Source organism: Sinohyriopsis cumingii, chromosome 2, assembly GCF_028554795.1.
Source record: "Sinohyriopsis cumingii isolate HCF-2022 chromosome 2, ASM2855479v2, whole genome shotgun sequence".
In the NCBI taxonomy this organism is placed as follows: Eukaryota; Metazoa; Mollusca; class Bivalvia; order Unionida; family Unionidae; genus Sinohyriopsis; species Sinohyriopsis cumingii.
In genome coordinates, this window is record NC_142962.1 from 149,826,694 (window position 1) to 149,930,178 (window position 103,485).

At 36.5% G+C, this 103,485-nt stretch overlaps 1 protein-coding gene across 1 annotated transcript; it reads left to right on the forward strand.

Annotated features, from left to right (window-relative positions):
• The first annotated feature begins 5,995 nt into the window (after positions 1-5,995).
• LOC149806070 (U-scoloptoxin(05)-Sm1a-like) lies at positions 5,996-102,049 on the forward strand. The gene is made up of 3 exons (XM_089937284.1): positions 5,996-6,366; positions 99,160-99,291; positions 100,846-102,049. The coding sequence occupies exons 1-3, from the start codon at positions 6,192-6,194 to the stop codon at positions 101,037-101,039; spliced, it is 501 nt and encodes a 166-aa protein (XP_089793410.1). The 5' UTR covers positions 5,996-6,191; the 3' UTR covers positions 101,040-102,049.
• Positions 102,050-103,485: the final 1,436 nt, after the last annotated feature.

Sequence of the window (103,485 nt, forward strand, 5' to 3'; positions counted from 1 at the left end):
ATTGCATTGCCTGAAAGCGCGGGCCCAAGGAGGTAGCCTCGTTCGCCTTGCCCTCGGGCCTGGTCTATTTGTAATTACGGCGAATTCAGAAAGGACATTTTTTGATTATATTGTCATAAGGCATCAAAAGCTTTAAGCACATCGCCACAATCCAAGCAACAGGAACATACCACGTTCGATGCTACAGGCATACCAACTCATACGATATTGGAATTTATTTGAAATAACACTGGAATTCAACTGACACTATATACATTTGGACGTGTGATAAAACTTTTATAACAATTGTGTTTTAATTAAAAATCCTGTAAATTCTTTTTAAATGTTCAGTTTGTATTATACGAAATAAATTATTTATACAGTTTTACAAAACTATTAATCCCAATAGCTTCGAGTAATCCGAATGAATTTCAAAGTTATTTCAAATGATAATCTGTTTTGTAATGATATATCAAAAATATATAAGAACAATTATTATAATCCTAGAATGTCTTCAAATGAATTCACAGTAATCGCGTACAGCTATTATATATCCAAATAGTCTTTTGATGAGTTCTAGAGCCCTGTAATTCCAACGAATTATTACATTAAATGAAATCTTCAATCCTCTCAATATCATGAATGATTCAGTCCTCTCAGTAAACTCTTATTATCAAAATATTAAACTTAAAACAGAAATATAACACACACACACACACACACACACACACACACACACACACACACACATATATATATATATATATATATATATATATATATATATATATATATATATATATATATATATATATATATATATATATATATGAGAGTGAGAGTGAGAATCAATATGTGAATTATTTTATTGTATATCTTCACTTTCCTGAAATTGTGATTTCTCAGTAACGCTATCTATACTTACATTGGAAGTAAGTTCGTGTAAGTCTGACATAATTAATGAGATCGTTCTGCATTTAATACACGAAGAAATTTAAGCAGAGTTTCTAAACTGTAATTAGTTTAAAAATTATGAAATGTATTTTCACTGTTGGTAAAACCACGAGTGATTGATTGTACGGTAACGGAACAATCCCTATAACTTTAAAAGGTAAAACAATCGACAATATTGCATATCCAATGATTCAATAAAGCAAATCATTTGATTCTTTCTTTGGCGAGGAAAATATGGAACCAATTCAATCAGTGTTATAAATTTGATTTGATATGAGCACGAAACATTTAAAATGAAACTGAAGTCAAAATATCTTATAGATATTATTGTGTAACACGTGTTTTGACACCGCACTATGACTCACGTAGGATGATGACGTCAAGATGATATGCTTCATTAATATAATATATTGTAACTATGAAATGAGAGAGACCGGTGATGAAGTCTTTAATAAAGACCATAACTTTTTATTTTCATAAACGTTACAGAGTTGGAAATAGACACCAGAATCTTAAACCGTTACAGAGTTTGAAATAGACACCAGAATCTTAAACCGTTACAGAGTTGGAAATAGACACCAGAATCTTAAACCGTTACAGAGTTGGAAATAGACACCAGAATCTTAAACCGTTACAGAGTTGGAAATAGACACCAGAATCTTAAACCGTTACAGAGTTGGAAATAGACACCAGAATCTTAAACCGTTACAGAGTTGGAAATAGACACCAGAATCTTAAACCATTACAGAGTTGGAAATAGACACCAGAATCTTAAACAGTTACAGAGTTGGAAATAGACACCAGAATCTTAAACCGTTACAGAGTTGGAAATAGACACCAGAATCTTAAACCATTACAGAGTTAATAATAGAAACAAGTATTTGCGAAGCTGTATTGAATACGTAACCTTCTATTTTCATCCCTTAGCAAAAGTAATAATATTGAAGAGAATTATCCTGTTCCCGGCTGACACATTTAAATTTCATCTGCCGCAAATAAATTGCCTTTTTTTGGCTATTTCATTACTTGCAAGGTCTCTGAGCCATGTACAAATCATCCAACAGATGATGAACATATTTCTGCTCTGCAAGACGATACTTTCCTATTTTCTACATATATTAAATGACAAGCACTAAACTGTATCACAGGCTAAGGGGATTATGATATCGTTGACAAGTGTAATCATGGCCAAAGCCTCATCTGCATTCTCATCAGCATTATCTTAAGAAAGAAAGAAAATACACCAATTTTTTTCTCCGCTTTGATTTGAACGCAGAGTATGTTGGTAATCCCTGTTACACCTATACATTGATGACCATGCCATGATCAAAAGACAGTAACACGTGATTTTCGAAAATTTAGGATACTGATTTTGTCTGAGAGAAAGGAATATTTTGTAATTAGTTTTTTTGTTTTAGAACATAGTCTATTTTGAAAGATATTTTATTGTATTTTGTGGGCCCATAGATCTTTCACTTACTTTTTCGGGGTTACATACGCGACTTCGTTCAATAAAAGATGAATCTGCCTAAGGATATTGTATATTTATTTCCTGTTCATCTTTTCAAGTTCGTTTTACTGTCATCAGCACCATTTAGTAAAATGACGTTTCTCCCCTGTCTCACTGAAACCTTCTAACCTATCCAAATGGAATTTAAGAATATTTTTTACTTTATTGAAAGCTAGAAAGAAGTATGAGTCATCATATTTAGATAATATAATGTGCGTTTCATGCGCTATAAAATTCAATATTCCTATTTTTAAAGAAGCATAAGTTCTGGGCGGAAATTACATTTGCTGTAGGAAGTAAAGGAACTGAAAAAGAGAAACGTCGAGCTACTACTGAAAGGAAGAAATGAGAGGGATTGGAAAAATGATGATTCTAATAGCCATTCTAAATTCAAAAGCGATCCAAGGTATGTTCTCTCTCTCTCTCTCTCTCTCTCTCTCTCTCTCTCTCTCTCTCTCCTGTACTATGTAATGAGGATGTACTTCTGGAGGTTACATAGTTGATGCACCTGACCTACTTCTATGACATATTTATCTTGGCTTGAGAAAGCAATGCTATGTGTTTTCATTATCTGAGACCAGATAAAGCCACCCTAAGCTCATATTTAAATTCCTTTTTGGCGTATACAGAACGTGATTCCACTGCTAACACCAAAGGTAAAGGGAGTTAAATTCGTGGCCGGGCAGTAGTTCGAGACCTGGAGATTATGCATTTGAGCTATCACAGTTGTCTAACTGTAAAGTTTTGCAATTCAGAGTTAGAGTGAAAAGCATTGAAAATGGTCTTGTATCCTAATAAATAAATTTCACTCTTGCTGAACGCTCCGTATAGTGTCAGATATAAGGCGGCGGCGGTGGAAGTTGAAAAAAATCTTTATACCGTTATCCTGGTAGTAATGAGTTAAAGTTTGTTTCCTGCAAACTTCCAATGGCAGGTTGTTAAAGCAATCTATATTTATTCTAGTTTGTTTGTATTTTGGGACAAAGACATACGTCTGTAAAATTCACAATTTATAAGGGCTTTTTATCAGCCATATCTGTCATTTCGTTTTATTTAAACGTACGTAGAAGAGTCATTTTCTCTTGTGAAATCCAATATGTCAGATACGGTAGTAGTCCTCAACATTCCAATGCAACATCATATCTTAAAGCTTGTTTGAGATGATACTGAGTACATCAACGTTTCAAACCCAACTACTACGTCTGTAATGCTTTGTGTTCCTTAATATTCAATAGTCCTGAGCAAATCTCGGGAAGAATTGGTCCTCAGTGCTTTCTGTTCCAGATTAAGTGCACAAGACAGAGGTTTTAAAGAGCTATGTTCAAGGAGACTTCATTCTCCCAAGGTATCTGGAAAGTAGGTAACGTACATGGGAAAGTGCAATGTTCAGCGTGACAGCGTTCTCACAACGTCTCTCGCAAGTAGGTAAAGTACGTTGCAAGCAATGTTCAACGCGAGAACCTTCTCACATCATATCTGGCAAGTAGGTAAAGAACATTGCAAGCTATGTTCAACGTGACAACGTCTCTGGCAAGTAGGTACCGTACACTGCAAGCTACGCTCAACGTGACAAGGTCCTCACATCATCTCTGGCAAGTAGGTACCGTACACTGCAAGCTACGCTCAACGTGACAAGGTCCTCACATCATCTCTGGCAAGTAGGTAAAGTACATTGCAAGCTATGTGCAACGTTCTCACACCACATCTGGCAAGTAGGTCAAGTACACTTTGCGGACAATATTTTGTACTTTGCTCTTTTTTTTCTTTAAAAAACTTAAGATAAAAGAGGAAAACGCAACATGCTCTTGAAGGCAACTTTGCTTTTTTATATTCAATTGTTTTGGAGGTGTTATTATTTTAACAGTAAAAGGGATAATGCAATGCCAAACAATCTGATACACATGTTTAAATTATTGTGTAATCATAAGAGAAAACAACTTATTTGAATAAAGAATTATTAACATCGGCAGATGCACAAAGCGAAATAAAAGTTTATATTTTTATCAGATTAAACCCAAGTTGTATGTGTGTAGGCTGCTTCCATTGTGTCCAATGTTACATCCGTGATTTAACAGAACAATTTTTACACGTGAATAAATTTGTTTATTTTTGGAATTACAGTTATTGTTATTATGGTATGTGATTTATTGTTACATTCACATATTTCCTCATTTTGTTTAAATCACGATAGAAAAAATATTATATCTGATCGGCTGTGATACAAAATATCAGAGCGAACCCCAAAGTATGTATAGTAATGTTGGAGAGTAAATGAGTGAGTGAATGATATAAGTGATCCAACAATCTTGATATAAATGTCCACCAAAATATTGAACAACGAAAAATAAACTACCTGATTCTTTCTTTTGTGAATTTGGTCATTAAAATTAATTAATACACAAATACATCTTATTTACATTTTTAAACTGGTCAATAAAATGACCACAAATACATCTTAGACATATTTAGATTTTTCAACCGGTCAAAATAATGAATAAATAAAAACATCTTTATAAATGAATTTGTAATATGGTCAATTTGCTTAGTTAATGCAAGTGATTATTACCTTATGAAATAAGTTTGCATTTGAAAATATAAAATACCCCCCCCCCAACGACATCACGGGATAATTGACTGATTCAATAAAATACACAATGATTAATGTATTGCACGATATGAATAGCTGAATAAATACATTAGCGCAGTCATAAACTATAATGTTCAGCTGAAATATGTAACTAATTATATATATATATATATATATATATATATATATATATATATATATATATATATATATATATATATATATATATATATATATATATATATATATATATATATATATATATATCATATTTATACATGAGACATCAAAATATGCACACCAAAAGAAGGCAATTCTCCCATCCCATTTCCGGCATATAAATTGCATTTTATGGCTTGGCCATTATACACAAGATCTCTGAACTATGAACAAATTATGATGCAAATATATTGCTTTCAACACCTGATCAGACTGACGTTTTTCCAGACAAACAGAGATACAATCTGTGTTCACTGAGACGTTTTGATGAACGAAATCAAAGCTGGAAAGCAATCAACACTAGTATAATTGTCAATTATGTGAGAAAAGTCATCCCATGAGGCTCGGGTTCTAGTAATCACTATTCAGTATTGACTAGCTTTCAGACAGAAATATTCGTGAATCCTTGCAACACCTATAAGACGACAAGAGTATCATAGAGAAAGACAGTTCCAAATGAATAGTGTATCTGAGAGAAATGACAGCTTAACGATGGCTATAATTAGGGCAAAGTACAACAGTTGAAAAATGGTTGAAGTAGTAGATGAGATTCAATAGCCTCAAAAATATTGGTTCTACTTATTTCTTTGAAACATGTTTGCTTCTATCAAACAGCCCTGTTACTTGACGAGTTTAATGCTTCTTCTTGCTGACTCCAAGGCTATACATGCCAATTTGTATTAAGTGATGGATTTTCGGCGTGACGATAACAACGTGTAAATGTATCAAGACAATTCGTACTATACGCTTTCAACCGTGCGCCATCGCAACCTTCTGATTTTTCCAGCAAGAGGAAAAGATATGTTTCGACATTATTCGAACTGTGAGAGGAACATGCGCAGAAATCTTTAAACTCTTAACTGCGAATTTAATGTGATACCTAATTTAATTTTTCTGGATATAAATAGATATGAAGCTAAAGAGAATATTCGTAAGCCATGGATGGAAATTGTGTTATTGCGTCAATTAAATGAACTGAAAGAGACGTACACGTTTACACGTCTATTTTACAAACTTGTGCCGAATTTGTCATTGTTGATAAAATACATGTACAACATGAACGCAGTCTGGTGCATACCAGTTGTATTGGCTGTTATATGTACATCAAGCTTGCAAGGTATCTCTCTCTCTCTCTCTCTCTCTCTCTCTCTCTCTCTCTCACAGACACAAACAAACACACATACACACACATTGTTACGCAATATTTGTGAATCAGTGTAGTAATGGATTATTAGGCAGTCTCACCAGCTCAACAAAAATATTATTTAGTTATTTTTGTCTTCTTGGGCCAAGATTATATTCTGGCAAACAGATCTTTCAATTTGAAAGAACAATCTTTTGCATTTAACTTCCCTTCAAGTGACCGATGTATGCGAGTTAGATAAGTTCTAAAGTCTGTTTGCAGTCATGTTAAATGCAAACGAGCGTTCTTGCCAAATTAAAATACTTGATTGTTCAGAATATAAATAACTCGAAGTATTCGGGGAATTTTTGTAGCTTTTTTCAAAAAGATAAATGACAATTATATTTTTTGATATTGGCTCAGTAACACAACCGTCTGTGAATAGATATTTTGTCTTTTAGTTTGTGTTTGTAATTGTCATTTGCTGAAGTCGTCCGCCATAAAAAAAAGTTCCATAGATCTCTTATGTGCTCGGATAGTTTCTCTGACTTGTGTGCTGTGCTTTGACATGTTTCTTTACTCTCCTTACCCTTTCTCTCTCTCTCTACAATTTCGCAGAAATGTGTTTCATGAAGTAGCAACGACGGAAGTTAGTTGAAGGAGGAAAGTTCGCCCGAATTTGGTGCTACATAGACACATGCCCATTGTGTTGTTCGTGAAATATTAAGATCACACCCAAAGTGAAATATTTACCCCTGCTTGCAAACTTTTCATTTTCTTGATAATAATGCATCAGTGCTGTACATATAATTTCATTTTACATACAAGAAAATAAATCAATAGATACTTTGATCAATTTCTTAAGACTCTGAACAAACCAAATTTGATGCAACGATATGTAGATGAACTGCAAGTTTAGAGAACAAAGGTATATCGTAATGTATTTAAAATTACCGAAATGCATGCTTGCCTTCGCATTGATATAGTTATTATGTTCCTTAAAGTTTCTCGTGTGTTCTTTGTAAGAAGATTATATTGTTTCAGTTTCGATTAATACTAAAACGTCCCGGTAATATAAGATACTTTTACGTTTTATTGTTATTTAGAAATATTTAGTATATGGTCCTGTATAGTCCAATCAATAACAAATTTAATTATTTTTTGTTGTTGTAGAATGTTGATTTTAAGCTCCCATTCATCTTCATCGCCAGCTCACTGGGTTTATATAAACACAACTAGAGCATTTCACTATCATATTTTCGGAACACATTTTGGTTGGACTCCACAAGAGAAACAATGCATATATGTAAAGCATTGCTTACATGCAGACAATATTTTCTTTTAAAATTAAAAATTTGACTTACGCAAGAAATGTTTTAAAACCAATACATGGGCATTAGTATGGAATATATGTTACTAATCAATACATGGACTTTAGTATCAAAAATATAGTACTAATCAATACATAGACTCTAGTATCAGATATATAGTACTAATCAATACACGGACTTTAGTATCAAATATATATTACTAATCAATATATGAACTTAAATATAAATATATATTACTAATAAATATATGGACTTATATATCTATATATGTATATATATATATATATATATATATATATATATATATATATATATATATATATATATATATATATATATATGTTACTTAATACAAATTACTCAGAAGCAGATATAACGACTTTTATTAATGTTCTAAACATCTAATTAAATAATTAACGTTTTCATTATCTGTAGGAATATGAATATCAAACTATATTAATACTTTGATAAATATGCAGATAAATAGATTGATTATTTCGTCTTCAATTGTAAGGGAGTTTTACGTTGTGAACCAATGTTTATCTGAGATATTTTCATCTGCTTTATTTTGTATACAACAAAGCACCCGCTAGATGACAACATAACTGCATGGTTACATAATACATACGTCATAATATGCTGATATAGCAATGTGGTACTATTTAGTATAGAGGAATTTAAAAAGGATGAAACGAACGAGAAAAGATTTTACTAATTGGGAACAAAACTTGAACGTATATACAGAGGCATTCATCCAATCGAATCCTATAATTGCTGCAGTTAAACCCACCATAAACTAAAATGTAGAGATATTCAAACGTCAATAAAAACTGTAGTATATATGGTATTGCGCTTTTTGACAGAATTATCACATGAATTATCACATGAATTATCACATAGGAAAATAAAGCCGATAACAAAACATGAGCTTGAGAATACAGGCAAATAATGTTTGGATTTATATGGCTTTACGATATTCGCTTTGTACCAATTCAGGATTTTTCCCTACCTAATCGTACTGAATCAGATGTGAATGTAAGAGAATAATTTGTATTGTTAAAAATAAACAAGCTTTGGATAAAAGCCCGGACATTAGTTATGAATTAAACTATGCTTCATCACGTTTTGCTGATTACAAATTTACACGCTGGACATCAACATGTCATTCAAATCAGACAGCAGCATTGATCGTCAAGTGAATTCATTGTTATTTACATCGCTGTAAAAGCACACGACCCATGTGTTGCTTAAAATTTATCTACAAATGTTCCTTTTTCAAGGTAGAGAAGATACACGTGCATATCAATAATAAAAAGATGCACAATAAACTGAATTGAAAACAACAAGCCAAAAAGCAGTTGTGCCCGAGGTAAATTAAACACTAACAGAAGTGTTAGATTCTGCTGCCTTTAACTTACAGACGATAAATGATATGAGGAGCAAACACTTCTTGTGATATTTTCAGCGCAATAAATTTGTAAAAGGGGCAATGATTGTAAGGACAAATAACTAACCGTCAAACATTTAGAGAAGAAACCTTCTCTTTAGTCTGATTCTGATGAAGTTAAACAACAGAGAAGTAGGGACGTTCAATGACAACAGAGCTAAGAAACTTCCTTTGCTGAATGAAAGATGTCAACAACAATTGTTGGTAATTTGTTATTTAAAAAACCAGGTTAATGCATTTTCTCGTTATGCTTCTTCCTACCCAGAAAATAGTGCAAAACATGAAAAATTGAGACTACCTAAAAGTCAAGCATTTTACCTATGTGTAATTAGCTTAAGTGCATAACTCATCACAGGCAAGAATATAAACCAGGAAGAATTAAATACCTCACTCCAACACATTACTGTATCGCATACACACCGCAAACAATATTAACCCAGAACAAACTTATAAAGTATGAAGACCAAAGCCAAGTCCAATCTATTCATTGTACTTGTCAGTTTCTTTCTTTTTTATGCTGTATAAGCAAGAAGCGGGGTCAATATTGCTGTTTTGAACATTTTGGATAGAATGCTGGGATGCGATGAGTCTTTCAAGCTGAATGCCTGCTATCTTCATGGCACACAAAGATTTGATATTTCCTTCTTCCTATCTAACTTTCGATGACAAACGTTTGAAATCACCTCGACGGCATTTTCAAACTGGGTTAATTTTGAATAAGTTGACCAAGATATTGTATACACATCAGAAATATTACACTGGTCTATAAATTTTAGAAGTCGTCTGCTTCAGAGGTAAAATGTGTTTTTTATTATGGATTTTGATGTGCTAAATTCAAATATGACAACAAAGAAACTGATTTGCTACTATATAAGTTTTTAGATCTTACGCGTATATATATATATATATATATATATATATATATATATATATATATACAGAGAGAGAGAGAGAGTAGAGTTTTAATCAAAAATTGTAAACCTAGGTCTTTTCATGTATTTATGGTAGCTTTACATGATAATATTTCACCTGTCCTGTTTATGTAACACTTTAAAAACAGCAAAAAGGTTATATAATAAAACTTTTTTATGAGACAAATGGCAAAAACCTATTAGGTATATATAAGTACATAATTTAGTCCTTATTCAGTGTCTACTCGGCGCTTCTTGTTTTTTCTCTTGTATTCATTAAATGAGGCATTTCTTTTCGCTGTCTAGCAATAGTCTCTGCAAGCACTGATGGACTCTATTTACACTGATAGAAATTTTCCATTGTTGCAATGTCCTGGTGAAATCGCTCGCCGTTCTCGTCGCCCACTGCTCCGCAGTTCGGTGGAAAAACAGTCTAGATGAGTGCATAAAATGTATCTTTAGTGACATGTTGACCAAGGCTTGTATATGCCTTGAGGAGGTTTTCCACCAACTCCCTGTAGTTGTATGTCTTGTTTTGTTAGAGAACATTTGTTGCCACTAACTGAAATCCTTTCCTTGTCACATTTCCTTGCCACACAGTGCACGGTCAAATGCATCATCTCGAAGTTCACGAATCTGAGGACCAACAAAGACACCTTGCTTTATCTTAGCTTCACTTAACCTTGGAAATTTTCGACGGAGGTACTTGAAAGCTGCTTTTGTTGTGTCCATGGCCTTGACAAAGTTCTTCATCAGACCAAGCTTGATGTGCAAGGGTGGTAACAAAATATTCCTTGATTCAACAAATGGTGGATGCCGAAGATTGTTCCTCCCAGGCTCCAATGACTGTCGGAGTGGCCAATCACTCTTGTTGTAGTGGGAATCTCTTTCACAAATATCCCATTTGCAAAAAGAAACAGTAGTACTTTGTGTATCCAGTTTGCAGACCCGGCAAGAGAGCAACAACTTTCCAATCGCCGCTGATGTTGGTCATAGGTGATGAACCTCGAAATTTTTTCATGTTTTCATAGGTTTCTTTCATATGGACTGCACTGACCAACTGGAATTAACGGCGAAACATTGCTATTAGGCATTCATACATATTTAATATTCGTCTTCGATGAATCAATGAACGGTCTGCACTAATCTGGATCATAAACAATGTTGAAGGCAGCCATCAGACTATCGATATTCTTACAGGCTACTAGATCACCTTCCATGAATAAGAATAGGACAAGATCCTTTTGACGGTCATGGAACATGAAAACCCTGACATCAACTGGCAGGAGATTCCACTGCCGTAGTCTGGAGCCCAACAGCTCTGCCTTACTCTTGGATAGTTCCAAATCCCTGACATGGGCATTCAGTTCATCTTGTGTTATCAGGCGTGGTTCAGAGGAGGATGATAGGGAAAATATTGGTCATATCACATTGATGGTTCAGAACTAGAAGTTTCATCCTCTTTCTCGTCTGACCCAAGTTAGAATGATTCTGGTGCATCAGGAACTGGCATTCCTTCTCCATGGGGTACCTGGCGAAATGTTTGGATAATGCTCGGTCAACTTTTTCGTCTTTGAAACACCTTCCCCAACTGGAGGCACCATGCAGAAGTGACACTTGCTGATGTGATATATTGGCTCTCTCCAAATCATTGGCAATGCAAGAGGCATACATTTCTTTTTCCTGTTCAACCACCGGCAAAGATTGGTTACACAAGTGTTGCAGCATATGTGTGGGGCCCACCTCAAGTCTTGATCTCCAATTTTGCAGCCAAAATAAAGGTGATAGGCTTTCTTTACCATATTGGTTATACTCCAGTTTTGTGCAGAAATTATCTGCATTGTTCACACAAGTACTAGGCACTCCACTCCCTTTGGCTAAACAGAAATGTGTCCCTTTGCAAAGTCAAACACTGACAGATAAGAAGAGCATGATACTATATGATTTCGAGAGCTGATAAAGGTTAATTTATTCAGCAGAATGATTTAAGCTTAGTTACGATTGCATTATACATGACTTCTAGGAATAACATGATGCAATTCATATCATATATGATGCATCATTCATTGCTTTGCCTAAAAAGCAAGTACTCTCCGAAACCAGTCATAGATTTATTCATAGATCCCGTCAAAGATGTATTGAGGCATGTCTGGTCTCAACTGAGATCCCTTCCCTTTATAACTCGTGTGTATTTGCTGAAATGTGGGTCGTTTGCACTAATGCCATCATTACATGTAGGAATGGTGTCTAACCATAATAAATTAGTAATTATCATAAAATATCCCAAAGAGCTAAAAGCCGTTATTGACAACAAATAATCAGCATAACGGCAGCTTTTAGTGAAAGAAAGTAACCGTTTTAATTTGGAAAAGGAAATATTGATAAGTGTTCATTACAGTAATGGAGAAATACTAATTATACAGTTAGATATATAAGTCTGTATGAATATTTTGCAAAGCGTGTTCTCAGATGAAAAGTCGATGTCAGAAACGGCATTTACATGTGAAATTATGTTCTGTAAAAATATCAGCATTAAAGTCTGGTAATGTGTGTTATACCAAGAAAAGTTGTTTTCTTATAAAAGTTTAGCTTTTACCCTTGGCAATTACTTCGTGAATTTTTAAATACTGTATCACTAAGTGTTAAGCGAAGCGTACCCACTCCTTTGAAGTTATATGCATTTCTTTTCCTGGTAGTTACTGAAAACATGCACCACGGCTGGTCTGTTATTCTCACCCGATCGTCGGGAAAATAAGCAGGGTTTTGACGTTCAGGCTATTTGCAGTTGATATTTGCCACTTTGAATATTGGAAATGCTGCTCACAGAATAAAAATAGAAAAATTCCATAACAAAATCCTTTAAATATTCAACCCTATCAATCAACCATGTGGTAATTTCGCTTAATACAAAAGTCCTATGTTTAACCTATTATGAAATAATTTCTGGTGCAATTTTCTTCTTAAAGATGGTAATAAATATGGCACCTATCTGTCGTACAGTTTGGCGATCTCTAGGGTCATTTTGACCGTAAATGCATATATTTATCTAACATTATAAGAATTGAAAAGAAACAACGGATGGTGTTGGTTTTATTGATGAGAAACGATATATTAATTCTTTTCTATAAGCACAAACGTTCTGTATACGGACACTGAAATCGATCGAGCATGCATGTTATTTCAATCTCTCATTAGAGAGTTCACATAGGCAATAAGTGATTTTAATGCGTGATACGTTGTAATAATAAAACTTTATAGTATACTAAAACATCCAGGCTCATGCGTGTGATATAATATTTGGTCGCTAGAGCTTTAACTTTGTATATCACTGTATGTACTCACCTTAATAGCTATGAAGGATTAAGAAAACTATTATCTTTAGAAATAATTACGAGGTGGATACTTTTAGTCAAGTGATAAAGCCAATTAACCAATGTTACATGTAACATTGTGTCCTACTGCTGTGGATGCTGACGTTAAGAGTAAACCGCTCGATGGGGAAAAGGCAAATATTTTCCTTACATGGAAATGGTGAATGTGAACTTCACTAAGATCAATAAGTCTCTGTAAAGTATTTAAATAACATTTTAATTGGATTATTTATAAATGGTAATAAAGTTTCATTCACAGATACATAGATGTAACGTTGAACATTGTGAACTATTTACTTCTTCCACATTTGTTATTTTAATATATGTAGAACATTAATTTCATTATTGTTGAACACTATGTAGTAAAATAAGTTCTTAAATAAATATTGAGCAATATTAGGACCTCGATCTGTGACACGCAATGCCCCGATAAGCTTCAGTCTTCTATGCCAGATAATTGCAGGCACATTAGTCCTCAATACTCATCTACAATAACCTATCAATATGGATCAAGGACACTAGAGTGGGTGGGGTGCCTCTGGAAATTATATCTAGCTTAAGCTCGTGAGTGTAAAATGACATAAATTTAATATAAAAATATTCATTGCTAGCAATGATCATATGATGAAAAATTATGTAATCAAAATATCAGCAGAAAGCACGTAAAGTTTCAAATAAAATGTTATGAATTCTCTTACGAACATTAATGTGTTTTGAGAATGATACAAACGAGGCTACATTTTTCATTCTTGGAAATTAGTTGTCTTACCAATATTACTACTTCTTACGACAACTCTTTTTCAGTACTGTATGGAGGTCAAAGGGCACGGCACACTCATTGGAAACCTTAATGACGCACCAACTTATTACACTATAGATGAAACCTAACTGACATTGATGTATTAACCAAGATGATCTTTGAGGACTGCTACATTTTTACACCATGTGCAGTTAGTTGCTGGGTTTGAGTTTCTACAGCCATTGCCGCACGGAATAAGTTACCACACGATTGTAAAATTATCATTGATCCTGATCAATATTTTGTATCCTTAGAGATACTAAAATGTGCATTAAAATTTGTTTCTGCTTTGTAACGTCAATACACGATGCAAATATGACAAATATCATGTGGTATTCGATGCGCTGCGTCAAATTGCAACCGTCTATTTTTATAAATTTCCACATTTCCTATATTGCCATATTAACTATATTGCCATCTGGAGTTTATATTGATCTTTGAGTGAGATATTTGATTGGTTTCGCTTATTGTAGACACCTGTTTGAGGCCCTAACTAAACAATATATTGTGGTCCTGAGTAGACAATACTCTTTATCCATTTCCATTTTGCATTGAATCTGTTATGTGTTAGCAATAAAGGGCAAAGAATGATAAGAAGAGAAAACAACCTTAAAATCTGACACAAATATTTGGAATCCATACCAACGATTTTTGTCAGCTGGCACTATTTCAATGGTTACAATACAGACGTATCCCTCTGTACATTGTCATTTTTTTGAAATAATATACATTGGCATTTCTAGAAATACCATACATTGGTATTTATAGAAATTATGTACACTGATATTTGTAGAAATCCTGTACATATTTGTGCTTCACATTACTTATTCGGAAGAGCAGACTGACAGTGTTACATCACTGAGTATAAATATTATGCGATTTTAAATTTTTGGTCTCGTTATTTCGCCACCGATTAACAGCAAACTTATTCATAGCTCTATAGAAAATTTTTGTTAGCTGCAGAGATAAAACGTTCTTTAAATTAAGCCTTTTCTCTGCTGCAAGCTTTACATTACACCAGAAAAGGTCAGCAATAAGTAACGATTGTGTGGTAAAATATAATACACAAATGTTATCAATAAGCAAAGATCGTACTGTAAATTTTAGTACAAAATTGTCAACGATATGTAACGGTCGTTCGATGAGCGTTTATATGCAGCAATTGCAGCACGTCCGCTAATATATTTAAACACACTTGCATTTCGAGATCTCAATCACTCATCCTCAGCTGGAATAAGATTCGTTTGAAAGTTAAATCTGGAAGGACGAATGTTATTCACCAATGGCCGAATGACGTTGGCAACGACGAAAATGACTCGATTGTGGAGTCTATCAGCAGTACGAATGCCCGTCGAAACTTTCAAACAACATTGACAAAATAACAATATGTAGGTTCACCAGGTAAAATATAGCTTATCTTTACCGATTTGCAAGAATCCCAATCAATATATTCCAATAACGGTGACTAGATTTTAAAAAGGAAGGACTCTTTAAAACCACGGTGGTGTGGAAATGCTACTGTTGCTTGTGATTTTATTTGTGTATACGCGTCGGTTTTATTTTTTACGACATGCAGGACAATGCGCATTATTCACAACTTTACTTTACTGTCAACTAATTTGTCCTCTCCGAAGATGAATATTACAGATCTAGAACTAATTCATATTTTAATCTGTAAAAAATAATCTTCATATGTTACATTTTTCAGTCATGTCGCCCTGCTAGAAAGGCAGGTTCATTAGCGGGATTTTATAATAAAGTTTATACAAACGAGTAACCTTACTCTGAGTTAGAGCTTGCTGTTTAAGACTTTTTCAGTTTTGTTTCATAGATCTCTGTTTGTGGAATCAGATCTTCTGTCGCCGTAAAGAAGACCTTTCATACAAACGTAGAAATCTCTGCGTTTATGTTCTTTGAAATTTACGTACAGAAAAGTGATATTTTAAATTGATATAAAAATTGTCAAATATTTCACTTTGATGTAAACAAAATAGCATTAATAGGTAGATATATTAATGATAACGCGTATATGGTGGAAGAAAGTTAATTCTAACAATTAAGGACTCATTAAAGCAATTTATTAAACAGACACACAGTCGTCAAACAAACGGCCATATGCTACGACGTGCAGCAATGTGTTGTATGACATGCTAAGGCATCTATCATACCCACGATCTAAATTTGTCGCTATTATTATAAAGCTTTCATCTGAACATTAATTACTATATATATATATATATATATATATATATATATATATATATATATATATATATATATATATATATATATATATAATGTTAGTGCACCGCGTAAAACCTGGAATGAATCCACCAATTCCCTTCCTAAGGGAATAAAGTTAAGTAGAATGTTTGCACCAACTATATCAAAAACAGAACACTAAAGTACTTGTATTACAGAATATACATGATGTTTGGGTTGTGGATGTTTATATACACGATGCAAGGAAAATCAATAAACGTTCAAGGTTAATTCTCGTTACGATGCATATAGTACGAGGTAGAAAGTGGTTAGAATTCTAATTAGTGACTACAACAGTAAACCAGCATTGAAATATGTGCCACATCTGTAACAACAGTCCAATTAAGAATGTGTCCCGGATATAGTATTTTATTAAACTGGCAATTTCTTCAGACTATTAAAATCTTTGTTCTCAAGGAGTTTGGTAGCGAATCTTCTCTATTACTGGCACTTATCTAGGAGTACAAGACAAAACAATTGTTACATTTAGCATCAGTAATTGTGGATTCCTTCTTCAGGCATTTAAGCCCAATTTATTTATTCCAGTTTAACTCTATTCCACATAAATGTAAACATGAAGAGGGAAACGAGCTTATATTATTTTTTATTTGAAGCGGCCTAGTCTGAACCTTATGAGGTGCTGAATCCATTTTCAAACTGGCAAACACGAGCTAGTTTTCCTGTCATATTGTAATAGCTATTTAAACAAGAGGTATGTAGTTCAGAAAGGACACAGTTTTCTGCTTTTGCTCTCAGTTATATTAGTACTAGATCCTTTGATATTGGTTTCAACCAAACAAAGCAAATGGAAATATGTTTTATTTGTAGATATCTATGTGAGCTTCCATAAGTCATTGACATTTCAACTGTTTAGTCTCAAAATCAAATATAGCATCTATGTTAGCTTGAAATGTTCAGTTCTTTCTCCACAAATTACGGACTATGAGGTAAGTAATATTTTCGAATTCAAATATTAAACGATTGTACTAATTAGCATTGTTCCTTCCAAACAATAATAGGGATCTAAAGACAGTACGTGAATCATACGCAATAGATGTCAAGCCCTTCTAATGTGAGCTCACTATGTTTGCAGCTAAGTTAACTGATATTAGTTCAACATGAATACCAGTCGCTGAAATAATAAGACAGCGACTAAACTTATGTTATCTCCAGAGTTGGAATTAGGTTTGTATACATTCACCCCAGAGTTGCAATTAAGTTCGGATACGTTCAATCTAGAGCTGAATTAAGTTTTTTATACATTCACACCAGAGTTGCAATTAAGTTTGTATACGTTCAAGCCAGAGCTGAATTATGTTTTTATACATTCAAGCCAGAGTTGCAATTAAGTTTTTATACATTCAAGCCAGAGTTGCGATTAAGTTTGCTTACTAATGTTCGACTTGAGATTAGGCAATCAGCAAATTTGAAGCACTGTGATTTTATGAAAACTTCTGTCTGAATTTAAAACAAAATTAACAGAAAAATCCCCACTCCCAAGTTTACTACAATAATAGAATAATAGAAAAATAATCCATACTCCCAAATTTACTATAATAAAATAAATAATCCACACTCCCAAATTTACTACAATAATGACACAATAATCAATATTCCCATGTTTGCTACAATAATAACACAATAATCCATACTCCCAAATTTGCTAACATAATAACACAATAATACATACACAATAATCCATACTCGCACCTCTTTTTAACACTATTATTCACAATTCGGCAAGACGGAGCACGAGCTATTACACAGTACACTTCAAATTCGACCTGAACTACCATTTGTTCTAACCAGTATCATACCCAGCATGAATAAGACTATGAAATGCAAGCACTTCACAAGCTATTTCGCGAAAAAGTTTTATTATAGTAATTAAAATAATCTTAAGTTAACGGCAACAGTATCACCACGTTGTGAAGGCAATCGATACTTTTCATACGGTATATTGTTAAACCTTATACTATCATTCTAATTTCCAAAGCAACTTGTTTAGCCACGCTCAACACCAACTTCATATGAATTATTTGATCTATTGGAAATAGCATCAGTCGTCAGAATGTTACCGAATGATATCACAGGATTTAATGTACGACAATATCTTTTGGATAGGGTACAAAATCAAAACAACCGAAATTATAACCCTTGTTCACTTACGAATGTGAATTGTAATCAGTATGAAGTATGTTGTCATCATTTATTCTACTGTGATTCCGCTTCAGATTTATTTAAACACCTATCTTATTTCTACTTAGATAACTGTATTTGTCTCGCAACTATTCCGGAAGAGACACAATGACCAAGAAACTGTCAGAGAGTGACACAGAGTATAATTTATGTTAAGCGGGCACACTCATGATACTAATTAATACTGCGTTATTAGTAACTAGTTTTAATATATATATATATAAAGATAAACCCTACAAGCATTCAATTTTCCAAAATATAATTTTATCTGAATAAAATATATATAAAAAACAAAGTGAATGAATTGCAAATAACTTAGTGTTAGTCGTTACGCTATGTGTACACTTTCCTTCGGAATTATCTACATTGGTTATATAATCAATGATACAAAGTTATAATAGACTGTCAACATTATACGGTAAATTTCTTGGTTACAATGCACACATAATGTAATGTATTTAATGCTTTATTGAAGTTGTTGTTTCTTAAACCTATTATATTGTTCTAAAAATCAATTATTATTGATTAAAGAGAGAGAGAGAGAGAGAGAGAGAGAGAGAGTTTTAAAGTTAAACCGACCAAAGGGGAAGAGAGAGAGAAAGAAAGAGAGTTTTATCGTCGGTAGTAATGTTATTAAAACAAAATAATGACTTAAATTAACTATAATGATATTAAAATATTGTAATTACCTTATTGGTTCATGGTTCCGCTTAATTTCTATTCCTTACTAAATTCCATGCGCCAGGACCATTCTACGTTCATCCGCCACTTCTCTCTCTCTCTCTCTCTCTCTCTCTCTCTCTCTCACAAACACACACACACACACACATAAACGCGCGCACAATTTTATGATACACTGCCCATATGCTTTTAACCTACTTAACAGAAGAAGCGAAGTATGGTTTTAGAGCATTGGAATAGAAACTTTTATCATTTTACTTAACATAAATGATCTACATTGTGTTTATTTTTATTTACATATCAACCACTATATTGTATTACCCAATCATCATGCATACTACCTAGAAAGTTGAGGTTATGAAAAGATTACCAACTAAAATAAAGAAATAAAGTAGAACGTTGAAATCTCAAAGTATTGCACGTGGTATGTTTAATTTATAGTTTGGGGCGTTTAAAATTTTTGAAAGCTAAAGCTCGAAGTCGGGACTAAACAAGGCTACAAACCACTTTAGCAGGTTCTATACAATGGAAATCAAAAGAATCAATGAAGTTCCGACAACAAAATTTGGTTGTATTCATGAAAAAGTTCCATATCCTCGGCCTGAGTTGGGTATTGCATCTCATCGTGTGAGTTGTGTAGATTCTTGACATGATGATAGAAATTGAAATACCATAGCAACTATAAATATGACACCAAACAAAAGAATGTACTGTTTGCTGTACTCAAGCATGTGTCTAATTAGTGTAAAAATGCTAATAGAACAGAGTGCTTTTTCAGTTTAATGTCACTTGCGAGGATTGTGTGAGCAAGATCGTCAACAACAAATGAGCAAATGCCTTCCCGCCCCCTTCCCCGGTTGTTAAAAGTCGAATTTCATCAGGTTAAAAGGAACAGAGACATAGGGAGAACGCATATGATCTGCGCAAACTTAAATTCTCCGATATTGGTTGTACAAGAAATAGAAACCTTTGTGACCATGGAAGTACTTTAGTTATCCCTAATACATTTATTCAACAACATCCTTTGGCTGAATTACCTTTGCATGTCTGAATCTTTGAAGAGAAACGTTGCAACAAATCAGCTTAATGCAAAAATTTGCTTAGTAAATCATGCTTTTATTGTCATTTGACAGTTTATGATGTAAATAGAGCTTACAGGAGCTGAAATGTCCATAACATGTGGCGCCATGGAAACTGTTAGACATCACGCGTAATTTGTGTATTTAAATAATACATTTGCTGGATATGGTTAAGACAAAATCCAACCCGCTTTACAGAGCAAGAACCTGGTATGAATTGAAAGCTTCAAACTATTGCATAAGTTCCATTTTTCCTACCAATGATATTTTATTTACCTTTAGATACTATTATTTGCGAAATGTATAAACTTACACTTGTAGTCATGACATACTAAGATAAATCGCAGTCGAAGCTGTTTATTTTGTTATTTGAAGGGAGCTATGGGTCTAGGCAGTTTGGTGTAAGATGTACATATAAATTACAGTCTATGATGTTTATTTTGTTATTTGAAGAGAGATATGGATCTAGGCAGTTTGGTGTAAGATGTACATATAAATCACAGTCTATGCTGTTTATTTTGTTATTTGAAGAGAGATATGGATCTAGGCAGTTTGGTGTAAGATGTACATATAACTCACAGTCTATGCTGTTTATTTTGTTATATCAAGGCATATATGCGTCTTGGCTGTTTGCTGTAAAATGCGCAGATAAATCAGCATTGTACGGAGGAAGATCTGTAACTACGCTCTGTGTTTTTTGTTGTGAAGGTAGATCTATATCTACGCTACTTGTTGTACAATGCGAGGGCAGATCTACAGCTACGCTGCTTGTTGTACGATGCGAAGGCAAATCTATATCTACGCTGTTTGTTGTACAATGCGAAGGCAGATCTATATCTACGCTGTTTGTTGTACAATGCGAAGGCAGATCTATATCTACGCTGTTTGTCGTACAATGCGAAGGCAGATCTATATCTACGCTGTTTGTTGTACAATGCGAAGGCAGATCTATATCTACGCTGTTTGTTGCATTTGGTTAATTCTGATGTGGGTCTACGCTGTTCTAGGTTGCGTGTACATAAACCAATTCATCCGTTACATAAAAACGGTATTCGCATTTGTAAAATATTGTGTATGGTAACATGTAAATGACCCTTACCCTGTCATGTATCCCTTTAAAATCACGACGATTTGAGCACCAAACAATACAAAGTATCTTGCATAAAAAGATTTTAAAAATAGTTTACACATTTGATGAAGTGATTGGTTCTATCTTTGTATAGACATGTTTTTCAATTTCGACATGGAAATATTCGTTATCAACATGAACTGCTTGATTTGTTATGGTCAATGTCGGTATAGAATTATTGGCCATTGTTATGAACTAACTGAGTTTTTATGGTCAATTGCACACTTTAGGTTTCTCATAAATCTTAAAAACGTAAACATTCTTTATAACATTTATTAATAAAACGTTAGACAGAAGATAAAATGTATATCAATATGGAATCCTGGTCCATATTATCCTTCTGAAGCCAGTAAGTGTTTGTTTTAACTCTTGAAATAACTGAAAGCTATACTTGGGTGAAGATGATATATCCAAACGAATCGACAAGAGTATTAACAAATCAAAATATTTTATAAATGTGCCTAAACATTCTTTTCTTATCAACATGCTTTTATTTTTAACATGATACAAAATTTAATTTCCGAAATACACTCATTTCACCCCGACTTAAAACTTTATAGTGGAATTCAAAGTTTGGTGTGTGACTCTTCTGTTTACATGTCATTAGACCTGTAACAAGTTAAGGTGGGACGCTATAAGGACCCACAAGACATTAGAAATCAACATTTTTTACGTAAAGTGAGATATATCAAAGCGTTAACAAAACCAAATAGAGAACACATCATAAAGTATCCCCCTATATCATTACGCACATAACATCAAATTTGATCTTGTAGACAGGCAATAACTTTAGACTGCTTGTATTTTCTTTACGATCTTATCATTCGTCTCCGACAGACAATACCCTGATATCTCGTACGAATTGGAAATGCTCATATATCATTAGGCCATTAGAGGTTAGACATTATTGAAGTAATTGATGCAAGACATCTCTTCCATCCAATGGACCTTAAAGAGGACATCTCTCAGACACGTCAGCATCAGTTTATGTGTTCAACAGTGTCTTAGAACTAGTTGTAATAATGAACAGTCTGGCTGAAATTGAGGATATGCATTTAGCTTTCTTCTTCATTCCTTTAAAATTAATGATGAAATAAGGCTCGCTGAGACTAGTGTATCTTTGAATTCCTGGAAACTTACGTTGATAGCAGAACTAGCTATAAATAGTTCCTTTATTGTTAGTTTCAACCGAAATTGTAATAAAAATATATTCTTCTCAGTAAAGAGAGCATCATACCATTTCTAAGTATCAATGCAGATTTGACAAACACATGATCGAATGCAATCAGTTATACTGGCTTAACGGCAAAAGATTTAGAGAACAAAGCCACTGGCACGTAACCTAAACTAGCCGATGTCGAGGTAAATCTCACGTTAGACGCAATTTATGCCTGATTTTAGCCTGAGAAGAAACAGTAATGATAATAAATATTATTAATCAGCTACATTCAGGGTTTGGCCACTTCAATTTATACTTGCTAATAATTGAACTGACTCAAGTGCAATGAGACCAAACATTACGATTAGAAGAGTAGCTGAACAGTTGGGTTGTGCGACATTGCTACTTCGCTATCACTAATTTGATTTTTTCACACATAATAAATTATGCAACAAATCAGCATTGTATTAAATTCCTTGACTTTCTAAGAGATGATGTAAATATTAAATGGGTGTAAGACGAAAGGAACAATGTTTGTACCATTATGTAATGCCCATCTGTTTACAGGTGTAGATTGTTTAACGTGTGTTCAAATCTAGTTGCGTTACAAAATAATGTACAAGAGAATAAAAGTGTATTTGTAATTATTTGTAATCTCAATAAATATATGCGGCAATACATTAGAAAACACCCAGATTTACATGTTACTTTCTTTGGCGATAACATTGAAATAAATGGCATCACACATCACAGCAAACGGCTAAAACAATGCCGTATAAGAAAGGAATAAATTACATATTGTATGTAGTTAAATACATTAATTGTATTGAACTTACAGTGCATACATCATGAAGATCTAGTAAATTTTACTAGGTCAATATGCAAATAATTCAGCAAGATTATATATTGAATCGGTAGAGGACATTGTCAGATTAGATTCAACACATGGTGACTCAGTGTACTAAGTAGATGCACTAGAGTCTTCAAAAACAAGCGGCATCTTTTATAGCGAATCATTCGTATGTTTGAAAGGGCTGAAAAAACGTTGCAACTTGTTGAAGATAAAAGTACCTGTTTTAGTCCTGTTCGGTTGTTGATGATACCTCAAGACAATTATCATGCAGTATATACTCTCTGGATTTTTCATTATGTTTTAATTTACTGGCAAAAAAGCATTATTGAATACATCCTTGATACGATCCTTTCAGTCCCTTTGCTTACAGCAGTATCAATCAACTCTTGGCACATATCTACAATTTAAATAAAAGTTAACTAAATAGTATATTCAGATATTACGCAAACAAGCGAGTACATTAATATTCATGCAGACAAGTATGTGCCAGTAGGCTGCATGATCAGTGACGTGCAAATATTCTGAACATTTAAGCATATGGAAAATACGATGACGGATATAATTACATGTACTCGTGGTACGTGTTCTCTCAAAATATGCTTGGGCTGAAAAGAGAAAATGAGATCATGTAAAAAATGCTTTTGAGGAAATATTAAAAAAACTAATGCCTGGAGAAATACAGTTTAATGAAGAAATTTAGTTTTGCAAAAGGAAACAGTTAAGTTATTAGACCACGAAAAGATTGAAAACACGTATATTTACCCTGAACAAAAAGAATTTGTAAGGGACAGGTTTAACATAACCATAAAGAACATAATACGGAATTATGCTACAGAAAATGAAAGAGTGGAAATATTTTGCAAAACTCAAAGGTACAAGATTTGTAGATGGTTTAAAAGCTAAAAGATAGTTCCGATATGTCAATCAAACTGGGCACATTGACCAGTCAAAAGTAGGTATTGATTTCACTGCGTAGTTACGCGTTGCTATCCACCATATTTACTCACAAACATGAGAACACGCTTGATTACTCTTGTATTACATTTTCGAGGAATGGGAAAGATTACGCCGAAAATCTCTGAATATTTATCAGAAAAATGGTTTTCCGTTGTAATTGGCATACATGATATGCAGACTGCTATTATAATGAATGGATTCAGAAAGCATATTTTTTAAAAGAATTCTCAAAATAAATAACATTTATTGTGCTTGTGAAAATGTTGAATACGATGTTATGCTAATTATATGTTTATGTTCAAATTGTGTATCTTATTGGAGCCATAATATTACATGCAATACAGAAACATTGTGTGCACGTTTTGTTTATCTTTGTACTATTATTCTCTTGGTTTGTTTTTCTTTTAACAATTAAATTTGGAATATCGGAATCCTGGATCGTCCTTCATTAGTGCTGATTTTATTAAAATTTTCAAACTTGAGCAATGACTTCTAACGGGTGTCCAGTTGACAAAACACCAACCTAAACTTTAAATCCGGATTGTCCCTAATCCTATTCATATATATAATTACAGAGTTTGATTTTGATATGAATTATTTCAAAATTTAAATTTAGTTATTTTGAATACTGTGTTTAACATGGAAGATTTTCAAAAAATATTTTCAATTTATGAAGAGTTCAAACTGTAATCAAATGTTTATTTTGTCTTTATTACGCTTGGGACTATAAATCAACTATATCCTGCCATGGATATATATTTTTTTCCTTTTCATTCAAATAAAACAATCTCTTACAAATGACTGATTTTAAAACACCTGCAACATGTAATAATATCGCTGTAGTAAATTAAAACGAGTCACACAAATTAGACAGCAAAGGTCAAACGTGCATGTTGTTGCTTATTTTGATGTGTCATTATTATTTCCTTCATCCCTCTAACTGAGGAGACATGTTACCGCGGTATTAAGAACGTACAGCAGTTCCTTCAATCACTCAGGCAACTTGGTGTAAAGTGTTTGTTTATTTATTTATTTAACTGTCATATCCGTTTAACTAAACGTAATGCAATTATTAATTGTAGATATAAATGTAACGGGTGCATAACGAGGTTTCGAATGAGTCTGTTGCTGATGCTACTGAATCCGCCATGTTCATGACAGCTTGTGAGCCACAGCAACAGTAACTAAGTGGGCGGAGCTTATCGTTCAAAATCGGAACTCTCCATTGAGAACTATGTCTATACTCAAAAGATATGACTCCGATACATTCGCAACGACTAAAAATGTAAATATGTGTACAAGAATAAAATAATGTTTTAAGGCAACTTCTTATTAACTCTGTCGAGAAGAAATATTCAAACTAAGACTAGTAACAGTAGGTATTTTATCAACAGGATGACGCTACAATTATGTACTATTTGAATCGAAAGGATACGCTAATTCATTGAAGAGCTTGGCACTGACAGAAAATTTTATCGCATTTAGCAAATTATGTACCAAAATCACACCTCTTCTGCGGCAACTATGCGTCAAAGACTTTTCCATTAGAGACGACAGAAGAGGAGAAAATGCATAGCATTATTAGAGTATAAATGTTTTCGTTGTTGAAAATATAGTGAGTTTCTAGAATTTGACAGATGTATACCAAAAACGTGCTAGAAAATGAAAATGAAGTAGCTCCAATATGTTTGGTATGTGAATTTAACTTGATCATAAAATCGTAGTATAAACGAAAGCACACTCAAAAACATGACAGGTAAATGACATAATAGTGAACATTTAAAGCATGAGGAGACATCTATCACATCCTATCTAGATCATACAGTGAAATGCAGAAGAATAGTACAAAATAACATTCAAAAATATGAAATTTATTCTCACTACATCAGTAAAATCTAAAACAAATAAATACAATGTAAAATATTACAAGCTAGTCTATGAGCTTCGAATCAAAATTAAAGGTGACAAAATTCCCATTAATGCAACGTTATTTCATTCAAAGGAGAAATACCAGCTACACCCGTATATGTGCATCTTTCCTTTTAAACATGTTAAACATTCACAGTTATAACACACCATTAAATCATCCGTTACAAAATACTGTTAAAACAGTCACCAAAGTAAACTGTTATGAAACAAGCTTCACACCTCACGGCTAAAGAAACAATTAATTTACCAGTATGGTCTGGACTTCTGTCTTTCCAAACCAGCTAAAGATATCATATACACGTGTTTCAATGCTAGATGAAAGAAACACTTAATACAAAATATGCAAAGAAATGGACTAAGATAATGATTTTCTTCCAACCATCAAGCCTGCTAATGCGATTGTATCTTCGTAATACGTGCAGAGCACGTTTCGTTTTTTAGAACGTTAATTCCGCTTTAACGCTTTTTACGTGTCTGATCCAAGATGCAATTAATTAACCCACTTGTTAAGTAAGATAATATTTTCAGGTCAGAAAGGAACAATCTGGTCAGTAACACTAAACAATAGCTTCTTACACTTCAAATTGTTCCAGACAATGATGGTGTTTACTTTGGTTAGGTTTATCTCCATCCCATCTAAAACCTTTAACAGAACTTGCTATAAACAAGATATCCAATACAAACCTACGTGTAGAGTTAGAAGCTGAAAAAGAAGACTGTAAGAGTACGATATTTAAATGCTACTTCTAAGATCCTTTCATGACAAATCAGAAAATCACTAATGGCAATAAATGGATATTTATATTAAAATTGACGGTCTACCTGAAAAACTATCATTTTACTAATCCGATTGATAAAGGAACTGGTAACCTATCTATTTTATTCCTGGGAATAATGTTTGCTCTTAATCATTACAGTTTTTCTGAAATCAAAATGACTCTCGTCTAATGTTATATTACAACATCGCCAAGAATGGAACAAGGTCTATTTTAATACATAATAGTTTTTACAACCTATCGGTATACATGAAAAGTCATGGAGGGAATGACTACAAATGGTCTACAAAACCTACATGTTTTTGCTGAATGTCCAAAGCACGATTCAAACGTTAAAAACACTTCAAGGAACATTTACAAAGAGAACATAACGATCTATAATTCCGAATTCTTAACATTCAGTTAACAGGGCACTATACATGCATATATTGATTGTGATACAAATTGAGGGTTTCTGAACCTAAAAACCCGTACATTTTTCAAGATCTGGCGAATAACACAAAAAGGTCTCTAATGGATATTAAGCGTGTTTACCAGTGTCTCCACACCTTTAAACGTTTGGGGTCTTTTGATTTTGATTTTTTTATTCCCCAACGGCGTCGCTTTTGATAAAATTTTAATAGTGTTGACTAATAATTATTAAGAGGTATCATGAGCAGGATAAGTATTGCGATTATTGATGCATCTGGAAAGTTATCGATTTTCATGGCATGTCTGTAATATGTTTTTAATATCAACTTTATATAGTACAAACGTAGCAGCAAGATTTCTTAGAGGAACAAGAATTTGAAAGACAAAGACGTGGAGAGAACAGTTTGGCAAAATGTTGACAGCTGTCGAACGAAGTAGCATTTGCAAAAATAACATTTAAGAAGTACGACAATGAACGGAATAAATTATTTGACTATATAATGAGTTAGCATAATGCGTGAAGCTATTCAAAAGTATTGTTATTATTGATGTATCTGGACAATTATTGGTTGTCATGGCATGTCTGTAATATGTTTTTAGTTTCACTTTTACATAGTACAAAAGTAGCAGCAATATTTCTTAGAGGTCCAAGTGACTTAGGCTTACTTTTCGGCATTGAAGAAAATATTGACTACTTGAAAAAAATAATCCACTGCAAATATACGTAGTCATGTTGAATTGGTTAATGTAGTTACTATTTGGTTAATACCAAGATGTCATGATATCAAAATAAGTTTCTCTTTGAGGAACAATAATTTGAAAGAGAAAGACGTGTAGAGAACATTTTGGCAAAATCTTAACAGCTATCGAACGGAATGGAATTTCCAGAAATAACATCTAACAAGTAAAAAATAAACGGAATAAACGATTTGATTACATATTGATTTAGCACAATGCGTTAACGCTATTCAAAACATACAAACAGTAGGAGAAATATCAGCAGATGCGCCTAACGTCGAAGTCGAAAAATATTTAAAACCAGTGGAGCACTTAAGATGAATATTTTAGACACTCCAGATCTGAAATATGAAATTCAACAAAACAACCAAAAGATACAAACGCAAGTAATGAGTTACGCACTAAATTCTCAGACTTAAACAAAGACTGCAGTTAAAATCAATACACTGTTACAGTTGGAGAAGATGAATGATTTAATAGATATAACCAAAGACAAAAAGGACGTTTAAAAAATAATAAAACCATGACAAATCTACGAAACAAATTAAAATGTATATATTACAGTTTCAACTGATGAGACCAAAATGACAAGGCTAGCATACTGAGGATGAATAATCAAAGACAGATACAAAATATTATGTTGACTAATATGCAGATAGTAAAGTCTGGGTTGTGGCAGTTTGGTGACTAGACTTAGCCATGATATATTATACTTGACAATTTCAACCGTGCACCAAATCCATCAGATTTGTGTGATGCTGAACTTTATGTAAAGTTAATAGATGTAATTTCATTTTGTTTGAGCGATAATACCTGCTAATGAATGTATATAGTAAATGGCTGTTTGACGTTTTATGGATGAAACAACAATCCTGATATGAGTCTTCACGATGTTTTGCTGCATTAAAATTTGTGATTACACAGTCAGCAGTACATGTTTTTTTTCCTTCAAAACCAATAGAAGGTTTATGCACAGTTTTTATAGCTGGTATGTTCACACTTAAAGGTTTTAAAACTTATGTAATAAATAAACATTGGATTAGAGTTTAGAAATAAAAAAAAAACTACTTATTTGTCAGACGTTAAAAATTATTCTTTGGCTAATCTTTGTAATGTAAAAAAAACCCACTTACGTACCGGAGAGACAACAACATTTCAGAAATTAAACCGAAACTGAGGATTCTCGAATCACGATGCAAAATAAAAGGTAACAGTTCAAACATATGTTACTCTTGAATGATATAGTTATCAAATAATCACATAACAATGTGTTTAAAAGGAATAACTACTTTTAGATGAGCAAATAGCTGACAGTCCAGCATTTGAAGGAAACACTTGTCTGTTTAATTGGTCAGATCCAGATGATGTGATGCAAATAAACTAGACTATTATCAAACCATGGACTAATTAAAGAGACTAATTGTATAGTTTCTACATTATGATAAAACCATGGAAGAATTAAAGAGACAAATTGCATAATTACTTAACAACATATAAGACATTCTTGACTGCTTGAATGACAGACTGAAGAAACAGGTTTGGTGAATCTGACCTAAAACAAATGAATGGTGATCTTGATTTGTATGCATCTACTCACAGTGGCACTACATCTCAACAAAAACATTAGAAGTTCAATAAGAAAACAATCAAAATTGCTGACAAACAGGTAAAATAATAATACATATTCGCCATACTTGTTACGTGTATTAGCATATATGCTTCTAAACGATTTACTTTAATAAAGCAAGCCATTACCTACCATTATGCTATAAATTCATAATACTACAAGGAAATACGTTCTTTAATTCGGGCCCTGAGCGGCCGAGTGGTTTGAAACGCTCACCGTTACGGATCATTGCTATTTCACCTTTGTCTGCGTGTGTTCGAGTCTCGGGCTTGACAAATGTGGGTACGTGAGAAAGCTTGCCAGTAGCTTCTCATGTGTCGCTGGTCATTTTGGTGGTTTTCCCGGGTTCTTCCTGCACCATTTATACTGGCCGCAATGTATGGCCTGTCTTGCGCTGGAAAATGGCATTAAACCCCACAACAACGTTCCTTAATCCGACAAATCATTACACTACAATTACACTATGCAACTTTAAACCATCGGAAACTTTATTAGTTTGTAAACCAAAGCTAAGTCCAGATATCATAATTGTACTATGTACTTTTTTTGTGTCCTTTGATACGAAGTCCACATGATGCTAAACGCAATCATGTGACGTTCACTTGAGGTGAATTGCTATGACGGAAGCAAGGATGGAACTATTCAGTTACATTGCTGTGAAATATACATCATCAAATGCGGCAGAAGCAAAGCTCTTTTTAAACCAAATAGCTATACCATCTTAGATGGAATTGTTGTTGACTGATTTGTTTATGACAGACGGAGGAACGAAGGTATTATGCATTATAAATTTAGCATACTACAATCAGTGGCAGATAGCGCACGCAATGGTCTGTACTGAAGTTATATAGTTTGCAGTGTGTGTGAATTAATTAGGAACACCATTTTGCTTTCAAATTATAAAATATCCTTGTGATCTTCCACAAGACTGTAGATCTAATATAATACTTGCAAAAGCCAATTAAATCGTACAAGGTGGTTAACGGTAACCACAAATTAAAAAAGATTTTTCTCGAGTTCGATACGATTATTTTCTACATCAATTGAACAATCAATTAATAGTGTATCAGTCTATATGTATTCGGCCACACACTAGCCAGAACTGCTGGTCCGAATTTTTTGTCTAGTGGTAGGTGGTATGTGCACTCGACTCTAAGACAAAAGAGCCGAGTTTGTTTCCCGACCGCGACAGATAGAATTTATTTCCTTCCTGTTACAATGACAAATATAGAAATAACAGTGCTTTCATTAATCTGTTCACGACTTGATGACTGGGGAGATACTTAAACCAGCATATCCAGAAAATGTGCAAAATGTAAGACTACCCATTCTCAATCAAGGGGGTGGGTAGCTCTTAGCAGCTCTCGAAAATCCGGAGATCCAACCAGGTCTCTTTTGCTTCTTTTTGCACCATATCCTGTGTTGACGTGAACGTCTTGCACGAAATTGCTGATTTTTATATAAAGTTAAAACCCGAAATCTTGCGTATGTGGTCTTACTTTAATTGTGGCGTGAATTGTAATGTGAGTAAATGCACAAGGAAGTTTTTGAATTATATTTTATCCTCATATTCGTCCAAATACGCGCTCATCACGTACATTTTTAGAAGAGTAGCAGCATGACGGAATTAGTACATATAACGTCATTCTAAAGGCTAGAAAATATGTTACACTGCAATGTATGTCAACGTCTGGATCAAAATTGACACACATTATAAGAAACACTAGGCATATAATTTTAAGAATTCCGATCACCAGCTTAAGAGGTATAAACTTCTGAACTGTTCATTTCGAACTTTAAATTGGTTTTGGATTACACATTTTTTGGATTCTTTATAAACTTTATTTTTTCGTCCTTATTAGTCCTGAATTAATACAATTTGATCGTAATCCTCAAACGCTGCAGTTTGAACACCGTTCAACCGGTGCTTAAAAAGACCATAAACTTTCTGACTAGTTGTGTTATACGAATATGGTATCCTTCACATGGTCCCTAGTGTCAGTAAACTTTATGTTGCCATATATCTAACACTGTATGTACCAACATCAATACTTAAAATAAATTCTTTTCCGTGCCACAACCTTTTATCAACGAGTCAATGCTTCCAACGACAGAAAATTAAAACCTACATGATTCACTTGCATCATAGAGTTATTAATAAGACTTTTTTGAGTCACGTCATCTAAGTTCACTAACCAACAATGATATATATATATATATATATATATATATATATATATATATATATATATATATATATATATATATATATATATATATATAAAATCTTTCCTGAACCTGCAACGTTTTATTGGTGTTATGGCATAGCTGTCCAACTTGACAAAATACAATACATCCAAAAAGTTTATGATTTTTAGTATCCTCTCCCAAGATAGATATGCATGGTTTATTAAAAGCTGTGGAAAATATGCTCGAATACAATATTTACCTTTTGAAAGCCCATATCGCATCTAATTATCTCATACTTTTCAAAGAAAATGAATTAATGTATTTTTCTTCGTATAGATTGTGTTTACAGCATGACTATTATATCTTTGTACGGTTGACAATCATTCATAATTTGTTTTTACCTTGTTGCAAATTTGGCATAAATGTATATTTTACATGTCTCATTGGATGAATTTGGCATAAATATATATATTTTACATGTTTCATTGGATGAATTTGGCTTAAATATATATTTTACATGTCTCATTGGATGAATTTGGCATAAATATATATTTTACATGTCTCATTGGATAAATTTGGCATAAATATATATTTTACATGTCTCAGTGGATGAACTTGACATAAATATATATTTTACATGTCTCATTGGATGAATCAGAAAGCAGCTGCATAGTAGTTAGTAGTGAAGTGGGATACCCTACGGACAATGGAAATTCCAGTCAAAACACCCCTGGGACACTCTACGGACAATGGAAATTTAACATGGCGAAAAATCGTGGGACACTCTACGGACAAGGGGAATTAACATGGGAATAAATCGTGGGACACTCTACGGACAAGGGGAATTTAACATGGGAATAAATCGTGGGACACTCTACGGACAAGGGGAATTTAACATGGGATTTTTTTTTTAAAAAAAATTTTTTAAAAAAGGGGTAGGCAATTCAAAGACTATCTCTTTTCGAGAAATATGGCTGGCCCTGAAAAGGGCCTTTGGGTTTTCTTCTTCTAATTTCTTCTTTTCCTCCACCAAGTTCTTATTTTATCTCCTACACTCTTCTTCTCTTTCTTTTTTTTCTTCTCCTCTTCTTTCTTCTCTTCCTCCTCTTCTTTCTTCTTCTTTTCATTTTCTTCTTCTTTTTCAATTTTTTCGTTCCAATTGCGTATTCTTATTCTTTCCTCTTCATCCTCCTTCTCCTCCTTGATCTCTTTCATGACACCACTAATTTTGTCCTTTGCTTTCCTTAAGTTATTAATTTCCATCTTCACACGATGGGGACTATAGGAATAATGGTCTTCAACCAGTCTTAATAGCATCTGTTCCATTATTCCTAAGTTGTCTAAAACGTCTTGCAAGGTTTGTAATTTGTCCATTTGGTTTGACGCCATCTTCTTTGTATTCTTTGCAGAATGGTTTGAACAACTAATACTGTGGGTTCTTATACGAAAGCGCGAACGTGAAGGAAAACATCCCCCTAAAAACATAAAATGGATCTTACCTAGATGATGACCAAACATCGCGTGGACGTGAAGGAAAACATCCCCCTACTTTCTCATTTCATATAATATAACCCTAACTATACTCTCCACATTTGCTAAAAAACCCATAATCTACTATTCACACTAACATACCTGAGCTCTTACAAACACACAAACACATACACTTCCACTATTAATAAAGAGTTAGTGTTTATATTCACACTACTCTACCTACACACATTGGCAAATCGATAGTTATTTCTTTTCTAGAGTATTGGGTAGCCCTGAAAAGGGCTGTTTTGTTTGGAACTTCATGGGCACCTGGTTAATGGTGGCACCTTCCAGGCCTGGCGCCACATACGCATCTTATCCCCCAGTTACTTTTTACCTTTTGGGGGGAGAGAGCAGAGGCAGGATATGTCGCTTCAGAATCCCAATTTTCGCTCTCTGGGATTTTGAAATTTTTTCTTCTCTCCTTTTCCTCCTCCTCCTCTTCTTCTTTCTTTCTTCTTTCCTCTTTATATCTTCTCTCCTCCTCTTCTTTGTTTCTTCTTTCCTCCTCTCTTATTCTTCCCTCCTCGACAATGGCTTCCGCGGCCAGTTCATTTAATATGCGCCTGGCATATTCCAGATGCACATGAAGCTCCAACAGTTTCTCAAGTCTCGTGTTCATTTTTTGGTGTTGATCAATCAACAAGGGTAGCTGGACTGCCGAACGAGTTTCAATTTATACTGAAAGCGCGGACGTGAAGGAAAACATCCCCTAAAAACATAAAATTCATCTTACCTAGATCATGACCAAAAAAAACAACAACGCGCGGACCTAAAAGAAACACTCGCTCACTTTTTTATGCTACCCATCACTTCAATAGACTATCCACATACTCAAAGCAATCCAATCTAACCCCAAATATACACCTCAAGCAGCCCAAAAAAAACAAACAAACGTCATTTTAATCTACTATCCACACCAACCTACTTTATCACTTACAAACACAAACACACCAACACATACCCTCAAAATTTTTAAGAAAGAGTTAGTGTTTATTTTCACACTACTCTACCTACACACATTGGCAAATGGATCATTACTTCTTTTCTAGAGTATTAGGGTAGCCCTGAAAAGGGCTGTTTTTTGTTTTGCTATGGCATTCTTTTTTAGTTTCTAAGAATGCGATGTCCTCTGAGGATAGACTTTCTGGCAATAGGTCTGCTTCTTCGGAAAGAGAAGAAGAACTCTTTGGTGTCGATACGGCAATCGACAAAGCCTCTGTCAGGTTCAGGTTGCTGCTGCTGCTGCTGCTGTTCTTGTTGTTGCTGTTGCTGCTGTTTTTGAAGTCTGTACTTCTCTGTCCATTCTTCTTTTTCCCTGTTCACTTCTTCTCTGAAGAGCTCTTCTATTAGGTCTTCAGTGATTTTTAACATTCTCACATTCTCTATTTCTTCTGGCTTCGGTATCAGACTGTGTCTGACCCTATGCAAATTCACGTAGGCTTCGTTGAGCTTAGCTAGTTTGGAGCACATCTTCTTAGGAGGATGAGTCGACAATGGATGGTTAGACTGGAAACAACCCCGGTTATTATAGTGAAAGCGCGAACGTGAAGGAAAACATCCCCACACGATTTTCGATTCGCAACGTTCAGTGATTGTCATGAGAGGGATAGTAAGAAATGAAAGAGCATCAATTCAACATTCTTATAGCTAAACAAAAGACAAAGGCATTTTTTCAAAACACAACATTTTTTATTCAAAAATCACTTAACACTAAACAACAACTCTAACATTTTTTAACAATAATATAACACTATAACATCAAACATTTTTTTCTCAATTAACAATCTACTTAGAACAGGGCTGACAACGTTGTGAATGAAATTGTGATTTCCACTGTTGGAAATCATTAGGCCATTGATGGACACTACGTTTCCTAGCTTGAAACAAAAGATAAGCATAATGGTCACAAAACCATCGATCTACTTTCACATCGTTTCTAGCAGAAGAACGAGGATCGAAATGAGTCACTAAATGTTCTAAGGAATAGCCCAGGCTGCGATGATGCAGAAAATACACACAATATTGTCCACACACCAAGGAATCTGTGCCTTGTAATTTCACATTATTGAATCGGGTGGTTTGAGCATTTCTTCTCATAAAGTCAATGATATCGTCTTCCAAAGGGGGCAATCCGTACGAATCGAAATATTCCACACATCCTTCTTGAGGAAAGTAGACGGCTACCCAGTGGGTTCCTGGGAGATGACTGTCGTCCGTGTTGATCACGTAAGCTTGATGGTCTTTAGGTTTGCGATGAGGGAGTTCATCTTTAGCACAGACGACAGGATTCCAAGAAGCTGTATACGAACTGTGGTTCAAAAGGTAATAAAGTTCCCAGGTATCCATTGATTTCTGTGTTGTTTTTTTCTTCTTCTTCACAGGTAATAATAAGTTGTCAATTCGATCCTGACTTTTTGCTTGAAAATGTCTGACGAATAAACGGTTATTCGTTCTGTTTCCTCACTCTGATTTAGGAGAGCTTCGATACGATGGATCTCTTGAGTGGTTAATGGTGGACAAGAATGTTCACGCAAGTCTTTATACCACTTGTGCAACACGTCTTTGTTCGAGATGAGACTCCAAGCTTCGTCCAGATACTCGTCCAATTTTTCTTCTTGACTCAACATCAGGCATTTATCGTGTTGAATTTGACTGGGATGATCGTTTTGACATCCATAGCAATTTTTCTTGATCAATTCCGTCATTTTGTCGACCAAGTGTTTGGCAAAACAGGAGACTAAATGGGCTTCTTGTTCTGGCCATCGGGACTTCATCATGATCACTTCTTCTTCTTTTTCCACGGTCTCCTTACATTCCATGTCCAAAGTTTCTCCACTAGGTAAAGAGGGATAACAGTCTTCCATGGTTTCTAGTAATCTAGAATGACTTCTCTTAAACTGTTGATTTCTATCGTATTGTCAAATTCTGCATACAGGATGACGTTCACTGTGTTCCCTGCTTCCAGTGGACTCGCAAACTGAATTTCCACACGAATCTGGCCAGATTTTATAGGGTGGAAATGTCCCTCGTCGCTGCCTTGGTCTGGAGTGAAATCGAAAGCCCACAAAGCATAGCCTCCGTCATAATCGTCGTACTCAATGCCGTGACTGGTGTTGGTTCCTAACTGGCCGGTGGCTTCGTACAGGGACAAGTACGATCTCAAGTAATTGTTGTTGGCAAAGTTAGGCTCGAAAGGTCGGGTACACAAGGTCTTGCCATCGCGACTGACTTCGATCTTGGACACATTGTAATGCTTAAACTCAAAAGGATTTTCGTTGTGGACTCCGTTGAAGGCTGTATTCTTGACGATACCAACAATCAAACGCTTGGGTAACTGTCCTTGGAACAGATGATCTTCGATCATGGATCGCTGTCCAGCAGGAATGGTGAAGGTTTTTACTTCTACGCGTCGTATGGGATACTTGGCGGTTGTTCTGCTTAACGTTTGACTGATATCGTTTCCCACTTTAGGTAACACTTCTACGCGACGCACGTAGAGCTTGGCTTCTTGGATAACAGTTTTGTATTCATTGTTATGGGCCATCAAATGGAAAGCGGCACTGCTACGATTCAGTCTCAGACGGATATCCACTCCGTTCAGCAAATACTTTTCTTGTAACCACATGTCCAAATGCAAACGATCCATCAGTTCTAAACTTCGCCCTTGCAGAATTTTAGTTCTACGTGTGTTAAACCCCACATTGTGAAGATTGCCATCTTCTGTCAGGGCTGTGTCGGTAAACGTGTTTGCACCGGCCGTGTCAGGTTTCCATACCACGCAAGCATCCAGATGAGTGTTCTTGGCTTCTTTTCCGTACGTCAAGAGATTTTCCAGGTAGGCGCGATACGGGAATGTATCCATGCTGCTACTGACTAGTTTGTTATTCAAGTACAAGTCCACTTCGCTGAACAAGGAATGCATGAAATTGTTGACGGGCGCTACCCTATCATTGGCTCCAGGATTGGTGTTGTCAGTTTTGATCACTTTGACTTTCAAATACAGGTAACTGCTATTCAGATCGATGTAATCTTCGGGTTGTCCTTTGATTTCGAACTCGATGGGAGCTGATTCCGTCAATGAGGAGACGGGATGAAATTCCACCCACTGGGATTCTTGCATCGTCATCATGGTGGGGGGCATGGCAAACATATCCAGTTCCGTCTTGGAACAAGCACATGACTCTCGGTGCATCATTTTTTCTGTGTCTCAATAATCGAAAACGTCTAAGTCTCGAACGGTTTTTCTTTTCTTGGCCTTTCTCGCTTGAAGTCTGGTGAAAGGGTGTTTTCTTCTTCGTCTCTTTCTGCCTTGTCCTTGCTGAATGCCTGACTCGTTAGCGTGCAGGGCATTTATAGGTGTGTCTCGTCGACCCAAAATGTCTTTGCCCGTTTGCAGCAAGACATTTTTGCCTGCCCTCATGAAGGCTTCTTTAGGGTTTTGTTTGTCGATGATGACATTTTGGAGAAATTCTTTGCCTTGCGTCAGTGCCGCATCTTTCAAGGCGTGCAATCCGCGTGTCACCATCGGTTTCAACACCGGGGCCACCGAACGAAAGGCCGATTTTAACATGTCTCCTAAACCGTGTCCTCGCTGTCGAGCCACCCCTCGGTACACTGGATACATGACTTACTTATGAATCGTGAGAGAACCGTTTTCGAAAATGGAGTTTCACCGTGACTTTTCCTTTGGTGAATGGAATATTTTGTCCCAAATCTCCTTTTATAGTAATGTTGACCGTGTCCAAATACGACTTGCTGACCGGCAAATAGTGAGGATGGACAAATTCGCGGTGGACGTGATAAGTGTTTCCACCTTCCTCGTCAGCGTTCGTGGCAGAATCCACTTTGAAAGGAATGACACGCAGTAACGGTACGGAGGTGTGTCCCACCACGTTGTATTCCACCACATCGGAGTACACGAACATCAAATTCAGTCCTTGGTTCAGTTCTACTGGGGTATGAAAATACTGGCCAAAAGACTCGTTGTTGTAAATGACTGATAATTCCTTTTTTTCTTGTTCTATTTTCCTCCTCATCTTCATGTTACCACCCAACATGTCAAACAATTCATCACAGAAATAGAAACCCATGATTTTATCCCCCTCAGGAAATTTCATCAGGAAGCGACGAGCTGTTTTGTGGTATTCTAGGGTGACACTTTTGTTCTTGACAATGTCAAAAGCTTTCCCAAACACACCATTAAACCTGGTGGCTATGGTGTTGACCAAATGTTGGCCACTAAAATAATAACCTGGGGGAATGAACAAGTGATAGTCGGTCCACTTTGGATTTTTTGTGTTAGGGATTTTATGCTTATATTTGCTATTGGTATCCATCCATTGTTGCAATGGCTCGTCATAAACTTCCACCGTAAAAGTATTTTGATTGGGAAGGACATTGAGGACTTGGGTCGGGTGAATCATTTCGACTAAAGCCACTTCCCAATGGGCTTCGTGATCTAAGGGGATGGCTTGAGGTAATTTGGCCGTGTAACAGCACAACGTGTTGTCGGGAAACACCTCCATGGAACTGTCACTGGGTAAAGTTAAGTAAAATTGGTTTTGGTGACTCATAATTCCAGAGTTCTGTGGCTGTCCGAGGGGTTAGTGGACGTCAGAGGCGTGTCTCCGTCTAAAATGGGGTTCTGATTGTGGTTGTTGGAGTGGTGACTGACACTGGCGCTGGACACAACGTTCCCGTTCGAGGAGAATTTCAGGGAGGGATTAGGAAGCAGGTAACCGATGCAACTGCTCAATAAAATGGTCCACAATTGTTTGTCTCCTTGTTGCAAACTCAAATTGGCGATGGCTGCCCCGATGACACAATACACCACGAAGATTTGGCAGAAAAAGACGATTTGCGTTTTAGGCACACGTTCTCCACACCACACCCACAAGGGTTGTTTTTGTAAATCTTGCACAGAAGAACTAGGGGAAGAAGGACTGGTCGACGTAGCTGCGTCTGCTGCTGTGTGAAAGGGCATGATGGTCACTTCTTCTTTTTATAGTCGATGACTTGCGAAGCGTCGATCCAAGAATCGAAACTGGGTGGATATCCTTTCCAACGTACTTTGACTTCTTTGACACGTCGTTTGCCCACTTTACGGGTTCTGCGTTCGAGAATGCTTTCGATGTCGTACACGTCGTCTTCTTTTTTGGTCACACGTTGTAACTCGGGCAAATAAAACGTTCCTTTGAGTACTTCTCCGTTCATGTCTTCCAATTTATAGACGGCAGGATGACGGCCATGTACTCGTCCAGTGACGCGAAACAATTCGGTCGTCCAGTTAGGTAAGTAACCTTTGTCGAAAGTGCGTTTGGTTTTACCAATGCGCACCCAATCTCCTACGGTCAACTCTCCACTTTTCTTGGGGACAGCCCTCGTCGGGGACGTACTGAACAGGCGCTCGAACACCAGCACTTCGTTGTCGGGAGTCACGTCTTGCGGGGCACGTCCGATGCTTCGATGGTAAGATTGGTTGTACGCTTGCACCAGGTGCGGTAAGATGTCGATGTACTTCAGAGTGTGGTGATGCGTAAAATATTTCCACATGCGTTCTTTCAAAGTGCGTTGAAAACGTTCCACGATGCTGGCTTTGGTTTCGGGATTCTCGGTGGTAAAAAAATGAATGTCACGTTTCTTTAATTCTTTTTGGAAAGCTTGGTTCAGAAATTCGGTGCCTTTGTCCGTTTGCCATCGAAGAGGGCGACGACCGCTTTGTTTCAACACCCGTTGCAGGGCTCGCACTAACTCGCTGCTGGATTTGGAAGTCAAGGGCACGACCCAGGCAAATTTGGAAAAGACGTCGATGACACAAAACAAATATTTGTAGCCACGATTGTAGCTGGCCAAATGAGAGACATCGGCTAAATCGGCTTGCCATTGATGATCGATGCCTTCCACTCGGGTGCGACTTCTGGCAAACTTGCGTCGAATGGGTTTGTGTAAAGTGTAGGTAGCTTGTTCTTGTAACCATCGTTGCACTTGAGGTAAACGGAGACTTTTCAGTCGAGTTTTGGCAGTACGATACAATTTTTGAACTCCTGCGTAACCTGCAGGATGCGAGGGATCGTAGTAAATGCTGGCTAAGACTTTTTCCATTTTTTATTTTGTGTTGGCGTTTTAATAAGTCACCCACTCTTCGGTGATGCTACTTTGGGTGGGTCGAAAGGGTGGTTTGGAAACGGATTTACGTGTTCGATGGGCTACGGGAGTAGAAGTAGAAGGTAGTGGTGGTGGTGGTGGTGGCAATGGAATGGCTTTGGTCTTCTTTTCTTTTTTCGCTTCTGGTTTCCCTTCTTTCTTTTTCACTTCTGTCGAAGGAGGCGTGGACATCATCTTTTTAACCCAAGCTTTCATTTCTTCTCGTTGGGGTGTGGGGGACGGGGTCAATAAGGATGCTGCAATCTTACTCGAAATGGGAGCTGCTGACGGTGTTTGAAACACTTCGCGCATCTCTTCTTCCTCAGGTCTTTGTGGGGTAGCATCTCTGGTGACCCTTGGGGATGGTAGTGGTGGTAATGATGATGATGGTGCTGGACTTTTCATCAAGGTCTTAAAATCTTTTAGAGTGGGTAAAGCTGTTTCGTCTAAAGCTTTCTGGTGAAAGAGTTGCAGTCGTTGCAAGAGTTGACCGTACTTTTGCGATTTTTCTGTTTCGGACAAATCTTGGCGATCCATCAAGGACTGCAATTCGTGTTGTAACTGGGACATCTCGCTCAAATTGGGATTGGGAGGTAAATGCGGGGTGCGTTGTTCTTGCCACCGATGGTATTCCATCCATCGTTTGTAAGGCACTAAAGCTAGTTTTCGTCCTTCCATGGGGTTGTCAGGGGTCGATTCTGAGATCTTGGGACTTTCGAAGGCCTTTTTATCTTGCTCCCATCAGTCCTCCCAACATGGTTCCCAAGACTCCTTTCAGTATGGGGCCTAACAAGAGAGGCAAAATGCCTCCACGTTGAACCAACATCTTCTTTTTTTGACGAATGGGAATTTTCTTTTGAACCATTTGGCGAAGAACGTGACGATGTTTGCCTAAGCATTGTTTCTGGTGTTTGGACAAAGGGATCGTGCCTTTCAAAACGTTCAAACAACATTCGCAGACGGTATCGATGACCTCTTTGGAGGCCGTTTGAATGAGTTTTTTTCGTAGGGGTGGAGAAGCTTTGGACAGGACAGATAACAGGTCCCCATGTTTAGCTAAACGTGGTGGCAGTCCTTTCCTTTTCTTTCCTTGGGGTTTTCTGGAGGGTGACATTTTTGCTTGTGGGTTCCGGGACATTCACCGAACAGACACTAACGTCGATGACTTAACGCACACCCTTTTATCTTTTTTTGGGGCTATCGCTTTGTCATAAAGGTGACAATGTTTTTCCCAAAATCGCCAAGGAATCGTCCCCTTTGTTGACGCCTCTTTTTCTTGGAACGACTGTGTCTTTTCTTAGGGTAATGTCGATGCTTGGCTAAGCGCTTTGTCGGATGACGCGTCTGCCTTTGTCTCTTTCTTTTGTGGCTTCTTGGAGGTGACATCTTTTTTACAAGTTCACTGATACCCCGACTTGGTCACAGGCTCTTTTTATACTGGAACGCGTCGCCACTGATTGTCTTTACGTTTTATCAGTTTGAGGACAGGCATGACACGTCGTGCAGGGGTACGCAACGGACTAAATCGAGCCAGTTCTTGCTTGGACAAATCCAGTAAACTTTGTAACATGCCCGATCTTTCTTGGACTTTGATTTTGGGAGAAGGTACTTTGTGAGCAGCAGCCACTGCCACTAAATTGGAGGGTCCTGCCACTGGGGAAGTTCTTTTGGGGGTCATCAACGGAGATGTTCTTGGTGTGATCAACGTTTCCAAGTACTCTTCAGTTCTGGGTGTCATCAACGGAGAAGTGGATGAACGTGAGGATGCCGGAGACGCAGTCACTGCCGTGGCAGGTCGTGGTTTGCGAGTGTAAGGTTGCGTCCTGGCCGAAGTGCCTCTCTTGCGACTAGTTTTCTTCTGTGGACTTTTCTTTTTCTGGGGACTTTTTCTCTGTTTCTTTTTCTGGGGGCTTCTTTTCTTTTTCCGGGGTGGTGGTGTCTGGTAAGAGGAGGGTCCTGCCACTGGAGAAGTTATTCTTCTTGGGGACCTGGTCTTTTTCTTTTTCTTCTTGGGGCTTCGTTGGACTTTTGTCTTGGGGATAACTTTGGGGGCATTAGGATCCCATCTTAAGAGTGAGCGAATGATGACCCCTCCTAGAGTACCGCTCCCTCCAGGTTTCAAAATGATTTGTTTTTTGGTTTGAGTGTCGATGCGGGGATCGGCCAGTTGGACCAAAGCGACTTTGTTTCGATCGAAAAAGCGTTGGGTTTGATGAGGAATCTGAATGATTCCTTGGAGTAATTGACGTGCCGTCACCGTGAACCATCGTAAGACTTCTTTGAGACTAGCTTCTAAGACACGAGCTCGTGTTTGTGGATCTTTTTCTCGACTGATGCCATACAAGGCACGAATCAATTTGACGGGAAGATGCGACTGAAGGGACGTCATGTTCGCACTGAGAGTGAGACAGACGAAAAAGGGTCTGAGGTTTTTATAGATTTTTTGATGGGGAGTGAAATGAAGTCGAGGACGGAGACGTGTACAGGACAGGCCCTCCGTCTTGGCACCAGTGGTGAAACAAGTGGGTACGAAATCGCAAATCCTCAGGAGTCGTAGGTTTCAAATCGACGAGTAAATAGGCGTGTGGCGTTTGAGTGGCATCGTCGTACGCCTGAGTCAGCCAAGGCGTTCCTAACTGTTTGGCTAAGACTTGCACTTGCGATTTATCTCGAGGGCTTTTAAACAAGACCACGTAATGCGCATTGAGACTGATGGTGCGATGGGCTTTACTTTGTTGAAACAAATTTTGGGTGATGTAAATGACACTGGCATTACGGTGATGCCCTTTGCGCGTGAACCACAGTTTAATTTCTTCTTCGTCTTCTCCTAACATGTCGTCGAAAATGACCAAATGGGTTTGACGGGAGTCAGAGACGATGCCGTCGTCTTCTTTAGGAATGCCTTCCACAAACACGATGGAATCGCCTTGACTTTCTCGCAAGAGGCTGTACGCCGATTGCCACTCTTTGTAACACCACACGATCCGTTGAGGTGGCCGATCGATCAAATGATGTTTATGTTCGATCAAACGTTTGACGAATTCGGTTTTGCCTGAACCGCTAGGTCCAGCAATGAGCATGTTAAAGGGATGGCGAAGATACAAAGCCTCCCAACTGGCACGATCTAAGTGTTCGTCGATGACTTTGACAGTAGAGGAAGAGGGAGCAGAGACAGTAGAGGTAGCCATGGTGTCAGAAATGTCACTTGTGACACGAAAACAAACAAGACAAGAGTTTATATACTTTTTCAGAACACGTTTATTGAATGTTTTTTTATCAAACATGAATACGAAAGACAAAAATACATAAAAGCCAAAGGCTTAAGTACAAGAATAAGAGGCACATGATAACGATGAACGTGGAATAAACACAAGTGTCTGTACAACAATCACATGTTTTGGGTAATGTTCTAACTAGTTCAACAGGGGGTAAAGTCACACAAGTGTCCTCCCGAAAAGGTCTTTCAGGTCTGTCCACGAAAGTCCTGTCTTGGGTGACGGGTTCTTCTGGCACCGTCACTAACACGGGTTGAAAAGTAACTTTTTTCCTTGAACAACTCTCGTGCATACTGGGCCACTTCTTGGGTCCAAGCCTCAAAATCCCATTCTTTCCAGGCACGGACATCTGTCCAATGGGGATGTAAGTCACAAGCTACACACACATCGTCATACACGTCTTGGGTAGCTAAAAGTTGACGAATCTTTTTTTCCTGTTGAGGTCGAGAAGTATCCAGATGAAAACGCAAGGCTTTGAGCAAAAGGAGTTTTTCGTGACCATTTAAGGCCATGGAGGTGGTAAGTACTGATCGTAAAGAGTCCACAAAGAATCGGCTGGTAAACGAAATCCCAAAAAACAAGTCACTAAGACACACACCACTTGTCGTCCCAAATTGAATGGATACAGTTCTTGTAATAATCGATGGTAATGATCCACGGTTTGAATATGGTCATTGAGTTCCTTCCACGGAATCTGTTGGATGACATGTGACATAAGTCGTGGCATGGCAGCCTGTTTTTATAGTCTCTTTGTTTCGGAAACAATACACGTACTTTCTAGCCAGAGATCTTCGTTCTCCAGTAGGGAATCTAAATCTTGCATACTGTAACCGAAACTTCAGGGTTCGTTTAGAAGTTTCCTCTTCCTCTAAGTAGATTCCATGTAAAATATGTTGATAATCCTTTAACTTGTCTTCCTCAATGTATTGCTGTAGGTGAATCTCGAAGTAACCAAAATAATGAACATTTCGATCATTCACTAACTCAAAGTGTTGAACAAGGTCTGACCACTGAAACAATTTCTGACGAATCAGTTCTCTTATACCATTCAGGTACCAGTGGTTAAAGATCTGGTGACGTAACGGATGCAATTGTTCTTTACGTTTGACTTGTATTTTCACCAGCTCTCGGTAAATGCGTTCTCTCAACTCCACAGGCAAAGCACGAATGTTCTCTAGCAAAGTATCCATGAATAGGTCATACTAAATCCTCTTTGGTCTGACACAAGAAATGTACTCTTTGCACAAACATGGTTTCACTTCAGTGTCGAATTTAAATCGTTGAGTCACTAATCTACACATTACAATTCGTTCAGAAGTTTCCTCTTTCACCAAGTTGACATTGTGTTCAAGATGTTGGTAATTCGTTAACTCTTCCTCTGGAATTCGATGCAGTACGTTTACAATGATGTAGGTAGAATCGTCCATACCAAACCAATCCTTTTTAAAACTAGAGGATCGTTGATCAATGTCTGTCCGATGGAACACTTTCAATTGAATCAATCCTTGTATAGCCTTCAGGTACCAGTGGTTCAAACACCGGTGACGTGACGGATGCAATTGTTCTTTACGTTTCACTTGTATTTTGACCAGCTCTCGGTAAATGCGTTCTCTCAACTCCACAGGCAAAGCACGAATGTTCTCTTGTAAAGTATCCATGAACAGATTATTATGGTAAGAAGTTACTTCAATGTCTCGGTCCCACTAAGGGTAAGTAATGACAATTCGGTGACCATCGAGCATGTTCTACGTAGGCCGAATCTTGCGGTTCCCAGTGGTGAAGTGTCACATCGCAACTGAAGCACCTGACTTTATCTCCTTCGCCCAAGTAGAAAAATCCGGCTCTGGCTAATTCTTCGGGGGTCGGTCCTCCCAGATACTTTGGCCATTTTCCTTTGAACGATTGAAGACGATTTTCAAAGTCGCAGTATTCCGACAAACGCACAGGAAAAGAATATTCGTTTTTCACAGGTTCGTTTCGATGAGGGTTGAGTGACATGGGTAGGAGTTTGCTCAGGGCTGGATGACATCCGTAGGGGGGTAGACGTGAAGGTGAACATTCCCCTTTAAAACGAAACCCAGTAAAATGTCCAAGAGGACGAGCAGCATCGCTTTCGCATCCCACAGGTTTGACACGCACAGCATCACTTTCCATGATAGGGGTAGGGGCACTAAAGTTCCCATGATGCTTTACGGCATCGCTCAGGTCACAACGTACAGCATCGTATCCATCGCAAGGCTCACAATCGCACTCGTCTGCAAACTCCGTTACGCAATTACAATGGTAACCACATGGACAATCGCAGTTTCCTTCCGGACATTTTCCGTCGCAATGCATGGGTCTTATCCATCCAATATTAGTCACACTAGAGGAAGATACAACTTTTTTACAATCCCCAAACTGGAACGATGCCTCTTTCAAAGTATTCATCTTGTTCGCTCGGTCTTGGTAGTCACAATGAACTATCGATCTTGCCTAGGGTTCCTTTTTTATATACAGACCAATACCGACGTGACCGTAAGGTAAGGTGAAATGATTGGGAAGTCGAACTCGCTTCTGGTATACAATTTGATAGACTTTTTCCAAGGGTCGACTGACGATGTGGTGAGTGGGTAAACGTACAATCTTGTTCGGTTGATAGGTGGTCACTTTAAAGTTTCCATCCTCTCCCGATTGCAAGGCTTCTTTCAATACCCCAAAGTTGACCACACGACTGGTACGATAATTCAGAGTCAGTCCTTTCACTTTGCACGTCGTGTGCACTTCTCCTTGTTTGTCACGGTATTCGTAGCCGTAATTTTTGGGACCGCCACTGACGAAACTTAGAATCTTGTCGTCGGGATGCTCGTCTGTCCAGGCTCCTAAACGGTCTCCTTCGATGTTAGGGTGATGTTGAATCGGGTGATGGATGTAAATGCAGCTGTCCGTGTCAAAGTACAGGACGCGTTCCCCTAACAGTTCTAAAGCTTCGTACAATTTTAAGCGAGCATGAGCTGTCACGTAAGCCGCAATGATGACATTTCCAAAAGGGTCGTCTTGTACAAAGTCCAGATCTTCTTCGTAATTGACCAAGATCAAATTCTCTCGAACGACGTCCACGTGTTTCATGTATTTGGTTTTGTCGTGAATCATCTGGAAGTAGCGGGAAGGTTCTGTCAAATATTCCGTCTTGGGTAAACACGGTCGTTGTGCCATTTTACCCCACAAGCAATTTAACATCACTTTGGCAAACGATCGCCTGCCTTCGTTTTTCTCGATGTGGTCTAAAGTGATGCCTTCTTGTTCCCGGTATTTCTCTTTGAATTTTATTTGGTCTTCGGGAGTGTGACACCAGGAAGGATAGCCGCTGGCTTCTTGCTTCAGTTTCAAAAAGGCATCCACGTAGTCGGCGAAAATGCCTTTCTGACTGGGATCACCCTTGCGGTACTGTTGTGTCTTGGGAAAGTGGCAAATTTCGTACACTTCTAACAGTTGGTATCCCATGTCCAAAGCTTTGAACAATTCTACGCTGACCCAGGTTCCCGTCAAGGCCCGTTCTTCCTGGCTGTGCTGACAAGGTTGATCTTGGTTGCACGTTTCGGCACAAGTACGGCACAAGGGAAACATCAATTTGCCTTGACAATGGTGAGGTAAGACGGGATGGTATAGGTTCGTGGGAGGCAAAACTTTACACTTGATCAAGCCTTCGTATTGTCGAATGTTTTTCAGGTCGATGTGTTCCGTTAACAATTGCGGGTGCCCTACAGGAAAGCGACAATATTTGCACACGTAGGGATACAGCGAACACACGTCCAAGTATTTGATTTCTTCTCCTATCTCTTCCTCGGCTTGGTACAGCAAACAGGTGGCATTGGTCCTTCCTCCGTACAAACTATCCCTCGGGTTCAGCGGGTCCATGAACAGGTAACTTTCCACGAGGCGTTTAAACTCGGGATCGGTTTTCAAACAGTGATCGTACTCGTGTTCCCACATTTCCACCACTTGGTATCCTTGCTGTTCTAACTTTAGGCGTCGCTGACAAGTGTCCTGGTACAAGTCTTCCATGGTTCGTTGCAAAAACTGATTTTTAGTGCCACGGTCAGGGTAACAGACGGGACATCCGTGAAATAAGCAACCGTTAAACTCGTACACGATCTTGGGGTTTTCTAAGTCCCAGCCATCGACCGAATACGTTCCGATGGTTTTTTCGCCCCCTCCGTTGCGGGCATGCTGAATCCACTTGTCTTCCTTGTCGCACAAGTAATGTAACCAACGTAGGGCTTTGACCGAGTATTGACGCTTGACAAAGTGGGTCGTTTGAGGGCTGATGACAGCCACGGTGTTTTCAGGCATGAATCGTTGTCGATACACTAGGGAACACGCTTTGGCAATGGTGCAAGCTTCTTTCAAAGGATCGACCCCTCCGTGTTCCATGAACAGTTCTCGAAATTTTCCACAGCAACGCCGTAAAATGTCCACGTCGGAACGACAATACTTTAGCATTTCTTCCTGAAAGTCGAAAGGGTCCGAGGCGTGAGCCTGGTACCAAGCGTAGAAAGCTTCTCGTTGTTCGGTACGCATGTTGTCGGGGTCGTAATAGTGAGCCTCAGGCAAATGGGGTAGAACGGCGTGTTGATTGGCTTCCGTATTGAAAAAGTGTGGAAAGTACCCTTTAGCCATTTCTGTCATTCCAAACGTTTTAGGCATTCGACTCAAAGGCATGGCCAAGTAACTCATCGAATCTTTAAACTGTACTTGTCCCACTTGCATGAAAATGATTTTGGCTCCGTTCAAAGTCACTTTAGGACGCTCGGTGCCTTGTTCCGTATAGTATCTGAGAAGAAACTGTCCATCGTATCCGGAAAAATTGTGAGCCATCACCGTGGCATGACGATGACAATCTCCGTAACGTTCGATGTCCTCTTGGCTCCACGTCTTGTCGACGGGGTCTAAGACCCATTGGGCAAAATCGGCTAACGTGTTCGGTCCCCGAAAGATTTTTTCACGTCCTCCAGGAATCTTGCTACAGTGAGGGCAATGACTGAAGATAGGTTCTTGAATGCACTTCTCGCACGCTCGATGAGCCACGCAGAAATTAGGGATGTGAATGCCAGTCTCTTGCATGCATTCGAAATCGAAAAAGATGAAATTGCCTTTCTTCTTGTGACCGTCCTCTTTCTCTGGTGGGGGTTGGTATTTTTGCACGTAACATTGGTGTTCCAAGTCCACGATGTGGTGACAAATGTGACATTTTTTCTTTCCGCGACATACGTGTGCCTTGGCATTGTTGGTAAGTATGCCTTGTCCACACGTAGAGCACAATCTCAGGAGTTGACAAGCACATTTCTTCTGTGAACCTTGTGTTTTCAAATGTTGTTGGTAACAGGTAGGGCTGACAAACGTGCGCAGACAAGTGGAACAAGTCACTGGTTCTTCGCTCAGACAGGGTGGAGAGGCCAAACATCCTGAGCATTTCCATCCACAATGTTTGTGTTGCTCTCGATTATTATAACCATAGTCACATTTCTCACAGTAATAACCGTATCCCAGGAATCCGGTGATACTGGTAATGGTATCGAAATGGTCATCGTGATGATAAACATGAATGTATTTTCCGTCCTTAAAATCTTGGCCTCGAAACAATAGAGGCCCGCGCATTTCTTGAGGGTGCACTTTCAAGGTGTAGCGTGGAGCTAGGGCATCTTGCAATTTTTGCATCTCAGGAATGCCACAGGGTGTGTCTTTGGGCAGTCCGGCTTGTTGTAACAGGAGTTCTGCTTCGTTTCATTGTTTGGCTCGGTCGGAACGTTGAATAGTGTCCCAGGTTCTTTTCCATTCTACCGTGTCGTTCTTGTTGGCATAGGTTCGTCCCACCACGATGGCACGGGCTAAACACATCTGGTCTTGAGGGTTGTTAATTCGGACGAGACTCGTTTTGGTGTTGCGAAGGTCGTCCACCAATAACATCTTTTTGCGTCCTGTCCCTTGAGGAGGAGAGACGTGGGTCATGTCCAGTGTGGCTTTACCATCGGTGATGTCAAACTGATCATTAGATTGTTGTACGTTTTGAATCTTGTCCATGACTTTGGAAGCAGTCAATTCTGCAGGGGTGCTAAACTCGATCCAAACAGGGGATTTCAAACCGTCGTGTTGTATGGAAAGTCTCAAGCGATCGTCTTCTTTGGGTTGACATTGTCGCTTGAGTGCAGTGAGCAAAGAATCCCACACCTCGGTGATGAACACTTCTGCTTTCTCTAACGGCACTTCAGCCTTGAAATCTTTAAACTTCACCGTGTATTTGTAAGCCGTGGTTCTAAATTTTCTAGAGGAGCGCTTTTCCGTCTCTCGAATGGAATAATACTTTTCAGGGTTGACTAAGGGTGATGAACTTGGTTTAGAGGGTTCGGATTCTGGTTCACTCATGTCCTCTTCAAAATCACTGGCATGAATTTGTGCCAAGATTTCAGCCCTGGTACGAGGCGATAGATCACGTTTCTGCCTCTTACTTTCTTCTTCTTCTTTCTTCTCGAATGAATGGGATCGTTTCATCTTGAAAGCAAAAATCAAATGACTCAAGTTCAAACACCATAAACTACTTTATAGTCATAGCAGACCAGCGTATATAAAAGGGTGCGTGTCTTGTCCTTTCACTATTCATTTCACTCTCAAGCCGAGCACAACGATGGAAGAGACTAACCAGATGGAACGTTTCGTCAGAGCTTTGCGAGGGGTCATTAGAAAATTCTCTTCAGACCAGCCTACGGACTACTCTCCTTCCTTTAGAGATAAAAGTCAAGATACTTGCTATATCTGTCAGAAGAAAGGGCATTGGTCTTCAGAGTGTCCAGACCGTCAAAAAAGAAAAAAAACAGGGGATAAAAAAGACAAAAGTCAACATACCTGTTATTATTGTAAAGAAAAAGGACATTGGTCTCCAGATTGCCCCAAAAAGAAACAAGAGGAGTCAGAAGAAAAGAGGAATTCTTCAGAAGAAGAGAGGGATTCTTCAGAGGAAGAAGAGGAAGAAAAAAGACAATTCTATTTAAATGAGGCAAAGAAACACGAGAAGAAAAGAAGAAGGGAAGAAAGCGAGGAGAAAGAAGAAGAGGAAAAGAGTGTGACGGTGAAGAAATTCAAAAAACAGAGAGACTAAACAAGGAGAAATCAATGAACTTTTTATTAAAGTGTTGTGTTGTGAATTGTGAATTGGATTGTAAAAAATGGAGAAAAGAATAAATGAATGATATAAGGTAAGTGTCTTTGAGTTGTGATTTTAAAATAAGAAGCTACACTCACGCACTCATACACAGACACGTACTATAAGGGTAAAATGGGTAAGTTTTTTTGAGTTATTGGCAAATTGAAATTGTATTTCTTTTCGAGAAATGTGGGTGGCCCTGAAAAGGGCCTTTTTTTCTTTATGGTGTAGGGGTGAGTTTAAGCAATCAACTTTAACTGCCTTAAGCCTTTGCCACGGCCAAGGCCTACTTCTGGACTGCGTAATGTTGATGATGATAATGATTGGGTTGAAATCACTAAGGGTGGTACGGTAGGCTTAGTCACAGGGTTAACGTGTTTAGCTCGGGAAGGTCGTATTCTCTTCGGTCGTGAGAAAGAAGTCTGATACATTTGTTTCAGACTTCTTAACTCCGCTAAAATGTCCAACAGTACCGTGACCGTTTGATTTTCACCCTCTTGTTTCTTTGCTGCTACTTCTTCTTGCTGTTGTTTTTTTCTTACCTCTTCTTCTTGCTGTTGCTGTTGCTGTAGGAGAAAAGCCTGTTCCGCTTCCTTTTGTCGTTGTATAAATTTCTCCAATTCTTCTTTCTGTCTCTGTCTAAAATTCTCCACTTGCGGTAATGAAGAAGGTAACGAAGGTTCCGGAACAAATTCTTGCGAGGAGAGAAAATCCACAAAATCCCAATTCACCTCTTCTGAAAGTAAGTCAGGGTTCCCTTGGGCGGTCTCCCCTGCTGGTGCACCCCACTGGATCGTTTTCTGAGTTTCCGTCATGTTGAATCACTGTCGCATAGATTGACTGCACAAAAGCGCTAGCGAATCTATATTGACTACGTGACGTCACAGACTGCTCTCTTCGGATTGGATGCGGGCTGACTAAATTCTGTAACGCGTGTTCGGATTGGTGAATGAACTCAATCCGTTTCAATCCTTTCTGTCCCTATAAATAAGCGCAGTTCACTGCATTGATTCACCTATTCTCGGAGCCTCAACATGTGGACCGACGTTGAATCTTCAACCCTTGTGTCAACGATGATGTTCAGGACGGACATGCTCATGTATGTCCGATCCAAGTGGACCGTTGTCTACAGGACCAACAGCAGCCTGTGGATAAGAAGAGTCTATATAGAGAGACAAGGTTGCCTCAAGAGGACTCTGATGTATGGCCCTGCTGTAAGACGAAGTTTGAGGAAAAGAAGATGTCGCAAATGCCCTTTATGTTAAGGGAATATTAACATAAACCAAAGGCCCTTTTCAGGGCCAGCCATATTTCTCGAAAAGAGATAGTCTTTGAATTGCCTACCCCTTTTTTAAAAAATTTTTTTTTAAAAAAAAAATCCCATGTTAAATTCCCCTTGTCCGTAGAGTGTCCCACGATTTATTCCCATGTTAAATTCCCCTTGTCCGTAGAGTGTCCCACGATTTATTCCCATGTTAATTCCCCTTGTCCGTAGAGTGTCCCACGATTTTTCGCCATGTTAAATTTCCATTGTCCGTAGAGTGTCCCAGGGGTGTTTTGACTGGAATTTCCATTGTCCGTAGGGTATCCCACTTCACTACTGTAGTTCCATGAAAATTGGTCATTTTAGTTGACTTTTTAAAAATTTCCGTTGATAAAAATTTTCGTTGATGACAAAATGGAACACTGATATATATCCTCATTCTGATATTATTTCTGTTTCAAAAATATATACATAAAATTAAAAAACTAAGCGAATCTAAGAATCATTATGAAACAATTGTAATGCATGCAGTCGGCTTAAGAAACAAAGATATCTATGAAATATTCAACACGTAACTCAGCACGATGCATTCTGTCAAAAAGCTCCTCAAATCAAGAACTTGTAACAGGCCTGCTTCTCTCAAGCTGTTAGAAACATGAATCCATGCCAACACCCCGCTGCATAATTGCTGCATATTGTCACTACCGTATTATGCAATAATATTATCTAATATTTGATCGGTATGTTGACTGATCTCCAAGCCACGCGAGATCACAGTCAAGATATTCAATTGCTATTTAGATAAACATTCAATATAACGTCTTTCTTCTTGTGCTTTTCTTATAAACATTTACCGGGATGGAGGCTTGAACATGCGCAAACTTAAATAGACATTAATTTTATTAATGATATGTTCAAGCGATGATGGGTGCAATCTGATACAAATCAAATCTCCACAGTCCTACGTCGAGATCTGATAAACACCGATACAATTTCATATTTTGCTGCCCTTTAGAATACCCAGTCTACTTATTTATAGTAGTCTGTCATATAATTAGTGTTAGGGAGAGTTATTGTTTGCAAATTTATGTCTTTAATGATGTGTCACTTTCAAGAACTTTAAACGTTGTGATTTGATTGGTGATCTACAAGGTCAACAGAACACAACTCGAACTGGCAACCATTAGACCTCTGCAATGGAATGAGGAGATAGGATTTTAAAAAAATAGATTGGCATTGGGTTGCGAAATGAAATTGGCGCGAATATATTTCGTACTAAGATCTTGTTAACTACGAAAAATGTAGGTTCACAGTGCTGTTGAAGAATTATTTAATCTTATGCAGTGTCCTATGATCGATGCAGTGACCGTAACAATTAAATTTAAAATTTTACTATGCCTAAAACTTTCTAGCGTACCATATTAGAACATAAAGCAAGCAACATTGAACATCGTAGAAAAATAAACATCGAAAGAAGGTACACTTAATACTGTTGGGAAGGTTTTCTAACGAACTGGCCTGATTACGCTACATGAGTCACATCTATTTACATGGCTTGCCATTGAAAATCATCACACGTTTTATGACATGCCCCACCGACAGCACCCTCTCCTCAGAAAGTTTATTTTACAATACCTTCTACCCCCAGGCCGCCTTCCCGAAAATAGACATCAAAACAGATGCATAAATATAGTGAAGCACATGAAAAGTGTAATTTCCTTTCTGTGTGCATTAGACTATGCTGAATATGTACAAAGTGCAAAACAATATAATATTATTTTCGGTTTCTACATTTATTCCAAAATATGCAACCATTTGACTCCATCATAAAACTATACGACAGTTCCATCATCAATATAATATATGCATCATTTTTGTTTTTGTTATGTTTTGTTGTGGGTGGTGGGTTTAATATAAGAGAGGAAATTAATCTTTTGTTACGCCGTATACTGAAAGCCGTAAGGTGCCGGCTTACAAAATATGAAGTCCCGACTGATAATTAATCTTGTACTGCACCCGATCGATCTGATTTATTGCCTCTGTTGACCTCTGGGAAGTCTGTGGAAAGCGTAATTTGTTTGACAGTTGTAGGAACAATCCAGTATAGTAATTCATTTAATTTAACTGGGTCCACTTTATATCATCCGTAGTTCTGTAGACAGTATGTACCAATCCCTCCGTCCAGCTTTATACAAAGTCATAAACGTTTCATGCTTGTTCGACACAATGCCTTCGTTACATTTAAATCAAATATCTGCCGTATGCTTATATGTATGTATGTACGTATGTATGTATGTATGTATGTATGTATGTATGTATGTATGTATGTATGTATGTATGTGTTTGTGTGTGTGTATGTATGTATGTATGTATGCATGCATGCATGCATGCATGTATGTATCTATGTATGTATGTATGGATAGATGTATGGATGGATTTATGCATGCATGTATGTATGTATTTATGTATGTATGTATGTACGTACGTAAATACGTATGTATGTATGTATGTATGTGTGTATGCATGCATGCATGTATATATGTATGTATGTAAACTCTATCCCATCCGTCATTATAATGGCAATGCTAAGCGTGAGAAAATGACATAAAATACGCAAAGAAACACTTTCGTAGCATTCTGTTTGAAATATAAACGTTATATTAACCTTTGCAGAACATTGAGGAATGATAAAAACATAAGAGCACTCTCTCTCTCTCTCTCTCTCCCGCGCGCGAGCATAGATAGGCACACACTTTATTCCACACTACCCCTCACACATACACACTTTTATAAATCAAAGGGAATTCCTGAAAGTCGACCAATCCATTGACCAGCAGAAAAAAGTATTGCAAATGAGACTACTCTGACATCCACACGGAATAGAAACTTGCAGATTAAAAGTATCATGTATGCATACTTTACAAATAAAGTACCGCAAAAACATATAGCAATAAATATTTAGCATGTTGAAAGACCTTGGCCCCTTGGGAACAGAAACCATCCAACAAAAACAAATACAACATCAATTTAATTGAGATATCTCCCTAGAGGCAAGCGAATACGAATCACAACATTATGTTTATCGATGAACTAGCTATACATAATCATGTTGAACGTAAGTATACAATACTTTCGTCTGTACAGTTGTAGGGTTCTTGATAATTGACGAAGAAAATATGATACCATGGCAACTACTGCAGTTGAAGGCGTAAATAGCCTTAAAAAAATAAAGTAAAACAAAAACAAAAATGTACGTCAGTGAAGAGATAAAACTGTAGAACAAATGATAAGGGTAGCTTTTACAGTTGGAAGGTTTACTAATTATACATAATAATTATCCGAATGCAGTTTATCTTAGCTATTTATTTTATTTTTAATCTAGCCTAGAGTAGATATAGTACAAAATGAATAAAATCATCTTAATTAGTTCAGATTTGCTTCTGTTTGTTCAAATTAAAGAAAACAAATGTTTTAAGACATGATAGCATGCTGTATTTCAAATTCAAATCCTGAATATTTGGAGATACCATAAAAACCAGTGTATTTGCACTCGAGAGTTACTATGGATATGTGTATGGATTGCAAAGGATTAATATTGATGGTTGACAAATACACAATGATTAAATGAAGATATTTTAATAATTCTTATATACTTCACTAATCTCCTGATCCATACACAATCCCTGCGGGGCTAGGTCTGAAATATCAAAATGTAAAAATAATTTACCATTTACACATATGGTACGACTACATGCATGTTTGTTGTTTGTTTTTGTTTTTTTAGCAAAGCAAACAAATTTAGAACTCAATAGAACCCTTTAAATTTATAGCATGAATCTTTCTTCAGTGCTAATTTTGTTCGACCGTTAATGACCTTAAAATTATTTCCCCATCTCACAACACTTGCTAAACGAGCTTTTGCTCAAAGGAAATGATAGATGAGAAGTAAAATCCGGACTTAGTTTGGCATCGATCCGAAAGTTTCCAAGAGTTACAGGGGCTTCATAATTCACATAACTAATACTGCTGACGCCAAATGAGTTGTTTTTAAGTCAAATATGAACTAAAAGTAATAGCAACGTGAATTTGCCGCCAAACTATCTAAATGTGTATATTGCATCTGATTAAACGCATAAAATGGAACTATTTGTTTATTTCAAGGTCTTTACCAAACAATAAAGCACCTACTTGAGACAAAGTTTTGAAACCGTGATATATGCAAATGACCTTCGGCTTCATCTCTATCCGCGTGGGTTCTAGTCCCAGGTTCGGCCAGAGTGGGTATGCGAGAAAAATTGCTAGTAGCTTCCCACGGGTCGGTGGTTCTTCCCGGGATTGCTGAAATATGGCGTTAAACCCAACCCAACAACAACAACAATTCTCGGCCTTACAACATAACCATCAATCAGCTAACACATAAGATACATCCCTTAGGTCAGCTAACACATAAGATACATCCCTTAGGTCAGCTAACACATAAGATACATCCCTTAGGTCAGCTGATGAACTTAACCACCAAGTGTTGTGTTTACTTAACACTTGTTCCCACACGTTGGTCCGTCAATGGGTTTATTGTACCGGTCGAACTGTATGATATATGCAGTTTCAAATCTTTATAATTTTAGCATCTCCTCAACTTTTAATGAAATGTTCAAAAACAAACAAAAAGTTATCTGCTTTACAGAATAAATGGTGTATATTTTAGGACAACTACATCATTTGCCTTTTTCATGCGAAATAACCGGTAATACTAAATGGAGTAGGTATGTTCAATTGTATCATACTGTTTCTTCATTTTTTTCAAACCAGAAGGTCTTTTGATATAATGGTTGTCAAAATAAATAAAGACATCACTTCATTTTGCGACCATAAACATCAATGCTAATACAGAACCATGCAGTTTTGTGTTAATCGTGTAGTTCTTCTCTTAATATCAGTTGATGACAGTATCAAAGACAACGTAAGGTCATCAGCGATTTATCATAATGGACCATAGCTACAGCCTTGGTGAAAGCAGAAACAGTATGTTTGTTAATACAGCATGTAATAGTTCTCCTGTGAAATACAGTCATTCTTATCATTAGGAACAAGCCAAGAGCCTTTGCCTTTCTGATTTACAACTATTGTTAATCAAAACTTCACGAGACCTGAGAGAAACACGTAGCCACAAAAATAAAGACGTTGTCTTGAGGTACAGTATGGCAGTTGAAAACATTCATATATGTAAGAATGGATGGATCGACGATTTGATTAAGGATGGTTGGATTCATGCATCAATTCAGCCATCGGTATGTCCGTCCGTCCGTGCCTTCATACATACATACATACCTTCACGCATGCATGCCTACATAGATACATGCATGCATGCACGCACGCGCGCATCCATCCACCCTCCCAACCATCCATCCATACATCTATAAATACATACAACTCTCCAGCTCACAATATAGCATAAATTTTAATGCATGCGAGACCTATTTAATCATTACTCGAAACTTATCAATGTGATGGTTGCTAACCCCAAATAAATGTTGGCAGCTAGTATCACCCGTGGATAGGTGTAAACACTGGAATGAAAATCGATATTTTATCGATTATCGAGTATTGATGCGTTCGAAATAGTCATGATAACTTTTTTGTGAATATCTGTCGATCATATCACTAATATTAGTTTCGTGGAAGAAAATATCTAAGAGGATTGAAACACATTAAAGTGCACCACACAGTTGCTTGTTTATTGTGCCGTTCTATGGATGTGTGCGGACTTTTGGGAAGAAAAACGGACTCTAATAAGAAGCGAAGTTCTGATAATCTCGTACAAGACCAAGCAAAAAAGGTATGTAAAGTCTCGGAGTGCAAACTGAATACTCCACCAAATTAGCCTCCAACGTCTATTTACTTAAATTGGCCACTGACCATTGCTCCTGAAACTGCGTGTAACTAGGCGTTCAGTGAACTGACAGCTGATAATTTTGATGATCAATTTGTCACAGTCCTCCAAACACCAGTAATTACTGTAGCTCGAATTGTTGTGGATAAAGTCTGCAGTAAAATTCAAACGTTGCGATTCTGGATAGCTTTAAAAGCAGGGTGGAAAGTAAAACAAACGCTGCTCGTAATCCAATTAAATGAGCTACATCTGTACTCACGACGACAGAGCATTGACGTATATGGTGTCCCTGAGCCCGAGCCATACCTAATTCTGGCCCTGAAACTGAAGTACGTCAGGACAAGAAACATTCTGAAAATAATTGAACGATAGCAAGAAGGAAAGAGCAGTAGCATGTTGATTTATCTTTAATAAGAGCACACTCTATATCCTAGATAGCCACGTGATCTACATCCTAGAGTACAGCATGCTCTATATCATAGATAGCCACGTGATCTACATCCTAGAGTACGCTATAAAGTTTATCAAAAGAAGCCGATCACCTGTCTTACATCCAAGTCACTGACCATTCCGTAGTACAAACTTGTTCCCAAGATAGCGCCATCGAACAATCTATTGACAGAAAAAATACCGACTTATTTGTGCTCAAACTTGCAAAGGATATTTGTGACAATTGATGATGTCAATAGCAGTCACTGAGTAGGACAACCTAATCAGAAATATTGACCAATCTTGGTGTTGTTTATGGACAACATTAACTATCAAAACATGATGAAAGTACGATCTAAATTCTTCATCGCAAAGAATGATGAATTGGTCGTCAGAACGAAAGCTTGGACAGCGACGCTGAAATTAATGAACAAAATCTGCCTTGGACTTCACATTAGCATACAATCTACAGTTTCACGCTTCCTGACACAACCAATTTATTCTCACAAATTCCATGCCGCTTAAGCTAACAAAGAACAGGCCTCAATGTTACAGTGTGCATTCGATGCGCCTTATATATGCCTTGTAAATACCTTCAGGCTTGATAAGAGACACGGACTTAAATTACATAGTTAACATACATGTACAAACTGATCATGTCTGTTGTAATCTAGAATTGTACAACAAAATATAATGATTTATATCGCATGAGAAAATATCGCCCAAGATGGATTTAGCAATCTGGTGGTTTTATTACTTCTGATTATTAGTTCTCGGTGTTTTAAATATTTATCAAGGATATTTTTTACTACGTTTTTTCATGATCGAAGCAGATTTAGTTAAATTTATATCTATATCCAAGTCCAAGTGTGCTTAGAACAAGCCGGTTGCGATCTGTTTATATGTGTTTATACAGACGTGTTTATATGTGCTTGCATTCATCATTGAAGCCTGCAAGAGCAAACTCGGTGAACAACCGTGACTGATATGCGTGTTCGGTCCTTGAATGCATAACCTAAGATCAGTCTCAATTACGCAGTGTAGATTGATAATAGGTTTGTTCCACTGTTTCCTACGTGAAAAAATACATGGCTACCTTGACCTGATAATCGTATTCATGGTGCTCTTGCATACATGAAAATATGCCAGTATTAGACTTCGTTATTTGATTTACTTTATATTTATATTGAGTAATTAGTATAATGCAGTCCTAGCTGACAGCTACATTTTATTTTCTTTGACCTATTTGATACACTTGATCACACATTTACATTTTATACATGAAAATGTGAATGATATTCGATGAGACACGGCTCAAACAGAGTATTCTGAATTATGCAGTAGTACTCGAAACCTTTCAGTTATGGATAGGGCTTCCGTGGGGGGAGGGGCGTGGCTTTTTATGTAAGAAATATTCCGACAATTCTAAGGACCGATTTGTACTTTCGTGACCTTCATTGTTGAAGGATATATATAAACGGCAAAGGAAAGAAACTATTTCTTGTAGGAATATACAGATTCCCTAGTTGTGATATAATAGTTTTGGAGAGTCTCGCATTACGTTCAGAAAAGCCCAATCAACTAATTCTGGCTATTTAATTTTAATACTAGATATTTAAGATAATTGAGTCCTTCCACACACACACACAAAAAAACACGCTGGCACTATTGTATCAGTCAGTATTCTAACTCAGCTAATAAAAAACCCAATGAATTTTACAGAATATTCTAAGACCCTATTTGACCTTATCTTTGTGTCAAACCCTGAAATCGTGCACCTTGTTGAGGTTTTAGATCCGTTTCATTCTAAAGGTGTTCGGGATCACTGTCCTGTATACGCAACTTTTACACTTATCGTTCCAAAATTAATATATTATGAAAGAGAAATCTGATTATATGAACAAGGAATTGTACTCGTTTTAATTAAACTCTCATGTCTTTCTCTTGGAATAGTGCAGACAATGATATCAATGGCAATGCTGAGAATTTTATAGATGTAATGCAGGAAGCTGTCAGGACATGTGTACCACACAAACTTTTTCCTATTCACGGTAACAGTCTACGTTTGATGCATAATGATATTAGGAAACTATTAAGGCAGAGAAAATGATTATTCAGTGAAGTTAAAACATATTCAAAACTCCAGACAATGGTTTCCATAAGAATGGAGGATACCAGTTAGAAAAATGTATGGAAGGTCAAAATAAAAATCGTGTGAATCTTTGGTAGTAAATGACATCGTAATAAGAAAAGCCAAAAGTTTTGAATTGTTTCTTTTGTGAACTGTCAGCCATAAAAACAGAACGTTTATCAAAAACATTCCAACTAGTCTTACTAGATTTATTTTACCCTGATCTTGAAAAAGTTATTTTGACCCCTAATTTTTTAACAACTTTCTTAGTAGCCCTTATTTCATCGAAAGTATGTTTCCCTGACTTACTGCATCCTGCATTACTCAAGAAAGTATGTTTCCCTGACTTAGTGCATTCTGCATTACTCAAGAAAGTGTGTTTCCCTGACTTATTGCATCCTGCATTACTCAAGAAAGTATGTTTCCCTGACTTACCGCATCCTGCATTACTCAAGAAAGTATGTTTCCCTGACTTACTGCATCCTGCATTACTCAAGAAAGTATGTTTCTCTGATTTACTACATCCTGCATTACTCAAGAAAGTATGTTTCCCTGACTTACTGCATCCTGCATTACTCAAGAATGTTGAACAACCATTTCAGAATCTTCTGTGGTGGTACTTATTTAATATCTTCTATGGTGATACCTATTTAATATCTTCTATGGTGATACCTATATAATATCTTCTATGGTGATACCTATTTAATATCTTCTTGGTGATACCTATTTAATATCTTCTATGGTGATACATATTTAATATCTTCTTGGTGATACCTATTTAATATCTTCTATGGTGATACACACTTAATATCTTCTTGGTGGTACCTGTTTATATCTTCTATGGTATACCTATTTAATATCTTCTTGGTGATACCTATTTAATATCTTCTATGGTGATACCTATTTAATATCTTCTACGGTGATACCTATTTTGTATCTTCTCGGTGATACCTATTTAATATCTTCTATGGTGATACCTATTTAATATCTTCTATGGTGATACACATTTAATAACTTCTTGGTGATACCTATTTAATATTTTCTATGGTGATACCTATTTTATATCTTCTTGGTGATACCTATTTAATATCTTCTATGGTGATACCTATTTAATATCTTCTATGGTGATACACATTTAATAACTTCTTGGTGATACCTATTTAATATTTTCTATGGTGATACCTATTTTATATCTTCTTGGTGATACACATTTAATATATTCTATGGTGATACCTATTTAATATCTTCTTGGTGATACCTATTTAATATCTTCTATGGTGATACACACTTAATATCTTCTTGGTGATACCTATTTAATATCTTCTATGGTGATACACATTTAATATCTTCTTGGTGATACCTATTTAATATCTTCTATGGTGATACCTATTTTATATCTTCTTGGTGATACACATTTAATATATTCTATGGTGATACCTATTTAATATCTTCTATGGTGATACACATTTAATATATTCTATGGTGATACATATTTAATATTTTCTATGGTGATACATATTTAATATCTTCTTGCAAACGTCAGTGTTTCCGGGTCACTGGAATTTAGCAGATGTATTCCTCCTGAATAAGAATGGACCCAGGACCACTGTGAGCAAGTGTCGTCCTACATATTTACTTTGTATTATATCTAACGTTCAGCGTGTGTATTTAAATATTTAAATAACTGCACTACGCAATACAATATATTTTAACATAATTAATTAGTTTTTTTTTTTCCACCAGATGATTAGATAATACATCAGTTAACATATGTGTACAGTGCAATTTTTGTGCAAGTTTGCTTTGATATTAGCAAGGTATCTGGCCATGTTTGGGTTTCTCTTAAAATTAAAAGGTATCTGTGTTTATAGAAATGTGTTATTAAAGTTTGAAAGTTACATACTGTCAAGAGGACAACGACTTATTATATATTCTAGATCAGCAGATGTTCGATTCATCAATGCTGGAGTATCTCCGATGTATATTTTACGACCTTTTTTCAGTTTTTAACAGTGCTATTCTAGAAAATATAGAATCATCAGTTAGACTCCTTTCCAACGATGCGGCTTTATATATATATATATATATATATATATATATATATATATATATATATATATATATATATATATATATATATATATATATGTGTGTGTGTGTGTGTGTGTGTGTAATAGTTAATAATCAGATCTAAGCTAGTGAAATCTTAATATCGCATTCTGAAAAGATACATGAATGGTCATGACTTTGGATAGTTACATTTAATCGTGATAAGACGGAATCAATGACGAATAGGAACCATGATTATCATCCTATATTATGTATGGCTGAAACAAATATAAAATAGGTTACTCAGCACAAACGTTTGGGTGCTATATTAGCCAGTGGTACCACTTAGCACCTAAGGCCAAAAGTGTATCCCTTACAAAAATGTACAAAGAAACTAATTTGGAAATTCTAAGATACTAATATTATTCACTTTAACCTTTAACAGCGTCACAAATGTATATCCCCTACAGGGAAATTAACATTATGCCGCCATTTTGAATGTATTTTTGTAACAATGTTACATTATGCAATGGTTTGATCTGTAACTGAAATGTCGACTTACGTCATACGTTTCATTATATCTATGCAGTCGAGAGCACGTTGAATTACATTGTTAGAAGTTGTTGACCTCAAATGAGACCCTCTGACTTCCAACAGGAACGTTGTTGTTGTAGTAGCAGGGTGTTGCGAGACTCGTATAAATTGGCTTCACGCTTCTGGATTTGACATTATGTTTTCCTCTACACCACAGCAAAAAGGAAAAAAGTAATTAAGAAAGGACGAACAATTGTCGAAGAATATGACGTATTTTTATTACTAACTAAAAGAAAGGAAAATTATGCACTGAAAGTCTTGCGAACGCTACAAGTCTCAACACGATCTGTTTGCCAAGCTACGAATGATGATGAAGATGCAATGATCCAAAGGGAAGAACTTCATACTGAGTCTTCACTGACTACCTCGGAAGTTTTCTAGCTTGAAATCAAAGGAGAAACTTAATATTACATCGATCTGAACAATAGATATTTATACCTGAAAATCAAAAGTCTAAAAATGGTCAACAGCAATCCACACGCCACCTTCAGCAATTTCTTACAATCTTTTTTCAGCGTTATTGATATGTGCTTGAACAAAACCAATCATTAACAGCATTGACACTCGTCCTTGTCGTGCGTTCTTGGAAAACTTATTACCGTACGCGATTTGTACGTTTCAGCGGTGTGGAACTCTGACATGCTGGACAATAAAATCGAAACATTAACTTAGTTTACTAATGATGGATTGTTTGTACTTGAAAATGTGGTTGAAAGATAAGTATTTATTGAATGGTGTGGATTTATTATCATGTTCCGTTTGATGGATAATGTTAACGCGTACAAATGAAGCATCGGAGAGGCCAGATTCAACTGTGACCTTTGAAAGTCATACCAAAGGTTTTAAACAATATCACTCAAACTCTGAGCAGAGCGACAGCCAAGTACTCTCTGCAGTGATGTGAAGATTAGAACCTTCACCACTGCGTCTGGTCTCCTGTACAAAATCAAATATTATGATGCCGCCCTCAATTGAACTGTCAGTCAAATTCCTTTCAAGTTCTAAAATTTCAACATGTCCAAGACCGAGGTAACCCGCGGTGGCCAGACGTTGTGTACCCGATACTTTGAATCTAACTTTGTCCAGAAAAAATGCTTGATATATATCTTGTTACTAGCTGAAGCCACGAGAAAATTATGAACCAAGAGTGGCCACTGCATTTTGTATAACGAGTAGGCAGGGGTGGGGTGTATTTTTTATATGGTTTTAATTTCACTCCAGACCAGGGAGCAACGAGGCAGCCACGAGGGACATTTCACAACAATATGAAAATCAGCAGCTTGAGAGACGTTATCCAGGACTATCTGAAAAAAAGATGGAACACAAACATATAGAGATAGGCGAAAGTAGTGTTTTCAATCTAGAACAGCAGCCAGAGTTCACAAATGAAAAGGATAAAAATACAACATAATGCCAAGATGGCCAGAACAATAATAAAATTTATTTCATGTTTTGCTCGTCACTTGGATGAAAGAATAACACAGTTAATTATCATGATTGATCATTCTGATAAGACGCAATAGAGAAATATTTGATGATCAGTCAAGAAGACAAGTTGTTAGAGTATCTGGAAGATGCACGGACTCTCGTCTCGGAAGAGAAGATTTTAAAAATGTTGTATGAAGATTTAATAGACTATTCCTTACCTACATTGACTTCTTTCACAGGAGTACTTAGCCTTCCCATCCATCGACTAGACATATATTTTCAAGGAAAAAGTCAGGTGCGAACTGATAACTTATCATTGCCTGTGAAAAGAATGAATGCCTGGAAACTTCATTACCTCATGCCTCACAAATCGTAAAATTACTTCATACCCAGTGGTATGTGCTAAAGATGAAGTTCCACATGGGAGATTTAAATGCGTTATTGCGTGTGTTGTCAACATCGATAACAATCATTGCCTAGGAATCTATTGGGTAGCTGTCTACTTTCTCAAAGACCACAGTGTCTAATAGTTTGGTTCTTAAGGATTAACTATCTGACAGACAACATCACTGACTGAATGAGAATAAATGTAATACTGTCTATACTGGCTTATAAGTCGAGTCAAACAGTGAACATCAAAGATCAACATATGCCACAGCATAATGTACCTGCAGATCAGAATCTGTGTTGTTGTTCTACTGATTACTCCTAACTGGTAGTTATCCAATTTATTATTGTGAGATACAGTAATGAGATTCATTAGTGAGTCGACAATATTCCGTGTATTTTCTTCATGAACCCATTCTTGGATTTCCCTTAAAACATATAGTGACTTCACTCGAAACGATGCCAAAGTAGAAATGAAATTTAGCGATCATCAGGACTATGTATTTTCAACAAAGTTGTGAACCTTGTAAATGCTTTCATGTTTAATGCCTTTGGTATTTATAAATGGAAAAAAGACAGTACCCCATATTCACAACCCCCCAAACCGCCCCGACTGTTTTAGTCAATATGTAAAATATCAATGGCTTATTTAAAAAAATGTTGATTTTTAAAATTGGTTTTGTATCTTTTCATCTTGTGCATGTTCATTTACATCCTTTTTGTCGATCTCTACATCGCCGCCCCCCCCCCCCCAATTTGTTGAGTATCCATACGCTGGTAAATGCAGGGTGTTAGGCAATCAGAAAGGCGTGAAAGGTTTTATTTATTTTATTTTTATCTTTCATATTTTGTAAGAGGAAGGAAAACTTACTACAATGTTTTTTCACTCACTTAATAAATGTTTCACGTGTCTTCTGTCATGTTTCACTTTTCAGTCGTCACCGTATTCCTAATTATTTGCTAGCTGTCTTATTTATAAAATAAAAAAATGAAACTAATAAATTCGAACGTTTTTCGCTTTTATTTGTTTTTCACAATTTATAAAAATTCATTTAGATTTCTTTTCAATTTCCACAGTATTAGTTTACAAAATTTAGTATTACATTTTTGTTCAATAATTTTATGTCGCCGCTAAGTCAATGACACTTTCGGTATTTTAATACTATGTCTGGTGTAGTCCACACGTTTGATATTTTTCCAGAATTATTTTCACTTTACTCTAATGTCCGATGTAGTTTCAAACTTTTAGTATTATTTTAGTCCCGTCGAAGATATTTACATTTTTCTGATATGTTTTTTCAGTTTCCGATAGAGTCCAGTTCATGTTCGGAACTTTAGTGCTCTTTTCAGTCTAGTCCAATATTTTTTAAGTATTATTTTAGTCTCGGCTAAACTCCGGTACAGTAAAATTTTTAGTATTTCTTGAAGTCTCGGCACATATTTTCTTTTACATATCCTGTTATTTTTCAGCTGGCATGACTCTTTGAGTACTACTTTTAGTCACCACTAATGTGATCTGCCAGACAGTTTTATGTTTTTGCTTTGTTTCGGGAGGAGTTTTGTTTTCTCTCCTAATTTCTGTATGATTTTCGAAATTTTACTGCTAATTTTCTTCTCGACCATTTTAACGTTATTATGCGTTGGTTCCTTTGATTTAAGCTATTTATATCATCGGTACAATATATGTAAATTTACCGAGACCTCAAATCTTATCAGAGGTGTAGGTGCATTTTTTAATATAGATCTCATATGTATGTATGTATGTATGTATATATATATATATATATATATATATATATATATATATATATATATATATATATATATATATATATAAGGTAACTGCACATGGCTTGTTGATGGAATATAATTTGGTTTTTAGACATTAAATGACTGGTGGTTGGTCTCAATAATAAGTGTTGAGTATTTGTCAATGCACGCGTTTTGTTGATGCTGATCACTACACGTGTTGGATAGTAGGTATTATTGGTCACTAAATACGGCGTTTTATGCCATGGAATCAGGTGATGGATAGTAGATGACTGTGTGTTGGTCAGTATACGTGTTAGATTGTAGGTGTTGGGTATTGTTCAGTGGATAGTATATGTGGGTTATTGAATAGCATATTATTGGGTGTTGGCCATTACACACTGTGTTGCATTGTAAGCATGTGGTATTGGTCACGACACTGTGTAATGAAAACATATTATGCTGCATAATAGATGACTGAGTATTGGTCACTGCAGACGGCGTATAGCCCATTTGAGGTGAACATCTTTTACATCAAAACTCACTTATTTCAACTGCAAGAACAAACTTAAAGACCTAATAATGTTTCCTACCTGAAATATTCTCAGCATGTTTTTTATTTTTAATGTTTTTCTAATTCATGTTGTTTGTTTTTGTAATAATATTATCATGTTTCTTATCTTATAGGTGTTGTCTAATGTTTTAAAGCGCTTAAAGCTTCTAAAGATTAGGCGCTATACAAAGTCCTCATTATTATTATTATTATTATTATTATAAAATGTCACCTCAATGTTAACTTCCCATTAGACGCAATATTTGAAATCGACTTCTCAAAATGTAACAATGTATCGAATATGCTGTTGTCGGGACAGATTTAATGAAATTTATGACGTAATACGACGTTTCGTTTACTGAGCAGACCGTTGCATAATATACCACTGTTTCAAAACGGCGGTCTAATGTTTATTTCCCGTTTTGATCCTGTTTAACATGGTGATAATATTTGAAGCTAATGTGGAATATATTACTACTGCATAAATACTCGACGTTATAAGCGTAAATTGATTATGTTATCTAAACTTTATCCTGAATATCTACAAAATGTGATTTTAGCTTAAATTATAAAACATGAAATCTACTCCACTCGATCAACAAGCGCTAGTCGACTTCCAATCATTGGAACTACATTATTCCCTAATTTTCTTTTACCATCGATGACATGGAACTTATCTGTAGAAGTAACAAACAGTCCTTCATTTCATAATTTCAAAACCTACTTGAATCGAAAACAAGCAATCACTCCATGCTATCATTGTATTGGGTATAGGATGACGCAGGTTATACGCGTTAAGCTAAGAACACAGAGCAGTAGCTAAAATTACGATTTATATCTAACATGTATCTAAGAAGGATTGTTCCCATAGAGATGCAAAACGCTTTCTTCTAACCGTCCAAAGTACTCCAGTCTTAGGGATCACATCTTATACGCACTCCATTATAGTCTTACAATTGAATTGTTATTATCTGGCAACCCTATATAACGTTATAGAACTGTTACCGCTCCGGTGGCCTAGTGGTTAAAGCGTCCGCCTCGGAGGCGGGAAGTCGTGGGTCGAGTCATACCAAAGACTTTAGAAAACGATACTAACAACTGCCTCACTTGGCGCTCAGCATTAAAAAGTTAGTGTTAGGACTGGCCGACCTGGTGTCAGGATATTGTGACTGGGTGGAAAATGTGACTGGGTATTATGATGCTACATGTCTGCAGCACGATGCCCCAGTGCTAGACATCAGTATGAACTTTCATACTGCAGACATCGTCGCGATATGAATGAAAGATTGTTAAAGCTACGTTAAAAATCCAAACACACACACACACACACACACACATTTCTGTATAGAAAATACCAAAACAGATATGTTTATGTGTGCAAAATTTCACTAGGATGATTAAATTGTTTAAGTAATTGGTGTAGCTCAAAATCTTTGAATTATCTTTATTTAAATCCTACTCTTTGATTTGTTTAAAGTATGTATGTGCATTAGATTTTTATTTATGATATTATATTTGTTGCTACTACTGGAGAGACGGTGCTATAAAAAGCTCACGTTTTATACTGAATCCCCGAGATCTGTGTTTGTATTTGCATTTGAGAGAGTTTCTGAAATAAAACATGGTTTAAACTGACTCAAAACGTCTACGTGATCAAATTAAGTTCGTAGGCATATAAAATGTCAAAAGTTGTCTCTAAATCATGGATGCTGTATTCATGTTAGAGCAACTAGGCTTTTCCCTGTGGGATTGTTATGTGATTACTATGGCAACCAATATTCAGTGAACTAATGATTTATTTTTAAAGCATTAAAAGCCTCTGGATCTTTGTAAAGTCATGTCTTACACGTCGATTGATATGTTTACACAGAGTGCTGATGTGTGGCAGTAAGAAAACACCGCGCTATATGTGGCAGTAACAAAACACCACGCTAAGTATGACAGTAACAAAACACCACGCTATGTGTGGCAGTAACAAAACACCACGCTAATGAACAATAAGCTTTCACATTAATTAATTATGTGCGATACACAATATTAAAGAGCAGCAACTATTAACTTGAACTGACTCTGTATTTTCTAAATGTTCGCATCCCCAGATTTCAAAACCATATGTAATAACATGTAACAGACTAATACAGCGCGTATCACAAATTACATTAAAATTGCTTTATTTGCAGATTTGATCAAACGAATCTTAGCTTATTTGCATAATACTAACGAAAATATAACATTTGATTCTTATGATACGAGATTTTGTCTCTCATCCTACCGCTCTGTACCGAACATGAATAGTTTTTTTTTCTTTCATTTTCAAATAAAATCAAATCGCATTATTTTTTCATTTTCAACTACGTCACTGAGATATGTTGCAAGTGTTTCAAACTGTCAATATAATTTGACATTTCACAATCTATGAATGCATAAAAAGCATAGATTGCCCTTATCAGTTTTTCGTGCCTGTAAAAATGCTCTAAAGGACGTCAACATATTTTGAAACCAAAAACGATTAATGATTTCTGGGTAGAAAACAATAAAACTAAATAGAACCAGGCACATCTTTGTCTTTTGTTGACATCCATAGCCATCTTGTGTTTTGTTATAATAAAGGCTATTTGAAAACATGTGACAAATTAAAGGGCCATATTCGGTGCAATCGAATTTTGATTTGAAAAACAACCGAGTACACTCACCGGTACTGTAGACCGAGTACACTCACCGGTACTGTAGACCGAGTACAATCATCCGTACTGTAGACCGATAACTATATTAATATTGTATGATCTTTGAAGAGGATTCGGTTCCAAAATACTAATTTCGCTTAGTATAGTATGCTTAAGTTACATGCGATTGTATATTCTGGGTTTATGAAAGATATATGCAGCAATGAAATAAAAGTAAAAGCTAACAAATCAGTGAGAGTGGATTTTATGTCTATCATTGTAAAAAGAGACGAACACTGCAAAAAGTCTCTTGCTTCAGATCTCGTGGTAATGCGACAAGTCTAACTGACCCAAAATCGAAGGTATAGCGGTTTATGTTGGTTTCTTTTTAAAAGAGCCAAGTTGCAGTTGAAATTTCTGTCGAGACCGATGACATTCCCTCCTTAATCGTAAACAACAAGTATGATTAAGTTTCACGATACTTGGAGGGGGAGAGAAAAATCTAGAAAATAATCAAATAGTTACAAGTATGTTTGTGCTCTGTCACCAATATAAATGACTAGTGCATAATTTAGTCATTTTGGGACTTTAAATATTGATCATAACGAAGTGTGAATTATTTTTCATTTGGCACTGTACTAAAGGAGCATTAACTCACTCTGCTAAAAATCATATTTTTAAGATGAAAATGGGGACTTCATTGTTCCAAAGTCATCGACTGTCTTTTCTCTTTAATTCAGAAAGATTAAAAACACAGTCGATTAAATGTTGAAATTTTATCCAGTGAGTCTCAGGAAAAATCACTGCTGTCTAATCTACGTTTACTGCGCATTTTCAAATGATGTATTCATTATGTCAGAGGTAACGATGTCACTTCTTACCTCTGTGTACCAAAGCTGTATAAATCTTTGGAGAGATAGGTGGTATTGATCACGTAATTGCGACGTTGTCCGCAGATAAAATAATTCACAACAATAAATCGTCTGAGTTACAACTTCCCGTAAAACGACTTCGCAAACTTGCTATCTGAGAATTCATATGTTTTATTGATAACATTAATAAAAATTTCTTAGAGTAATATTAACTCAGCAGATTACACTTAGCTCAATGTATGTAATAAAGAAAAGCTTTGTTTTATCTCTGGTGTTGATATAATGTGTTGTTTTGGTTTGGTTTTGGCTTTCCATAAACATTTTGGTGACAGGTGTTTTTTTCTATAATTTTCTCCGAAACAGTTCTCATTTTGGAACATCTGTTGAATTAAGTCAAAAAAGTTGCACGCCGATATATGGTTTCGTTTCGCGTTATTCGTCTGTTCTGATGCTCAACGTTATGAAAATATGTGGTTGTTTTTATGGTTCCTTTTTAAAACGTTCATTACTTCATCATTTCACCAGCAGTATCTTCAACTAAACCCATCTGCTTTACAGTTGAAACATTATAATTTGATTTGTAAATGTTAGCTCATCTTTTCAGTCTTAAAGCACAAGCAGTTTCAGAGGTCTTCAAAGTATTTCCGATTGCTGTAATATGAGACCAAATTAGATACACAGGAAAATCCCAACTTGGGACGTCGTTTATCTACATCAAACATTTTGACAATTTTCAGTCATTTCAACTGTAATTAATCCAAAATAAACATTCATGGCAGAGTATGAGAGAGTCTTTTCCCGGTGAAAGTGCCACAGAAACGAACTGGAAAAGTGCGAATAACAATGGACAACTAAATACCCATTGAACCGTGGCTATATAAAATTATATCTTATGACTTGTAGATAGGACCATGGTCATAAAAAATGATATCTTATGACTAGTAGATAGGACCATGGTCATAAAAAATGATATCTTATGACTAGTAGATAGGACCATGGTCATACAAAATGATATCTTATGACTAGTAGATAGGACCATGGTCATAAAAAATGATATCTTATGACTTGTAGATAGGACCATGATCATACAAAATGATATCTTATGACTTGTAGATAGGACCATGGTCATACAAAATGATATCTTATGACTTGTAGATAGAGCCATGGTCATACAAAATGATATCTTATGACTTGTATCAGGATATCTCTGGATTAGATTGTGACGCAGTTAGGCCAGGACTCAGACCAGTAGACCCTCCAAAAAAAAAAATGACAAAATAAAAATAAAACCTCTCAAAGACATTCCTAATGTATGAACCTTTGCTCATACAACAACCTAATATGTGAAAAAGAAAACAGTATTTATTAATTGTTATACCTTTGTAGTAATAACAATATGATTTTTGTCACTTTCAAATTAAAATCTTTAGGTAGCAGATGAAAAGGTGGATATATTTGAATTCAGGAGACGGAATCCTGGTCAAATATGTTATGCCGTTCTTCACATAAATACATCATTTACCTTATAATATTATCTACGTTTCACAGTGTTGCACCTGGACCTCAGTCATTTATCTTATACTAATGTCTACATTTCACAGTGTTGCACCTGGACCTCAATCATTTGTCTTGTACTATTATCTACATTTCACAGTGTTGCACCTGGACCTCAATCATTTGTATTGTACTATTATCTACATTTCACAGTGTTGCACCTGGACCTCAATCATTTGTCTTGTACTATTATTTACATTTCACAGTGTTGCACCTGGACCTCAATCATTTGTCTTATACTATTATCTACATTTCACAGTGTTGCACCTGGACCCCAATTATTTATCTTATACTATTTTCCACGTTTCACAGAGTTGCACCTGGACATCAGTCATTTATCTTACACTATTTTCCACGTTTCACAGTGTTGCACCTGGACCTCAGTCATTTATCTTACACTATTTTCCACGCTTCACAGTGTTGCACCTGGACCTCAGTCATTTATCTTACACTATTTTCCACGTTTCACAGTGTTGCACCTGGACCTAAATCATTTATCTTATACTGATATCTACATTTCACAGTGTTGCACCTGGACCTCAACCTCTGAAAGACAGGCTACTCTAAGCACTAACACGAATGCACAGGTTAATGAACACTGTAGTGCAAAGTAAGTAATTATCAATGCGCTGTTCCGAGTCAATAACTCTGCGTGTCTCAAACAGGGTAAAATTAATTATTTGCCATGAAGTTACAAACAGAAGAATATCTGTTTGATTTACGTGTGTATTAGATATGTTATATTGATATCTATAAACCTAGGTGGAGGGCTAAATGGTTACAATTATTTCTTTGCATCGACTTGAATTATTTGTTCTAATTAAATAAATGCAGGGATAACTTTAGCAGTGCGATCTAAGATAACTGGTATGAACAAGAGGAGAAAAGGAGTGCAAAACAATGTTGTAAACGTGGAATCTATATACCAGTCATTTTCATTCCTGCCCAGCTATATATCTATCAATGAATTTGTCCATCTATCCGTCGGCCTATTCAGTTGGATAACGCTGCAGATTGCCTTTTTGTTTGCGACATTGTTCATATGCCATGGAGTCATTGTATTCTATTAAAAGCAACTTCAACGTTAATTCATTAGGCAGTTGGTTTGCTTATTGGTAAATTATAAAAATAAATAATTTAGTTTCAGAGAAAAAAAATCAGTTATTCTTGTTCATGATTACATGACCACACGTTTTCCCAAAAGTTTCTCTCACTAAAAAAATAATATTTGCCTAAACCTATACGAGACAAGACAAGTGTTAGTACCTTGAATGTGCCAATCTGCTGTGCATCCAATCCACTGACTGCTCCTTGCAATGGATTATTCTGTTGTGCCGTTTTGACTATTTCAAAATGATGATAGTTACTGCTTTGAACAATCTGAGGATTATACACAGCTAACTGAAGTGTCTGATCTAGTTTGTTCAGTGTCGTTCTCGATGGAAATAGTAAATAAACGTTTGATCATAGCAAATAATGTATGAAACTTTTTTCATCCATGATCAAATACATAATGTATAAAATGTATTAAAACAATATACAGAGAAGTTTTACACAGAACAAAATGCCCCAGCAGTTGGTGCAATTATAATTTGGGAATATGGGTAACGTCACAAGATCCTAGCGATAAACCAGCCACAACCGACCTCATCTGGTAAGAATACCTGACCAAAAGACAATCGTATCATAATTCGTAAATCAATGCAATTATTGGCTTCCTCAAAATTTTAGATGCAAACAGGACTTATTACTTGTCTTCGTGCATTCTGTGTTAGGGTAAAGCAGGTAGTTCTTCATAAAGAATATGATTTGAAAATGGAAACATAACTCTCTTACAATTCTTATTTTAATGTTTGATTACTTTTCATTTAGAAACAAATCTTGAAATAACTGAGAGAGGTTGCAAAAATGTGACGATAGAAAATTAGAATTGTCAGTGTGAGAGTTGAGCCCCATTTTAAAGCTTGAACATCCGCTTCCGCCGAAAGCTCCTTTTTTCTACAAGGAAGGGAGTGGAGTTTTGCTCTTTTCCAATAATTCAATAATAGTTTAAGTTAATCAGTTTGTTTGCAAAAATAGAACATATGGTATAATTAGGAATCTTACATAAATTTGCATCAGTTTTGCTTGTGTTTTATTTGTGTCTGTAATGCAACAGCCTATGCAAATATAATACTGGTACAATTTTCATACTAATTAATGCAACAGCCTATGCAAATATAATACTGGTACAATTTTCGTACCAATTAATGCAACAGCCTATGCAAATATGATACTGGTATAATTTTCGTACCAATTAATGCAACAGCCTTTGCAAATATGATACCGGTAAATTTTTCATACCAATTAAGGTAACAGCCTATGCAAATATAATACTGGTACAATGTTCATACCAATTAATGCAACAGCCTACGCAAATATAATACCGGTACAATTGTCGTACCAATTAATGCAACAACCTATGCAAATATGATACCAGTACAATTTTCGTACCAATTAATGCAACAGCCTATGCAAATATAATACTGGTACAATGTTCATACCAATTAATGCAACAGCCTATGCAAATATAATACCGGTACAATGTTCATACCGATTAATGCAACAGCCTATGCAAATATAATACTGGTACAGTGTTCATACCAACTAATGCAACAGCCTACGCAAATATAATACTGGTACAATTTTCGTACCAATTAATGCAACAGCCTATGCAAAAATGAAACCGGTACAATTTTCGTACCAATTAATGTAACAGCCTATACAAATATAATACTGGTACAATGTTCATACCAGTTAATGCAACAGCCTATGCAAATATAATACTGGTATAATTTTCATACAAATTAATGCAACATCCTATGCAAATATAATACTGGTACAATTTTCATACCATGCAATGCTACATACAGCTTGTAAAAGTGAGTTTATTATTAATTAATGTCATCCACCTTTTTGAGATATACGAGTATCTCCCTCATTTGGACATGTAGTTGGACATTTCATTATTCCTAATATTGAGAATCTTAATGAATTCATGTGATCCTTAAACGCAGCAAGTTTCTAGCTAATCCTACGTCCATACGTTTTGAGATATACGCTGGTAAAGAGGGTAACGCTAAAAATAACAGATTCATTACTATGGTTCTTGTATGGATTTTTAAGTGAAGAGTGCTTTTGAAGAATAATAACAATGGAAATGCAATCTATAAATAAAAACAGATCAAGAGGCCGTTTTTTGTGAGCGAGTAATCGATTCAATTGTTTGATATTTTACAAATTTGAAACACTTTAATTCGTCGATTAACCTATTAACACAAAATAGTTATGTGTGTGAGTGTGTGTGTGTGTGTAAGTGTTTGTGTGTGTGATTTTAGTTTTAACGTAGCTTTAGCCTTTTTCCAGTCATATCGCTACGATGCCAGCAGGGTGACAGTTTATAGTGATGTCTAGCACTGGGGCATCAAGCAGCAGACATGTAGCATGATGTCACCCAACCACCCCCAGTCGCAATATCCTGACACCAGGCCAACCAATACTAACACAAACCTCTTAACGTTGAGCGCCAAGCAAGGCAGCTGCTAGTACCAGTTTTGTAAATCTTTGTATGACTCGGCCGGGGATCGAACCCACATCCCCCGCATCCGAGGCGAACTCTCTAACCACTAAGCCACCACAACCCCCGCATCCGAGGCGAACTCTCTATCCACTAAGCCACCGGAACGGTCGTTCTTTGTGTGTACCAAACAAAATGCAAAGTATCTTTCAGCAGCTAAAATTTTTCTACATATTTCTTTTCTTGAGGAATCACATGTAAATTAGTTTGACTTGATCTCTTAATCAATACACTTCTTAAGGCGTAAAGAATGAATAAATAAATCCAAGTACGGAAATAAATTCCTGTTTTGGAAGTGGAGGTTGCGGTGGTATGCTCAATCAAATATGTTTGACTTGTGGCGAACTTTCTTCCCATTCTTTCGAAAAGGTATGTTGGTCTTTAAAGTTTCTAATAACGTGGCTGGGTCTGAGTGATTAGGCCGGGTCTTTGCTAGTTATTTAAGTTTGGACTGATTAGGCCGGATCTTTGCTAGTTATTTACGTTTGGACTGATTAGGCCAGGCCTTTACTAGCGTTAAAAGTGTCGACTTATTTGACTAGCTATTTGAAATGGCATCATTTCCTTCCATTCGGATGGGGGTGTTTCATCCATTAGTCTCCATAGAAATCTCACGCTGGCATCTTGAAGGCATTATTCCAGTATCCAACTTTTTAAACCTTCCAGATCATCACAAGTTTGGTTCTTTTTTGTGATGACGCTATAAAAACCACAGAGAGGTCAATTGAAATCTGAGGGTAACAAAAGTTCTTAATAGTAAATTACGAAATGATTTCCAAACATTTGTATATCATATCGAATGTACGGGTTAATATGTTACGGAGTGGCTCCATGTTGAACACGAATACTAAAATATCTCTCTCTCTCTCTCTCTCTCTCTCTCTCTCTCTCTCTCATTAATTAGGGAGAGAATAAATGGAAGTCTTGGAGATTGAGAGAGAAAGAAAACCGAACTGCACCAAGTAATCTACAAATACCTGGAACTTCGTAACGGATAGAAGTACACGTTCCCTTGGATTTTAATGTTGTATTCACATTACCAGTGGTACAAAGTTGCAAGAGCCCTGTCACGACTTTACTGTACGATTTTTGGTTAGAAGGCAGACACATGCTGTAATCTATTTAGCTCAACAACACCCCACCCACCCCGATCATCTCTCTCTCTCTCTCTCTCTCTCTCTCGCTGAATAAGTTTGCAGGACAGCACACTAATCGGCTTATAAAGAAATATATTGATCGGCAATGAATAAATGCCTTCATTGTAAGTTTCCCCAGCCCCACCACCACATCTCTCTCTCTCTCTCTCTCTCTCTCTCACACACACACACACACACACACACAGACACACTCTCTCTCTCTCTAACTCTCCAGTGCCAGACATCACTATAAACTGTCACACTGCAGACATCGAAGCGATATGACTGAAAAATTGTTAAAGCTACGTTAAAATCCAAATCTCTCTCTCTCTCTCTCTCTCTCTCTCTCTCTCTCCGAGTCATCGTAGAAAGATAACAGCTTAAAGCCGTTAAAAAAAACGAGCGGTGGGTTCACTCCTGTGTTATGTGATGATATATGTGGACATATGAATGAAGGTAAAATATAGTCACACAAACTATCGGAATGGGTAAGATTTAAATGGGAGGGATATAAACAATTGTATTTTCTGTAGTGATTTTAATTAAATCAAATGACTTAGATCAACTGTAACAAATTTTAAATTACCTCTCGCCGATTCCTCGTTTCGCTTAGTTTATATTTCCGAATTGTTCCAATATGCTGAGTGTGCAATGTTAACTATTGTGTGTTTGCAGTTCTCTACATTCTTCATTAAAACCATCCTTTATGTTTAAATCATAAGTGTGTTATACTGATTTAATCAACAGGAATGAAGATAGAAGTTCAAAAAATTAACAAAGCAACTTATCAATTTGCAAAGAGATTGGATTTAGTCGCAGAAAGGAAAGAACTACATTTTGTAGCGGATACTGGAACTTGTTGTACAAAGTTCATTAATTCCATTAACTCCGTCAATACACAGGTGCTTGAAGTCAATCTTAACTGAATTGAAAATGTTTGTGTATTTGTATATGAGATAAATAAAATATATGCTAAGTATGTACGCTGTAACTTTGATATATAATTGTTTCACTAAAAGGATATTCGGAAATCTCGTTTCATTTTAATGCAAAATGTATACCTCTCGTGGTATATCAATGATACATCATTCATAATCTCTCTCTCTCTCTCTCTCTCTCTCTCTCTCTCTCTCTCTCTCTCTCTCTATATATATATATATATATATATATATATATATATATATATATATATATATATATATGTGTGTGTGTCTGTGTGTGTGTGTGTGTGTGTGTGTGTGTGTGTGTAAAGACATGGATTTTAAAGTGTTGGTATAAAGCAATATGATTTACCAATACTATTGGTATATCAGATTGTGATTCGCCCATGGCGCAATAATACGCATATATAAATATTCGTTCAACTGTGTGATAATGATCATAGATCAATAATGAATTTTAGTGACGTATGAAAATAGCGATGATAAGTATTAATAATCCCCGTTTTCTAAATGAATTTAATATGGTACACAATATCATCGCAATCGTTTCTGCTTTCCGTTCCCCCTCCTATCTCATGCATTCGAGCATAAGGGACAAAATACACAGAAATCTGGAGTGAGAGAGAAAAAGAATTTGATATCTCAAAATATCCCTTTAGCGCACGGTATTTTTTTTCCACCACAAGCTACACATAATTGTGTCTTACTTTTAACTTCGACTCTACAATTTAGACACGGCAATGGTCCAGTGCCTCCGTTTCTGACACTTCATATGTAAATCTTACTATAATCAGCACGACAGCTTTTACCACCTCGTACAGCTGATCCTAACATCAACCAACGACATTTGTTTTATGATTTGCTCATTAATATAATAAAGGCTTAATTTGATGAAAGTTCAATTAGGTAATTAAATAATCCTATTATTATAGTCACATATGGGTCGGCGGGACGAAGCTAGATTACTACATCAACAATATCAGGATCTCACCTGGAATAACATCATATTTACCTAAAGCAAGAGATGATTTAAATCTCATTAAAAAATGACTTCAGATCACTAGAAGCAACACAAGATGAGTTTATAAGGATGTCTGCGATTCAGCCGTCAACATCAAGATTTGATTTGGACCGACTGAACGATCATAAAAAACAAATACAACTGAACTGCAATTACATGAAATAATAAAAACAGCAAAAAAAGAGCTGCACAGCGTTGTTGCTGTTCATGTCGGGTGGACGTTTAAAATAGATGGCGATGGAATATTATAGAATCAACAATGAAGCAGAATTTTGCTCATAAAATAATACAAAGTCTACAGGACAACAAGAAGTATTTGAATCTGTGACAAAATTTCCACAAGAAAGAACAATAAAATTTTACAACGGAGATATTTTTTGAGGAATTTCACAACATAGGTAAAACGAACCTGTTTCAGTCTGGTTATTTTACAGTGGCGGCATCGAAGACGCATGCCTAAGTAGCTTTGACGACGAATCATGTGATCAGTTTCTTTTGCCATCTGGAGTTCTTCATCGGAAGGAATCGCTCCAACGTGCATTCAAACAGATTGCGGTAAAATATGACGGCGACAACAGTGATTTATTCATTAAGTGTTTAACTGTTTGGTCTGTTGAAACACACATCGCACAGTGAAAACAGTCATTGTTTCCAAAAGAATTTCTCGATGATGTCTCACAATCTTGTGTTGAGTTTGGTCAGGACGGCCTTCGGAACACAAAATATAACTCCTCTAACATGATATCATTTGGTAATGTAGCAGCTTATCCGGCGAAGTTTCTTGGACTTGGCGAATGTCATCGTTATTTTGAACGATTTGTGCACCCGACACATGAAATGACACGAGTTGCACTAAACGGGCCACTACCAAATATCGATCTTACCGGATTTGGTGAGATTAAATCATTCGAGTTTTCAGTGAGTATTCCTCCCGTTATACCAATCTGGTTCGGCCGTCATTTGAATAAACCGGATACCAACGTCAATCTCAAAGATTGTTGCACAAAACATTAGCGTAGCTGGGCTCCAATTGTGTTATTACGATACATGCTCGACGCTAAGATTTTCACATCGTTGACTGAATCCTCTGAGACAATTTCATACAAACAACAAAAAGAAGTTTGTTTTCCACAAGATGAGAAAGAAATTTGTCGAAAAAATATTGGCAAATTCACATCAGCGACATCACGTCGTTGTACAATATTAATCATGGATCAAGCAGAATCAGATTTTGTCATCAAGGACACAGCGGCAAAAGGTGTATTAGTGTCACGGACAAATGCAACAACACGAGATGGAATAATTATTTGCACTATCATTATATACTGGGAGGGAAATTCTCCTCAGTGCAATTATTTAAGGTCTTCAGTGCCCTCCTGCTCATCAATAAACCTATTATCGATGATTAATATATTTCCCAAGGATGCTGTTCGGGTGGCCACGGATTCTGTTTATGTTAGTCGTTGTAAAATTGACCTTCTTGAGCTATTTATCGATAATCTCAGCGATCCAATCACGAGACATAGCACGGTCAGTCTGAATGGTCTAGGTGGTTCTGGTAAAACGACACGTACGATATAATTATTGTAAAACTCTGAAATGATTGTATGGACACAAACACACCGGCTTGCCAGAAGATGAGAGAACGTGGTGTCAGCGCATGCATGTATCATAATTTCTTTAGATGGCGAGGTGATGCATGGATCCCCGAACGAATGGGTGAGAAATATGTCCCGAGAATAATTATCTGGGCTGAGATTTATACAGTATCAAAAGAAACATACATTTCTTGACTGGTTATCAACAAAATCTACTGCAATTATCATGTGTGGCGATCATGGACATTCTCCGCTATTTACAGGTGAATCACCACACGAATGGTTGATCAACTATGTTAGCCACTATGAAGACGTTTTGTGCGACCATCGATCACAGGATTACCAACTGCGACAAACTGAAATTGTTAATCAGATTACTGCATGTCAAAGTTCAGTGTGAAATACTGCGTACCGTAATTTCAGAGATTCCAATGTTAGATTTCTGGAATTTATTGCGCCCTAATGATCTAATAGTTGTATCCAAGAAAAACGTTCTGATTCATTTCACAGTAAATTATTTAAGCTTCACAAGGGAAAATTCCTGATGCAGACAAAATATACTTGTTGATATTCCGGCAGCAAACAGAGTTTGCCGAAAACAAAATCTCGTTCTTGATGATATCGTTGAGGTTCCAGTAGAGACTGTACAACAGGCGTTGTCATTACACCCATCGTGCTGGACTCTGGTATATGCAATAACAACTAATTCGTCTACGGGATTACCAATATCGTATACCAATCAAAGTTAGTTTATCTGGCCGTGTCTAGAGTAACAAAAATATCTCAGTTACACAGGGTTTTCGATGTGTTGGAGTTGCCAACAGCGTCACAAACAACAACAGCGTCACCAGGAAGTATCAACGCAATGAAGCAAAAAGTAACAAATGCAGGAGATGACAAAAAATATTAAGCCATTTTGATCTGGATGTGAAATTTGTCATGATCCTGAAACAAAAAGAAAATAATCACTGCGCCTGCTGTAACACAATACTGTTGTGGCAATATTTTCCTAATGATGTACGACAATTTACAGTGGAAAGAATCGGTAGTAGTCTCGGCCACACACGTGAAAATGTCTCTCTGACATGTCGTGAATGCAACAGACGTAGAGGAGCTTCATTCCTCAATGCGCTTGATTCTTGTTAGCGTTTTGTTGGATTTTTGTGGTTTTTTGGCACGTATCAAATCTGGTGTTAACTGGGTGTTTTCAGGAATTACTTGTAATTGTTCACGTACAAAATCCACGTTGAGGAGCTGTTGAATTTAATCCATAGATTAGTGGCTGCGTAATAGATCTAATCACGCTGGAAATTGTATGCGTTGTTACAACCCACACGGAATCAGTTGCTATTGCTGAATCACCCTCAAGTTCACGAAGATTCATATAAATACCTCACTATTACTTTACTACCCAACACTGGTTGGTGTAGCTGATCTGATGATTTTCGTCGTTGTGTGTGTGTTTTATCGCATTTCCATCGACAGGTTTAATGTTCATTATACTCGTGTCCTCATTGTTTAACGCCGCCACTACTTGAGGTAATCTCGCAACCGACTCACAAGATCTGTCCTGAAAGCTCAGCGTTTCGCTCAGTAATTCTTTGGAATATATATATGTCCGAAGAGTCGTTGTGCAAATGTTTGATTAAATCGTTCAACGATTGTCTGATCGCGATGTATTGCCGTTTGTCCACTTCTGATTTTAACGTCATGTTGTTGCATCAGTGTCGTTAAATTTCTTACTTAATTACTGCTGTACCTCTACAATTACCTCTTGGACTATAATAAATCTACTCCATTAGGTAATCGTTGGTGTTTAATTGCCTGATCCCAACACTGTTTTAATTTTCATCCCCGATCTTATCAACCAATTAGCGAGTGATTCACGTATGTTTTTATTCTTTATTGAATTCAGCGTGTGAATTAGCTGGACATTTGCGATATGTCGTTGTCGTAGATCTGGATTTTTATACGCGACGTCATGAACATGGCACGCTTGATCAATCGCATTTACCGGAAATTCGCTTGGTTTGGGTTGATTTTTTTTTTGTCTAGTCTAATATCAAGGCGAGTTCCATGGCCACAGTAATTATATCCTGGAAGACGTTTTTCCCTAGAACTCTAAGCGCATGGCGTTTCATGTACTTTCCTGAGTGCCTTAGCAACATCGCTACCTTTTGGTGCAACAGGAATAATCATAAATTTATATTTTTGTGTTCCGCATTTACACATGTACATGTACGTGCCGGCGTGTTATTTTTCAACGTGCTTTCTCTCAGATACTTTGTACTAGTGATTGTCTTGCACAGTATAAACTCACGATTATAAATAATATTATATTTGTACAATATAAACGTGATTGACTTTTCAGCAACACGTTATCAAGCACCGCCCAAGCATCATCCATTGTTACCTAATTCCATTCGAGCTATTATAATTGGTCCATCTGGGTCTGGTAAAACTCAGCTTGATAATGAAGTGGCTCAAATGGGACAAACTTTATTTAGTTGCGCCATCCGTGGGCAGACATAAAAACACAGTTGTCACTTACGTCACTCAGTCATATTCTCAGATTCCCAAAGTAATTAGAGATAATTGCAATTTTTGGTTATTTTTAATGAGGTTGATACACATACGCAGGGATATATTCATCAGAGATGGTGTCCCGGTGACATGGACATAGGTAAGTTTAAAAACGTCTTCGCACATGCGCATGGATTCATCACGACTAGTTTACACGATCCAGCAAAACGTTTTCGAATTGGTCTCGATAAAATCTTTTATTAAAGAAATATATTTATTGTTATAATTAACCAGGAAAACATTAACGAGATTATCTGTACGATTCAACAATTGTAGCAGGATGGTCTCGCGGTTCAACTTGAAGTTGAAAAAAAAAAATCAACGATGATTTTGAGATGATCCAGTATGACGTGAAAAAGGCAGATATACACTAGCGGTAGAGTACAGATTTATTAAATTTATTCAAAGCGAAATGGAACTGTCATTGCCAGATTTACAAGAACAACATGATATAGCTAAATTTGTTACATTGGCAAGCTCCATTGAGAAAATACGATCAGATTTGTCTGGACAATATGAAACTTGAGCGGCTGTAAATGCTCTTGCGAGAAATCTAAAACATCTTGTATTGGGATCTATTAAGATTCCCGCAGAATGAAAAGTATTCCCCAAGGAGGAATACACCAAATAACAACAAAAGCATTTACGAAAAAAAGGGGTTTAATGTTATTTTATTGTTATTTTTTATTTTGTTGTTATTTTTTATCGTGGTGTGCCGTTATGGTCTAATACGCACGAATAAACTAGCAGTTAATACTTCACCACGTGTGTCCAATAAATTACCATCTTGGTCGGTTAGACGAAAACGTATTCGTGACAGCGATGGATTATGACATCGTAAATAAATAGGATTAACGGGCACCGACATAATCAAATGACCTGGCGGGACATCTGGAGATAAGTTGTAAAGAAGATATCACTGCTTGGCCTGTCCGTGTAATGCTTGCCCAGACGAGGTATAGCTACAGTCGACTGCGCCACACACTAGATTTACAGAAACCGTCAAAATAATGTTGACAATACCCGGCGACACATGACGACCATCACATGCTGGATCGTTGTCATGCGGAGAATATCTGGAGGGTTTTTCATTTTCTCCCATACTGCAACAATCTTCGGAAGATATTCGTCAGCTATATTGTTGATGGTCTGCTTCATATTATCAGAATCAAACCTGGTAGTTTAAATATATCTAATTGGTCTTTTTAAGTGATCTTAAAACGATCATAAAGTAAGTTATGTTGAGCAGGATCCTTTTCACGACTGGCTACCACATAAATATGTAATGCTAAGCGTGAAGCATCGCAACTCAGACCTCCTAGATGTGCCATTATAATATTGAAACTTGATCTAATAAATTTATTAGGATGTTCAAGTATATACTTCTCAAACTTCTCCATTAGTTCTCGCTGTTCGATGTCGTACAATCTCGTGATTGCACTGGCTATTTTTTCTCCTTGAAGACGTGTATTATCCAGACGTTGAAAATTATTGAGTAGATCGTCATAGTCTGTAACTAACTAGCTATGATGACGGTCTACCGTTGAATAAAAATCAGATCGCGGTGGACGCGATGGTTTAGCAACAGCTGGTGCTTCCAGTTGCCATCCTGGCATGGTCCTGATTGACGGCTTGTATTTGTCAACGGCGTAATTTGGCGTTGATATTTCAGTAGCGGTATTCAACGTTGGCTCGTGTATCTTGATTGTGATCCTTGATTCTTTACCTGTTATTGATTTTATTCTACGTTGAAGTTCATCATCAATTGTCATCTATTTGTTCAGTTTGATGTGATCAGGTTGGTAAGATGACTTTCCAGATTGGGTCTTGCCCACCAGCTGCATCAGCGAAAGTTTTATGTGAAAATACTAAAGAATTATTAGCGTCTAATCTACCAAATGATTTTTCTCTGATATTTGGCCAGTTAGAATAAGGTCGCAATTATGCCAGAGCGATCTCAAGGGACCAACCGTTAGGAGCGTTTATCGGAGATGGAAAACAAATATTGAATTCCGGCTGTGTTGACGTGTCCGATATCATTGTAGTTGTCGGCGGTGTTGTCTTAGCGATAGTTTGTTCCAGTCGTGTGGATATGTCTGAGGTCATTATTATCTATACGGCGGACTATAAATGTGGCTCCATGGTGTGTTGGCGTTCTTGTAATATCGATAATAAATATCCCTAATTGCATCAAATTCACTGTCTGATATTACACCCTCGATTAAGTCCCTTGACAGTAACGATGATATATTTTATACACGAATTTTTCGCAGCATACGTTATTTATGTGTGCTCGTGTATGTTTTTTACTGGTACATGTAGATATTTTTTCGGGATAATATTGAGTATATCAGCAACACTGTCAACAACAGATATACCGATTCCAACCACGGACAGTATCACGTGCGTCGCTGACAACGTACCGATTAACGTCATTGTTGCAGCGACCAGCAATGAAACTGCGTATACAACACTGTAGATAACAATGATCAATGATTAGTATATTCAGATCTGATCATGGTCATTCAATCATTAATTGTCATTAACGAGGTCATGCTGCTTTTTTCCACGTATTTCTTTGTTGCAGCGACATAGTTTGATGCTGGTTCTCCCAATTAGCATTGCTATTTCCGCTTATGTTAAGATCGGTAGTCATTGCATCACCGGCTTTAGCGAGATATTTACTGATCTCAGATTTGATCGTGGCGTTGTTGTTGTCCACGCATTTGTATGTTGACACCACATCGTCTGATCTTGGTTGTGTCAGATTAGTAATTGTATTTCTGCTCATGTTGTGATCGCCATACATTATATCTCCAATTCTTCTAATACGTCCATAAATCTCTTCAAAGATTGATCAGGTTGAATCCTTCGATTCTTTAAACCGCTTTTAGCGAACACCACTAAGTTATCTTTGGTCGCACTTGGAACTCGTAAAAAAATACCTGTCAACGGGACATTGCTCGTCTTTAATCGTCCTTGCTGATCCTGAAAAACAACAACTTAATTTTTGTCAGCATCGGCAAGACGCAATTGATCAGTGAGGTCATCTCGTACTGCATATTTAGATAAATCAATGTCACTCGGGGGCTTGCCCTTAGCATATTCTGTAAGTATCTACCATTATAAACTATTAACATGTTTAAAACGATGTCGTCTGGTGATATACTCATGTACAACCTTATGGGGTGGTGCTGATGACGTTGACACAGTATTAAATACCAGATTAGCATGTCACCAGCTAAGCCACTATACTTAAAATTTATTTTGGTGGGGCCAAACGATAGGAATCAAAGATAAAATCGTTAAACAATCGTGTATGCAACCCAATGAGTACCTGAACCAGAACGTCCATCGAAATTAATGATACCGGTTTCAGCATGGTTTGGTTTTTCCACTAATTGATCGCGCATGAAAACGCCTCTGAAGTTTTGTATCTTTAATCGCCGATCAGCATCAAGTAAATCAAAATTGGACATGGGGAGTTTTAACGAAGCGTCCCCGACAGTCTCACACCATGACCGAAACCGAGTTCGTGGTAATCTTAGACCCGGTCCAAATTGTTGAGGTGTTTATACCGTGTCCTGTTGATTTTTTCGGTGTTACACCGGGAATTGTTCCAACAGCACATTGTATAGCTGCTTTTGTAAAAGCTGGAGCCGCGTGTATAATTAACGCTGGTAACGCCGATATAAACGGAAATATACCGCCGATTTTTGTTGTGTCGCTGATCGCATTCGCAGAAGATCAAATTTAACGCCAGTTCTTGAATTCCTGGCGTCATTACAGTTTCTGACGTGACGTTCAGTCAGCGATAATTTATTTGGGCCCTGCAACGCCGCTGATTTCAAAGTTATCTTTGCCCTAGAATTCTTCTTTGATGCGGATGGCAATTTTCTAGTCTGACCAGGTATCAGAGTAACATTTAAATAGTGATATGACATTATAACATCATGAATGATCTAATTAGAGGTCGCTTGAGATCCAGTTACATGTTTGGAAAACACTTACATGTTGGAAAACACTTACTTGTTCGGAAAACACTTACATGTTTTCTACGGGCGTATCAATCACTCTCATTCGTCCGCCAACATCTTCAAGCAACATTGTTTTGTCTGAAAGTATAACAGCGATTTCTCTGTAACCACCAGGATCAGCAGGTGCATCAGTAACAATTGCTTGCACATGAATATCAACTACAGATTGTCTGAACAAATCCAGATGTTCCAGTGAGAAATAATAGATTGGATACAGCGTTGAGAAATCACGCTGAGATATCTGCAAACCAGAATCAACATTCTGGTCACGCGCCATAAATCTCATTAATCTATTTTACGTTGTTTTGCTCGATATTTAGTATTATGCCTTCAGTATTATGTATTCAGATGGTTCGTGATGTCCATTTATCCTCAGAGAAATCGTGGACACAGCTAATCTTCCAGACACCTAGTGCCTAGTGGTTAGAGCGTCCGCCTCGGATGCGGGAGGTAATGGGTTCGATCACCGGCCGAGTCATACCAAAGACTTACAAAAATGGTACTGACATATGCCTCGCTTGGCGCTCAGTATCAAGATGTTAGTGTTAGGACTGGTCGGCCTGGTGTCAGAATAATGTGACTGGGTGGGACATCATGTTACATGTCTGCGGCATGATTCCCCAGTGCTGGACATCACTATAAACTGCCACACTGCAGACATCGTAGCGATATGACTGAAAAATTGTTAAAGCTACGTTAAAAATCCAAATCACATCACACATCACATCAGACACAATCGGGTTTCTATTTTGATTTTTTTAATCTTGTATTACCTTGAAACGCAACGAATATATATCGCGGTAATAAAATTCCCTATTGAGACGCTGTCTGCCATGCAAATAAATTTGCTGTGCTTGTAACTGAGTCCGTGTTCATTGTCAGCCACGTAAACGTTGACACGCTCGCGGTAATAAAATTCCCTATTGAGACGCTGTCTGCCATGCAAATAAATGTGCTATGCTTGTAACTGAGTCCGTGTTCATTGTCAGCCACGTAAACGTTGACATGCTGCCGTTATCCATGAACCATAACAACCGAGCTTCTTTGTTGAGCGATGGATTCATTGCTGGCATCTACAATGCATGTTTTGTTAGTACTACTTTACCTGCGGCTGAAATGCTATCTCCCCAAATGGCATCGTTGTCAGTTGACTTTCAGACAAACTCATCTGTATGTTTGGCTCTGAAGATAACTTTTCTAACAAGTCTGCAGAAACACACAGCTTAATCTACCGTGAGCATCAATTTGAGATCGTCGTGCCGCAAATCGTAGGTTAAATTCTCGATTAGTGCAATGGATTATCGTGTTTACATCGATGTCAGCGGCACTGGCGAAGTTTCCATATCGTTTTACGTCATACTGTATATGGTTAGGATCGTCAGTAATATCCTTTGAGAACATCATTAATGGACCAGCAGACATTCTATAATCATCGGAATATCTTGCAAGACCCAGTATCATCGTAGCAACATCGACGTCCTTGTGACGTACTTCGATTTGTCTACTATGAATCATGTACACGGCACTTTTAAATAACGCCATAACACCATTATTAACGAATCCACATTGGTCCTCTGCAGCGTTTGCATTATTTTTATATCTCAAAACACTACCTGAACTTCAATAAATGCCTCGGCGGGCAAGAAATACCTGGATGTATCTTGGACTTGAAGTTCGATTAGTCCACGTTGGTTTGGTTCTCGTGCTTCATAAGAATAATACTGATAATGACGCACAGACTCTTCCTTGAGCACTGGTGCGTCCATGTCAAATGCTATATCAGATACACATTTGAATATTTTATTATAATTTGCTGTTGTCCAAAACGATTTTCTAACACCGATCAATATCGCCAACTATGACGGACCAGACCTCTACCTGCTATTAGGTTTGTGGTTATGTTTTTCTCTATCTCAGCTGCGGATTGTTTTGTTGGCGATGGCAATCCAGCTAATTCTTTCAACCGCTCATTTCCTGCTTGCTTTATTATTTAACTGACACTTACAGGCATAACTTCGGAATGCTTACTTCTGTGCTGGTCAGTTTTACTGGAATGCTTACGCTGGAATAATTAACATTCTGCTGTAGGTTTCGTCGTACTAATCGCGTGAGTCTGTCTTTGACCGTTGGGAATGATTTACCAGCAAGATTAACAATGGTGCTAATAGCCCTATCACGAACAACTTTGATGGATTTCATACCCAGTTGTTTTGCAATCGAAATAGCTTTTGGGGCGAGTCGTCTAAGTAAACCTTGAACAACATTGTCGAGTTGACCTCCGTAGATCATTTTATAAACCGGTAATCGTGAATCTATCACCCTGACGCTTTCAAGTCTACGTTGGGCATTGTGTATAATCATTTTATATTGTTATCGCCGATCTAATTGATCACTCACTGTAGTAATCGTGGTAATTTCATCGATCAACACCCAATAGACACTACCGTCAATGATGCCACCGGTAAATAAACTCTAACAAATAGCAGCTGCTTTACTGATTGAAGCGTTCGAAAGCCAACCCGAAAACGTACTGACAGCTGAAAATTTGCGCATATCCATCACCATTCGAAACTGGTGGTGGTGCGGTTTTGCACCACCTCCGGTTCGCCTGTGGTATGCAAAAAATTGTCAGAAATCAGTGCGAATGCTGTTGACCGTAGAACCATTGTCTGCGCGCAATTAATGGACAACCTTCTGAATGTTATAGTATTTTGTTTCGTATCAATGATTCACCGGAGGATATGTCAATGTCACCATAAAGGGAAAACACCTTTCCCCCTCCCTTTATGGTAAAATAGACAGTAGAGGTAAAGAGCCAAAAGTAGCCAGAAATAAATATAGCCAGAAATATATGAAAGATATAGCCAGACATACAATGAAAAATCCAAAAGTAAAAATAGACCTCATTGAAGGGTACCCTTGAACGGACCCCCACGAATGGATATAAACAGGCACAAACAAAAATATCTGGCTATAAATTGGCGACTAAACTCGCACAAACAAAAAGCTCAGAATCTACAGTCTATTTTTGCTTTTCGTTGCTTAAAATAATAAAAGAATTTGCTATATACAAGCTTTCCTTACAACGATTGGTTACTGAACCAAAACCTTTTATTTTTTGCGTCATTTTTTCATCCCCTTGTTATGTCATCATTTGTTCATGTTGTGACTAAACAAAATCAAATCAAAATATTTATATTTTATACTACATACAAAATATAATGATGCGTCTCATATAGTGTATGTTACCATTCGTTGGTCGCTCCAACGGTTCCATGTCTCTTGTTTGCGTCATTTGTTTCACTCATATCTGGCGGTTGACCCCCTGTGCTGCCTATATATATATATATATATATATATATATATATATATATATATATATATATATATATATATAAGCACTCATACATAGATACATACATACCTACCGACCTACCTACCTACCTACCTACATACATACGTATGTACGTACGTACATACATACATACATACATACAATGCTGTCGGGCATTTCTTCCTTTAATACTGAAGCAAAACGCATACCGACCGATTGACGAAAATAAAATTCTGCAATGCTTACAATTTGAAAAGAGGAGATTGTCACCAGAATATTCTGCTCAGAATAATATTAATTTTGGACACATAAGATGCCACCCCCGTATTTATATGTCGGCCTATTCTGAGCACAGCTTTGAAAATATGTAATGTTTATCCATCGGGGTATAGAAATGAAATACATTACTTTAGGCTGTTTCTGTCAGCAGTTCAGTGAAGTAATAAGGTCAGGTTTATAGTTAATTTTACAAAATTCAACGTAACAATGCCAATAAATGGCAAGATGTATTAAGCAAACTAAACCGATATGATTATATATATATATATATATATATATATATATATATATATATATATATATATATATATAAAGAGAGAGAGAGAGAGTGTGTGTGTGTGTGTGTGTTAACGGCACAAATTCAAAACGGTTTCCCAATGTTCCCAAACAAGTCCTTTGTCAGTGTAAAATATTTAAAGATACGAAATAAACGCTTAACACAGAATCTATGAAAACTTCTGGACTCATATATATATATATATATATATATATATATATATATATATATATATATATATATATATATATATATATATATATATATGTATTATATGTATGTATGTATGTATGTATGTATGTATGTATATATATATATATATATATATATATATATATATATATATATATATATATATATATATATATATATATATATATATATATATATATATATATATATATATGGCTTTAAATGTGTTGAAATAAAGCAATTTGATATACCGTACTTTTGGTGTGTCAAATGATGATCGACCAATGGCGCATTAATATACATATCTAAATATTTTTGCAACTAAAGGTTTTTCTTGAACAGTAGGCTGTCTCTTTTACCCCCATATAGAAATCAGTTATGAACATCTACTGATCATTAGCGTCGTAAGAAAATAACGAGGAAAAACAAACCCTGTTTCTCAATTAATTAAGCATTCATCCAAAGTATCTTCCCTGTCCCATAAATCTCTCTCTCTCTCTCTCTCTCTCTCTCTCTCTCTCTCTCTCTCATAAGTGGCAAAATACGGGGAAATCTGTGGACTGAGAAAAGAAAAAGAAACTTAACTTGCACCAAGTAACCTACAAGAGCCTGAGTCTCATAACGGTTATGTGATTCTAATACAGTGTTCACAATAATAATAATAATAATAATAATAATAATAATAATAATAATAATAACAATAACAATAATAATAATAATAATAATAATATTATTATTATTATTATTATTATTATTATTATTATTATTATTATTAAAAATAATAATAATAATCATAATGATAATAATAATAATGAGAATTTTGTATAGCGCATAATCTTTAGAAGCTCTAAGCGCTTTACAACATTAGACAACACCTAAAATATAAACAAAATATATAATGATATGATTACAAACAACGTACACCATAAAATTAGAAAACATAAATAAACATGCTGAGAATATTTAAGTAGGAAACATTATTAAGTCTTTAAGTTTGTTCTTTCAGTCAAAAAAAGTGAGTTTTAAGAGCACTCTTGAATGGGATCACTGTGTCTTTGTGTCTAAGTTCAGTGGGCAATTCATTTCATGTTGCTGAGCTCTGGTATGCAAAAAAACGCTGTCCATATGACTTTGTTTTCATAGTGGGAATAATGAGTTGTCAGAAGAGGAGCGTAAGTATCTTGCTGGTGTGTACACTTGGGTGAGGTCGGATAGATATGTTGGACTAGAGTCCGACAGTGAAACGTATCACGGAGAACAAATTTTGTGTTTGATTCTGGATCGAATGGATAGCCAGTGTAAGGTACAGAGCAGCTGGGAGGTGTGCTCTGATCGTGGTACTCTAAGTATGATCCGAGCAGCTGTGTTTTGAACTTTTTGAAGTTTATGGAGCTGGTATTGAGATGAACCAGACAGAACTGAGTTACAATAGTCTATTTGGAAAGTCTTAATTAATACACAAGTGTTTTAGTGGCATCAACTGAAAGATTTTTCGAATTGAGCTGATGCGTCTCAGCTCAGTATATGCAGCCTTTCATATGTTCATGACATGGTGGTGCAATGTGAGAGTACTGTCCATAGTAAGACCTAGGTTTCGTACTGATTGTGTGAATTTAATGTTGGTGTTGCTGATATTTATTGTTTGAGGTAAAGCATGTGAATGAGAAAGTCTTTGTGTTGTGATCAGAACGACCTCAGTTTTATCATCATTCATCTGCAGCTTGTTACATGTCATCCATGATTTCACATCAGAAATGCACCTCTCTACACCTTGGATGGTAGCATCAACTTCAGTTGGGTGGCTAGATTTGTATATTTGGGTGTCATCAGCGTAGAACTGGTGAGATACTGGATGATGATCTATGCCACTTGAGAGCGACTGAGTGAATAGAATGAAGAGAACAGGTCCAAGAACAGACCCATGTGGAACACCACAACATAGATCAACTGGGCTGGAGTGTATTCCATTTGCAGACACAATTTGTGTCCTGTTGACCAAGTAGGACTTGAACCACAGTAAGGCTGTATCATGAATGCCAAATACATGCTGGAGACGGTGAAGTAATATATCATGGTCTATTGTGCCAAATGCTGCAGACAAATCAAGGAGGGTGAGGACTGACATCTTTCCGCTATCCAACGCAGAGAGAATGTCATTAACTACTTTTAGAAGAGTAGTTTCAGTACTGTGGCAAGGGCGATATGCAGATTGTACATTGCTAAAAAGACTATTTGAATTCAGATGAGATACACGCTGGGATAGTACAACCTTTCTAAGATTTTTTATATGAATGAGATTAGAAACTGGGCGGTAGTTCTTTAAATTGTTATGGTCTACTGTTGGTTTCTTCAGCAGAGGCTTTACAATGGCAGTTTTGAAAAATGATGGGAATTCCCCAGATGAGAGAGAGGTATTAATAACATCAGTTAGTGAAGGCAATACTGGATCTAAGCACTCAAGCAGCAGTGATGTTGGAATTGGATCAAGTTGACATGACTTTGATGCACTCTTCATCACGACTGTACGTTACCAGTGATATAAAGTTGTAACAGCCATTTAAGAATGTAATAGTTGAGAAAAACATACTTTCTGTAATCTATTTAAAGCTTTTTTTTTCTTTCTATTTTATTTAACCTATTAATAATAATGTGAAAAGAGATATTTAATATTCAAATGTCTGAAGGTCGCTCCAATGAGCTTTTTTTAAAAATCTCATTCAAAACCCAAATGGCAATAAATAAACGTAATTATGTTAAATATCCCTTGTATCACATCTCTTTCTCTCTCTCTCTCTCTCTCTCTCTCTCTCTCTCTCTCTCTCTCTCTCTCTCTCTGTGCTATCGTATGAAATCCGTGCAAAGCGAGCCTGGCAGATTTTCGAGCTGTGTCATGCAATCATGCAATGATGTCTTTGTCTCTTTACCTATGAATGAAGGCAAAATTTAGATCAAAACGGACAAACAGAAAGTGGAAAGATAGAAATGGATACAAACAATTGCCTGTTCGGTAGCAATGTTAATTAAATCATAATGGTGCCTTAGATCAACTGCAATTCAATACAAACGTTTGAATTACCTCTTGTTGGTTCGTCATTTCATTAGTTTATATTTCCGTCTCGTCGGTAAGCGAATGGTTGTTCGTTCAGCGTTCAAGTAGCTAGCCTGACTGTTTGTAGTGCACTACTTTCTTCATTTAACCCATCTTTCACGCTAAAATAATAATTGTATTCTATATTTATTCAATCAATATGAATTAAAATAGATGTTCAAGAAGAGCAATTTATCAAATTGCAAAAATAGATTGCGATTAAGCGCAAAAGGTAAAGAACTATATTTTGTAGCGGAGAAACTGGGCAGGAATGTACGAAATTCATTCATTCCGTCAATTACACAATTGTCTGTAGTCAATCTAAACTGTTTTGGAAATGCATGTATGTGTATTTGTATGGGATATAAACCTTACACGTAATACAGGTAACGTGTGTACTCTCTTAGAAATAACACTTTTACAGTACGATGAAACTCAGCAAGCCTTGTTACGTTTTTGATGACAAATGTATTATATATATATATATATATATATATATATATATATATATATATATATATATATATATATATATATATATATATATATATATATATATATATATATATATATATATATATATATATATATATATAATCAATGATAACTACAGGCCTTTAACAACTGTAGTATTTCTTTATGTACCCATTAAGATTGTACTTAGAAAACTAGCAAAGTAAGACAGTAAATTGAGACAGGCCTTGCTAATGGGAACCACTCCTGCGCAGCATCATCTAATCCGAAGTCAACGAATAATGTTTTAAATGATCAGGTTGAATATTGTGAAGCAGCTTTCAGTTTAGAAAATAGGTCGGATATTGTATCCTTACAATGATGACCTATTTTGTTCAACTGAACACTAGGGCACCAAAAATTGTATTCTAAACCCAAATGGTCCACCTCAAACTTTTATTATTTTACTATTGCACAAGGCACAATCATGGCTTCTACACTGGCGAAAACAGACCAGGTCTCATTTAGCTGAAGAAAAATCATCAAATCAGTCTGGGAGTCAAGGCGGAATATTGGGTATAAATCAGGACTACTCTATGACTTTTTCCCATTAATAAGAAGAAACGTGAATAGAAATAAAATATAAAGGATGTATTTCTATAATGTACCAATAAGCTATCAAGTTATTCTCTCTCATACTTGACAGAATGTTTCCAGCATTCCTGCTTTATTTAAGATAACGGCACTGTGCTTTCAGAAAAGAAAAGAAAAATAAAATATGTTGCCGCCGCTTGTCTCGACAGAGGAACACTTTGAAAAGTTAATTACTTTTAAAGCACGGATATTGTTTTTAGCGAAGATATTTGGCTAGTCCACGTCTCTAAGAAGTCATATCTCTTGATCTACTTTGTCAGAAGTGTGAGAAACAAAGTGTGCTGCATCGCTCAATCGGAAACGTTTTGTGGTGCAAGAGGATGAACTGGTTTAACAAAATGCCATAATGTTATTCATTACATGTTAGGTCATCCTAAACCTGACTGACTCTTATATTGCACCTATCGAAATAGGCAGCCTGTCTATACAAAGGACATTCTGTTACTAGAGCATGGATTAACATAAAATGACCGGTAAAGTTGACCTTTATGCGCAGCACGATAACTTATATCGGGTATTAATGTGGAAAAAGTTAATTATATAAGAGAGTCATTTGACCCTTTTAACAAATACGTTGAAGATCTGTCTGCCTGCCTCTGTGTGTGTGTCTCTTTGTCTTCTATGTATATAGATAGATAGATAGAATTAATAATATCATACAGGTTAAGAGAAATTTTAATTCGTACTCTACCAAGATTCGAACACAGGTCAGCGGGTAAACGGCACCCATCGCCTTGCCTGCACACACGAGCCCATATTCCCTCACGACAAAGCACACATCACCAAAAAATGATGTTACTCAATCGGTTTTATATTCACTCGTGTGTAGCAGACACACTCATATGACAACCTAGTAACTAATTGTCATGTATCTACACAGTCATTTCGGATTCCTATGAAAGAAATCAAGGTATATATAATTAATCATAGAGAATTATAAATACACAACAGGCAGAACGGAAAGTTCTATCCCTGGATTCCTATAGAAGAATGCTGGATTATAGTAGGCATAATTAATATCTTGATACAAATAATAATATTATACAGGTTAGAGAATTTTTAATTTCGTACTCTACGGAGATCTGAACCCAGGTCCACGGGTAAACGGCACCCATCGCCTTGTCTGCACACACGAGCCCATATTCCCTTACGACTAATCATACATCACCAACTATTATCAAACATTTTTCTATAGGACCTCGTTCATTAGCCTAATATAAATACATTCGATGACCTCGTTCGATAAACTAATATAAATTCATCCCGAAAGCACCTTCGTTAACCCAATACTTATGATTTAAGGAACACAGCGTGAACAAATTAATCAACTGGGATGAGTGTTGCCTTAGCTAGGGAATATTTATGTTGGTCCAGACATTATATTCCAGAAATGGAAAATGTTAGGCGCCAGCATATATTCAGCAGCAGACATGGCTAATCAGTTCCCTCATTCATTCGAATTTGATGTAGTGCAAAATTGTACCATAAGACTATATTGATTTTGCGTTTAATATTACTATAATTTGCAAACGTATAATGAAATGTTTTGTTTTCATTCGAGAAAGTAATCAAGTTTCCAAACGCTTAATGTCCGTCTTTTTAGTCAGGTCTTATCTTCACCTTTTCCTTAAAATGATATTCCTATAATGCGCCACAGAGCAAATGGAAATGTGCTGCTTTCATAACAACTTGAGTCCTGTGCTTGCAATAAAACAGTCAATCATCAATACAAATGGGAACGTGAATTAAAGGTCATTTCGATAATAGCATATTTAGAGAACTTTTATTTTTGCATTAAGCAGCAAGCAGTTATTTCTCAGATTTGTACAAAATTAACCAACATATCTGTCATGCCAGCTTTTTTCCAGCACAGAGGGCATATGTGAAAAAGGAAAGAGCATTCAGAGAAACTTAATGGCTGACCAGAATGATATATATTGCAAGCGGAATCATAATTTGTTGGATATTTACACTTGACGCACATTCATTCACTTGGTCAGTAAATATGGCTATTTAATTACCTCCAAAATGCGAACTTTTATAACCTGGAACTCTCCTGCGCCCTGGCGACTCATTGGGGCAACTGGGCATAATACGCATAATAGTCAAGGATGGTGCCAGTAAAACTTGCTCTTTTTGCAGCATTGTTTAAATGGTGTTTATATTTCCATAAGTATGGATGACACACTTTTACACCTAGTTTTGTTTCCATTAAAAGGTTTCACCGATGTTTATAGTCAGCACTGACTTGCGTGTTGAGATTCTTGCCAATGGCCTCAAAAGGGACGATTTATATTGTTCTTAATTATTTTCTTCACAACAAGACGGAAAATGTGTAGTGCACTATTAATAGCTGAAAGTCGTGTATATAATCAGTAGTTTTTACATCGAAAAGAGTCATACACATGTAATACATGTGTTTTGTATTTTTACAAGAAGGCGTACATCGTATAGCTCCACTTGCAGCAATTCACAACGGAGAATATTGTCCATAAAAAATGGATAAAGTGTTTTGTCGGAATAATAATAATGTAATAATGATGGATATTTTTCATGACTCCAGGACTATTCTCTCTCTCTCTCTCTCTCCACCCCACGTATTCTTTAAACCTCTTTGACCCACGGATGTTTACATGTTACAGGCCGGACACAAACCTACAGTACGAATGCACTGTTTGCCATGGCGAAGAACTATATACTGAAAAAAAAAAAAGAATAAGTAAAGTCGATAGTGCGCTTCAATGTGCATTTATTAATTGATAACGAAGATAATGATGCATTTATAAGCAGGAGGCAAAAGACCGTATGATTATTTATTCTACTGACAACTGTTTTAATAGGAAACAGTCTTATCGTGTGTAAAGTAATTTTATGGTAACGCAAGGAGCTACTTATGCTAGGCTCATGTTCGGAGTTCGGGAAAACCGTACAAGTTAGAGAAAATTAGGCATCATGAACCCTTGAATGCTTCTTCATTCGACAGAGTCCGTTTTTAAATTAATTCATATACTTATGTTATGTTTTTCTTTCCTGTACAGTGGAATGTTTAATGTGTGTCCAGTGTGCGTCGACCTTTGAACCAGAATGCGAAGATGGACATATCCTACCTCAGAACTGCTCTAAGGATGAGGACAAATTCTGCATCAAATACGAAGGAACCATTCGAAAAGGTAGCACAGTCTGGAGTACTTTGTTTCATTCATAGTAGCGTATTACGTGACTATTTAATTCCACTGTGGATTTCATCGTTTATATAATGCCGACACCTTTTTTATTTATTGTTTGTATATATTGGGTTTTTCTTCCAGTTTCCATTGACAATGAATAGAAAGATAGCATGGGTTATCATTGTAAATCTTCAAGATATACAAAAAACATTAAAAGGAAAAGAATCAGAAGTATCATTATGTACAAAATAGTGTCTCTGAAGGTTTCTTTCTCCCATCCTGAATAAATCATTTAGGTTTCCGTGCAACACTATGGACTCAAATTATAGGCCAGCACAGCTTAAACCCCTCTGTTGGCTTAAAAAGCAATTAGAAAGAAATATGTGAAAGTTTTATCTTTAAGAATGCAAAGGTGGATGAGTGGGTGGGTTAATGCAGTGTTCTATGTGTTACTGCCTTGGTTGGCTGTACAGCTTATATTATACATGTAAACTTCATGTCTGTGCCTGCATATGCCAAAAGGCATCTCAGCTATCCATGACAGGGGACCAACAACTCTAGATTTCGCCATACTGAAGATGGCCTAACAGCCATCTTAAGATACCATATACGTGACTGATAATCTTTTTGTTTCTCCTTTCACTGGCAATTGACTTGTCCTTCGCCTCATTTCCGTACTTGTCTATTTCTATTATATGTTAACTGGAGGCTGAGAAATATTTACTTGGTGGAGATTTATGTTGTTCAGAACAGGAATTGTACTTCTAAATACAGAGGACTTGAATTAGGTTGTTGGCTGGCCGTTACCCCACAAATCAGCGATGAAAAACCATTTAGTACATAGGCAATGGAAATTAAGTACCTTGCATGGTTACACGACACAGCAGCTGACTCAAAGTGATACGGGCAGAAACTGAATGCTTAACCCACTAATTGATGGAGCCACAGGTGACGTGTTTTGAATGACAGAGAGCATTGTTGCCAGTGTCAGTCAAACAGACTGTTCAATAGAAATAGTACATAAATAAATGTAGACTCAGATAGATAAGTTTATTCCTACTTGATATAACCGTTGTATTGCTGGATCAAGTTCAAAAGACATCGAACGATCTGAAAATAAGCTTTGACCAAAAGTGAATGTGTTTAATTATCAAATAAATAAAAAATACACTTGTGTAGCAGTATATATATGAAACTGTCAAGATCTTCGTTTTCTTTCAATGTCAACTAGTTCGGTGCTATCAAGTGTTTCTCGTATACATTTCATGTTCTTTATATTTGAATTGGACATGAAGATAAAGCTCGAAAAAATCTTGATAATGTTCCAGCTGATGTCATATATTATACTGCTTGATAGTTTGACCTTTACTAAGTAATATTATCGAACTTAGTTTTGCAAATGCATGCTACATGTCGTCACTTTTTTTAATGGAAAGCTCCACATTCCATCTCCCATCGTCTGCATCGAAACTTGCCATCAATTTCCGAAATGTCAAAAGCCCTATTAGATATTGCCTTGAAACAAACTTTAATCTTGTTTTCATTATGTACTTGCAGGTAAGGTAGTATTTCGGGGATGCAGCGCAGAGGACGTGAAATCAAAGTGTTCCATTCAAAGAATTGAAAATGAGATGGTTCATGTTTGTTTTTCTTCTTGCGATGTAGACGGCTGTAACATTGCATCTCGGCTGACATCAAGTGTATCAGTAAAGCTAATGGTAATTTTATTCTTAACGGCTGTATTGCTTTGACTACGGATCGTTTGACTGCAGCACTAAGGACAGTGACGGAAGTACACAAATTTTTGTCGTCCAAAGAGAACTATCTGATCCAATGGCGATTATTCAACGACCAAATAACACATTAAATGCTTTATGTTGCCAGGAAATAACCTGAGCTATGTCATTTTCTCATTGGTGATAGAAAATGAAAAGATCTCTGCGCCTGTATAGTCGACACCTGTGCAAGTATAACAAACCTGTTTGAAAACCTTGTCTTTAATTCTTAATATTGGTATTCCGTCCATCCTAGGCATAAATAGAAAGAAATAGCGTCGAAAAGAATAAAAGCAAAACCATATAATTAAAACAACATGCTGGTGATAGAACATGGCAAACAAAGAACTTTTGTTAAAACATAATTTCATCCATCGACCTCACTAGACATTACTTTTTCTTTGTGTAATGAAATGTTTTCTATGATCTTTGCATCATACAGCCTTGATCTGTTTTGTCCGTTCAGTTTTCATTATCATTAATAAATACCTTTGGTTACTCTTGTGTATGCATGCAATGGTCTGACACACAAAGAGCTGCAGGTAATACAAAAACTGTTATGACAGTGGGTTGATAGAGTTGTATTTGCCATGAAAGTATATGTACATATCTCTATTGAATCTCTAATGTAAATTCACATCGCCACAAGAACATGTAGTGCCTCTTCCCTCAAACCTAATGCAATGTTGAAAATAACTGAATATCATGTTGTACACGTTACGAACGGAGAAAAAGGATGTGGTCATTTGTTTCATTTTCTCTTTTTTGGAGGGGTAAATGGCAATGGTTTAATTTTGTGGAATTAACTTTCTTTATTTTTATTTATTATGTCTTTGACCAAACGTAGCAAAATGAAAATTTGCAGAAGGCATTACCCTAGCACTGTAGACCTTCAAGACCCGAAAGTATGGGAAAAGAAATTTCATATCTATTCATTTTTTCTAATATGACAAGAAGTTGTGAGCATAAATGGTCATTTCCTTAAATTACAAAAACGAATACTTAATAGTAGAAAATGAATCCCATTTTTAATTGGCATTCTAATAATAGAAAACAATTGTTTCTAATAGCTGCAAATGAGTTCTTTTAACAGGAAACACATTTTTAATATAGAAAAGTGTGTTCCATTTGTAATATTAGAAAACGGTATATAATAAAGTGGTATTTTCATTACTAAAGTACAACCTTTCGGCAACATACTGTGGCAAAAAATACGCATTTTCTAACATTGGCAAATCATGTTGATACTATATAAAAATCACTTCATTTAATACTTAAAAATTATACCGATTTTCATTTTCTTATATTTGATGTTTGAGTTCTTTATTAGGAAATCAAATTTCTAATATAAACGTTTTTGTCAGATATCAAAACGGTCAATCCCTTTTGTAACATCTGACAATTATTGTAAATCTACTATTTAATGCTGAAAAATAATAATTTAAATTAGAAAAATCCTTTGATCCACAAGAGTGACGAATGCAGGGTTAACGCAATTTTACGTATGTTTGTTAATATACGGGAATCGGTTTCTCATTAGAGAAACACAAACTTTGAACAAATACGTAATGCTTTTTTATGAATTATTTATTTTATTCAAATGTAACTAAGTATTAAAAGAGAAAGAGAGAAAGACAGTTGAAAAGAAAATATAAATTATTTATTATTTTGAAATGTAAAAAGGTATTAAAAGAGAGGCAAATGAAAAAATATGAATTATTCATTATTTTAAAATGTAAAACAAAATTATCAAAAGAGAGAGACAATTGAAAAGAATGTACACGTATATGTTGTGAGTGCAACATCTTTTCGCGAAGAAGAACTTTGTGTTATAATAGGCTCCGCCTGATGGATGCATATAAAAATCGTTCGAACTTTCACGCATCAGTCGATATTATCGAATATTTTCACACACATCTAGTCATCATTATGAGACAGAGGTAAGGAAGAGGGCCCAGTTGTAATTTAGCCTGTGCTATGCTCCGTAATTGCTAACAGAAAGACTGAACTGTCTAATGGTACGGATATATTAGTTGTGGAACATGGCTGACAAACCTAATAGATTTATTTTACTATAAGTTAACCGAGCAGGATCGGGTGCCTTAATTAATCGGTTAGAATGACTAGACATTAAAACGGTAATTAATTTTATGTGTCTTATTTCCTTATGGTTTCAGTCAATTCAGATACTGTAGAATATAACATTCTGCTAAAGGACTTTTGGTTTTATTTGTTTTCATTTTCCCTGTAAGCTCATTTAATACAAGTATTTTTATGACTGGTTGTGTTGCTGCGTAGTTTTTCGCATACTCTTATCACTCATGCATGACATAAGAAGTATATACATATAGATGATAATAATGTTAGTATTTGTTAATTTAAATATTTTACCAGTTTTTGTATTTTAGATTGCAAAGATTTT

Bases quoted from the DNA above. Each gene is read 5' to 3' on its own strand.
- LOC149806070 (XM_089937284.1), top strand. From the start codon at position 6,192: ATGGAAATTGTGTTATTGCGTCAATTAAATGAACTGAAAGAGACGTAC. The intron at 6,367-99,159 runs GTATCTCTCTCT...TTTCCTGTACAG, and splicing joins ATGTACATCAAGCTTGCAAG to TGGAATGTTTAATGTGTGTC. The intron at 99,292-100,845 runs GTAGCACAGTCT...ATGTACTTGCAG, and splicing joins CGAAGGAACCATTCGAAAAG to GTAAGGTAGTATTTCGGGGA.